General features: G+C 42.6%; 1 protein-coding gene across 3 annotated transcripts; it reads right to left on the reverse strand.

The window, feature by feature from the left end:
* Positions 1–19,956: 19,956 nt before the first annotated feature.
* On the reverse strand, positions 19,957–115,998 carry CYTH1 (cytohesin 1). Of its 3 annotated transcripts, none has more exons than XM_070740154.1 (13): positions 115,822–115,998; positions 54,614–54,696; positions 51,666–51,730; positions 49,703–49,769; positions 47,588–47,706; positions 46,644–46,724; positions 44,918–45,030; positions 40,738–40,886; positions 40,036–40,147; positions 28,202–28,278; positions 27,129–27,200; positions 23,790–23,944; positions 19,957–21,601 (listed from the first exon to the last, which is right to left on the reverse strand). In XM_070740154.1, exons 1-13 carry the CDS (start codon positions 115,850–115,852, stop codon positions 21,523–21,525), a joined length of 1,203 nt encoding a protein of 400 aa, XP_070596255.1. In that variant the 5' UTR covers positions 115,853–115,998; the 3' UTR covers positions 19,957–21,522. The 3 variants fall into 3 exon arrangements, with proteins under 3 accessions (XP_070596255.1, XP_070596256.1, XP_070596257.1); XM_070740155.1 differs by lacking the exon at positions 115,822–115,998 and adding an exon at positions 78,980–79,117; XM_070740156.1 differs by lacking the exon at positions 115,822–115,998 and adding an exon at positions 76,445–76,526.
* Between the last annotated feature and the right edge of the window lie 349 nt (positions 115,999–116,347).

Raw genomic sequence — 116,347 nt, forward strand, 5'->3', positions numbered from 1 at the left:
TCTGTGGGCACATGTGCCATGGCCAGCTGGTCTTTTTTGGCACTGGAGTGCTAGACAACAGCCAGAAAATGGCCATTTCCCTGACTGTTTTCCCAGCCATTTCTAGGCTGTTTTTCAGCCCCAAAATGGCCTGGAAATGGCCCAAAAAATTCCCAAACAACAGGCATATGCATGTCAGCCAGCTGCTCTTTGGGTTTCCAGCGCTCTGGCGCATGAACACACGTTCTGGTTTGGGCACTCAGTGCTAAAAAGGTTCGCCATCACTGCAATAAGACATAGCCATGTGGATTTTTAAAATTTTTGGCAACAGAAAAAAATGATTTGCTGGTCTTCTTTTGGTTGTTTGATTGGTTTTGTCTTGCCAGCCACCCAGGGGTGCCCGGATGAGGGGGGGACACAGTGGGGGTAGCGAAAATGGAGCCCCACCCCAGAGCACCCAATTTGCACTGAAAGATGTTGAAAGAAAAGGCAGGGCATCCTGCATAAGCCACGTCCACAGTGTGGTAGTAAAAATTTTGGTAGCCCTTCATTGCAGCTATCCCATAAGAGTGAAATTCCTTTTGGGTCTTCTATCCTAGCATTTCCCAATCTTGGCAACTTGAAGATATCTGGACTTCAACTCCCAGAATTCCCCAGCCAGCATTTGCTGGCTGAGGAATTCTGGGAGTTGAAGTCCAAATATCTTCAACTTGCCAAGGTTGGGAAACACTGTAAATCTATCCAACAACTAGCTAGACCTCACAATGCTTAGCTTCTAAGTCTAAATGAGGACAGGCATATACTGCCACCTGCTGAAATTTCCCCTGAAAAGAAGTAATAGAAAGAAAGAATAGACAGCTCAAAGTAAGAACATAAACTAAGGTGAAAAATATTTAAATATTGAAAGAAGTGATTTCTGATCTTCATCACAAATCTAAAAAACGTATGTCTTCATTGCCTCCGGGTTGGGGGTGAAATATCTCTTTTTCCCCCCGGAATCTTATGCAGATTCCTAAATCATCAACTTTTCAGTCCTGGGCTCAGCATGAAGTCCATAAGCACCCGAGCGATATAGAAACATGTCCGACTTTAACCTTTAAGAAAACTATCATTTTTGGAATATTCATCATTCTCTTTGACTGCAGAGGAAACAAATTTGAATGAGAAATGTCGAAGATAAACGTTCAGATTTCCAATTAAATGGCAATAGATCGAGCAGCCTCGAGGCAATTGTTTTGCCCTTTGAAGTCTCTATTTTCTGCATCCACAGAAAAGCCATAAATATGGCAATCCTGGATTTCATTAGTTTATCTATAATGCTCACTCAGACCTTGAGAGGCTGGGAAAAGTGAGTGAGTATAGCATCTGCCCACAGGCGAACTATTTTCTTCTGGTTTGTGACTTAGAATAATATACGGATCCAACCAATTCTGTCTTATTGAACCAAAAAACTATTACGAGTTGATCACAGAAACGTTTGAGCCAAGTCTGAAAATAAAAATACAGTTCATACAGGAAGGTGATGACAATATTTCTAAGTAGCTTTGAGTGGAAATGGACTTGAACTGGCTCACCAGGTGAATCCTACTTGATAAGAGGACACAATCTGAAGTAAGTTGGGGGGAAAGATCAAAAGCGATGTGAGAAAATATTATTTTACTGAAAGAGTAGTAGATCCTTGGAACAAACTTCCAGCAGACGTGTTTGGTAAATCCACAGTAACTGAATTTAAACATGCCTGGGATAAACATATGTCCATCCTAAGATGAAATACAGGAAATAGTATAAGGGCAGACGAGATGGACCATGAGGTCTTTTTCTGCCATCAGTCTTCTATGTTTCTATGTTTCTAAGAGAATACCAAGGCAAAAGTTTTTTTATAACCCTCCCTCCCCCAAATACAAGAGATTTGCAGTATCCTCAGTGGATGTATACAATGAAGATTTTCAGTCATCCAATTAGAGTTGTCTGGAAGTTAACTCAACTTCCAGACTGGGGTGGAGCTCCATTTTCGCTACCCCACTGCGTGTCCCCCCCCCCCCATCAATGTCTGGGCAGCAGCCCACCCCTGAGCAGAAGTTGAATGTTTGGTCTGACACTCTTTTTGAAAATTACTCCATGATAGTTTGGAGGAGAGGAATAAGGCAAGTAGATCTCTCCCACCCTTTTGCCTGAAAAGGAAATCCTGGATCCTTTTAAAAAAGGAGGAGGGGGAATCTCACACAGCTCCAACTGTCTACTGAGGAATGAACCTTCTGTTCTACCTCTTCTTTTTCATCCATGCGCCCAGGGGTGGGCTGCTGCCCGGTTGGAGGGGGACGCAGTGGGGTAGCGAAAATGGAGCCCCTCCCCCAGAGCGCCCAATTTGCACTGAAAGATGTTGAAAGAAAATGCAGGGCGTCCTGCAGCATAAGCCACGCCCACAGTGTGGTAGTGAAAAGTTTGGTAGTCCTTCATTGCATGTGCCCCCTGTGGATCAGAAGGCTTTGGGGGGATCATGTGAACCTTCCTGACCTTCATTACAGTTACACCCTTGTGTCCAAAGAGGAGCACCATGACTCCAATGTCTATACCATCAATATGACCTGACTGAAGTGGTTGGATGGTAAGTAAAGTAGCCCTCTGGAAGCGGTGACTTGGGACTTGTTTGGTTGTTGCTCTTGGTGGAGAGGAAACTTAACCCTTCTTGGGAAAGGCACTTATTAAAAAGGCAGGAGGTGCTTTCTGACAAGTTGGTAAAAATTTCCTGCTTCTACATAAAATGTGATGGGAAATAGTTGCCTCCTCCCCCAAATCTTCTTTTCTATTATATCCCACCTGTCGTTTGAATATAGATTCTTGCTTTACTTACCTAAAAAATAATAATCATAATCATAATAATTATAATAATAATAATTATCATCATCATCATCATCATCATTATTATTATTATTAATTAGATTTGTATGCCGCCCCTCTCCGAAGACTCCGGGTGGCTCACAGCATAACAATAATACAATACATTACAAATCTAATAATAAAATTTAAAAGTCAATTTAAAAACATTAATAAACATAACCAATGTTATATAATCACCAACTACACAATCGTACACATTCAACCTAGTCCATCATACAACAGAGGTCAGAAAACACAATGGGGGGGGAGGTAATTATCCCCACACCTGGCAACAAAGGTGAGTCTTCAGCATTTTACGGAAGGCGAGGAGGGTGGGGGCTGTCCAAATCTCTGGAGGGAGTTGATTCCAGAGGGCTGGGGCTGCCACAGGGAAGGCTCTTCCCCTGGGTCCCGCCAGCCGACATTGTTTAGTCAACGGGACCTAATCGGCCGCTGGGATTCGTGCAGCAGAAGGCGGTCCTTGATGGTGCAGTGCTTAGAGTGCAGTACTGCAAGCTACTTCTGCTGATCACCAGCTGCCAGTAGTTTGGCAGATTGAATCTTAGGAGGCTCAAAGTTGACTCAGCCTTCCATCCTTCAAGGTCGGTAAAATGAGGATGCAGATTGTTGGGGGCAATAGGCTGACTCTGTAAACCGCTTAGAGCGGACTGTAAAGTGGTATACAAGTCTTAATGCTATTGCTATTGCTAATCTGTCTAGAAGTGAATGATAGAATAGCTGCACACTACTATTATCACTGGAAGCACCAGGAGAAATTCAGCTGGAACCACCTACCAGCTTTCCAAAAGTTATAATGATACCCATGTGCTGATCATCAAAAGACTCATATTCCTTTGATTTGTTTCCAGCGATGGAACAAAGCATAACTGAGTTATACTGCGTTTTGAAGAAATACAGTGAATTTTATTTATAGATGAAATTGTATAAATAGTACTAAACTTCACCTAGGGGAAACACTTTCCAGAAGAAATAATGTGTGGGTGGCCAACAAATTCAGCAAAGAGGCTATTTAATTGCACATGTCTTCCCACCATGTCTCCTGCCAGTCATCCCATATCCTGGGGATGTTACTGTATGTTGAGTTAATATAGATTGTCAACTCAGAAGCAAACACATCAAGCTTTTTTCTTTTCTTTTTTTTTTGCAAAAGGAGATTTTAGAGGCCATTTTGCTCCTTCAATAAGTGAAAAGATTTTACTTCCCATTTTTAGCTTTTTATTTCATTACTCGGATGAAGAATAACTGTATGGGTCAAAAAATCAGATTTACACAACTGCATAAGTGCACTAGTGTGCCTCCCGTCCCCTTGTGCTATTGTCTCTCCTATATCTCATATATCATATCTACTATTCTTCTATTCTATTTTTCTTATACCACTCTCATAATATCCTTCTATTCTCTAATTGATATATTCTAGTCTTAAATTTTCACTTCTATTCTTTCTCTAATACCCTGTTTCTCCGATAGTAAGACACCCCCGATTGTAAGACGTATCGGGGGTTTCAGGGGGGTCGGCTAATATAAGCCGTACCCCGAAAGTAAGACATATGTCTTACTTTCGGGGAAACACGGGGGTATTGCCGGGGGGGAGCCCGATGACATCGCTTCCAAGCTCCCCGCGCGCCCCTTGCCTTCGCCTCGCCGCGGTGCCACCGCCTCTTCCCCGGCTTGGCAAAGCGAAGGACGGCGCTGGTCCGAAGCGAGCTGAGTGGGCGGCGGCTTGCAGCGAAGGCGCTCGTCCCAGCAACCGAGTCCTGCCGAGGCTCGGCTGCAAGCGGCCTGCGAGGCCGACCGGCTCCGAGGAGAGGGCCGGAGCTGCGCCCTCCTTTGCCCGCCTCCTTTCCGGCAGGCAGGTGGGGCTGCCCAACTGCGCAGAGCGGCTCCTCCCCTCCAGACACATGCTTCCCCGACACGCGTCTGTGGCTCCACGCGTGCACGCCGCTTGGAGCCCTGAGGTTGAACTTGGAAAAGGGCTCACGAGGCTCCTGTCCCGCGGCTGCCCTTCTGGACTCTGGGGAGATGCCTTCGGGAACGCGACCCTTTCAATTTTTTTCCAATGTAAGACATACCCTGAAAGTAAGATGTAGTGGGGCTTTTGGGGGTAAAAAGAAAGTAAGACACTGTCTTACTTTCGGGGAAACATGGTATATTTTACTCGAGTATAACCTCTATAACCGTCATTGTGTATTGTTGTGCATTGGACTAACTGAATGAATGAATGAATGAATGAATAAATAAATAAACGAATAAATAAGGATAATTTTATGTAGCTATAAAGCTTTATGAACAAGAATCTTGTTATGTGGCATTTGTTCAGTGAACTGCTTCCTTAAAGGGCAGAGTATTTTCAGTGAGAGAATATATGTTCTTCCCAGCACTTCCTGCCTTTCCCTTAATAAGGTTGTTCAGCCACAGTGGCCTTGCAAATCAATTGTCAGAAGGTCACAAAAGGTGATCATGTGACCAGGGGGATGGTGCAACTGTGAAAAATGGTCGTAAATCTGCTGATCAGATTAGAAATCTAGCTGTCAGAACTGGATCGTTTATTTATTTTTATTTATTTATTTATTTGTCAAACAATTATAGGGTGATAATTTGTACAAATAAAACATTAGATAAGTAATGATAAAAAGTAGCAAAAGTAGACAATAGGACAGGGACGGTAGGCACAATGGTGCGCTTATGCACACCCCTTACAGACCTCTTAGAAAGGAGGAGAGGTCAATTGTAGATAGTCTAAGGTTAAAGGTTTTGGGATTAGGAGTAGAAACCACAGAATCAGGTAGTGCATTCCAGGCTTTGATTACTCTGTTGCTGAAGTCGTATTTTTTTGCAGTCAAGTTTGGAGCGGTTGACATTTAGTTTAAATCGATTTTGTGCTTGTGTGTTGTTGCGGTTGAAGGTGAAGTAGTCGTTAACAGGTAGGACATTTTGGTATATGATTTTATGCGGAACAGAGACGATGGAGTTGTAAGTTGTCTAAACCAAGAATTTCAAGTCTGGTGGAGTAAGGTAGGTATTTTGTTGTGAGAAGAGGAATGAAGGACTCTTCTTGTGAAATATTTCTGGACTCTCTCAATTGTGTCGATGTCAGATATGCAATGTGGGTTCCATACAGGCGAGCTGTATTCTAGGATTGGCCTGACCAATGTTTTGTAAGTTCTTGTTATCAGTTCAAAATTACCAGAGAAGAAGCTGCGAAGGATTAGGTCAACAACTCTTAAAGCCTTTTTGGCAATGTTGTTCCAGTGGGCTCTAGGACTTAGGTCATTGGATATGAGTACTCCAAGAACTTTTCCTTAAGGAGGGGTAATGACAGTTCAACAACTTCTTAGGAAAAATTCTCAATGGTTTCCATAGGAATCACACCCCGTGGTGGCATAATAGTTAGAATGGAGTATTGCAGGCTAATTCTGCTGACTGCCAGTGGCTTGACCCTTACCAGCTCAAGGTGGACTAGCCTTCTATCCTTTTGAGGCCGATAAAATGAGGACCCAAATTGTTGATGACTCTGTAAACATTTAGAGAGGTGGTAAAACATTGTGAAGCAGTATATAAGTCTGAGTACTATTGCTAGCACCAATCCTACAGGAACTAGGAACCTAAAGGCAAGATGTATTGTAGAAAGCAACAACTGAATGTCAATCAACTGTACATCAACTGTACATCTACTGTATCTCTGGTTATGTTTACATTTTCTTTGTTTCATATAAGATTAGGATTTTAAACCTAATAGTAAACAATAGAGGGAGTAAAATGAAATAGGAGTAGGATTAAACAGGGCTGTAACTCTGCCTTCCTAGATGAAGAACTAATAAAGTAGGAGATTGATTGTTATTGTCACTTAACTTGAACTTCTTGAAGAAGCTCTTCCAGAGGTTTTGATCACAGCATTTTCTCCAAGTGCCTGTGTTCTGTCTGGGTTCCCCCAGACGTCAACACCAACTAAAAAGAGTAGCCAGACACGCTGGTAAAAAGCAAAGTCATTTTATATCTTTGAAAACAAACACAGATAACAAAAACTGTTCTTACAAACTGGAATGCTATGAAGCTTCACAGAAAAGTCACGACGGCCAGACAATACAACAGGCTTCTTGCTGGCACACACACCACTGTAGATAATAAAACCCACGCCTCTCCCAAGTTTTCAGCCTTCGAGGCCACAAGCCAGAATCAGAGATGCCAAGGATCGAAGCAAGGTCATAGGACTCCCAAAAGATAACTCTCCACAATACAGGAAGGGCGGGCCTGCCTTTTCAACCTTTCTGAGGAGAACCACACCCAAACCCAGGTGTTGCCTATTAGGGATGGAAATACCTGGCTAATTGTCCCCTTCGTTGTGCTGCCCTTCTCTGCCTCATATCTATGATGGCTTGTGCGTTCTCATCTAATGACTCCAGGCTACTCGCTGGGGAGAGCTCCCCCCCGGGGGTCTCAGGCTGTTCTCCCTCCTCCTCGTCCTGACATTCCTCTTCCCCGTCTGCCTGGTCCTCCTCCTCCTCCTCCTGTTCCTCATCCTCCCTCTCTGAGCATGGAGCCGGCAGAGTTCCAGCCGTTCCCTGAGGAGCCTCAGACTGAATCACAACAGCCTGTTTCTTTATTAGATCCGATCAACCTATTAGTCCATCATGTGTCTTTTTGTAGATTCTCCTGTGACTCTCCTAAAGGCCATATAAAGGAGTTAAGATAAATGGTTAAACACAAAGGCTCCAGAAGGTAGTTTGAAATATTAATGGTAGCAAAGGGCAGAGAGAACATTCATCTTTTGAGGGAGGAAAAGGTCTTTGAAAGCTACCAGAGGAAGAAGTAGAACAGCAATAACTGTAAAATTTATCAGACCAAAAAGAAAGCAATCAGGGGGAGGGAAGACTGAAGGAGGAGTTCAGCTATTAGCATAATTATGATTTATGGCGTCATCATATATTGCCCTGGAAATATAAAACATGTTTTCATTGCTGTTGTATCAGTGTTTTTGTGTCCTGGAGATTCTTGAAGGTGCTGTAAATCACTACTGTGGAAGTAATTTGGGGGTGGAGAAGCAAAGCCAAGGAAAGAGAACAGAGCAGGTACCCCAAAGTGCACTTACTTTTGGTAACTTTTGGTCATGCAAGAAGACTGATCCTATTACCCTTGTTAACTATTCTGTGGGGTAAAGTACATATACATACATACATACATACATACATACATACATACATACATACATACATACATACATACACCTTTCTCTGAAGTCACATCATATTGCTCTTCTTTCTATAATCTATCCTGTCTAATCATGAAAACTGTGAACTGAAACTTCCTTCTTTTTTCTACAAAAAAATCCAAAAGAGGCTTCTCATCACCAATAAAAATATAGCAGACAGGATAGTTTACGCGCAAAATTGGAAAGGGGAAAATATTCCCAAAGAGGAAGAGGTTATTAAGAAAATATTAGATTGCGCTGAAATGGATATGATGACAAGACGCTTAAAAGACCAAGAGGAATCAGAATTTTATGAGATTTGGAATAAAGTGTATATATGGATAAACAAGAAGAAGAAGAAGCAAAAGTAAAAATAATGTGAGAATTGTAGAAGTAGGGATATGATTTAAATTTTATGTTTGGTTTAGTTTATATATGAAAGTTTATTATATAAGGTTAAATAAGTTTCTTATTTTCATTTAAAGTAATAAGTTGACTTAAAGTATTAATAATGTATTCTTTTTTCTGTATGGAAATTTGACTTCTAGAATAAGTGGAGAAGTTGCAAACCCAATTTTGTGTTAAATGTATGTTTGTCAGTTTTGTCTTTTTATGAAAAATTAATAAAGTTTATGAAAAAATATAGATAATGTCTTTTCTCTAAATGAGCAAGTTATATTTAATCCTAATATTTTTCTCTTTCCAAATAAATTCAGGTATATATATATATATTTGCCATTGTTTAAATGGTACATCTGACGTCAAAACACATACATTGCCCGCAGAAAAAAAATAATTTTGGGCAAAAAATAAGAAATCATCACATTACACAAATTCTCTCCAACAGTGACAGTTTTAAGTCCTCCAATCTTAATATGTCATTCTTAATTTCAGTCCTAATTATTTTGAAATGATTTACAATTCATATTTGCAATGCTGAAACGTTTTACTTTTTTCTCAATCTTAAAACACATTTTCTCCACCAGTTCTAATTAATCTTGCGGTTTTATGTCTTTGTTAATATTTTTCTCTTCTGTTTATTAATCTTAAATCTGCTAAAATATGAAAACCCTTTGATTTTTCCCATTAATGCTTCTACTCCCTCTAGTGGCTCTTCTAAAATTAACATCAGGACATTCACAAATGACTTTTTGGGTTGGATTGACACCGAAAGTAATTAATTTGGAATTACAGTAATAACTTTTGGGGGGAGATTACAGCAATTATTAAATTAGTAACACGGCTGTAAAGTGAATCAGACTTCCCCATTGATCTTTCTTGTCAGAAGGTTGCAATAACTGGTTACATGACCCCGGGACACTGCAATTGTCATAAATATGAACCAGTTGCCAAGCATCCAAATTTTGATCATGTGACTATGGAAGTGTTGCGACAGTTATAAGCAGAGAAGGCCTGCCATCTTCGGCCAGCACCAGTGCGCCCTCTGAGGCCGTTGCGGGGGCACACATGCCTGGAACTGCAAGATTTGGCTGCTGTGCATGCGCAGCAAGTGAAATTTTGGTGATTTTTGTTGATATTTTTGCTTCAATGCATGCACAGAAGCAAAAAATTGGCAAAAATTGTGAAATCTCGCTCGCGCAAGCATCTTCCCATCAGATTTCGCTTGCTGGCATGCGCAGCAGCCAAATCTCATGTGGGAGCACAGTGCACACAATTTTATTTTTATTTATTTTATTTATTTATTGGATTTGTATGTCGCCCTTCTCCGCAGACTCGGGGAGGCTAACAACAATGATAAAAAGCAACATGTAACAATCCAATTTAATAAAACAACTAAAAACCCTTATTATAAAAACCAAACATACACACAAACATACCATACATAACTTGTAATGGCCTAGGGGAAGGAATATGCTAACTCCCCCATGCCTGGCGACAAAGGTGGGTCTTAAGTAATTTGCAAAAGACAATGGGGGCACGCAGCTGCACACATATCTCCAAAAACGCTACCGGAACATAGCACCTTACCGTTCCGGTAGCAGGCCTTCACTGGTCGTAAGTGTGAAAAACAGTCAAACGTCACTTTTTTCAGTGCAGCTGTAAATTTGAACAGTCACTAAACAAATGATTGTAGGTTGAGGACTATCCGTATAAGATAAGATCAGAAAATTACAGGGGTTAGGATTAAAAAAGAAACCTATAAGTTATGAGTGTATTTTATAAATATAGTTTAATTATTTGAATATCCTCTCCAAGGCTACTGTTATCTGCCATTAAATTTTTTTAAATGAAGACTTTGACCCCCAACAATATTTAAATCCACACTAATCCATTATTTTCTTATAATGTAATATTATATTAGAGTTGGATCTAGTGGAATAGGCCTATTGTTATTCATATGAAAAGAAGAATTATTCTCAATGTCACATTGCTAGAGACATTGGATACATGAGCAAGGACTATGAATTTTAGATCAAGCTGTTTGCATTATATTGGCACAGTGGTTAGAATGCAGCACTGCAAGCTACTTCGGCTGACTGCCCACTGTCTGCAATTTGGCAGTTCAAATCTCACCAGGCTCAAGGTTGACTCAGCCTTCCATCCTTCTGAGGTTAGTAAAATGTAAACCACTTAGAGAAGACTGTAAGGCAGTGTGAAGCGGTATATAAATCTATGTGCTATTATTATTATTATTATTATTATTATTATTATTATTAATTAGATTTGTATGCCGCCCCTCTCCATAGACTCGGGGCGGCTCACAACAATAACAAAGACAATGTAAGAACAAATCTAATAATTTAAAAAACACTAAAAACCCCATTATTAAAAGCAAACATACACACAAACATACCATGTATAAACTGTATAGGCCCGGGGGAGATGTCTCAGTTACCCCATGCCTGACGGCAGAGATGGGTCTTAAGAACTTTACGAAAGGCAAGGAGGGTGGGGGCAGTTCTAATCTCCGGGGGGAGCTGGTTCCAGAGGGTCGGGGCCGCCAAAGAGAAGGTTCTTCTCCTGAGTCCCGCCAAACGACATTGTTTAGTCAACAGGACCCGGAGAAGGCCAACTCTGTGGGACCTAACCGGTCGCTGGGATTCGTGCGGCAGAAGGCGGTCCCAGAGATATTCTGGTCCGATGCTATGAAGGGCTTTATAGGTCATAACCAACACTTTGAATTGTGACCGGAAACCCTTAGCTACTAAACAGCAAACATACGCACCATTCTCTGCTTTTCAGCCACATTTAAAAATCAGAGTTTTGCTATAGTTGATAAACATAAATTGGCTACTAAAGGAATTGTTCCCTCAATGCAACATAATCCATTCCCACTCCTTCCAATTGCAGGTCAGATGTTTGTCTGACATATATGGATTTGGGGGTGGTGAGGACGGAGAGACAAAAGTGATGGAAAAATGCTGCTACAATTACAGAGCTCTGATTTATTGTTTTTCTAACGAGTGGGTAGGAATGATGAATGGATGTTTATGTACCTGCAGTTTGATTTCCAATTTGTTGAAATGAAAAGCTTGTGCCCTTTCAATTGTTACTTTCTCTTTAGAATAGTGGAATGGTCTTAAGTTAACAACTAGCCACAGATAATTCCAGGCCTGTGACAGCTGGGGTTTCATGGAGTCATAAAAAGGGGTTGAAAGCTGGGTCCAGCCCACACATTGACTAGCATCTACCTGATGTTACTGGTGTCAAACTATTTTGTCTGAGTTCACCTATTAAAAAACAGGCTCTGCCAGAGTGGGCTGATGTTTTTGTTCTCCGAAACTGGTTTGTCTTGGCAGGGTTGCAATTCTTCTGATGCAAATCCCCTTCCAGCCTCTTACTTTCTACGTAAGTGCTTGTGGGTTTTGCCTGCTTTGAAGTTCCCTTTAGCTTTCCAAGGAGAGGTAGTGATGCAGGACAATAATTTTGGCCACAAAGAAGCTCCTGATGGAGACTTTCTGTGCCATTGCAATAGACTGTATGGCAGTGATGGCTAACCTATGGCATGCATGTCACAGGTGGCACATGGAGCCATATCAGAGGGCACTGAGGTGTCGCCCATTGTCAGCTCTAGCGCGCATGCACGCACCAGCCAGCTGGGTTTTGGCCTTGAGGAAGGCCATTATGTCCTCCAGAGGCTTCCCTGAAGCCCCAGAGTGTGAAAAAGTACTTAATGGGTGTTGTGGTTGGCTCTGGGCCAGCTCCTGCTCCGAGGACTGTGGCTGTCGTTTGGGAGAATCCTCAAGTTCTCAGAGACTGGTTTTACTGCCAACAGCTTCAGACAGTGAAGATTCTGTGACAAGAGCAGACTCTGGGAGTGAAGCAGAATCGGATGGTCAGGTAGATGCAGGCAGCCCATTAGCTAATGACCCCATTAATGACTCAGACTCAGAGGAAGATGGATTAATAGATTTTATTTATTTATTTATTTATTTATTTATTTATTTATTTATTTATTTGGTTGGTTGGTTGGTTGGTTGGTTGGTTGGTTGGTTGGTTGGTTGGTTGGTTGGTTGGTTGGTTTGTATGCCACCCCTCTCCGAAGATGCTCGCAGGTGCAGGTTTATGATGAGAAGGGAACAACTGCACAAGTATTATAGAAGATAAAGGAGAACACCTGTGGCTGGGGCAATTAGGCTAATGGGGCTGCTGATAAATTCCTAGCATCGCTGAGAGCGTGTGTGGGGTATTATCTGTTTGGAGAAGGATGAGTATTGTTTGATTTGGACTGTTCCAGGATTTATAAAGACTTTTTGGATATTTCACAGTTAAGTACATTTAGTGGACTCTTGAAGGGGAGTGGATGTGACATCTTCACAGCTGTTTTTATCTGCTCTGTGTTTTTGTTTTTCACAGCATTCAAGGCTTGTGGTTTGTGGGAGAGCATTTTGGCTGTTTAAAGTGCGTGCGTACAATACTTTTGTTTTGATAAACCGACTCTGTTTACTTTACAACAGCGTGTGTGTTTGAATTTACATTTCTGACTTAATTGGGGCTCGTAACATGAAGCCCGGCATAACAAAAGGGCAAACTGGAAGTTCAGAAAAACAAACTTCCAGTTTGTCCATTGTGCTGTTTCTCACACTCTGGGGCTTCTGGAAGTGTCCCTGAAGAGTCCAGAGTGCAAAAAACACTACTACAGGCAAACTGGAAGTCCACTTTTCCAAACTTCCAGTTTGCCCATTTGGCCGTCTTTTTCACCATCCCAGGCTTTAGTGAGGCCTGTGCACATGTGTGGGGATGAGAGGGATTGTGCATATGTGCAGAGGGCAGCAGGAGGTGTGCGTGTGTGGGGAGGAATGGATGTGGGCACGCACTCACCCCCTTTTGGCACACGAACCAAAAAAGGTTCACCATCACTGCTGTATGGCCTGCAGCACTGCAGAAGAGCAGGTAGTAACATTGAAAGGAAAGCAGAATCAACAACCAGCGTTTCTAAGAGTTACAAACTGAGTGGATTAAAATATATATAGACAGTGTCCCCTTGATTTTCGCGGGTTCAAACTTCGCGAAAAGTCTATACCATGGTTTTTCAAAAATATTAATTAAAAAATACTTCGTGGTTTTTTTCCCTATACCACGGTTTTTCCTGCCCGATGACGTCATATGTCATCACCAAATTTTTGTCCTCCTTTAATAAATAGTTTTTAAAATAAACTTTAATAAATAACCCTGATGAGTAATAATCTAAATGGTTGCTAAGGGGATGGGAAATTGCAATTTAGGGGTTTAAAGTGTTAAGGGATGGCTTGTGATACTGTTCATAGCCAAAAATAGTGTATTTATTTCCGCATCTCTACTTTGCGGAAATTTGACTTTCGTGGGCAGTCTCGGAACGCATCCCCCGTGAAAATCGCGGGAACACTGTAGCCAGTTAGAGGGGGTTTTTTTACAAAATGAAATCACTCATTTATACATCATATTCATGCATTCAAATACTTCCAATTCCAGTGTAAATTTGGAACATGTATCACACACACACACACACACAAACACAAACCCAATGGTAACTTAGATGTATAAACCTGCACATATGGCTTTTGAGAAAATGCTATACATTGGTCTACAACTTTGGAGGCCTACTAATGTTCTCATGGCACTTTATTGTATATGGGCTAGACAGCCTTCCAAAACTTGATAATAATTGATCTGTCATACTCTTCATCTTGCATGGAGTTTCCATGGCAGCAGGAACAGGTCCAGAAAAAGTTCTTGAAATTCTGATTAGGGCAGTTATCCCTGTGGTGACATGCTTGTTATTTGAGTGTTTTGCAACTGGTGGGCATTTACAATAACTGCAATATCCTGTAGATACACGATCAGTATTTGTACATTTCACAACCAGCTTCCAATAAACAGAATCAATGGAGAAGCATCAAGATTACAAGTTGTAGTTTTGCTTAATGACTGAATGTAAAGTCCAGCTTGCAGTCATGTCATGTTTTACTTAGTAACCATGCTGCTTAGAGATGGAGTTGTCGATCCCAATTACAGTTGTTAAATGAGGACTATTTATACTTGCATCACTTTTAAAAGAGCAAGACATTGAGGTTCCAGACATGAAATCATACATTCATTTTTTCTAAACCGCCGTTGAAAAGAAAAATAGAAGTATGACTGCAAATTATTGGCAAAGAGGTTAGGTTGAGTGCTAAGTAACTTACAATAGAAGCTGGGAAGCGGACGAAAGGCATTTTTCCTTGGCGCAAGGGATAGTTTTCTTTTGTAAAATAAAATTATTTTGTAAAATAAGAAATGAGTATCTTTTTTTTCTTATTATTATTTCCAGAAACATCATTTTAGGTTGAAGAATATAACAGAAAACAGTTTATGAGCATATGTTTTGTGGAGATTTATTAATGACCCAACCACTTCACTGGATTGGGTCATCCAATTCCCAGTGGTCAAGGTAATCCTAAAATTCACATTCTTTAGGGTTGCAGAGCTTGGGATCCTCCAGAGATTATTGGGCTCTGATCCCTATCAATCCCAACCAGCATGAACAAAAAAGATAGACTGGTAATCCACAACATATAGAGCAGGTAGTATTACATGAAACCATCCCACCCATCTACCTGGTCCATGGAAAAATTGCTTTCCATGAAAGATGTTTCTGGTTTCAAAATGTTTTCGGACTGCTGATATAGAAGACTGCAGATTTTCTATATTTACTGTACATTGCAGATGCTGAACCCAATGGGATCTTTCTAGAGCAGTGTTTCCAAACCTTGGCAACTTGAAGATATCTGGACTTCACATGGAGTACGTGGAGCCACATCTGCTGGCACGCAAGTCATTGCCCTAGTTCAGCTCTAATGTGCATGTGTGTGCCAACCAGCTGATTTTTTACTTGCACAGAGATTCTGGGAGGGCGTTTTTGGCTTCTAGAGAGCCTGGGGGGGATGGGAGAGGGCGTTTGGAGCCTGGGTAGAGCGAAACACGAGCCTACTGGGCCCACTAGAAGTTGAGAAACAGGTCATTTCCGGCCTCCAGGGGGACAGAGGAAGCTGTTTCTCCCTCTCTAGGCATTGAATTATGGGTGTGGGAACTCATACATGCGTGATAACACGTGCCTACACTCTTTTGGCACCCGAGGAAAAAAAGGTTCGCTATCACTGGCCTAGGGCCAGTGCCCTAGGAGAGGGGCGGCATACAAATCGAATAAATTATTATTATTATTATTATTATTATTATTATTATTATTATTATTATTATTTCCATCATTATGGGTGTGGGCACTTGCACATGCGTGAGTGCCCACACCCATAATTCAATAGCTGGGGATGGCAAAATGGCCTCCCCTGCTCCCCGAGACCCTCTGGAGGCCTGAATCATTCCATTTCCCTCACCTGGTGGGCCCCGTAGGTCCATTTTTTGCCCTCCCCAGGCTCCAGAAACTTCTCTGGAGCCTGGGAAGGGCCAAAAATGCCCTCCCCATCCTCCGGAAACTCTCTGAAGGCCTAAAATGCCCTCCCAGAGCCTCTGGGTGAGCCAAAAATCATCTGGCTGGTACAGACATGCACATTGGGACTGAGCTAGGGTAACAACTTGTGTGCCAGCAGATATAGCTCCGAGTGCCACCTGTAGCACCCGTGCCATAGGTTCGCCATCACTGGCCTGGGGCATTCTATTGCAGCGTCCTTCTTTACCAGCTCAAAAACGGACAGTTGGCATGTTAATATAGCTGCCCAGCTGTGTTCTTTAATGCCTCCCCACCATCTTCATGAGCTATTTAAATTGAGGAATAAGCGACTGTTTGACACAATATTCTTTTGGACCTGTTTCTGAAGCATATGATTCCATTACAGGCTACATATTCCGGCTTTGGGGATTCCAGTGAAAAATTAATAACATCCCAGAAACCTTTCCATGTGAGGACTGCATAGGAGAAGGGTGCTATAGCAAACTGGTCTGAGAACATTAAACTAAAACGGAAGATGCCTTTGAATGATCAATAAGAAGACTCAGGAAAGGGGTGATCACCCAATTGCTGGAATAATTTAGAAGAGATACTGCTGGGTCAATACTCTTCAGCAATCTCTAGAACACGGCTTCCTCATCTTTAGCCTAGGTGGTCTGACTCACATATTTTGCAATAAATAAAGCAAGCTATTTTCAGGAAATAGCTATGAATCATAGTGGTAGCAAACATTAATGAGTAGATATAGTTGCCTTCAAATGCTTTTTTTGTTTTGTTTTGTTATGGTTTCTCCGCAATTTTCCACTCTTGCTTAATAAAATCGTACTCTGCATCACATCTGGCTAATTGGAATTAATGTACATTGAATATATGTTTGGGGTTTCAAAGGGTTTGACGTTCTGTAAAATGTTTGGCAATCTGGAAGAAAAAAGATTGGTTTGATCTCGATCACTGTGTGAAGAGTCTTTGAGGACAAGGCAGAATTGAGGCACTTTGTTCTATCTCACATAGGAACTGGGTTAAACATATTACACTTGATATACAAACAGAGCGTGTAGCATTAATTCCTAAATCACATTTAAGAGCAGTTGATGAAAAACAGACTCAGGAATACTCTCAGCCATCTTCAGAAAGCATTTGCATTTATCAACAGTTCTCCTAAAACTGTTGTCCAACGTATTGTGCCACCACTAGTTAGTAAATGCCATCCATTTAGTAGTTAGTAGCTGCACCAACATATTGTACCTGCAAAAAATTAAAGGTGGCAGATATTTCTAGCTCCCAGATCTATCTATCATCATTATTACTATTCTCTGTAGACTCCTTAGAGGAAAGCTGGCAGATGCCAGAATCTCAAATAAAAATATAAAAGCAGGTTTTAGCCCTTTTATCTTTATAAGGAGCTATAACATATCCCCCAAACTTGTTAGGGAAGGAAAGAAGAAAGGCAGCCCGAACACTTTGTACAGACATAATACCATGAAGTCTCAGAAATTTCCCCCTCTTGTAAATATAATTGCGATGGTTAGGTAAAATTTAGGATTTAGTTGATAGGAATGGGAATATTTGAAGATATGTAATTTGTTCCTTAGCCCCCTTCTTTTGTTAAAGGGCAATTATTATAAAATCAGGGTCAAGAAATATACATGAAATTGATATTAAGGATGTATGGAGAAGATTGTAGCACTACGGCCTGAATGTATTAGATGTGATTATGGAGAAAGCAGTTTAAAAAGTGTATTAGCTAATAGCATTTTAGATGTAAGAAATTAGAATAATTATTTTTGTCCAGATGTCAAAAGTAAAAGGAGGCAGCATTTGATGGATGACGAATACAGAATGTAAAAAGATGAATTATTGTAATGTAATTTAGGATTGACGGTATGTGATATTGCATATGTGTTGGGAGTGAAAAAAATTAAAAGGTTTACTGGAAAAAAGCTTCCTGGATACTATCCTAACTTTCATTCTTCCTTTGCAGGTTACTTATAATAAGCTGTCTGCTCCATCTTCTAAGTTTTCATTGTGCCAGTTGATAAGAAGCTTTGCAGCTGCAGTCCATAGGTGCACACAATTTGCTCAGTGTTTATTTATTTAGAGGTTTACTATTGCAGATCAAACTTCAAGCTCTGGATCTGTCGCATGGGGGCCCCCTGGTGGTCAAACATAGTCATGACTGAAGGACTTGTCCTTGTGGAAAGTTCCTATGGATCATTCTGAGTTTTGGTGAAGGGTGGAAAAAAAATCCCTTCTGAAATCATGTATTTATTTATTTTTGCTTTTGTAGGTAATCTGTGCTCTCATTGAAAGGGATTCACATCATCTCTCCTCATTTCCTGTATCCTCAGGATGTTAGGCTATTAGATAAACAAAGCTGCTGCCACCCCAAACCCTAACCGGCATAGAAACATAGAAGATTGATGGCAGAAAAAGACCTCATGGTCCATCTAGTCTGCCCTTGTACTATTTCCTGTATTTTATCTTAGGATGGATGGACGCTTATCCCAGGCATGTTTGTTTATCCCACGCATAGAAAGCTATTACTTTTTATGGAGATGAGCAAGAATATGATGAGCAAGAAAAGATTGGACATCCATTTGTATAGGAATTCCTGCCTTGGGCAAGGGGTTATATTGGTAGACCTTCAAGGTCCCCTCCAGTCCTGATTCTATAATCTAAAGGAAACGGAGCTTTTCGCATACAGAAGCAGCTTTGCATGTAGATATCCTTTCCTAAATTTGCCCACGTTACTCCAATACTCTGCAGTCTGCATTGGTTGCTGATCGGTTTCCAGTCACAATTCAAAGTGTTGGTTATGACCTATAAAGCCCTTCATGGCATCGGACCAGAATACCTCTGGGACCGCCTTCTGCCACACGAATCCCAGTTAGGTCCCACAGAGTTGGCCTTCTCCGGGTCCCGTTGACTAAACAATGTCGTCTGGCGGGACCCAGGGGAAGAGCCTTCTCTGTGTCGGCCCCTACCCTCTGGAACCAACTCCCCCCAGATATCAGAGTTGCCCCCACCCTCCTTGCCTTTCACAAGCTCCTCAAAACCCACCTCTGTCGTCAGGCATGGGGGAATTGAAATTTTCCCTTCCCCCTAGGCTTATAGAATTTATACATGATATGTTTGTAGGTATGATTGGTTCTTTAAATTGGGGTTTTTTAGATTATTTTAATATTAGATTTGTTTACATTGTCGCCCCGAGTCTGCAGAGAGGGGTGGCATATAAATCTAATTAATAAATAAATAATAAATAAATATCGAAGGAGGTACTGTACAGTATGAATCAACACAACACTCCTGCTGCCCCAGTTGCCAAATTACATTTTTAAGCATGATTTCTTTGTGATTGCTACAGGCCATTTCACAAAAACACTGAATTCCAAGTAGGCAATTCTCATTTTAAACCAGGCCTGCAATAGTAGAGTGACAATTCAAAAAGCACCCTTTGTTGTCATCTTCAGGTAATCAGCCAGGCAGCAGGAGTTTCAAAAAGTAGATACACCCACACACTCACTTCCTGAGTGTCTTTGATAAACAAAGGCCCCATGCATAACTTGAATCAAGAGAACTACAAAACTGAGCAACTTCAAGTTCTGGCTGGTGGTGATGGTAAAAGGGAGATAATCACCATCAGGCGTCTCTTTTCCATTTAGCCACTGAAAATAATGAAGTGAATGTAATTTGCCTAGTGCATTAGTGATTCACACACCCTTGTATGCATCATAGGCAATGAATGAGAGGTTTGGGTTTTGGTGAAGAGTAAAAAAAAAAAATCACCCCCACAATCACACAATAGACCTGTTTGTTTCGGTGGGTCTGCTTAGCCATACTAAAGACTGTGAGTGCCTGAGATTTCATCCCTGGCCAACTCCTACGATGAAACCATGGACAGCAGCTGTCAGAATATGTCGAGTTTTGAATAAGGTAGACAATTCTCAGAACACAAAATTTGCTTCATTGTCAGCAGAGGAACACAAGCAGACAAAGATGAATGTGAGCCAGATGAGAGTCCAATGTTTATTTGCTGCAGGTGCTCTGTGCTAAATCACAAAGTTGTGAGAAACAAAAATTCCAAACCAACCCAGAAAAACAGATTCAAAACAAAACTAACCAAACCCAACTGTGTCTGACTTGTAATAGCATTCACTCTCCCCGTTTTCCCCTTGTGCTACAGCAGTATGCAGGAATCCCGTCACATTTTATAAAAACAATCTTTCAAACAAATACAAAATAATCTCAAGGGGAAAGAAACCTGTACAGAGAGTATCTACATCTCAGATAAATAGATCGATATAGAGGTGGGTGTGAAGGCTTGGAGAACTGGGTGAGGAATCTGAGAGTCCCCGCCCCCCCCCCCCCCCAAAAAAAAAGCTTTGCAAGGGAGGGCAGCCTTCTTTGTGGCTCTCCTTCCCACCCCACCCCCACACAAACCTGGTTGCAAGCATTAGCCAGCAAAGCCACCCCCTCCAAATCCTTAATCTCCCAACCGCTTGCTTGTGCTTCACTCAGGGTAAAGGACTACTGCTTCCAACTGACCTAGAGCAACCTCAGCTGAACTCATCCCTGCCAAAAAAGATCAGAAGTTCCCCTTCTTCCTTAAGTTCTGCTATTCTGAGCCATGATCCCAATGCTACGTATAACAGAGGGTGGAGATTTCACAGCCAGCAGCCGAGTGGGTCAGTCCCCACAAATTGTTGGCCAAAAAAAAAAATCTTCCTGCAAAGCATCCATACTAACTCGCCTGCTTCTGCAAACCTGGAACTGGCTCGCAGGGATAACGAGAACCACCTAAAGTAGGTGCCCTCTAGAACGAGGACAGTGAAAATCCTGGAGAGGGCAGCCTTGACCCTAGGCCCCTAATCCAGGTGTTGGAGCAGACATCTTGACTGCCCAATACTCCGAGTGGTTAATTATTTAAAAAAATGTGAAAAGAGGATCGCAGCTAATCATGCCTAACAGACCACATGGCTGAATCGCTTTGGGAACGGAAGCCACCCATTTTGCTTGGCCAACAAATAAAAAAATAAAGGCAATAGGAGGTGTCTCTGGAATCTCCAGGCTTCGAAGCTAGCACATTTGCTCTATAGATCAATGTATGCCTTTAAAGGTCCGAGGTCCGCTCCTGGTGCTTGGGCTTTAGAGAGTAGCAATGGCAATTTAAATAGAGTTACATACCCCTTAGGGGTGGCAATACTGCAGTTGATGCGCTCTACCTCTCCATCAGCTCACACTAATGAACAGATCAACTATGATAGCCCCAAAGACTCCAACCGCTTTCTCTTCTGGTCACCTGGACTGCAGAAGATGCAGTGGGATTCAGGTTGGCAAGGTAAGAAGCTGGCATTCTTCCTAAGAAAGAAGTTAGTGAGTCGGTGGCTGCCATCCGCTTAATTGCCCTCTCCCCTTCTTCCTGCTCCCAAACAGGGAAAGAATAGCGAAAGCTGAAGCCGGTCTCCTGAAGGCAGCAATAGAGAGCAGACGGTCTAGTGCAGCCTCTCAGTCCCCCCACTCTCAGAGGATGGAGAGGCATCCCCTGCCAAGGTCACCACCAAAGAGTTAGATGTGGGGACTAATGCCTCTTGGTAGAGGAAACCTTCTTCTTGCGTGCAGCAAGCATCTCGTAGAAAGGGTCCCGGCTGATTGCGGCTCTGGAGAGAGAAAACGGGGCAGGGGGAAAAAAGAGATTATTAAAACTCTTAGGCAGCTACCCAGCAGGATTTCTGTAACAGGGCTTAGAATGGTTTCAAACAACATCTCTCAGCTGTGGCTAGGGGACCTTTGCACAGGTTCGTTTTGTGCACCAGTTGCGCCCCTATCCGGATCAGAAGACCCTCCACACCATCACTCATGCCCTGTCGTCTCGACTACTGCAATGCACTCTACATGGGGCTACCCTTGAAAAGCGTTTAGCCACATGAGCAATTATGGGAGTACCAAAGTACACGCATATAATACTGATGTTGCGAGCTGCACTGGTTGCTAGTTGGTCTCCGAATGCAATACAAGCTGTTGGTTATCACCCATTAAGCCCTACATGGCTTAAGACCAGATTATCTTCGAGACCACCTTCTGTTGCATACCTCTCAGCGATCAGTAAGAACCCACAGGGTTGGTCTTCTCCAGGTCCCGTCAGCCAAACAATGTCGGCTGGCAGGGCCCTGGGGGCATAGCCTTCTCAGTGGCAGCCCCGACCTTATGGAACCAACTGCCTCCGGAGATTCATATTCTTCCCACCTTGCCAGCCTTCTGTAAAGCTGTAAAGACTTGGCTATTCGGGCAGACCTGGGATCGCTGAATGAGGAATTTTAGTTTGACTATGTGTTTTAATTGGGATTATTAATCAATGTTTCTATTGTTTTAGAATTTGTTTTACTGTTTCAGAAATTATTTTTTATCTGTTGGAAGCCGCCCAGAGTCCTTTGGGAGTTGAGCGGCATATAAATATGTTGAATGAATGAATGAATGAATGAATGAATGAATGAATGAATGAATGAATGAATGAATGAATGAATAAATGAATGAATGAATGAACGGACTGACTGACTAACTAGCTAACTAACTAGCTAGGTAACTAACTAACTAACTAACTAACTAACTAACTAACTAACTAACTAACTTCTTTCCCGACTCTTTAAGGAAAGCCTTCCTTCACCAGCCGTTCTCCCACCTAACAAGGAGATCACTGGATCACTTTTTTTAGATTACAAAAATGGCAAACATTTTATTATGATTTCATTGGGGATTAGCCCTACTTTTTTCCTCTTAATCAGAGCATTACATGTAATCCTTGACTTACAACCACAATCGGGGCTTGAACATACCGTGTTTCCCCAAAATAAGGCCCTGTCTTATATTTTTTTGAGCCCTGAAATAAGCGCTTGGCCTTAGTGCCCTACAGTCAAAAGCCTGATTGGGCTTATTATCAGGGGATGTCTTATTTGGGGGAAAACAGGATAGATCATTGCACTTGTAAATCACTGCGTGACAGGATCTGATTTTACGACCATTTTTAATGCAGTAGTTAAGTCGAGTCACATGGTCTTAAGTGTGAATGCTGCTTAAAATTGCAAATCATAAATCAAGACACTGGGGGATACCAATAAAGGAGAAAACTTGTAGCTCAGGGTCAAAATGAGGAGTTCTCGGTACAATCTGGACTTAGAAACATAGAAACATAGAAGATTGATGGCAGAAAAAGACCTCGTGGTCCATCTAGTCTGCCCTTATACTATTTCCTGTATTTTATCTTAGGATGGATATATGTTTATCCCAGGCATGTTTAAATTCAGTTACTGTGGATTTACCAACCACGTCTGCTGGAAGTTTGTTCCAAGGATCTACTACTCTTTCAGTAAAATAATATTTTCTCATGTTGCTTTAAACATGATTTGATTGTTTTCTTGCAGACGTTTCATCACCCAAGCCAGTAGCATCATCAGTGATGTTATTTTGGGTAATGGAACATTTGCAAGAAAACAACCTCAGAGAACACCCAAGGAGCCCTGACTGCAGGATGCTGCCACCAGTCATAAATGTGATCCGGTTGCCCAAGCTAAGATCATATAACCGCAGGGGTCGGGTAATAATGTTTGAATTTAAGCCATAACCAACTTTTGGGGGAAGCTGTCATTAATTCAAAATTCCATTAAGCAAATGGTTGTAAGTCAAGGACCATCTGTATCCCTACAAGCCTATTTACAAAGATTAGCAAAAATCTAATGCTGCTCCTCTTTTCCTAATTTCAGGCTCTTCTTCGGTCAAAGAGATTTATGCTTCCTCTTCCTAGCAAATCCCCATATTGCTTCAAGCTCTGGCCACTCCCTTCTTCCGTCTCACTTGATGCATTTGATCCACTCGTCCTTCTCCTCTGTAGTGGGTGCCGAGATGCGGTACACCGTGTGGTTCCCTTCGACCACACGTCCGTCTGCCTCAGTCTTACAGGCCTTGATGACCTGGTCCTTGTTGTCAGGGATGTACAGTTCAAAGCAGTTCTGCAAGAAGAACAGGTCAAAAGTCATTGCTGCACTTCATTAAAAAACTAAGTCAGAAGTGTCAACACACAGAATGCAGTTGACGGAAAAGTCATGAGTTTTCTGCAGCAAATATCAGTTCCCTAAACCAACTTCTGTTAATTGAAGTGGAAAAAACATAAAAGATTGATGGCAGAAAAAGATCTCATGGTCCATCTAGTCTGCCCTTATACCATTTCCTGTATTTTATCTTAGCATGGATATATATTTATCCCAGGCATATTTAAATTCAGTTACTGTGGATTTACCAACCACGTCTGCTGGAAGTTTGTTCCAAGCATCTACTACTATTTCAGTAAAATAATATTTTCTCACGTTGCTTCTGATCTTTCCCCCAACTCAGATTGCGTCCCCTTGTCCTTGTGTTCACTTTCCTATTAAAAATACTTCCCTCCTGAACCTTATTTAACCCTTTAACGTATTTAAATGTTTTGATCATCAAGCAGGAAGATACTAATAATTAAACCATCAATATTAATCTTGAATCAATCACTAAATGGCTAATTTCAAAACTGGTCATATTAATTTCCAAATTCAGTTGAAACTAGCAACTATAGTTAAAAGGCTTCCCAATTTGATTGTTCTTCTGTTGGAGGCCTGAACTATAGAAAAACGGTAGGTATCGTCAAGAAGTGTCTTCATCTCTTCTTTTATGAAGCCAAACTCAGGTTACAGCAATTTACAGAAATGCTAACATGGCAACACTCTGTGGCCTGCATTGGCTGCCGATCAGTTTCCGGTCACAATTCAAAGTGTTGGTCATGATCTTTAAATCCCTACATGGCATTGGACCAGAGTACCTCTGGAACCACCTGCTACCGCACGAATCCCAGCAGCCGATAAGGTCCCAAAGAGTTGGCCTTCTCAAGGTCCCGTCGACTAAACAATGTTGTCTGGCGGGCCCCAGGGGAAGAGCCTTCTCTGTGGCAGCCCCGGCCCTCTGGAATCAACTCCCCCCGGAGATTAGAACTGCCCCCACCCTCCTTGTCTTTCGTAAACTACTTAAGACCCATCTATACCACCAGGCATAGAGGATTTGAGACATCTTTCCCCCAGGCTTATTATAATTTATGTTTGGTATGTATGTGCTGTTTGGTTTTTAATTATGATAGAGTTTTTAGTTTTTTAATATTAGATTTGTGCCATTATAATATTGTTTTTATTGTTGTTGTGAGTCTTCGGAGAGGGGCAGCATACAAATCTAATAAATAATAATAATAATAATTATTATTATTATTATTTATTTATTATTATTATTATTATTATTATTATTATTATTATTATTATTATCATCTACATCCTAGTTCAGATACTACAAAGTTCAACTTTACTGGGCAACCATTTCAGGACAGCGCATATCAGAATTATCCGTGCTTCAGAAATCATTTGGACTGCTTGAGAACATGAGCAGATCACCTCCTTAGGGTAACTAAATCTTGTTTCAGGCTACAGTGCACACCTGGAAAAAGATGCAACCACATTAAAGAAGTGCTGCTCCCTTTATTTATTCACATTTATTATTATTATTATTATTATTATTATTATTATTATTATTATTATTATTATTATTATTATTATTAATTAGATTTGTATGCCGCCCCTCTCCACAGACTCGGGGCAGCTAGAAACAGTGTTACGCTATTAAAATAGTTTTTACCTGCTGGGGTAAAGAAGGAAGTTATTTATTTTTCTTCCTCTTTCTGCTTTTTTCACACACACTGTTTTCTTTGTATTTCTTTTTTGCATGGATGCTTATCTTTTATATGTATAATTCTTAATGATGCTATTTGTATTAAAGAAGTATTGCTCCCTTGTATTAAAGAAGCACTGTTCCTTCGTGATTCAAAACACCTCTTCCAAATCACTTCTGAAGTATGGACAGCCTCAGGAAATGGTTTGTGCACTAAAATAAAATATTCTTTAAAAAAAATTATTATCTCAAGAAACCATCTGATCCAGGCCTATTGTAAAATAGATCAAAGGCAGCAAAGGTAGGGCTTGAAAATGTGGCTAAGTCTTGACCAATTCTCAGAAAACTATATTTTTGTCTCTGTAGGGTTTCCCTGAGCTCAGTGCTTTGGGGGGTTTCATGCATAATTTCCCTTCTCTCGCTGAGTAATAGAAACAGAAACAATTCTACAATGTGGGCAAGTCTGTTTAATAACTCATATTTGCTATCACTTTCCTTGAATTTTCTCTCATGTTCTTTCAAAACATGCAGAATGGCAACAAAGGGGGGCTTGAGAGTTTTCTGAAGGATTCGTTTTGGTTTTGAATCATGATCTCCCACTTTGCTTCCACTAAATCTGCACTTCTATTCTACTAGTTTTTCTCATCATTCCTTTCACCCATTTCCTCCCATGTTGACTGTATGACTGTAACTTGTTGCTTATATCCTAAGATTTTTATTAATATTGCTTCCTCATTGCTTATTTGACCCCTATGACAATCATTAAGTGTTGTACCACATGATTCTGGACAAATGTATATTTTATTTTATGTACGCTGAGAGCATATGCACCAAGACAAATTCCTTGTGTGTCCAATCACACTTGGCCAATAAAAATTCTATTCTATTCTATTCTATTCTATATACTAGAACAGTGATAGCGAAACTTTTTCTCCTCGGGTGCCAAAAGTGCGCACCCTTGCGCTATAGCACAAGCAGACATGCCCACACCCATAACTCGATGCCCCTGCAACCCCCTCCCCAGGCATGCGTGCTTGAACACCCCCCCTGCCCTGCCACTGCGTATGATGCCCCCTGCTCCCATTTCCCAAATTCCAGTGGGCCTGGTAAGCCTGTTTTTCACCCTCTCCAGGCACCAGACACTTTCTTGGAGCCTGGGAAGGGTGAAAACAGCCTCCCCTGCCCCCCTGGAGGTCCTCTGGAGGCCAAAAATGCCCTGCCAGAGCCTCAGTGCAAACCCAAAATCAGCTGAACTAGGGCAACGGCTCACGTGCCAGCAGATATGTGTGTGCCATACATTCGCCATCATGGTACTAGAACTTTAGTTTTGCTTCCCGCAAAAAACTATGTTTTCAACTTTTAGTAAACGTAGTAAAAACAAAAAAACAAAAAGGAACGAAAGGCCGCAAGACCTCCCTCTATTTCACCACAGTCTCCAGGCTTAGTATTACTCACCGGCTTCTTAGAATCTTCCACTTCACGGATGCTTAGATTCTCCAATGGAATAATGCCTCTCGGTTCCTTGTCCTACAAGATGGCCAGATTTGAATCCATCAATTATCTTCTTGGTTGTAAGACGTGTAACAAATGTCCAATCGTCACAAAACTAAGTGGGGGAAACCTCCTCTCTCAGACAAATATATCCAGACTGATGCTTCAAAGGTGAAACTTTCAGAGAGGAGGCCAAAGACCATATATCATAATAAAGTAAGGAGAAAATGGCACGAAACAAGGCCAACAAATATATTGGGGCACAATCTTTTCTGGTTTTCGTTGTGGCATTTGTTCCAATCGTGAATATTTCAGGAGAACAGTTTATGCTAAATACTCCAATTTTATGTTAAAATAAGACCCACCATTTGGAGTAGCACTTGGGTTGTACTTGGGTGAATCTGTACAAATGGCAACTGTTGTGGTCCTCCAGTGGCCTGCAGAGTGGGCAACAGAGTTGGACAGAAAGGAGGCTGGGGAGGAACATGGGCGAGACCTAGAATCTGGAGAAGGACGGTGCCATGCCAGGGATCCAGGACAGGCCATCTGAGAGGTCTGTCCTGCCTTCAGAGGCTGTCGTGAGCGGGGCAGAGGAACAGGGGGGAGCCGGTTGAGCTGCCAAAGGCAAGAACAGCTACAGAGGAAGAGGACTACTCGGGAGTAACACTTGCAGATAATTGGACCCATCCACAGGCTATATAAGTGGAGCACACAGAAGGGCTCGTTGCAGGAAGCAACTTTGCTCAACTCGTGTCACTGTAGCTTGGACTCCATGTTTCTGTTTGGCCTTGCCATGTTTATTGCTAGTTGGTCCTTGGCAGCTTGTCCAGAAAGATCAAGATTCGTGGGCTTATCTTATCTGCCTTTCCCTGAAAGACTGCTGTTGGACTTGTTATCATTGTTTGGGACTTATTATGGCTGGGAATGAAAAGAATTACTAGCCGTTAAAATAAAAGAGGTTTTTGGGGATGCTGCTTGTGCTGAATTATTTGATCAGGAAGCCTAGGTCAGGACAATAAACAACCTGAGGCACTCACCGTGGTGTACTCAAAGTAGTAAAGGCAGTTGTCTGTCAAGATAAACCAGCGTCGCTTCCACGTCTTCACTCGGCCACCTGCACAAGGGAGAAGCAAGCTTGACAATGCGTGCCCGGGCCAAAAAGCTGGCTCTGGACACGAGAGCAGCTAAGGCAAAGGCAGAGCTGCAGCCTATGGGCACAACAGACAGTAGCCGAGCACGCGGTTGCCAAGAGCGCAAGCAGAGCCAGCCCCACACCAGAGCAGCAGGTGGCTTCCAGCTGAGCACAAGAGCTTGGGGGAGTGGGAAAGGTGGCATTGGTCAACCCTAGAATATGCTACGGAAACAAGCCTGCATCTGCTCTGCACGAGGACGGAGAAGAGGCAACAGATTTCCCACTAAGGTAGACTTGCTATGAGTAAAGTCTATACTTCAGCCAGGTCCCTCTGATGAAGGTGGCTCTCTAGGATTCCACCTGAGTTCTAGGGAGCCAAATCTACCCCACCCTCTCGCCACTCTTCTTATTACAGGTGAAAGAAGAGGGAATTTGACAGCCTTTTTTGATCTCAATGCTCTCAACTCTAGCTGACTATGAGACACTATTGTATTTTAAGATACAATAAACTAGGCCAGTGATGGAGAACCTATGGCACGGGTGCCACAGGTGGCACGTGGAGTAATATCTGCTGGCGCGCGAGCCATTGGCCTAGCTCAGCTCCAACATGTATGTGTGTGCCGGCCAGCTGATTTTTGTCTTGCACAGAGGCTCTGGAAGGGCATTTTTGGTTTTCAGAGAGCCTCCGGGAGGATGGGGGATGACCTTTTTACCCTCCCCCGGCTTCAGGGAAGCCTTTGCAGCCTGGGCAGGGCGAAACCTGAGCCTACTGGGCCCACCAGAAGTTGGAAAATAGGCCATTTCTGGCCTCCAGAGGGTGGAGGAAGCTGTTTTCTCCCTCCCCAGGCATTGAATCATGGGTGTGGGCATTTGCACATACACAATAGTGTGCGCCCACACTCTTTCGGCACCCAAGGAAAAAAAGGTTCACCATCACTGAACTAAGCTAAAGGGAAAGTCCTTGATCAAAATGGGTGACAGGCATAGCTATCCCCATCCCCATCCCACTTGCCTTCAAGATGTAATTGGATTTGTGAAACATTACTTGTGCCCCATGCAGAAAAAAAAGGAAGCATGCTAAAGGGCCTGATATTGGAATTTGGTCTTAGCTTCTTTCAACTCCATGCCTTCTAAATTACTATCTCAGACCTATGATTCCCGTTTTCCCAGTCTAAGACAGGAGTCCAAATCACCCAAAGGGTACCCGATGAACAAAGATTATCCCCATGTAAACAGGTTATTTTCAAATGAGATTTTCCCCAATAGATGGGGGGGGGGGATATTTCTACAAGGGAGTTGGCTCAAATGAACACCTATTAAGGGATATGCATGCAGAGATCTCCTTTCTTTTTCCTAAATTCTAAGTACCTCACTGGTAAAACAATCTGGCTTTGGCCAGTTGCTAAACAACCTGTTTATTTTCCCAGTGTGTTTCAGACATTTATCCTTTACCAAGGAACCCTCCAAAACAGAAGCTCGGTGGGAAAGACATAAATCCGGTCAGTTTGTTTCATAGCAATGTAGTGGGTCTTTCTTGGGGGGTCCCCCTCCTCTTTCCCCCAGTTAAACTGTGCCCACAATCAGCCAATAGCTTTTTTTCCTGAAAGTCAAGTCAATGTCAATAGGAAGATTCAGGGAAGCAAATTACTTTTGGCAAATTGTGGCAAACATTTAAAAAAACCGACTTCAGGTTTTGTCAGAGATTCAGAAACTGTAGAAGGAATCAGTACAAATGAGTACTATTCTGAACAGTAACTTCCCAGAGAGACCAGCAAGGTAACGTCCATCCACAAGTGCCTGCCTTCACCCATTAAAGGACAGAGGTTTGCACATCCCCCTTGGGCTAATCTAGCCGGTTTATGCAAGGGGTGGGGGGAATCATGTGGTTCTAAGAGGCAGAGCAAAATTGAGAAGCAAAGAGGCAAAATCAGCTCAACCAGTAGTGGCTACTTTGGCAAATCCAGAATAGCAGAGTTGAGCTAACCAGAGATTACCAGGAGCAAAAATATAAAGACCCACTCAGGGAGATTCTTACCGCCACATATAGGCACAGACATACAACAAGACTTCATTCAAGCAACATAAAAACAAAAAAACAGAAAGAAAGGGACAATGGTGGGTGGAAGAAGCCAATTGCTCCAGATAATGCCTGCTACAGTCCCCAAGGAACCTGGAAAGCTTCAACTGTTGTCAGCCCCTCTTATCATGGAATGACCGACTGCATCGCAAGTCAATATATTAGATAAAGACAAAAGACAGCAAAACCTCCCCAGGAGAGCCAATTGGTAAACTCAGCAATTCTCCAGTTGTATCCTAACAAGTATTTGACAGTAGTGTTTTGCCCATTTCCTTTCACTGTAGACAAAACTCAGTTGGGTGGACAAACAACCTGTGGCAGCAGAAGACAACTTGCAGAAGAACCCACCAGAAAAGAATGCGGTAAGATTGCTTCTAAGGAACAATAGGCCAGCCATCTTTAAACTGAGGCTTTCAATAAGCAGGAAGAGAAGTGAATTGTCCACGATATTAAAACTAAAACCAAACAATTGAGAATAAAGAAGATGATGATCAAAGTTTTTTTTTAAACTGTGAACTGAAAAGCAAAATGTGAAAAGATCTGCCATTTCACCTCTCCTCTTTTTTTTCTTAAAGTTCTCAAAGTAATGCTCTTGTTTGTAGACTTACAAGTGTCAATTTCAAAACACCCTTCAACTTGGGTGAATATGTTAATAAACTCCAGAGTTCCCGTGTATAATTAGAAGGACATTGCCACCAGCAGGTTTCAGTCATCTTTTTCCAACCTTTATCTTTTGACAATTGAGCAACTATGTGTATAAAACAGCTCCAAATTCAAGAAAAACCCTCGTTTCAGAGAATTCCAATTTGCTGCCATATCTGTCACTAAGAAATGCTATGGGCTAAGGACTTATAGTATAATAAATGACAGGATTATTAAAATCACAAAGAGCTCCTTGCTGTCAACTATTGTTCATCCTGATTTTCAATTCGGACATGGCAACTTTTAATAGTTGGGATATATTTTTAATGGCCTAGGGCAGGAGTGTCAACCTCATAATGTCTCGTTGTCATGTGACATATTGCAACTTTTCCTCCTTTGCTAAACTTGGGGGGGGCAGCATGTGATGCATCCGGTCCGAGTTTGACAGCCTTGGCCTAGGGGAGGTTCCTACATTAAAAGATATACCTGCATTTCTTTTAGTTTCACACTATTTTAACCCCTTCAGGCTACACGCCATTTTAATAATAGGATTACAGTTAAAGCCAATATTATATTATTATCAAATGATGGATTCCATCTATTCAGCTGCAAATTCATTGGGTGGCATTAATCAAGCCTCTGCTTTCATCAACCAGGCATCTCCAGGGAGGCTCATACTTTAATAACCATGCAGGCTAAAAATTACAAGAGTTACAGGACTGTGGACTCATTGGGCAGATTCCTGGTTGGGGAAAGTTGTGATCAGGTTCTTATTCCAAGTCCATAAAATAGAAAGGATAAGCTGTTTAAAATACAGTATTTTTGGACTATAAGACGCACCGGTGTATAAAACGCCCCAAGATTACGAAGAGGTAAGAAAAAAAACCTTTTTGTCCTCCTTGGCTTTCTAGAGCACTCTGCAGGGCTCCCAAATCTACCGTGCACCTTGTTTTTTGCAAAAATGAGCCCATTTTTCATCAGTTTTTTTAAAAATTGGGTGTGCATAGGGTTTGGGAGGCCTGCAGAGTGCTCCTGGGGGCTAGGGGAAGGCTGGGGAATGGGAAAAATGCATTTTCACCCATTTTTTGCAAAAATAGGGGATTTTTTTGTATTCAGACACAGCATTTTTTTTTTACCCTCTTTTACGGAGGGGAAAGTCTTATATTACGAAATATATAGTATATAATTAAGGGAAGGATCTTCTTCTCTATTCCAAACAGGACCAGAGCCAGGCTAACTCATTGCCACAATCAATGAAACAACTCATATTTCATTATTCCCTTTTACACTGGCTTGTTTAGTGCCCCTGGTTGAAAATTACATATGACCAATAAGGATTCTGCATTTAAATCTGCTCTCATTGATTGTTTCCATTTTCTTTGCTTCTGTTTTTAATAACAAGCAGGGAATATGAATGGGCTCCTGTTAGGGAGACCTTTCCTACCGGAAAGTAATGGGAGGGAGTTAGTCAACGGAAGATACTTTAGATTTGAATGAAAACACCCACTATGCTGGGGCCTTGGGGGAGAGGTGAAGAACATAATTTCTGAAAACCATGGGAATTGCTAGGACATTGTGTAGTACATAGAAAAGACTCAAAGGTGCTTTTTCAGGAGGCAACTGGAGTTTCTTGTTTTTTCTTTTGAAGACGTTTCGATTCTCATCCAGGAAGCTTCTTCAGCTCTGACAGGATACTGGGGAATGGAAGGATTTATATATCTTGCAGACAGCTGGTCACCTGCATCCTTTAACAGGTTGTTGTCTATCTCTGTTCTCAGGGTGACCTGAGTCGGGCTCCTGGTTACTGTAGCCAGCAATTTTTCCTCTGGAAATCCATTCCGACTCCCACACCATTCAAAGGGTGATCATTCCAAACAGTATAGCTAAAAATCCTTCCATGTCCCACAATCCTGTCAGAGCTGAAGAACCTTCTTGGATGAGTGTTGTGGTTAGCTCTGGCCCAGCTCCTGCCCCAAGGACTGTGGATGTGGGGAAGACATCCACATGCTGCAAGCCTGTTTTGCCCCCGGTGGAATCTGATGATGAAGGCTCCTCTGGTCAAGAAGACATGAGTGACAGGGAGGAGGAGAGTGTGGCAGACAGCTCAGAAGGAGATCAATTATCTAGCTCCTCCTTGGATTCAGAACAAGAGTTAATGATACAGCCACGCATGCGGAGAGCGATGCATAGGCAACAACAACTGAGAGATTATTATCAAAGAAAATGAGGCCACCTGTGGTTGGGTGAGGCTGTGGGAATTAGTGAGGCTGCTATAAATAGCAGCCTGTGGGTTTGGCCATTGTGGAGGATTATCTGATCGTTGTGTTTCGTGACTGCTTTGCTGACTTTGATCTTTGTGTGCTGATTTTTCCCCGCTTTGAAACTAAACCAGAGCAAAGTGTGTTTCACTTTGTGAAAGAAGGACTGTGAATTGCCTCACAGCTGCAAGCTAAGTATCACAGAACTGATAAGAGACTTGTACAAATTACCAGTTTGTTTGGAGACAAGTGCTCTTTGCTATACCAAAAGAGGGCTTGGTTTAAGTGAATTTTCATTATAAAGAACATTGTTTTGAATTTTCAAACGTGTGTGTGTCTGAAATTTGTACCTGTGAATTTGTGGGAGGAGTCTACCAGAGAGCCCGACAGAACAGATGAGAAGTGAAACGTCTTCAAAAGAAAAAAACCCCAAGAAACTCCAGTTGCCTCCAGAAAAAGCACCATTGGGACAATCCTGACCTGCATGGCTGAGAAACTCTACAGACTTTTAAATGGAAAAAAGATTCATGATTCATCTTACAATGATTTAAGTTCATTGGCTGCATGATTTAGGGCGGATGAAGATTCATGACGGCACTGCAATCATCAAGACCGAACTATGACATCTGGAAAAAGCCTCCTGAAGCAACCACATTGCTGTGAACTGCCCATCCCTGCCTAAGACAGGAATGGTAAAACAATTCTGTGAAATACATAATGTATTAATCTGTGGTATTCTAAGTGTAGCCGAAATACAACTCCTAGCATCCTTCAAACTTAATGAGAAACGGGTTTCCCCCCCCTGTAATATCTAACCCAGAACAGGTCAAACAACATTTTGGAGTTGGAAGTCATACTTTATTTTTAATCATTATTTTTTTCAACCTGTCATCAACACCAATTTTCAGTGATACTAAGGGCGAGGTGGGGTAAAAGAGGAAAGCTGACAATTCTGAGCTCTTTTTAAAAAAATGGGGTTGAAGATATTTAAACCTGCTTTTCTTGATCGTTTAAATTATTTGCATCTTTTTTTTAAAGTATTACTTAAATATTACTTAGTATGACTGAATCTATAGTCATATAGATTCATATAGAATCTATATGAATCTATAGTCATATATATATATATCTCAGCAAAAAACATGTGATACATACATATATGTGTGTGTGTGTTCTCGTAGATTTTCACGGGTACAGGTATGACAGTCTTGGTATATTCGGGTTTCTTCCCGTGTAGGATTCAGGAATTTCTGGCGATGTTTCGACGAGGTCCCACTCATCACCTTCAGGCTGGTGCTTCTGTCCTTGTTCTAGGGCGAACAAGGACAGAAGCACCAGCCTGAAGATGATGAGTGGGACCTTGTCGAAACGCCGCCAAAAATTCCTGAATCCTACACAGGAAGAAACCCAAATATACCAAGACCGTCATTCATAAATATGTATGCATGCATGCATGTATGTATACACACATACACAGACACCTACATACATACATTCAGGATTACAGTCTGATGGTAGAGAATATGTATGTATGTATGTATGTATGTATGTATGTATGTATGTACGGATGGAGATAGATATATAGATAGATGATAGATAGATAGATAGATAGATAGATAGATAGATAGATAGATAGATAGATAGATAGATAGATAGATGATAGATAAGATAGATAGATAGATAGATAGATAGATAGATAGATAGATAGATAGATAGATAGATAGATAGATAGATAGATAGATGTGTCACATGTTTTTGCTGAATTTGAAATTTAAGGGAGACTAGGTTAGATCTATTTCGGCCTTATTTTGGCCTCATCAGCTAGCCATACCCTCACTGGGACTTAAACTTGCAACCTTGGCCTTGTAAGGCAGAGAATTAATCTCTAGGCTACAGTATTCAATCCCTTCAGTCCCAGTGAGGGTATGGCTAGCTGATGAGGCCAGAACAAGGCCGAAATAGACCTAATGTCATGTGACACATACAGAATATAGTTTGTCGGTTATGAATAAATTAACTGCCTTGGAAATGGCCCTGGGTTGGGCCGAGAGGCAAAAAGGAAGCTGTGATGCTCCTTCAATATACCAGGGTAATTTGACACAAAAAACATGTAACCCTTCTCTGGTACAGAGCTGAAGGGATTGGATACTGTAGCCTTGAGGTTAATTCTCTGCCTTACAAGGCAAAGGCTGCAAGTTCAAGTCCCAGTGAGGGTATGGCCAGCTGATGAGGCCAGAACAAGGCCGAAATAGATCTATCGTAGTCTCCCTTAATTTTCAAATTCAGCAAAAACATGTGACATATATTCTCTACCATTAAACTGTAATCCTGAATACTTTCAAAGGGATGTGAGGATTCCTCAAGCAAGGGCAGCATCCCATTCCAAAGGAGGAAGAGTCCTCAGAGTGTGTGTGTGGGGGGGTGTTATATAAATCCAATAAAAGAACAAACACTTCCCTCCCCCCGCCTTATCATGCCTTTCCTAGCTCCTGCCCCTCTGAAGCCCAAACCCACAGCCAGGCCTAGTTCTGACAATCGGAAGTACTTCAGGCCTTTAGAACTCGCCATACGGCCAATAAGGCTCCACAGAGCAGGACTTCTCCGGCTCCCGTCCACCAAACAATGTCGGTTGGCAGGGCCACAGGGAAGGGCCTTCTCTGTGGCGGCTTCGACCCTGTGGAATCAACTGTCTCCAGAGAACCGTATTATCCCCACCCTACCAGCCTTCCAGAAAGCAGTTAGAACCTGGCTTTTCCGCCAGACCTGGGACTAGGAAAGATTGAGTGAATGCATGACTTTTGGGGTTATTTATGTATTTTAATGCTATTTGCTATTTTTTTATTGTTGTTGTATTTTATACTGTTTTTATTTGTTGTGCTTATTGTGAGCCGCCCAGAGGCCTCTGGAATTGGGCGGCATATAAATATCATGAAATAAATGAATGAATAAATAAACACTCTGACAAAAGACATCCAGCAAATTCAATGTGAATTTTAGAAAAGGAGGATGAAGAGGACGGACAGCTGCCCGATTCCTGGTTTGGGAAAAGTCACCGCTCTCTTTTCTCTTTCCACTTTGGTGCCCAGCAGAACGCAAGCACTTCAACTCCCCACCTCTGCCCCCCCCGCCACCATCCACGTCTCCCCCACCCCCCCAGTTCCCCAGGGACTGTGCAGCCAATTAGCAGTGATGGCAACAACAGCAATACGAGTAACATCAGCAGCAGCAAGTAAAAATAAAAAGAGAACAGAAAAAAATAAAAACCAAGCAAGCACTGCAGCACGGCCTCGGGCCCCAGCAAAGCTAGCAAGGAGATATGGGGGTACGTACCTCCTGAAGTTTGGGGGGCAGGGAAAGGCAGAGCCAAAATCATGGAAACATACAAATGAGGGAAAAAGAAAATTAAAAAACAAAGGACTAAAATTTGCCCTTCGTGCACATTTCAATCAGCAGTGGGCACTGCCCAAGCTAAACGTTGTTGAGCCAAAGGGAAAAGGAGGGAGGAAGAGCTCTCTTTAAAGGGAGTCAACATATCTCCTACTTTAATACCAAAAGGGGGGGGGGCTGATACTTTTCTGGGGCTACCATGCCAAGGATGCCATGAATGCAGCAGCCGCTGGGATACTTGATAGGAAGGTTCACCTCTCCTGATTTAATTCTTGCCATTGGCCATATCATGAAGGTGTTTGCCACGCAAACAGTTGACCGAGGAGTTAGTGATTTTAGTACCAAGGCAGTGGTGGGGGTGTTAAAATGACCTGGAACCAGGAGACCTCTAGGAGTGGGATGGGAAGGGCAGCATGCATCATCAAGGGCCAAAGGGGTCAGCCAAAGAACAGCCATATGTGGAGAAAACCAGGGTTATGTCCCACACAGTCAAGGACAGTGGTCCTACCTGATCCACCTTTGTTCTCCTGTTAACCCCACTTCCTCCAACCCTCCTCCCTCTGGAACACAGCAAAGAGACCTTGTTTCTCCCTCGGAGTGAATAATGGAAACCTCCACCCACTTCTCTGTCTTTACAGGGAAAACATCAGTCTCTCCTTTGCTGTGCTCCTGAATTGCACAATGCTGCTGTTCTCCTTTTCTTAAAAAAAAAAGAAGATGTCACTTGAATAGACATCATCATGACAATTCTAAAAAAGTTTCGCATACGATGACGGGGATCTTCCCCATTGTGGTTGACTCTTGAACTTAGGACCTTGCTATTTGGACAAGTCTTTAGGCTACGATGTTCACTCCACTCAAGAGGGGGAGGGGGAATCATTATCTTGTAGATAAATAAATCGGGACCATTTATTCCATTTTTCTCTTTTGTTGCCCCCGAGAAAAGTGAAAAGAGGAAATATCCAAACCAGGAGATAAAGCAAAATTGGATTTCAAATACAATGTTGGGGATCTCGGCATTAATACCGTCACAATGTGAGACACGTTTTTTAAAACAGTTGCCACGGAAGTTGAAATGCAAACAACAAAACATTTTGTCTTTGGAATGGAAGTAAATTTGGAGGTTGTTTCCGGAAATGGAATATTAAATGTTGGACTCTCCATTTCACTTCTAAATCCTTATTTCTTTTGTTTCTATCAGCCTCTCTTGCTAGATGGCAAAAATCTACCCTAAACCATGATCACTTTTATATCTAAGGGGAGGCCGACAAACAACAATAGTAAAAACAGACACTGTCTTATTCTGATTGTCAATTTGGCTATAATTTTATGGATTCATCTAATTTAGATAGCCACCCATTTCACAGAAGGTGACAAATTTATGCTGTCTTCTCAGTTACCTTGACTTGCTTGTGAAAAATCTCTTCCAAGCAGCCTTCAATTTTTACCCTGAGCCACAATTCTTTTTAGTTCTTCTGCATATGCAGTTTAAAAATTCTGCCCAAATACTGCAGCTATTGTTTAAAATGCTAAGCCAGCTAAACATGTTGGCTCGGAAGGCACTTAAATTTCTTATGTGCAGCTACTCAAAGTTCAGTGAAATATTTTTCAATATTTTTTTATTGAATTATAAAACTGAAAATGGAAGGGATTTCAATTTTCCAGTGTTTGCTGTGTAATTGAAAGCCATCATATTTTCAACTATACAACTATTTAAATGGAATACCTTTTATGATACAGATAGACCACAGTGCCATCATCACATGGGTATCAAGGCTACTTAGAGGAAAATAAATTTTGAATCTACCTTCTAAAGCACCATAGCTTTCCTATTCCCATCACAGAAAATGGAAAATTTGGACAGTTTGCTACCGAGCTAAGAGAAACATTATTGTAATTACTGTAATTACCAAATGTATTAATCTTATATTACAATTATATAGGAAAATGTAGGTTATTATGCGCACTTGCAGTAGTACACAGCTGTATTACTATTGTACAACTATCGGTATGTATTCAGAGGTGGGCTGCTAAGGTGGAACGGTGACATGTGCTCGGCCCCTTGGCTCTGAATGCTAGTGGAGTCCAGCACAATTCTGCTACTGTACCTGTGCATGTAGAAGAATCACGCACGGAGACGCAGGTGTGCCTATGTTTCGGTGTGGTTTTTTGCTTCCGCGCGCGGGGAATGTATTACTCTGTATGTATTACTAACACACTTATCAGTTTACTCCCAAGACTACGTGAGGACAGATCCAGGTTCCATAACTGCATTAGCAGACCTATATAAGTTCTGTCATAAAACAAGATATTGTGATCCTTGGTTGCTTTTTTTGCATGCCTTGATTGAAAGAAACAGAAGAAGAGGGATAGAAAAAGTGGGGACTTAGAATCAGATCTCATTTTGGACATGAGCCTATGTCTTCTCCCTGGTTCAAAGTATGAAAAGTTACGTACGTAGAATAATTTCGTTAATTTAATTCAGTTCAGATTCAGCAATTACAAGTTCGACCATTTAGGAGATTTCCATTTTTCAGGTTTGGTTTTTCAGATTTCAGGTGATTTAATATTCCTACAAGAGAGGGGACAGATAAAACTCTAGACCAGTGTTTCCCAACCTTGGCAACTTGAAGATATTTGGACTTCAATTCCCAGAATTCCCCAGCCAGTGAATGCTGGCTGGGGAATTCTGGGAGTTGAAGTCCAAATATCTTCAAGTTGCCAAGGTTGGGAAACACTGCCCTAGACAATCACCCATTCCTTAAAGAAGCCCGGAAGACTTTTCAAGCCAAATCCTGGCAATTGTGGGGTGGGAAAACAGCTTTGAGTGAACACGGAAAAGGAGCCAAGAGCTGCACAAGGAGAGCTGGTGAAGGCATCCTAGTTAACACTGTCGGTGAGTGCAGAGCTGCTATGCGTGAAGTGATGCCAGAGACTAGTCTGAAAAAAGGAGAGTGGGAAACCAGGGCCCATCGCTGAGCTTCTCTCTAGGCGGCTGTAGGTGCGCGTTTTGGAACTAGATTCACCTGCCATTCCTGGAACCCAAGTAACCTGCCTTTTTTTTCTTCCTAAGTACATTCCTTTGCCCAATTTCGGTCAGACTTGGTTGGCCAAGCCAACTGAAAGAGAGCCATAGGAAGTTACTGAGCACTGCAACCCAGGCCTTCCTGACTGGGCACGCTGTTCAAGGAAAGATAATGAGAAGCTCTTCCAAGGTTGTATAGCTGGCCCTTTGTGCTGGGCTGTGGCCACCGAGCCCCATGCAAAGAGGGTCCTCCTGCTGAGCTCCCTGCATCCCATGCCACACCATCCGCAGCCCTGCTCCTTGTGGGTCAAGGCCTTCAGCCTCGTGCACGGAAACACACACTCACTCACCTAGCTTCAGAAGCCAGCCTTCGCGGTCCGGGTTAAAGAAGGTGTGCGTCAAGTCATTGCCATCATCCTCGGGGATTTTGAAGGGCTCGTTTTTTATGCTGTCATAGAGATTCTGGTGGGAGGGAGGAGAAACACGGGGTGGATCACTTCCAGGCAGAAGTTCTGCACCACCTTTTCAACATTGCACAACTTCCCAAGAACCCTCACTTGAGTTTTGGAAGCTCAGTATTTGAGCAGGGGATACTGGCAAGGACAAGATAATAATTATTATTATTATTATTATTATTATTATTATTATTATTATTATTATTATTTATTAGATTTGTATGCCGCCCCTCTCCAAAGACTCGGGGCGGCTCACAACAATGATAAAAGCAATATTATAATGGCACAAATCTAATATAAAAAAAACTAAAAACCCTATCATAATTAAAAACCAAACAGCACATACATACCAAACATAAATTATAATAATAAGCCTGGGGGAAAGATGTCTCAAATCCCCCATGCCTCAACCCTACCTTGGGCCTACACCAGATAGGTTGGGTAGGCCCAACCTATTCCTGGGTCCTTGGAGAGCCTGTCAGGCAGATAGACAGACAGTCAGAAGGCCCTCTGTTCTGGTGATTCACCACCGTCACGGAGTTCTCCATTGCGGCCTAGTCCCAGAATTCCAGTCTGTTCTCTTCCCACAAAACTCACCCGGAGCAATTCCTCAGGTAGGTCCCCGCCGTCATTGATGCCACGGTTCATAGCGATGAAGCGCTCCACGGTGGGCTTGTCCTTAACGTTGGGATTATGCAAACTGGTGTTCAGCATGATTATGGCGAAGGAAAGCACATAACAGGTATCTGGGACAGAAAGAAAAGGGAACAGGGGATTCAAGACAATTTGGGAACATAGTACACGCATCGGACCAGATTACTTGCAGGACCGCCTCCTGCCGCATGAGTCCCAGCGACCGGTGAGGTCCCACACAGTCGGCCTTTTCCAGGTCCCGTCAACTAGACCAGTGTTTCCCAACCTTGGCAACTTGAAGATATTTGGACTTCAACTCCCAGAATTCCCCAGCCAGCGAATGCTGGCTGGGGAATTCTGGGAGTTGAAGTCCAGATATCTTCAAGTTGCCAAGGTTGGGAAACACTGAACTAGACAATGTCATTTGGTGGGACCTAGGGGAAGAGCCTTCTCTGTGGGGGCCTTGGCCCTCTGGAAACAGGTCCCCCCGGAGATCCGTACCGCCCCCACCCTCTTCGCCTTTCATAAGAGTCTTAAGATTCATTTATGCCGCCAAGCTTGGGCTGATTAGATCTTAGCCCCTGGCCAATGAATGATTGTATAGCTGCTGTGCAAATGGGATTTTAGATAGTTGTGTAATTTTAATTTAATTGGATTTCATCTTATTGTAAACAGTATTTTTATATGTTGTAAGCTGCCCCAATTCTTCGGAGAAGGACAGCATAGAAAGCAAATCAATCAATCAATAGTCCAGGCTATACAGTAACAAAACATAAGATCAAATCCAAATTAGAGCCTACAGGTAATCATTCGACTTGTGGCCACAATCGGGGGCTAGAATTTCCGTTGCTAAGCAAGACCGTTGCTGAACGAGTCACACCCAATTTTACAATCTTCCTTGTCATGGTTAAGTGACTCACTGCATTACACAATTGTTAAGCATCGATCCAATGATCGTAAGGATCGCTGACTCCCCCATTGGTTTTGCTTGTCAGAAACCAGCCGGGAAGATTGCAAATGACAATGATGTGACCCCAGGATACTGCATCCCATTGCCAAGTGTTTTGATCTCATGGTCAGGGGATGCTGCAATGGTTGCAAATGGAATTGCTTGTAGCTTACTTTTTTTCAGTGCTGTTGCAACTTCCAAATGACATTAAAGAAATGGTTGCAAGTTGAGGACTACTTGCAAGGACAATCTGATTTTGAAAATCTTTTGAAGCTCTAAGCCAATTGGGGTCACTTTACCTGAAATACTGTCTGTTACCATATTTATTTCTATCAAGTGTATCAGTGTATCTATGGATATTGAAGCGGATGTCCAAATGCCGCCTCTATGTTGGCTGAGGCAGGCAGGGTTCCCTTGAGTACCATTTGTTGAGCGTCAAGGGAAGGGGAGGGTTTTGCCTTCTCTTTCTACTCAAGATCCCCATGTACAATTGGGGGGCCACTGTGTGACACAGAATGTTGGACTCGATGGGCTTTGGCCCGATTCAGCAGGGCTCTTCTTATGTTCTTATTCTGCATTTAATATTTTTATAAGTAACTCAAGGTACAGAATACTCCATGCAACTAGACTTACAATCCTAGCTTTAGAAAGCTTAGAATTACATCATCTAAGCATAGCCCATAAAATCATGTGCTCCACAACATTCTTCCTGTCAACGACTACTTCAGCTTCAACCACAATAACACATGAGCACACAACAGATACAAACTTAAAGTAAACCGTTCTAAACTCGACTGCAGGAGATAGGAATTTAGTAACCGAGTAGTTGATGCATGGAACTCACTACCAGACTCTGTAGTGTCATCTCCTAACCCCCAAACTTTATTCTTAGACTTTCCATGGTTGACCTCTACCGATTCCTAAGAAGTCAGTAAGGGGCGTGCATAAGTGCAGCAGAGTGCCTTCCATCCGCCCCGAGTCTATGAAGAGGGGCAGCATACAAATTTAATCGAAACATTTAAATATGTTAAAGGGTTAAGTAAGGTTCAGGAGGGAAGTGTTTTTAATAGGAAAGTGAACACAAGAACAAGGGGGCACAATCTGAAGTTAGTTGGGGGAAAGATCAAAGGCAACATGAGAAAATATTATTTTACTGAAAGAGTAGTAGATCCTTGGAACAAACTTCCAGCAGACGTGGTTGGTAAATCTACAGTAACTGAATTTAAACATGCCTGGGATAAACATAGATCCATCCTAAGATAAAATACAGGAAATAGTATAAGGGCAGACTAGATGGACCATGAGGTCTTTTTCTGCCGTCAGACTTCTCTGTTTCTAATAAATAATAATAATAATAATAATAATAATAATAATAATAATCCCCCATCCTAATGTTTCTCTCTTACTAGTATATAGTATTTCTTCCTCCGCCTATTTTCTCCACAACAACCCTGTCAAGTGGGTCGAACTGAGAGAATGCGTGTGACTGGCCCAAGTACTCATCTGGCTTTCACAGCTAAGGTGGGGCTGGAAAAAGCATCCTGGGATCCAGTCTGGTGATTTCATCATTAGACCAAACTGGCTCTCACATAAGACTTATTCATTTCTTCAAAGGCTGCGTGTGCCCACAGAATAAATATGTAGCTAGTAAGGGAGAGGGCTGTTGAGTAATGGCATGCTTAGGAAATAATAGCTTTCCCTGAAATATGCATGAGTACCGTCTTTCTAGTGGCATACAACACTGGGGAGGTAGTGGTGGTTCTCACCTCCTTTTAAATAATTCAGCTAAGATACATTTTAACTTGACATCGAGGTTTATTTTGTTCATTTTGTCCATCTATGCCATTAATGTTTTTGATTATAACTGCTTCATTTTTCTATTTATGAAATTTGCTGTCCATCTGATCAAAACGTAACTCCATTGCTGAGTTGTTATAAATTACTCTAAGATCCTTTGTTATGCGATGGCATGCCAGCAAAAACATCAACAGCAAACTAAGAAGTATAACTGAGCTCTTATGTTTCAAATTCTGTAAATCCTGGATCATTCACAAGTATTACCACTACTTTTTTTTTTTAAGGAGGGGGACATTATTCCCCCATTTCAGTTAGAACAGAAACAAAGACCCCTCGGAGAGGGGCAGCATTCAAATATAATAAATGAATGAATGAATGAATGAATGAATAACATTTTTAGTTCTTTGTTTCCATCTTCATTCATTTCAGTGCTGAGTCTTCTTCACTTTCATCAATGAAAGTGAAGGTTCATTCAGCATTGTAAACTTGAAGGTTGTTTTTTTCTAGAAACCTTAGGGGTTAATTTAACTCTGCATATCATCCACAAGTTAAAGTGACAACAAATTAATAGAATAACAGAGCTGGAAGGGACCCTTGGAGGTCTTCCACTCCAACTCCCTAGTCAAACAGGAAACTCTATACCAGTGTTGGTGAACCTTTTTTTTCCTCGGGTGCTGAAATTGTGTGCCCACACCCATAATTCAATGCCCCCTGCTGCCCGACCCAACATGCATATGTGCACGACCCCCCCCCATCCCCCCATTTGCCAACTTCCGGTGGGCCTAGTAGGTCCATTTTTCACCCTCTCCAGGTTCCAGAGGCTTCCCTGAAGCCTGGGGAGGGCGAAAACATCCTCCCTCACCCCAGGAAGTCCTCTGGAGGCTGGAAACAGTCCATTTTCCCACTTTCAGTAGGCCCGATAGACCCATTTTTCAGCCTCCCCAGGCTCCAGAGGCTGTCTTGGAACCTGGGGAGCGTGAAAATGCCCTTCCTCTCTCCCCAAAGGCCGAAAACGCCCTCCTACAGCCTCCACGTGAGCTGAAAATCAGCTGGCCAACACATACATGCACGCTGGAGCTGAGATAGGGCAATGGCTCATGTGCCGGCAGATAGGGCTCTGCGTGCCACCTGTGACACATGTGCCCTAGGTTCGCCATCATGGTCCTATACAGGGCTAGACTACGTTGGCTCTTCTATGACATGTGGACTTCAACTCCCAGAATTCCTGAGTAACACGATTGCCTCAGGAATTCTGGGAGTTGAAGTCCACAAGCCATAGAAGAGCCAACTTACCCAATCCCTGCCCTATTCCATTGCAGACAAATGGTTGTCCAATCTCATCTTAAAAACCTCTAATGTTGGAGCGCCCACAACTTCTGGAGGTAGTTGTTCACTTACCTGTTGACTGGAACACGCCAGGGTTGCACTGACAGTACCGTTGCGCAAACGCTTCCATCATCCGGTCAATTTTTTGCGCTTCACCTGGCAACCGAAAGCTCCAAAGGAATTGCCTGTAAGAGCAATAAAAATTAAGCCCACGTCCACTTGTGTGCTGTACAGTTATGAGGAAAGACATACCACAAATGACATTCTGTGAATCTTTCCCCTGGTAAAGGGTTGGAAATATAACTCTTAGAATTTCTGGCCTACATAAGCAACCAGCTGAGAATTCCTACAAGCCCAGCATATCTGATTGGGGCTAGCTTGACAAAGAAAGTGTTGTGAAAAATAAGGCTGGTTCAAGGCAGGAATGCTTCAGAATTGTCAACAAAGCATTGGCATACTTCTGGTAAGATCAGAAAAACCTGTTTTGAGGCTGAAATAGGATTCAAAACTTTTTTCCACACCTCTACCCACAGGCCACATCAGGAACAGAGCAGATCTGGACTTTCAAGTGCTACCAGACCCTCAGTAACTCCCATAGCCCCAGCCAACATGCTGTATAATCAGGGATTCTGGTTTGTGTGTGTGTGGGCCTTTGAGTCAGTTTTTCAGTCACTGTGATGTGGTTTGCCATTCCCTGAGTTTTAGGATTGAGAGTGTAAGCAACAGATCCATTAGTGAAGAGTCCAAGTCAGCAAATTGACAAAATTGAACGGGTCCAAAGACGGGCTACAAGAATGGTGGAAGGTCTTAAGCATCAAACGTATCAGGAAAGACTTCATGAACTCAATCTGTATAGTCTGGAGGACAGAAGGAAAAGGGGGGGCATGATCGAAACATTTAAATAGGTTAAAGGGTTAAATAAGGTCCAGGAGGGAAGTGTTTTTAATAGGAAAGTTAACACAAGAACAAGGGGACACAATCTGAAGTTAGCTGGGGGAAAGATCAAAAGCCACGTGACAAAATATTATTTCACTGAAAGAGTAGTAGATCCTTGGAACAAACTTCCAGCAGACGTGGTTGGTAAATCCACAGTAACCGAATTTAAACATGTCTGGGATAAACATATATCCATTGTAAGATAAAATACAGGAAATAGTATAAGGGCAGACTAGATGGACCATGAGGTCTTTTTCTGCCATCAGTCTTCTATGTTTCTATGTTTCTAACTTTATTGTGTTCTGCCTATAATACAAGAATCTCTCCAGATTTCTTGCCTTCTTCTTGGGAATAACCAGATAAGGTTCCATGAAATTTAGGGTGGGGAGTCAGCCTTATGCCTCTTGTGGCTATTCAAGGGCCCAAGGCTAGCTCCCCTTCCTGCCTGGCTGGGAGTTTCCAAACATTGAGAGGTTGACAGGCTCCAAATCACATAGTTGGCCTCATGCCTAAGGTAGGTCTAGACCTCATCGTCTCCCACCCTCTAGCCTGGTGCCTTTAACCACTACTCCAATCTGGCATCTCTACAGCAGTGTTTCCCAACCTTGGCAACTTGAAGATATCTGGACTTCAACTCCCAGAATTCCCCAGCCAGCGAATGCTGGCTGGGGAATTCTGGGAGTTGAAGTCCAGATACCTTCAAGTTGCCAAGGTCGGGAAACACTGCTCTAACAGTCATAGAAAATGCTTGTTAATCTAGTTAATCCAAAACCATGGGAAATAAAACACGATCTACAGCTACACCTACAGAACGACAGATATGGATCTGTCTAATATTATAATCTCTTCCTCGGCCACTCACCGCAGCGCCTGTACAAGGTTGAGATCTGTAAACTCGTGCAGTTCCACAAACGAATGTAACACTTGGATATTGAAATCATCTCTGAGGGAAGGAAACAGAAGAGATTGAAATTCTGGACTATAGCAATTTATTGTTATAGATTACATCACACACAAGTGGCAGAGCTCGACTATAGGTAAGGTCTGTGTTTGCCTAATATTTTATTATTTATTTAATTAATTAGACTTCTATGCCGCCTGATACCTTGGTACTCAGGATGGCTTACAAGTAAAATCCAATAAAAAAGCAATAATAAGAAGTCAATATAAACAGCAAATCCCATTGTAAAACCATTAAATAAGACCCCGTTATAAACCCACTATTATATTATATGCTGAATCCACATAGCTTAGAGTTACTACCCTGGTGGTCCCTGAATCAGAAGGACCTTCCTATATTTCCTTCTTTCTGAGTATATATACAGGGAGTCCTCAACTTACAATTACAACTGAGCACAAAATTTCTGTTGTTAAATGAATTTTGCCCCATTTTATTAACCCTTGTCACCGTTGTTAAGTGAATCACTTCAGCTGTTCAGTTAGTAACATGGTTGTAAAGCGAATCCGGTTTTCCCACTGACTTTCCTTGTGAGAAGGTCGCAAAAGAGGAACATATGACAACCCCCTCCCAAGATCCTGCAACTGCATAATTTTGAGGCAGTTGGTAGGCATCTGAATTTTGATCAGATGACCATGGAGATACGGCAATGGTTGTAAGTGTGAAAAACACTCCTAAATCCCTTTTTTCAGGGTTGATGTAACTTCAAACTGTCACTAAAAAAATGGTTGTAACTCAAGGATTACCCGCACTCTACTGCCGAGTTTAGTCCTTTTTCTAACATTAAGAAGAACAGTGTATGAAGATTAACATACATTCCATTTACTAAGGGGATCCGGTGACATTACCTTTCACCCAGATAGTCTCCAATGGCAGTCTTGTTGAGTCCTTCCCCCTTGTAGAGGAACTGGGCAATGTCCTCACAGGTATTCTTCAAAAGGTCGTTCTCTATGAGGAACTGAATCCCCTGCAAGCCGGGGAAGGGGGGAAAAAAGAAACTCTTCAAACATTTGCTGTGTGAGGGCATAGAAATAAGAACTTGTAACGTCTGCCATGCTATTCCACATGAATTTCTAATTATCCTAATTGATTACATCTATTTCCAGCACAAGGGGCTGTAGGGCATTGGAGGAATCTGAAATCAATATAGCAATGACTTGCTTAAACTCACTTAATGAATTCTGCAGCTGAAGTTAGTTTGAAATTATTTCCTGACTCACTACACATGATTTAGCCCAGAGTCCCTAGGGAGTTGGGCAGCATAAAAAAATCAGGATAGATAGGTAGGTAGGTAGGAAGATAGATAGATAGATAGATAGATAGATAGATAGATAGATAGATAGATAGATAGATTAGATTAGATTAGATTAGATTAGATTAGATTAGATTAGATTAGATTAGATTAGATTAGATTAGATTAGATTAGATTAGATTAGATTAGATTAGATTAGATTAGATTTATTGGATTTATATGCCGCCCCTCTCCGTAGACTGGGGCGGCTCACAACAATGGTAAAAAACAATACATAGTAACAAATCTAATATTTAACCATCTAAATTACAGTTTTAGGTTAAAAAATCCAAAAGAAACCCCAATACAGTGTATATAAAAAACAAGCACACAGAAACTACATGGGGCAAGGGGGAGATGTTTCAATTCCCCCATGCCTGACGGCAGAGGTGGGTTTTAAGGAGTTTCCGAAAGGCAAGGAGGATGGGGGCAATCCTAATCTCTGGGGGGAGCTGGTTCCAGGGGGTTGGAGCCACCACAGAGAAGGCTCTTCCCCTGGGTCCTGCCAGATAGGTAGGTAGGTAGGTAGAAGATAGATAGATAGATAGATAGATAGATAGATAGATAGATAGATAGATAGATAGAGATATAGATAGATAGATAGATAGATAGATAGATAGATAGATAGATAGATAGATAGATAGATAGATAGATAGATAGATAGATAGATAGATAGATAGAGATATAGATAGATAGAGATATAGAGATATAGAGATATAGATAGATAGACAGACAGACAGACAGACAGACAGACAGACAGACAGACAGACAGACAGACAGACAGACAGACAGACAGATAGATAGATATAGATGTCACACTTTCTCCACGATGAAAAGACCTACCTAACAGAAACCCCAGCTGTGTTGGGATTGTGTTAAGCCAGGGCTGTCAAACTCACAGCCCACCATGAGGGCATTGTTAGCATACAGCATGGAAAAGCGGGACTAGAATGCTACGTCAGAGCTAATTTGCATACTGGTATGTGGTCGGTTTTGGTAGTTGGAAGAGAGAGTTCTATTCATTCGTATGCTCTTGGCGAATCTGCATCATAGAGAGCAGATGTAGAGAAAAATATAGTTCTGCTGTCAAGTTTGTCATTTGTGAAAACATAAAACCAGTTCAATGAGAAATAAGAAGTAAGAACACATAAGTTCATATTGGAGTCAGTGTATTTATGTACCCAATCTACATTGTAACACAATTCTGCTATGAAGATACTCTGCTGGGTGAAGTGGAGAAAATCACTTGAAAACATAAATCTCATAGAAAGCCAATAGGCATGCCTTCACCCGGTTTAAGGGGGGGGGAATGGGAAAAAAGTCCCCATATGTCACGTGAGGCTGCTGGGATGAAGCAAGCTTGACATCCCTTTGTTAAAACCAGTTCTGCTTTTAAGAAACAGTCTCACCCTTATTTTTTCCTGGATGGAGAAGGGAAATTGCAGACCTTATTGCTTATTTCCAAAGAATCCTCCAGGGAGGAATTGTTCTGAGAGGTTTAGCAGACAATTTGGGGAAGGAGGGAAAAATAGAGACAAACACCAATGTAAGTCAGGCCCAAACTGATCGCAGCCAATTTGGGATCACATCCTTTAAAGCTGCTGATAACACAGGATTTTTGCCTGATGCACGGTTGCTATTAATACCACACCAAGGAAGCAGCATCATTTACCTTCTTGGGATCCATGTTGAATTTCTTCCTCCCCATTGCCACCTGCTTGTTTCTCTGCATGTTTTTCCTAGGTAACACAAAAAGATTGCTCAGTCTCCTTTGCTACAAACCAGCCTGTGGATACTACTTCTGTAATAACCTCTGCTTGCAATACAGTGAACCTTTTCCTCCATCTTGCATTCTGCACTGCTCAAAACAATAAAGGGAACACTTAAACAATATAATACAGTATAACTCCAAGTAAATCCAACTTCTGTGAAATCAAACTGTCCACTTAGGAAGCAACACTGATTGACAATCAATTTCACCTGCTGTTGTGCCCATTCAACTTTGTACAGAACAAAGTATTCAATGAGAATATTTAATTCATTCAGATCTAAGATTTGTTATTTGAGTGTTTCCTTTATTTCTTTGAGCAATATAACTGAAACCTTAACAGACACATTCTCACCACATGCTGTTCAACACTTGATACTGTGACTCTAATGCTGCTGAAAGGCCTTAGGGCCCAACCTAAAAGCTCTAAACACAAGCAAACTCCTAATTTCTATAATAAGAGGAACATTCACTCTCAAACCTATATTAGGGAATAGAGATAACAAGATCCATTTCTCAGAAAACTGAAGTCAGCAAAACTCTCGGTAATGTCACTGAATATTTTCATGAGAAAATCTCCAAAAAATATTGATTTTTTTTTTAAAAAAACATAAAACATAAATGTCCTGCATATATAAAATGGCATGTTTGTTATTTGGATTAAAAATCTGACGCTGAATTCCTAGGAAATGGAATGTAGGCAATTCAACAGGCAAGGCACTTTTGGTTTTATTTACCAAGGATTTATTGCATTGTTCTATTAGTCACTTAGGTTCTTTATGTAAGACAGGGCTGCCATTTAAAATTTCTAAACAATAATCCTGAATAATTACTAACTAACGTCAAGATTTATTTTTAACAGATTAGAGATTTTGGTAGTGGTTACTTCTGTTGTGGTCCGCCAACGGCCTGCGGAATTGGCAACAGAGTCAGACAACAAGGAGGCTGGGGAGGGACCTGGGCCAGGCCTGGAGTTTGGAGGAGGCCGGTACCAGAGGTAGGGATCCAGCCATGGATGGTTTCATAGATGCCAAGTGTATCGGTGGTTATTGAAACGGATGTCCAAGTGCCGCCTCTATGTTGGTTGAGGCAGGCAGGATTCCCTTAGGTACCATTTGTTGGGGGTCAAAGGAAAGGGAGGGTTTTGCCTTCTCTTTCTGCTCATGATCCCCATGTGGTGGGCCACTGTGTGACACAGAATGCTGGATTCAATGGCCTGATTCAGCATGGCTCTTCTTATGTTCTTAGCCATTGGGGAGGTCTCCCCTGCCTCCAGAACCTCCAGAGTCTGACATGAACGAGGGAGAGGAACAGGAGGATCCTGTTCTCAATTTGAGCATGCACAGAGCTTCCAGAAGGCAAGAACAGTTCAAGAGGAGAAGGACTACTTGAGAGTAAGGCTTGGAGATCATTGGCCCCTCCCTTAAGCTGTGTAGATGGAGAACATGAAAGGGTTCCTTGCAGGAAGCAACTAAGCTCATCTCTAGAACCCGTCATTGCAACTCAAAATTCAATTTTGTCCCTGTTTAAATTTGCCAAGTTTTTCCTGCAAATTGGTCTTTGGCAGTTTGCCAAAGAAGAGCAAGGTTCCTGTGTGTTATCTGCTTTTCCCTGAAAGACTTGTTTTAATTTGTTTGGGCTCTTGTCTGCTTTTCCCTGAAAGACTTTAGTCAGACTTGTTTTACTTTGTTTGGACTTATGAAGACTGCTAATGACAATAATTAGTACAAATAAAAGAGGTTTGTGAGACGCTGTTTGTGCTGTTTTATTTAATCAGGAAGTCTAGATCAGGACAACTCCTTTCTTTCAAACATTCATTCCAAAAATAATGAAAATTTCATCTTCCCACTTCTCCACCAGGACTCACCTCTCTTCCGTGGAGCCCAGATTTTCAATTTCATTTGTGACCTCGGCTATCTCATCTTTCAGACGCTGTAGAGAAGATACAAGGGGGAAAGTCGTGGAATGAGTAATGAAGTGACGCTTTTGATCAACTTAAAGCAGGGAGGAAGTGGTGTTTATTTTTAACCTCAGAATGGAGAACACCTTTTTTAAAAAATTATGCCAGCCTCTTTTTTATTAATGCCAGCTTCACTTTTTCAAATTCATAATTCAGAGCTGGGAATGTCCAGTGGAGGGGTAGGGGGAAGAGAAGAATAGGTTACATTTGCAGAATGTAGAAAAGAATAACCAAATTCACGCTACCACTACAGAACTAACAATCTGACCCTTGTGGCTCCTTTAAAACCAAAGGATATTGTTCCTTCCCTGCCCATCTTCTGCAGCCAAAGTTTAGGCCAGGGTAGCCAAAATGAAGCAAGCGGTTGCTTCTTTCTTGACTATGAAACCAAATAAACCAAATGCAGCTGCGAGAGCAGTCATGGGCTTCCCGAGGTATGCCCATGTTACACCAACACTCCGCAGTCTGCATTGGTTGCTGATCAATTTCCGGTCACAATTCAAAGTGTTGGTTATGATCTATAAAGCCCTTCATGGCATCGGACCAGAATATCTCCAAGACCGCCTTCTGCTGCACGAATCCCAGTAACCAGTTAGGTCCCACAAAGTGGGCCTTCTCTGGGTCCCGTCAACTAAACAATGTCGTTTGGCGGGCCCCAGGGGAAGAGCCTTCTCTGTGGCGGCCCCGACTCTCTGGAACCAGCTCCCCCCAGAGATTAGAACTGCCCCTACCCTCCTTGCCTTTCGTAAACTCCTCAAAACCCACCTTTGTCATCAGGCATGGGGGAACTGAGATATCTCCCCCGGGCCTATACAATTTATGTATGGTATGTTTGTAAGTATGTGTGCTTAATAATGGGTTTTAAAAAATATTTTAAATGGTAAATTATTAGATTTGTTATGAACTGTTTTATTGTGTTGTGAGCCGCCCCGAGTCTACGGAGAGGGGCGGCATACAAATCTAATTAATAATAATAATAATAATAATAATAATAATAATAATAATAATAATTTAAAAAAATCAGGGGTCTCCAACCTTGGCATCTTTAAGACCTGTGGACTTCAACTCCCAGAGTTCTAGCAAGTGAGGAACTCTGGGAGTTGAAGTCCACAAGTCTTGAAGTTGCAAAGAGTGGAGGCCTGCGATTACTAAACCACCAGCGTGCTGGCCTCTCAGCGGAAGGAAGAAGAGGAATCCCTGGGGCTAACACAATTACTGGGCTAATCCCATTAGCAAGTGTCCGGCACATGGCAGTGATTAGGCCCTGCTGCTGTTTTATTTATTGCTGATGGGCTTGAATGAGCATCCGTGCCAAGCAAAGCCCCAAGGAGTAAGTTGCTGCAGGGAACAGGCGGCCCCTGCCAGAGTCAAAAGCAGATCTGTCTGGCTAGTAGACAATGCAATGAGTGGCAGGGGATGCAATAAAGCCACCTTTGAAAATGTACAATTTCTTAAAGGAAAAATGTATTTTTTTTAAAAATGGCCCTATCTTGGTGTGGTAGGGAAGACAAGGGAAAGATGAAGGACAGGGAAGACAGGAGAGAAGGAGATAATAAAATCAGACAACATGCTCCTCACTTCTTTGATGGATTTCACCGACCAGAATGGAGATTGATGTTGGTGTGTGTTGGGAAAGGGAAATAACTTGGGAGCTGTGCTGTGCAATTCAATATCCTGGCCATTTCGCGCCTCCCTCTCCTTAATGTTCAGAGTCATGGCTGCCCACTCATCTGCTATATTACAGCTCAGACTCTCATTGTAAAAACCCTCAGGATTATCTACAGCAGTGGTTCACAACCTTTCTAATGCTGCGACCCTTAATACAGTTCCTCATGTTGTGGTGACCCACAACCATAAGTCTAGCCCCAATTCTCCCAACAGAGCTTTAAGCTGATTGGTAGGAAGGTCAGAGGGACACCCCCAATGTAAACGCCTGATTGGTCGGATTGTAAAAATATGTTCCAAGGTGCCAAAATAGAAGCTTTAGTTCCTAACACCATAGGAAATTTGTCTTTTCCCATGGTCTTAGGTGAACCCTGTGAAATGGTTGTTCAATCCCTAAAGAACTACTTTAGGGAACTACTGACTTAAGGGAAAAAATCCTTTGGGAAATTGAAATCACCAATTTTTAATTAAAAATAAAGAAAACTAGAATAGAATCTCTGGCTCTAAACTACAATGTCTGAGAGTCGGGCTATAATTACTCAGGGTCAAGGTAAAGAAAGAGGCATGGGAAGGCAAGCACGCACATCTTTAAATTTAGCTTATCTTAGCACCGAGTAACAACACAGGAAACAATTAAGTCCCAAAGGGAATAGGGATGAGAAGGCGGAACAACAGTGCCAAGGATTCAGAGTGAGAGAACTGTATCTCGGAACAGGGATTAATTCATCTTGGAAGAGGAATGTGAACATGGTTTTTTTTTAAAAAAAAGTGTTATCTTATGCTACAAATGGGGCACACCAAAACCTATTGATTTGACTACTTCTTCACCTCATAGAAACATAGAAACATAGAAGACTGACGGCAGAAAAAGACCTCTTCTGCAAAAAGCTGTTTATGTGCACTCCAAACTATTGCCACCCTCCATATTATTTTAATTATCAACAACTCTTAAAGATTTCAGGCAGGTGCTCTAGAGCAGTGTTTCCCAACCTTGGCAACTTGAAGATATTTGGACTTCAACTCCCAGAATTCCCCAGCCAGCATTTGCTGGCTGGGGAACTCTGGGAGTTGAAGTCCAAATATCTTCAAGTTGCCAAGGTTGGGAAACACTGCTCTAGAGACACGGCCTTTAACCCGAACTATAGCCTGCCTGAATTGTACTTCTATTCCCCTGCCCTTTCCACACACACCTGTATGTCTGCCAGCAGTTCCTGTTTCCGCCGACGGATGTTCTCCAATTCTTGACACTCCTCAGGGGTCAGGTCGCTTGGCACTGCAAGGTGAAACAGAAAGAGTTATGCTCTAGGTTTGGGGTTGGTCTGGATAGTCTTATGGGTTCCCTCTGTGATTGAAAAATGTGTGTAGCAAAGATTTCTATGAATTCAGCAGTTGCTTGTGTATCAAAGGGATGTAGAAAAGAAAGGACTGGAAAGTACAAAGACTATCAAGAATGCATAAGTGAAGGGTGGAGATTGCTCGATATTTTTTTCTCACTAGAGGAGTGGTTCTCTACCTTTCTAATGCCGTGACCCCTTAATACAGTTCCTCATGTTGTGGTGACCCCCAACCATAAGTCTAGTGCCAATTCTCCCAACAGAGCTTTAAGCGGATTGGCAGGAAGGTCAGAGGGACACCCCCACTGTAAACGACTAATTGGTCAGATTGTAAAAATATGTTCCAAGGTGCCAAGCTTTAGTTCCTAACACCATGGGAAATTTGTTTTTTTCCCATGGTCTTAGGTGACCCCTGTGAAACGGCTATTCAAGCCCTAAAGGGGTCCCGACCCCCAGGTTGAGAACCACTACACTAGAGCAATGGCAGGTATGTTGCATGTCTGTGGTGAATACAGAAATGTTTTCCCATGGCCAAGGATACTAAATTCTGGGTTGAACCCTGGCACCCCCAAAACTTCCCATTTGAAAGACATATATTTAACATTTACTCAGGTTCAGTGGGGAAACACAAATATTACAGTTAGTCTGTTCTCTAATATAGATTTTCTAACATCCCAGGATTGTTGACAGCTTCCCAAAGCAATGGATCCCAGAGAGTCCATACCACCAAAGGGAAAAAGATTCCTAAATACTGTGTATGGAGTTTCCTTATATGGATATTTAATTAATGCGATTTAAAGTAAAAAGAACATACATTTAATTTTTATTCTGCCCCCATTCCTTGGTTGAGTAGGACCTCCTGAAAGTCCCTTGAAAGCCTAAAGCAGAGTTCTTCAATCTTGGCAACTTTAAGACTTGCGGACTTCAACTCCCAGATTCTCCAGCCAGCATAGCTGGATGGAGAATTCTGGGAGTTGAAGTCCACAAGTCTTAAAGTTGCCAAGTTTGAGGACCCCTGACCTAAGGGTAGATCTCTGCCCATAAAGACTGTCCATTCTTGATCAATGTAATGATCCAATCTGTTGTAAGAGAAATGACATACCCCTGACATTATAGGCAGCATAGCTTTCTATCACCAGAATATGCTGTAAAATTTTGGGGTATTCAGTATACAGTATGCCTTTTTGCGCACATTCTAGCCATTTTACTCATCTTTCAACCTTGAGCTTACAAGTTTCCCATACACATCTGGCTGGCCCCACTAAATGCAAGAACACTGAAGTAGAGAGATTGTTTATCTGATCAAGCAAAAATAATATCTTTGGAAAATGAGAAGCAGATCCTGGACGTACAACACAAAATGCCAAAAAGATTTATTGCAAATTTGATTTATTTCTGCTCAACACGCTTCCTTACCGCATTGCCTTCTGGGCATAATCTGGTTTTAACAATAAAATAAAGATTCTTAAGACTTAGCACTACATGACATATTTGCCCTTTGGGAGACATGTTTTGTGATGGGGAACAATCTTAATGGTGATTTGATATGCAAGGAAAATGTTATTTGGTTTTACCGGCAAGCAGAATTCAAGTTCTCTTAGGCTATGACTTTTTCTTCTTCTTGCAAACATAAAATGGCAATATCAGATTGTGCATATTAGGTTAGAGAAGCCTGGATGAGATGACAAGTTTTAAGTGCACACCTTAAACACAGCACAAATGCTACAAATCTGGGCTTTGTAATTCCTGGGGCAAGAATTAGAAGGCATTACTGTATTTTCTAAGGGGGGGGGGAACCATAGACTAGACTAGACTAACAGAGTTGGAAGAGACCTTGGAGGTCTTCTAGTCCAACCCCCTGCTTAGGCAGGAAACCTTATACCACCTCAGATAAATAGTTATCCAATATCTTCTTAAAAACTTCCAGTGTTGGAGCATTCACAACTTTTGGAGGTTTCTAGTTCTAAGTTATTTTTCTTCTGGTTTAGTTTCTACCCATTGCTTCTTTTTCCACACTCAAGTGCTTTGGAGAATAGTTTGCCTCCATCTTCTTGGTGGCAACCCCTGATAATCCATATAAAACCACTGAAAATGGGGAAGTCTCAAGATACATCCAACATTCCTAGAAGAATGACCTGCTCAAGATTCCAAGTGAGAATGCATCTTCTGCCTTAACTCAGGCAGAAAAGTTAGTGTTCCCTGAGATATATGCTTTTTTTTTTACAAAGTGCATGAGTTTTTCTCCGTTCTAACTCTTTTACAAAGCATGTCAGCCTAACATTAGCTCTTGCATCACTCTCTCCTTCCACAAATCTAGATTTATACCAACAGGTTTAGAAAGCTAATCCTAGGAAGGATGGCGGATGGGTCTGTTTTAATATAAATCAGGATGTTGGCAATGGCTTATAGTATTGCAAATAGCCCAAGTCAGCTCCAATTACAAATCATAGATAACATCTGATCCCATTATTCAGAAAAATCCTAGAACAGCTTCAACTTTTCATAGTGAATTAGAATGTGCAGCTGTGCATCAGGTGGTGAATGGCAATCACATGCACACAGCTGTGTCCTATCTTCAGAAGCAGCTTGAGGAATCCCACTGCAATCTTTTGATAGTTAATCTGGTTCACTCTAGAAGCAACACTAAGAGAGTTGTGCACAAGGGCTCCCTGTAGAAAACCTTTGCATCTACTGGCTTTTTGCCCACAGCAAGGACATGTGAAAGAGATCATTTATCTTCCCTATATGCATGAGTCCAGGAAATGAAGTAGGCATGGTGCCTCGAGATTCCTAGGGAAAAATATCAGAACTTTGTTGAGCATCCTATCTATCAAACATGCCCCATATGGAAGAGGCAGAAGGCGATCGCTGGAAAAGCCGGTTCATTCCAGAACTCTGGCCTACATCTGCACAGCGGCATACACAGGCTTTCGCATATGCAGCCAACATCATAAGACAGCCTACAGGTGCCACTAGGGGAGTCCAGGCACATTCTCTTCATTACAGATGCAAGATGCCTTGATTGGGTTTTTCTGCTGATTAAGTTGGCTTGAAATAAGAGACAGGACGGGACTCCTATTAGGATATCAGATGGGAAAGACCAATCGTGGGTAGAGCCAATCAGGAAATATATTGTAGGTTTATCAGTCTATCCGGCTAAATGCTTGTAGTATTGGGTGGCGGGGGAATATAGAAAGCAATGGGGCCATATCCTAATGTAGTGGTGGCAAACCTATGGCACGGGTGTCACAGGTGGCAGGCGGAGCATATTATAACGACACGCAAGCCGTTGCCCTAGCTCAGCTCCAATGTGCATGCGTGGGCCGGCCAGCTGATTTTTGGCTCACACAGAGGCTCTGGGAGGCCGTTTTTGGCTAGCGGAGAGCCTCCAGGAGGGATGGGGGAAGATGTTTTTACCCTCCTCCGGCTCCAGGGAAACCTTTGGATCCTGGGGAGGGCGAAACACAAGCCTACCAGGCCCGCCAGAGGTTGGGAAAGAAATTTCTGGCCTCCAGGGGGCTGGGAAAGCGGTTTTGAATTATAGATGTGGGCACTCACGTGTGCGCAACAACATGTGTGCACGCTCTTCTGGCACCAGAGGAAAAAAAGGTTTGCCATCACTGTCCTAATGGGACGACGGATTTGTAATTAGGAGTGGGAAGTCAAATATCTCCAGTTAAAGCCAATTCAGAGAGCAGAGTTCCTGATACAACAAGGCTTCATTGTGTGACTGTTGGAACAGAGAAGCCAAACAAGGAAAGCGTCTCTTTCTTTGCTTTGTAGTTGGACACGAGGATAGCGGCCTAAAGCCAAGCTTCCTGCAGCCACAGAATATAGAGGAGGATGGTCTTAAAGAGGCAGCACCTTCTCTTCCCATCATAAGGATCAGAGCTGGGACCTTGTTGTTTAGCTTAAATAATTCATGCAGTTCAGATGCTATTATAAGACTGACAGCATTCTTTTTCAAAACGGATTGAGAGCTTTAAAGAATGAGAAATTATGTAAAGTTGCCTCTTCCCTATAACTTTGATCTCATTCCTGGGTGTTACATCAGTCTTTTTATAATAAAAGCTTCTCAACCTGTTTGTAAACCCTCAGAAGAAAGGCAAAGTGTCTTTCCAAGAACCTGGGAAACATTTTTCTTTTTGTGAAAAGAATATTTCTTTTATCTGAGGAGGGTGACAACAGATTCTACACCTTGCTTCATTTAGTCCTTCTGGGATATCAACATTTCCCACTGCCAAGCTGTACTGCTAAAGAGAGGCGATCATCAAGTCAGCAGAGAGGGAAAAGTTCAGGGTCTGCTCTGAAGTTAATAACTGGTTTGCATAACATACAGATGAACACAGAAACATGATGATGTGCCCTATGAAGGTATAAAGCCAGATGTTTCCGTGGTCCTCTTATTAAAGAGAGTAACTGTATAGGACAGGGAAATTGTGCACACATCTGGTTTGTGGTAGTATAAATACAGCTGTCTCCTACAGGTCAAATGAGCAATCATACACCAATAACATTACAACCCTCAATGTCTCAAAACAGTTTCCTTAAAAAGACGAGATAGAACTTTATGGAGATGGTATAGTTTTGGAGGAGACTTTAGGGCAGCGGTGTCAAACTCAAAGCCCACAGGCCAGGGTTCTCAGATCTGGCCCACGGTGCCTCTATCAGCAAAAGTGGGCTTCCAATCTCCGTTTTCAGCTTTGATGGCCTCTTGCAACCTTCTGCCAGTAAAAATGGAGCTCACGACCCTCCCAAGCTGGCCACACCCAACCTGACCACACCCCGGGTCAAACATAACCCTGATGCAGCTCTCAATGAAATCGAGCTTGATACCCCTGCCTTAGAATTTATCTTATCCAGTCTGCTACCTAACACAACAATCCTCTACTAGATGATCCCATTTAGCCTGTTTAATCGCCACCAGCAAAGAAGGTATCCACAGTATCAGACGGTAGTTAATGCAGCACCATTGTTGAACTGTTCTTAATTTTTCCCTATTCTAACCAAACTCTATAGTATTTCTTACAATTCCCACCTCCAAATATTTTTGGAGCAAGAGATCAAATCCAAGCAAATTTGGAATCTGATTTCCCTGTACTTTTCTATACTGACATCTAGACTTACATGTATGCATACTAGTCTACTAGGTCTACTAGTCTAGAAACAGCAAATGACTCAAATTCTATATAGATCAGCAAAGTATATACATAAGAATTTCCAATCAGTTGAGGTTCAGAGAGTGGATTATAGTATTTCTCAAGAAGTAATATTGGTTTTTCTAATATTCTTCAGCAACCCAAAATTCTTAGCATCTCATTTTCTCCTCTCTTTCCATACAGCTCCTAATTAAAGTAAATTCATGCATTTTTAAAACAATTCCCTTCCAAACCCCTTCCAAACAAGTTGCTTAAGTGAAGCCTTATCACCCAATATTGCCTTGGACTGTAATAAAGGCATTTTTCTACAGATTAAATGCATTTATGCCTAGTTCAAATGAAAGCATCCTATGGGTACTCTTTCCTGTTTTTCTTTGTGCCAATATTAAACCAATATATTTTTACAGAAGTGCAGTCTGGGTCTGCAAGAATGGAGCAATCAAGTTCCCATGGATGATAACAGCTTTACTGAGTGTCCAATCTCAAAGGTTGTCCTCTACACTGACTCACAGGGGCGATTGCATGAAATGCTCCATTTTAAGTTTGAAACAGTTCCAATATAATATATATAAAAGCAAGGGGGTAGTGGGGGGAGAGTTATTATTTTGGTCTTTGGTACTCAAAGCAGAGGATAAATTCAAAATGGTTCAAATTTCCAATATCTTGCCTGCCTTCAGTTGGTTCCAAACTTTGATTCTCCCCCGCCCCCCAAAAAAGAATTTCCTTTGCTCTTGGTGATATAATGTCCATCATCCCAGAATTTTAAACTCTTGACAAGCAGCAAGTAACACTGCCATAGACTATAAACTATTGCTTCTTTAGAAAATCTTACACCCAAGTTTTTATCTGTCTACCGGTCAAACTAGCAAACACATCCCTTAACTCAGGTATCTACCTATGTAATTGCAAACCAGTACAATTTGTCCAGAGCATATGATAGACCAGTGATGGCGAACCTATGGCATGGGTGCCACAGGTGGCATGTGGAGCCATATCTGCTGGCACGTGAGCCATCGCCCTAGCTCGGCTCCAATGTGCATGTGTGGGCTAGCCAGCTGATTTTTGGCTCACACAGAGGCTCTGGGAGGGCGTTTTTTGCTTCCAGAGAGCCTGGGGGGGGCATTTTTATCCTCCCACGGCTCCAGGGAAGCCTTTGGAGCCTGGGGAGGGTGAAACACGAGCCTACTGGGCCCACCAGAAGTTGGGGAAAAGGCTGTTTCCAGCCTCCAGAGGGCCTCCGGGGAGTGGCGGAAGCTGCTTTCCCCCTCTCCAGGCATTGAATTATGGGTGTGGGTACTCACACATGCGCAATAGCGCACACACATGCTCTTTTGGCACACAAGGAAAAAATATAATAATAATAATGATAATGATAATAATTTATTAGATTTGTATGCTGCCCCTCCCCTAAGACTCGGAGTGGCTCTGGTTCACCATCACTATCCTAGACACAAACTGTATCGTTCTTCACTTGGGAAGTAGGATGCTTGGCTGCATAGCTAGAGGTAGAACAAGCAGGAAGAGGGAGATTGTGATCCCCTTATACAGAGCGCTGGTGAGACCACATTTGGAATACTGTGTTCAGTTCTGGAGACCTCACCTACAAAAAGATATTGACAAAATTGAACGGGTCCAAAGACGGGCTACAAGAATGGTGGAAGGTCTTAAGCATAAAACATATCAGGAAAGACTTAATGAACTCAATCTGAATAATCTGGAGGACAGAAGGATAAGGGGGGACATGATCGAAACATTTAAATATGTGAAAGGGTTAAATAAGTTTCAGGAGGGAAGTGTTTTTAATAGGAAAGTGAGCACAAGAACAAGGGGGCACAATCTGAAGTTAGTTGGGGGAAAGATCAAAGGCAACATGAGAAAATATTATTTTACTGAAAGAGTAGTAGATCCTTGGAACAAACTTCCAGCAGACGTGGTTGGTAAATCCACAATAACTGAATTTAAACATGCCTGGGATAAACATATATCCATTGTAAGATAAAATACAGGAAATAGTATAAGGGCAGACTAAATGGACCATGAGGTCTTTTTCTGCCGTCAGTCTTCTATGTTTCTAACATTAAGGACCACAAAGGCTCATCTAGGTATGGACACTCTACTTGCATCAGGGAAAAGCCAGTTCCTGAATGCACATTTGAAAGAATGAGATTAGAACACAAGAGAGATCCCCATAAATAAGCCTGCAAAATCCTTAGAACTATAGCCACACTTACCCTGCTGGCCTCTACACTAAGTCCATCAAGAGAGCTATTTCTTCCTTCCCAACACTAAGGAAAATATTAGCATAATACCACCTATGCCAAAATAAAATAAGCTATTGGAAAACTAGAATTACAAACAGTAGGTAGATGTGGAAAGCAAAGCCCACCAACGGCAGGACAGAAGGATATGTGTCCCACCAAGCATTCCTATGACAGAAAGAACAAGCACATGGGACTCCCGTGAATAAGATGACAGACCCAGTGCACTAAATGTAATTTTGACAGCTGGGCCAGCACACAGAAAGGGTGCCGAGCAATAGCAGCTTTTTCCTAAAGCAGAGACAATTTCCCATTTGCACACACACACATGCACACCCTTACCCCAATCAGCTGCCTTGATTTTTCTGCCTGTGACACAGCATCAGTGCACTGGCGGTCCACGTGCTGGGGGAGCCCAGCCTTGTCCAGGCAAAGGGGTTGTTCCTCGTTGGGCCCTCATTCTCTTCCACTGTGCTTCCTGGGTCGGTCGCCCTTCCAGAGACAGAGACTGATGGCTTTGGGACCACCCACTTGCCACTGCACAGAGCCCAAGCGTTAACTCCTGCCTGCCTGAACCGCAGCTAGGACTGTACAAAAATGTAGTGGGGCTCTTGTTAAGACAGCCTCGCTCTTTCTGAAGCAGCCCCAGCCCCTATCCCAGTCTTAAAATCAGGAATACAAGCCACTTCTACCAAATCGGCTTCTCTTCTCTGCTGCTTGCTAGAGTTCAATGCCAGTAAAATCTTTCCAGAATGCAGAGAAAGCTGAGCTACCTTATTTCGCTTAATATCTATTTAGTAAACACTACCGCATCTTGCTAGATCTGTTTGAGGCACAAACACACACACTGCACAATTCTGTTTTTTACCCAAATGGATTGGCAACATTTCCACATTGCTATAAAGCCATACATGAACTTTTGTTCTTCTTGTTAATCAAACCTACAATTGTGGTTGTTCTTTTTATTCAAAACTCACATCACTTTGGCAAACGTTGATTTCTCCTCTATTTTCTGAATGCTCGTGGATATGCCCCAGCTGACTGAAGTATCCTTTACCTTTGATTTTAGGCTGTATGCCCTCTTCCAATATAAATATTTTGTTCCTCTGCCTGCTGTCTCTTTTGCAACAGACTTTTAAAAAGATTTTCGAAAGCTTCCTCTTTTCCTATCTTGGCTTTTAATTGGCTTAAAAGGAGTCACACTGAAGTGATTATTATTTGCTATTGGTATTTGCTATAAATGCTGGTGGTTAAAAAAAGAAAAGTATTTGTGTGCCATGGTCCCTTGCAGCAAAAAAAAAGGCATTTGGCCACCACAGGATTGTCCTGATTAAGTCCTACATCAGGGGTCCGCAAACTTTTTACACAGGGGGCCAGTTCACTGCCCCTCAGACTGTTGGAGGGCTGGGCTATAAAAAAAAACCTATGAACAAATCCCTATGCACACTGCACATACCTTGTTTTAAAGTAAAAAACAAAATGGGAATGTACTATTTAAAGGGGGGGAAGAAGTCTGAAATTCATATATGTTTATGCTTTGTTTTTAATTTTCTTTTGTTAACATCTGATTGTAGGTTTTCTTGGCTTATAGAGAATGTATAAAGAAAGAAGGAAGCACTTTGGCATAATGGTTAATAAGTTAGAAATATAATTGGTGTACTTTTTGAAGGGACATCAAGGAGGGAATTATTTAAAGGAAAATGAATGTAACTGGATGACAAAATTAGAAAAAAAAACTTTTGCAACTTTTTTGATGATTGATATTAGTTAACAAAAAACAGCATTTTATTCATAGAAAATTAGATGGAACACTGTGTTGTGTCACTCACCCGTGGGCCGGATAAATGGCCTCAGCGGGCCGCATGCAGCCCGCGGGCCGTAGTTTGGGGACCGCTGTCCTACATGCTCAGTGATACTATATGTTCTATGAATTTATCTACTTTTTAGGAAAACATTATGGACAAGAGCCAAAAGGAATATCTGTGGCATGTTGGGCTGGGGAGAAATATAGGAAATAAATAGGGAAGATCTTTACCTTTGGATAAAACAAAGCAGCACTCCAATTTAATAGTTTCTAAATGCTTTTTGAATGGAACAATTTTAATTTTATTAAGTTAAATTTCATTTGATTTTAATCAGACTTTACATTTAAATCCTATCTATTTATATCACTGGCCTGTTAACAAGCTATTAAGATGCAATATTGTATTACATTTCTGCGTCTGGCTCTTCTAGGCATTCTGTCAATATACTTATTGACTTCTGCGATCAATATACTTATTGACTTCTCTTTTGCATAAGGAAAGTCTGAAATCCTGTTCAGTGCTGAAAAAGATGTTATGAAACTGCTTTGTTTGGAAGTACATTCCACCAGAGATGAATTTTGTAATTCAGGAAATGTAGTTTAGACCTCATCAAAATTAATTTAAAAGCAGGGATTTGATAACATTGTAGTGATGACAAATCAGGGGTAAAGAACTTCACACTCCAAAAAGGTTCTTATTCTAGGCTGAATGTTTATTATGTGATTATTTGTTCTTGTTTTTAGCTTCAGTATTCTTAAGCTTTATGAATTAAAGAGAAACTTGTAGCTTCCTCACATGGTTTTCATTATAGGAAAATATCATTAGAAATAAGTATCCAAGTCATTTTTTTTTACTTTGGGTTTCTATTTCCTTAACAATTTTGAGATATGCTCTCTACACCAGCTTTTTTAAAATAAACTTTGTAAATTTCAAACCCTCTTTATGTCCAAGTTTTATATATCTTATTCTTTATATATTTTGGTCTTGTTTCATATCCGGATCTAAAGGCCCATAATATTCACTCCAATAAGACAAATCTATACATGATTTTCTTAGAAGTAACACCTATTGATTTTATACCGTGAGATACAGAACCCTAAAAACATCTCAATAAAATTGTTGAAAATGATTCCCTCCTATGTGCTTTAAGTCAGTGTTTCCCAACCTTGGCAACTCGAAGAGATCTGGACTTCAACTCCCAGAATTCCCCAGCCAGCGAATGCTGGCTGGGGAATTCTGGGAGTTGAAGTCCAGATCTCTTCGAGTTGCCAAGGTTGGGAAACACTGCCTTAAGTAATCTTCACACGCTATTTAGGAGCTGCTGTCTTCCATTTTGTATGTCATTAGATGTGTTTACATACAGTTAGCCTGTTTCTGCTTGAGATCTGATTTTTTTTTCCTAATCCTAATTGCAGATTCAGGTTCAATACTTCCATACATTTATAATTTTTTACTTCTACCCAAGCCAGAGAGCAAATACAGCTTAACCTGGGGATTTAAAATAAAAGAACTACCACCATCATCTCTTCATAATTTGTGTTACCGTGTGTATAATAAATCAGGAAACCCCTTGCTTCAGTTGCTCAGAGTGAAAGATAAGAACAAACGCATAGATGGCATTCACTCTTAATTCAGTGCTTCCTTAATAAATCTTGGCTAATACACCCCAGCTGTATCTTCCAAAGCCAGATTCCTTGTCAAGATTAATTTTGTCATGGTAGCTACCCACAAGGCAGAAGTAGTTGCCGCAAGCCAACAATAGAAACCAACTATCAATTTGAATGATCAGTGAACTTTGGGGACATCCTGCATTTTGGCTGCCCTGCAGAGCCTTCCAACAACACGATAAATCTGTTGAAAAACAATTCATTGGAAAAGCCCCAGTGTGGAAAAGCTGATTTAAACACACTGCATATGACGACCTAAACACACCTGTTCCTGCATGCAAGTTGTAAGGCTCAAGATGTAAGGGGGTGGGGAAGGCCCAGGTTTTTTGGTTCTCCCTAAGGTCCACAGCCTCTCTAGGAGCATGAGGAGGGCAAAAAAGGCCTTCTCCACTTCCCTGGTGGTCCTCTAGAGCAGTGTTTCCCAACCTTGGCAACTTGAAGATATCTGGACTTCAACTCCCAGAATTCCCCAGCCAGCGAATTCTGGGAGTTGAAGTCCAAATATCTTCAAGTTGCCAAGGTTGGGAAACACTGCTCTAGAGGGCAAAAATGCCTGTTTGCTTACTTACCACTGAACCGGAAGTCCTTTTCTTTTCTCTCTTTCCCGGGCTCCGGAGCCTTTCTAGAAGCCTGGGAAGGGTGAAAACAGCCTTCCCCACCCTCGGAGGCCCTCCGGAGGCCAGAAATGGCTGGTTTGGAAGTTGGCAAATGGGCCATTTCTGACCTCCGAAGGAACTTGGGGGGGGGGGAGCTGTTTTTGCCTTCTCAAAACTCCTAGAAAGGCTCTGAAGCCTAGGAAGAGCAAAAAATGGGTGTGCCATGACGTGCCGAGAGCAGAGAGGGACATGTTTGCATGCGCGAGGGGTTGCAAGGAATTATGGATGTGGGCACGCGCACAAGACACACACACCGCACTCTCCCCTTTTGGTACACAAACCAAAAAAGGTTCGCCATCACTGCTCTAGCAGTTAATTAATAATAATAATAATAATAATAATAATAATAATAATAATAATAATAATCATTATGGAGAAAAAGAAAGTATGGATCATCGACATCGCAATCCCAGGGCAAATTGAGGAGAAGCAGCTAGAGAAATTAGTGAAATACGAAGATCTAAAAATCGAGCTGCAACGACTCTGGCATAAGCCAGTGAAAGTGGTCCCAGTGGTACTTGGCACGCTGGGCACAGTACCAAAGGATCTTGGGGGACATTTTAAAACCATCGGAATTGACAAAATCTCCATCTGTCAATTGCAAAAGGCTGCTTTACTGGGATCGGCAAACATAATTCGCCGCTACATCACGCAATCCTAGGTGCTTGGGAAGCACCTGGCTGGTGATGAAATACGAAATCCAGCATAGTGATCTCGTTTGCTGTGTTGTGATGATGATGATGATGATGATGATGATGATGATGATGATGATGATAATAATAATAATAATAATACTGTAATAATAATAATAATAATAATAATTATTATTATTATTATTATTATTATTATTATTATTATTATTATTATTTATTAGATTTGTATGCCGCCCCTGTCCGGGGACTCGGAGCGGCTGGACTGGACTCATCTCAGGTTCAGTTATGACTTGTTACTTTCCCATCAAGTGGTATCTATCATGTCTTCCTGGCATGTATTTTTCTTTTGTGAATCCTTATATGATTCACCAGGGTATCATAATTCTGAATTGCACTGCCTTTCAGGATATATGAACAATTTTAGACAGTGCCATATACGGAAGCACTTAGTAGAAACATTCACCCTGTAGGAAAGGCTGATAAAGTGCCACATGGGGAGGTTAAGAGAAAAAAAATATGAAGAGGGGACTGCCTTTAGTATGCATTAGTGCAAAGGAAAGACTACTCATAGGACTACTGATAGTTTTGCTGCTACAAGCACATCCAATGGGTCTTAAATGCTTAGAGCAAATGAGGAGAATTTCACAAGAAAAAGGGAAAGGCAAAATAAGAGATGAGTACGCCTACAATCAAGGCTATGTAGCCATATGATGTGGCATATGCGAGGTAGCTACTGCTTTCCTTCAAAATATTTCCTCTATTTGAGACTTTGAGAGGCAGTTTGATTAATAGTTAAGGCACCAAGCTAGAAACTGGGAGTCTGAGTTCTAGTCTTGCCTTCAGCACAAAGTCTTATGATCTTATGTAGAGGTGGATTCCTCTCAGTTTGGACCGGTTTGCTTGAACCGTTAGCAAGCCCTTCATGGCACCGGACCAGGATATCTGCGAGACTACCTTCTGCCGCACGAATCCCAGCGGCCGGTTAGGTCCCACAGAGTTGGTCTTCTCCGGGTCCCGTCAACTAAGCAATGTTGTCTGGCGGGACCCAGGGGAAGAGCCTTCTCTGTGGCGGCTCCGACCCTCTGGAATCAACTCCCCCCAGAGATTAGGACTGCCCCCACCCTCCTTGCATTTCGTGAACTCTTTAAAACCCACCTCTGTCGGCAGGCTTGGGGGAACTGAGACATCCCCCCCTTGCCTATGTAATTTTGTGCATGATATGACTGTGTGTATGTATTTTATCTATTGGTGTTTTTTTTTCTTTTTAGACTTTTTAATGTAAAACTGTTATTCTAGATTTTAATTATTAGATTTGTTACCATGTATTGTTTTTATCACTGTTGTGAGCCACCCCGAGTCTACGGAGAGGGGCGGCATACAAATCTAATTAATAATAATAATAATAATAATAATAATAATAACAACAACAACAACCCATTGTGACATCACAATGACATCACAGAATTGGTTCGGTCAATGCCAGTCTGTTGGCACTGCCATCTTTCCTCTTATTGTTTGTTTGTTTAAATTTCTTTTTCTGAGCATGCGTTGCCATCTTGTTTTCAGGATTTATTATTTTTTTGCTTTTTAACAAATTTGTCCAAGTGGTCACTGACTCAACCCTGACTCAAAGACATAAATAAAATATATTTTGAAAGTTTTTCAAGCAGTTGAGATTCGCACGTCTGATCAGTCCAAAAAATATAACGACTTCTTAACCATAATTAGCTTTTCCTTATTTATGTCTGCCTCTCCTTGCCACTGTTTTCTTTAAATCAAATTATAGATTGTGCATTTCATCCTGGTTCCTTTCTTGCATTCTGTAAAGCAAGCAGGCATGTTCATAACATTCTTATCATATTCTATATACATGCAACTCTCCTAAGCAAAAACAGTTATGTATAAACAAGATGAGGTGTTGCGCCATTCGGATGAGAGGGAAGAACGGTTCTACAACAAGACATCTTACACATTAAGTTTTAAAAACCCAGGCAGTAGCAGTGATTGAAGTTTAGAAAGCAATGGGGAAGATAAATTCCAGATTTACTCAGCTTCCTGTGTACGTGCGTGAGGCATATTAGCGCAGTAGACAGCCTAATTATGAAATCATTTGGTGCTTGAAGCAACAGCAGAGCTCCTGACAATATTTCTTTCTCCCCTTCCCTTTACTTGGGTTCCCTTCAAAAGAATTGCTTTTGACAAGAGTTCACAATATTTATCCTAAAGGTTTTCATATCACAACTTCAGACAAAGGCAGAGTGGCAAGACCAAAAAAACCCAAAACGTTTTTGTATATTACATCACTCCCACCCAGTATTCATTGCAAGAACCAAAGCTTGTTAACTTCCTTAAATCTGAGTTATCTTCCTTGCAAAATTTTGAGAGGATGTAAGAAATGCAGGCCACAAGCCATAGAAACAAGCTCCTTCGATGGTCTGGCTTCAAAGCACGTCCTCGGTGGAGGTTCTACTCCCAGATTTGTTATCAACTCATTAACCACAGTGGGGTTCACACACTTACAATGTTTGCGGAGCAGAGCACATAACATTTTTTTCCCTAGAGAGTGGGATAATCTTTAGCTTCTGCCAGTACATTTGTTCACAAGCCAATTGTTCATTAACAATTGTCACACAATGCTCCTGATGCAACTGGCATCAGAAAGAGGAAAGAAGAGGAAGGATAATTTATTCAAGAGTGGAGGAGGGTGTTATGTACACTAAACACCATGATACGTATCAAATTCTAGCACATCGTAAGAAAAAATGCTTCGTTTTCCTCTTGGCTTTCAGTGTTGATAAATGGCTGACAGATTCCACCCACCCCAAAAAAGGGAAATTTAGGTTCCTCTCCTTGTTGCTTGTTGCATCATTCAGCCATCAATCCTCAATTTTATAATATGTTACTCCCATATCATCAGAGACCCCAGCTATTCATTCATCTGTTATGGATAAAGGGGGAGCGTTGAAGAGAGAGAAAGAGGAGGTCCTGCTCATCACTTTGATGCAACAGAATATTCCACCTATGGAGGAGTAAATGCTATACATGAAGGTAAGGTTACTCTCCCCTATGTCATATGGCAGTGATGGCAAACCTTTTTTTTCCTCCTGTGCCAAAAGGGTGTGTATGTGCTTGATAGCGTGCGTATGCACACTACACCCATCATGCAATGCCCCCCCTTGCGTGCACGTACACACACCCTGTGCTGCCCCCTCAAACGCATGTGTACAGGCCTCACTATAGCCCCCGGACTTCCAGTAGGCCCATTGGGCCGTTTTTCACCCTCCCCAGGCTTTAGGAAACTCCTGAAGCCTGGTGGGGAGGGTGAAAAACGGACCCAACGGGCTACCAGAAGTTCATTTCCAAACTTTCAGTAGGCCCGTTGGGTCTGTTTTTCATCATCCACAGGCCCTGGGGGCTTTCCAGAAGCTTGGGGTAGCCAAAAACAGCCTCTCCCATCCTCTAGAACAGTGTTTCCCAACCTTGGCAACTTGAAGACATTTGGACTTCAACTCCCAGAATTCCCCAGCCAGCATTTGCTGGCTGCGGAATTCTGGGAGTTGAAGTCCAAATATCTTCAAGTTGCCAAGGTTGGGAAACACTGCTCTAGAAGGCCAAAAATCAGCTGGCCAGTAGGCACATGTTTGCTGGAGCTAACATAGGGCAATGCCTCATGTGTACTCATGTATGGCTCCACGTGCCACCTGCGTGCCATAGGTTCACCATCACAGTCATATGGAGTGCGCAGATGGATTCATTGCAATGCATGTGGGCATCCCCGCCCCAAATTCCCCCAAAAAAAGTCACACTGCCACAAGCCTATGATTCAATTGCCCGTTGGGCCAGGGATCATATAGGTTTGTAGAAGCAACTATTCCTGGGGGTGGAAGTAGGGGTACGGATGGAACTACAGCTAATCCTCAATTTATGACTACAATTGGGACTGGGATTTCAGCTATAAATCAGTGTGGTCGTAAGTCAAATCCTCACATGACCAGACCTGATTTTACAACCATTATTTTTCAGCAGTCATTAAGCAAAACCCGCTTTCTCGATGGACGCTTTTTGCCCTTTATTGCAAGAAACTGGCAAGCAGGTTACAAATCACAACCACATGAACTCTAGGGCATTGCAACCAATCATAAATGTGAGCCGGTTGTCAAGCACCCGGATTGTGATCCCCTGGCCACAAGGGTGGTACGATAGTTGTAAGTGCAAGAATAGATCAGAAAGCACTTTTTTCCAACTTTGAAATATCATTAAATGGTCACATGTTGAGGACTATCTGTAGAAGGGAAAAATCTTTTCTTTTATGGGCATTTGCCCCCAGCATTCATCAACCAGGATGGCGAATCTAAGGCATGCGTGCCAGAGCCGTCTCCACCACGCATGCCAGCTCTACCACGTGGGCTCATCTCCCACCACTGCCACACATTCACAGGGGGAGGGCTCCATGCAGGAGACATGTGCACATGTGTAAGGGGGCAGCGGATCATGTGCACACGTATGCACGGGGTGGGAGAACATGGAGGAATCATGCGTGCATGCACAGGGGATGTGCAAGTGGGTGTTGCACATGTATTGCATTATGGGTGCAAACGCTGTTGTGTGCTTTTGGCACATAGCACCAAAAAGGTTAGCCATCCCTGATCTATAATAGGGGGTTTCCAACTTGGCAACTTTAAGACATGTGGACTTCAACTCCCAGAATTCCTCAGCCAGGTTTGCTGAGGAATTCTGGGAACTGAAGTCCATAAGTCTTAAAGTTGCTAAGGTTGGAGACCCCCGATCACAGGAGTCATAAGGAGCAAAAACATTTTCTCTTCGACCTATGAGCCTAAAAAATTTCCATTGCTAAGCAAGACTGTTATTATGCAAATTCAGCCCCATTTTATGACTTTTCTTCCAACATTTCCGGGACCGCCTTCTGCTGCACGAATCCCAGCGACCAGTTAGGTCCCACAGATTTGGCCTTCTCCGGGTCCCATCAACTAAACAATGTCGTCTGGCAGGACCCAGGGGAAGAGCCTTCTCTGTGGCGGCCCCGACCCTCTGGAACCAACTCCCCCCGGAGATTAGGATTGCCCCCACCCTCCTTGCCTTTCGTAAACTCCTCAAAACCCACCTCTGCCGTCAGGCATGGGGGAATTGAGACATCTCCCCCAGGCCTATATAGTTTATGCATGGTATGTTTGTGTGTATGTTTTGCTTTTTAAATAAGGGGTTTTTAGATATTTTAAGTATTAGACTTGTTATACATTGTTTTCATTATTGCTGTAAGCCACCCCGAGTCTATGGAGTGGGGCGGCATACAAATCTAATAAATAAATAAAATAAATAAATAAATTTGCTAAGTGAATCCCAGGAGTTGTTAAGTTAGTAACACAGCTATTTAATGAATTTGGCTTCCCCATTGACTTTGCTTGTCAGAAAGCTGCAAAGAGTGGTCCCATGACCCCAGGACACTACAACCATCCTAAATATGAGTCAGCTGAATTCTGAATTTGGATTATGTAGCCATGGGGATGCTACAGTATGGAAAAATTGTGATAAACCCATTTATTTCGGTGTCGTTGTAATCTCGAATGATCACTAACCCAAACCGTTGTAATTTGAGGGCTACCTGTACTCAACTCCTTGTGACTAATAGTTGGCAAAATCAGATATGTCTGCTATGAAATGATTCATAGTATTGTCAACGATGACTGCAAGTAAGAGCTATTGTTGCACAGCTGTGGATCCCTATTGACATGCCAGTCCACTCAGCCAAGGAGAGGCGATTCCCAAGATACAGATGTCAGAGTGAGTGCTAATGAGAAGTCCCTTTGTCTCTACCCTTGCCTTAGAATCTTCCGTCATATTTGCACTATATTTGCATAATAAAGCAACAGAACATGTACTTGCATTTCTTCACTTGCACCAAAGACAAATTCCTTGTGTGTCCAATCACACTTGGCCAATAAAGAATTCTATTCTTTTTTTTTTTCAAAAGACAGACAAGAACAAACAACATTAAACATTTAAGGAGCTACCATTGTTCAGCTTGTCATAGAAGCCTAATACAGAAAAAAGAAACCTAACTATAGTCAGATCAATACAGAAATGTCACACGTGCACATTATATTCTTGTTAAGTTTAACTCTATATTCTTTATGTTAGTTAAGTTTCTTATCTATAAGATATCAAATACTTATTCAAAAAATAAAATATAGAAAATAACACTTCTAACTTTATCATACTATAAAAAAAGAACCTCTATGTTTACGGTATATTGTTTTTAAACTATTACACTCTATAAACCTTCAAAATAATAAGTTCAAATAATTATAAATTCTTACTTATTTAATTTTTAATACTATTTTTAAAATTCCACCATTCATATACTTTATCCCATATTTTATAAAAAAGAATTCTCTTCTATTCTAGATTCAGACTTCCCTCTTCTGGTGACCCTCAGAAATGTTGTTAGTAGAGTTCCTGGAATAATACAGTCCTCTACATCTGGATGGCATTAAATGGAATAAAAAGCTGCACTATACATTCCAATGGTTGAATGTGAGGTTTCTCCTTCACTAAAAAAAAACCCTAAGCAAACCAATTCACATTATGCTATGCTTGTTAAAGACAAGGGATGCAAATTGTTCTTTTAAATAATAGCACCACTAGCTCACATTGTCTCTTATGGCAAAAAGTTGGCATTAAGTGTATCAGTTGTTGTTGTTGTTTGTTCATTGTGGCTTGAGCAGAAGCAATAGCAATAGCTTTAAGACTTATATACCGCTTTACAGTGCTTTATAGCCCTCTCTAAGAAGTTTACAGAGAGTAAGCATACTGCCCCCAACAATCTGGGTCCTCATTTTACCAACCTTAGAAACATAGAAGACTGACAGCAGAAAAAGACCTCATAGTCCATCTAGTCTGCCCTTATACTATTTCCTGTATTTCCTGTATTTCCTGTATTTTATCTTACAATAGATATATGTTTGTCCCAGGCATGTTTAAATTCAGTTGCTGTGGATTTACCAACCACGTCTGCTGGAAGTTTGTTCCAAGGATCTACTTACTACTCTTTCAGTAAAATAATATTTTCTCACGTTGCTTTTTATCTTTCCCCCAACTAACTTCAGATTGTAAAGCTTGAAAAGATGGAAGGCAGAGTCAACCTTAAACTTACTGAGATTCAATCTGCCAAACTGCTGGCAGCTGGTAAGCAGCAGAAGTAGCTTGCAGTACTGCAGTAAAGCCCCTTTCTTTGATTTCTGTGCCTGTTGTTTCAGGGCAAATGCACTGAACAAAAAAACAGGCCCTTGATTCCATAGAACATGTCCCAATATCTCTCTGGGAAATCCTTAAGCCTCTAGCTATTAAATGCCCCCAACTTCAATACAGAGGAAACAAAATGAATGCTAATGGCAACTCAAGAGTAGCAGCCTGTGCAATCTTAGACCATAGATTGTTCCTAATTATGTCAAGTTCTAGTGCTTGGGCAGAGCACATATATGGTAGAACTTAAATTCAAAGAGTAATAGCAACCAAGACGTGCCACGCTCGGTGAACACAATCAGTAAAGAGAAAATCTAAGCTTTAGTGAGAAAAACCCAGCACTGTGCATACAGGCAGGAGGGGGGGAAAACCCCAGCAAGGTGAAAAATGTATGTGGCCACTGAGATTTGACTTGGTACAATAAATCAATGTCCTGGCCATTTCATTTGCAAGCTTAGGTTGTATGTACTACAGCTGGCACAATGCAGTGGGGAAGTAGCTCTTTATTTAGACCAGAGGTGTCAAACTCATGTCGTCATGTCATCACATGATATATTGCGACTTTTTCTCACCCCTTCGCTAAACTGGGTGTAGCTAGGCCAGCAGGTCGCAAATTTGACAGCCCTAATTCAGATCAAGAAACTGAACTAAACTGCCTTTTGGATCCTACACCTCTGCCAATTAAAGAGTTCAATTTATGCCAAAGTGCTTATTTTTTATATAAGAAAAAAAAATTCACTGTTTAAAACTACACAATTTTCCAAAAAAGCCTGGTTGCTTATCTATCTATAGGCTGAATTCTGTGATTCACAATAGTCCACAAAATATAAACGCTTTTAAAAGCCCAGTACTGTTAAAATCAGATAATTAAACCAATTAATTAGATAACAAAAACAGAAAATACCATATAAACACCCCAGGCCCCCATCGTATGTACATTAAAATTCACAAAGAGCTGCAGAAAAGTTGTCTTAATAGCTTTGCAAAAAGATGCGGAGGTCAGGGCTAATGGGTGTGGGGAGAAGAGAGCTGTTCAGAGCGAATTGCTCAGAGGCCTTATTCAGGATGGGAAGGAAACCACAAAGTCAAGGCTGTGGAACACTGACAGCTTTGCAACCCATGGCTACAAAGCTGTGCCTTCTTTGAAGGTTGCCTTATGTTGGAGCTCACCATTATGTAGGGCAGTGTTTCCCAACCTTGGCAACTTGAACACATTTGGACTTCAACTCTCAGAATTCCCCAGCCAGCGAATGCTGGCTGGGGAATTCTGGGAGTTGAAGTCCAGATATCTTCAAGTTGCCAAGGTTGGGAAACACTGATGTAGGGAAAGCCAAACTGAGATGGCAAGTATAGCACCTCTTTCCAGGTTCACTCCCTTAAGTTAAACATACTATAGTGATGACCTTCCTGTTAAAGCCAGAAGCAATAAGAACAGTAAGCCAAGGCTTTGGTCCATCCATCTCAATAATGTTTTCATGGAGAGAAAACAGAAGAGAAATTGGCATTAAATGCTAGACTTGTAATAGCTCCTGGAGAAATTATAACTCCACACAACAGAAAGAAATGAAACAGTTTTTGCCTGTACCTTGCTGAAAAAATTAAAGAATCCAGCAATAACACAAATACACGAAAAATCAAGAAAAATTGAAAAGGTTAGGGAATATCAAAGGGGCAAATTTATGGGTTTCTTTCTGGAATGAGGAAATATTTTTAAAACAAGTTTTTTACACTCTCAAAATTAGTGGGTAAATTTCTAGTCACCTGAACAGAGTTTCTGCCTTGTGAAAGGAAGTTTAGGAATAAAGTACAGGTCCCATATACATTTTCACTGTTCCAGATAATTTAATGTTAGAACTTGTCTCTAATATTACAACTACATGAGGTTTTCCTTAAATACCTACATTAGAAGGTTTTCCTTAAATATCTGCATTAGACTATTCCAATAAAGACTGGGGGGAAACTAAGAATCAATTGTAATAAATGAACTAATTCAGCTATTGAAAACACATTTACAGGCTTAGCATGTACACTAAAACACCTTTGCTTCTTAATTTTATAATGCACAGAACAGTGTATATACTAATGCATTGCCTTAATGCAATGGTGTCTTGCATTAATTTTACACTGCAAGACACCATTTAGAGGTCCTTAACACAAAAAAAGAGTTCCATCAAACCTAAAACCAGCCCATTCCCAATTATAAGAACCAGACACATATTTTCTCCCAACCTTACAGAGACGTTCCTCAGACCTTGCTGGAACTGAACTTCTACAGGCCAAGTCAGTTTTCTGCTAAGTCCCAGCCCACTCTAACGAACATGATTACTGTCAGGTGTTGCAGAAATACTGTCAGGTGTATTCAGCAAAATGGTCTGCTAATAACTTGATCAGCACCTTTGGAAAAGGAACTTAAGCTTTCAGTGAACTGCAATCTGAATCCTTAGATGTATCTGTCCCTCTAAACTGCTGGCATATACAGTGGTACCTCTACTTAAGAACTTAATTATTTCAGTGACCAGGTTCTTAAGTAGAAAGGTTTGTAAGTAGAAGCAATTTTTCCCATAGGAATCAATGTAAAAGCAAATAATGTGTGCAACCCCATTAGGAAAGAAATAAAAGCTGGGAATTTGGGTGGGAGGAGGGGGAAGAAGAGGAGGAAGACAGTCGCTGCTGAAGGAAGAAAGTGAGGATAGGGGAATCAATAAGGCTTAAAAGAAAAAAAAGAGGGACTCTGAGGTGGCGAGGAGGAGCATGCGCCTCCCATACATCTGGAATGAGGCTGCCTCCCATACACTGTGCCGAGAGAGAAACCCAGGGGGAATGGCAGGAAACTGGCTGTGCCTTCGTGCCGCCCTGGGAATTTTTTCCGGGCTCGGGTTGTTAAGTAGAAAATCTTGAACACCTGGTTCTTATCTAGAAAAGTTCTTAAGTAGAGGAGTTCTTAGGTAGAGGTACCACATATATGAAGCAGGGTTGATTGCAGAGGACTAATTCAGCAACTCTCAGGAAATTGTTTAGTAACTTAAAATTTAGCCAATAAATTAGATGGGCTTACACATTTCAAATGCTGCATTGGTAAACAGCCATTGTGCTCAAAAGGAGCTCAATAGTCTGCGGAGAGGGGCGGCATACAAATCTAAATAATAAATAAATAAATAAATAAATAAATAAGTGAGGGCCATTTTTCCTATCAGGAACATAAAATAATCCTATTTTACAGCCTTACCAAGGAGTGAAAGACATTTATTAGATCAAGTGTGCAGAGAAGAGAATTTTTTAAAAAGCAAGAATACATTGAAGAATACACTGACTGTGATAGCTTTGAAAGTGCTGTTTAACACATAGACACCAGACATGTTTGACCTTTGTAAGTTTGTAAGTATAGCAAGCCCTAACTCCTCCTACAGAAAAAAAAGAGAAAAATGGGGTGCTTCCATTTTTCATTACAGCCCCTCGAATCTTTATAGAGCCCAGCAATGTTCACAAGAACAAGGGTTGCTACAATTTTTAAATACCTAATTTTCATACTTGATTTGCACTTAGAATTAGCCTTATTAATAGCGAGTACTGTGACAATGTTTTAAATGATCTACTGAAAATGTATATTTTATTTATTTTATTTATTTTATTTTATTTGTTTTATTTTATTTTATTTTATTTTTTTATTTTTTTATTTTTTTATTATTAGATTTGTATGCCGCCCCTCTCCGTAGACTCGGAAATCAAGTGGCCTCCCGTGTTTTCCCTCTGTGCCAACAACCACAGGCTCATTTACAATGGGTCCCTCGATTACCAGTTCATCTGGATACATGGGTGCTCAGTGAAAATTACACCCTTTAATGTGCATCTAAAGAAAAAGGGAAAGCTGCCCCAAATTTGGTGTCACCAAATCCACAATACTCTTCCCTCCCACAGCCTCCTTCGTGCCCAAAGGCCAAGGTGGAACAGGCAGGAGAGATCTTGCATCCAAGGCATGCAGTGGCATGCCTTGTTTGCCGCCTGCCTCCACAGCTGCCAACAGAAAGTCTCCTTTTTGAAGTGTAGCAAGTCCTAACTCCTCCTACTGAAAAAAAGAGAAAAATGGGGTGCTTCCATTTTTTACTATAGCCCCTCAAATCTTTATAGAGCCCAGCAATGTTTACAAGAACAAGGGTATGCGTTACTGTTTTTTATAGCAGTGTTTCCCAACCTTGGCAACTTAAAGATATTTGGACTTCAACTCCCAGAATTCCCCAGCCAGCAAATGCTGGCTGGGGAATTCTGGGAGTTGAAGTCCAGATATCAAGGTTGGGAAACACTATTTTATAGAGACCTTACACCCAATGCTGCCCTACATGCCCTTGTAGAACTGCCAGGGTTACCTCCAACTTCAGATATATAACTCATGAGTGACAACCCCAAGGTATACTCTACTGGAACTGAGAAGTGGCAGAAAATTTTCAACTACAGGAACATACCAAGTCGTTTTTGGGAAAAAAACATTAGTCTCCTAAATGGAACAGATAGACCAAGATTTCCTTTTTATATTCTGTCAAACGGACCCTAGGACAGGGATAGGCAAAGTGGGCTCTTCTATGACTTGAGGACTTCAACTCCCAGAATTCCTGAGCCAATTATGCTAGCTCAGGAATTCTGGGAGTTGAAGTCCACATGTCATGGAAGAGCCCACTTTCCCTACCCCTGCCCTAGGACAAGGTCCCTCAGACAAAGTGATTTGGTTCCGCCACCCAAATGAGTCGGGAACACTTCATCCTATATGCTCACCACTCTCCATCCTGAGCACCATGCTGCCGGCAGCAGAGACGCAGACCGCGGCTGGGTGTTCGATCCAAGATAGGCCCCGGCACGGCAACTCGACTGGGTTGATACCTGCAACTGACTTGCTGCCTGTCTGTTGCTTCCTGGAATGAGTCAAATCTTGCTCCAGCTAGTGGGTGGTTCCTGCTTAGGGCGGAATAGGCGTCACGGCCTTTCTGCCTGCAACGGAGATAACCAGTAACGCCCTGTTCCTGTGCTGATCCCTCAAGCTTAACAGAACCATTAACCCCTCATGCTCTGGATATCAGACAGAAACGTTAGCCCGGTAGATGGAAGTGTTAAGAGATCATAGAAACATAGAAGATTGACAGCAGAAAAAGACCTCATGGTCCATCAAGTCTGCCCTTATACCATTTCCTGTATTTTATCTTAGGATGTTTATCCCAGGCATGTTTCAATTCAGTTACTGTGGATTTACCAACCACGTCTGCTGGAAGTTTGTTCCAAGCATCTACTACTCTTTCAGTAAAATAATATTTTCTTACGTTGCTTATGATCTTACTAAAGATCCCAGTAAAGAAAGTTCTCAGGAAGAACTTATATGGAGATAGACCTTGTAGCAAAAGTTTGAGATCTCTCAGGTTCAATGCTGAGCCTTTTATGCATGTAAACAATAAACTAAGAGCCAATGGTGTATAAGAGGCTGGAGTGTTGAAATTAGGAGTGAAAAAAGCCAAGTTCAATCCATGGTCAGCTTTGAAGCTCAGTGAGTGATCCTGGGATAGTCAGTATGTCTGAAAGTTATTTTCAAAGCAGCCCTGTGAATTTATTAAAACGATCTACCGCTTGTTACAGTGAGAGAGAAAGAGGGAGAGAGATGTTACATTGCATCACGCCACTGAGGAGTTACATGACTTTTACCATCTTTCTTAAAGCAGTTGCTTAGTCAGCTGTAAAATGGTGAGTGTCTCAAAACTGATTTCTTGCCTACCCTAGAACATTTGTTAAAACAAATGGCAGTTGGGTGTTCTCAGGGAATTACTGGACAATGCAATTGCTAAAATAACCAAATCTGAGATGCAAAAATGTAGATAGCCACTAGAGGGCAGCAGCAGGGGGGGGGGTCTTCTGCATTTGCATGCTTTTATCTTTCTGGCTATCTAGAATACTGTATCAGCAAGTGTACTTATTTTCTTATTGTGATAGGAAGCCCTGCATTTGCTTTTATTATTAATAATAAATAGTTCTGTCTACCTTTGCCCCTCTACCTTCTGGCAAACATATTCAGAATACATGAAACATCAAGAAAGGAGTAGCAACAGTCGATCGGCATCATTGCTACCAGGGAAAGGAAAAGAGTTAAAGGCTCATTTCCCTAATCACCAGGAAGGACATGACTGCAGAAGGAGCTGGCACTAGTTGCAGCTAAGGAACAGCTATTTCGTTTTATCAGTAGTCATACATAGCGGGGATGTATGTCTTATGGTTTTGTTTTAAGGACAATCCCTTCATTCAAAAGCTGAACCAAAAGTTGAAAAACTGGGTCTGCGCTGCCCTCTGCTGATTGGGAAAAGACATTGGCTTTAACCCAGAAATTCAGGAGAGGAGGCCGCAGAGAGAGAAAGAAAATCACACTTTTGGAACACTCTTTTACACTGGTACATTCATCTCCCTGTCATCACTCCCATCTCAGCTTATTACATGCTGACCATAAAAGGAACCACACACATTAATGTGTGTCAGGAGCTATTTGTACAAGAATGTCACTCTTCCTTCCAGCCCCCAACAACAGGATTTCTAGAAAGAGATGTTTGACTACTATCAATCTAAGATTGTTCCACAACTCTTGCCAATCTAACAATTTTTTTGTATGTACGGCAGCCTAGTAGCTGCGTAACAACAAAAAAATGTCCTCAAACAGAAAAATATACTGCTCAAAAAAACATAAAGGGAACACTCAAATAATACATCGAAGATCTGAATGAATGAAATGTTCTCATTAAACATTTCATGTGCGCAACTATTCCATTTGCACAAGGGCATGTGAAATTGATTGTCAATCAGTGCTGCTTATTTATTTTATTATTTATTTCTTTATTGGATTTGTATGCCGCCCCTCTCTGTAGACTCGGGGCGGCTAACAACAGTGATAAAAAACAGCATGTAACAATCAAATACTAAAACAACTTAAAAAAACCCTTATTATAAAACCAAACATACATGCAAACATACCATGCATAAATTGTAAAGGCCTAGGGGGAAAGAGTATCTCAGTTCCCCCATACCTGGCGGCAGAGGTGGGTTTTAAGGAGCTTACGAAAGGCGAGGAGGGTGGGGGCAATTCTAATCTCTGGGGGGAGTTGGTTCCAGAGGGCCGGGGCCGCCACAGAGAAGGCTCTTCCCCTGGGTCCCGCCAAACGACATTGTTTAGTTGACGGGACACGGAGAAGACCCACTCTGTGGGACCTAACTGGTGGCTGGGATTCGTGCAGCAGAAGGCGGTCCCGGAGATAATCTGGTCTCCTAAGTGCTTCCTAAGTGCACAGTTTTATTTCACAGAAGTTTGATTTACTTGGAATTATATTCTGTTGTTTAAACATTCCCTTTATTTTTTTTGAGTAGTGTATATGCATCTCAGTGCTGCCCCATGCCTTCCTGAGCTGGGGCGGCGCAGTGGTTAGAGTGCAGCACTGCAGGCTACTTCCATTAACTACTAGCTGTAGTTCAGTAGTTCAAATCTCACCACCAGTTCAAGGTTGACTCAGCCTTCCATCCTTCTCAAGTGGGTAAAATGAGGACCCAGATTGTTGGGGGCAATAGGCTTGACTCTCTGTAAACCACTTAGAGAGGGCTGTACAAGCACCATGAAGCGGTACATAAGTCTAAATGCTATTGCTATTCCTCATTATATGAGGATTGGTTCTATTAAATTTATCTCTCTTTTCTCTTCTCAGAATGCATTCAAGCCCTTATTATATGAGGCCGGAGTCTTTGTAGGAAGTCCACCTCTCAAAACTATGCAACAATTTCACCACTGATCAAATTGTGTTAAGAAAATTGGCTGCTCTTCAGCCATTCAAACGCAATAGAAGTTAATAAATAAAGCTTTAATGCAGCCAAGCGTTAAAGGACACAACACAAATTTGCCTCTGGCCTTGCCATTTCCAAGGCTCAGCTGATGTCTCTGGGGGGTAGATGGAAAATACCCTAAATCGGTGTTACCTAAAACATCCTTCAGCAAGAAAGGCATTTAGATCAGTGTTTCTCAACTTTGGCAACTTGGAGATATCTGGACTTCAACTCCCAGAATTCCCCAGCCAGCATTCGCTGGCTGGGGAATTCTGGGAGTTGAAGTCCAGATATCTCCAAGTTGCCAAGGTTGGGAAACACTGATTTAGATGACAAGTCAACTTTGAAAAATTGGGTCAATCTGTTTTCATTTAATAAAGGGGCTCCTTCTGGCTTAAATAATGCCAAACATATGCTAAGGACCCTACCTGCAGATTTTGCCAGGCAATGCAGAACTTCCTGCCCTCCGCTGTTGATCTTACCACATCCTGTTTTCCTGATGGCAAATACCTATCGCTTTAGCATCAGAGCAAGAAACATTAGCAGTGGCAGAGAAAGGTCCTAACTTCAACCCTGTGGGCCTTGCGTCTCAGCCTTGAAGGCAAAATGAAGCCTACACTCTCTTCATTCATAGCTGAAATGGAACCCCAGCCACGCACACCGACTGGGATTTCTTTGGAGTGGGAGACCAGGTTTCCAGGGACACCTCCTGGCTCCCATTCACACGCACCCTCTTCTGCTGACTTTTACAAACGGCTCTAACAGCCACCTGGGAAACAGCTGTCCCCAACATCTGTGAGAGCAGAAAGAATCACACAGCTAGTCTCCCTCTCTTCTCTAAGAAGCACAGTTGTGGGTTTGTTTGTGTTGTTTTGGTCAAACCACTGGATAGCATAGGGCAGTGATGACGAACCGTTTTTTCCCTTGGGTGCCAAAAGTGTGTGCATGCACACTATCGCGCATGGGTGTCTGCCCACACCCATAATTATCTCAAGGACCGCCTTCTGCTGCATGAATCCCAGCGACCAGCTAGGTCCCACAGAGTGGGCCTTCTCCGGGTCCCGACAACTAAACAATGTCATTTGGCAGGACCTAGAGGAAGAGCCTTCTCTGTGGCGGCCCTGGCCCTCTGGAACCAACTCCCCCCAGAAATTAGAATTGCCCCCACCCACCTTGCCTTTCGTAAGCTTCTTAAAACCCACCTCTGCTGTCAGGCATGGGGGAATTGAGATTCTTTCCCCCTTAGGCCTTTACAATTTATGCATGGTATGTTTTGTATGTATGTTTGGTTTTATAATAAGGGTTTTTAATTGTTTTACTATTGGATTGTCACATGTTGTTTTATCACTGTTGTTAGCCACCCTGAGTCCACGCAGAGGGGTGGCATACAAATCAAATCAAATCAAATCAAATCAATCAATAATTCAATGCCTGGGGAGGGTGAAAATTGTCTCCCATGCCCTCTCAGAGGCCCTCTGGAGGCCAGAAGCAGTCCATTTCCCAACTTCTGGTGGGCCCAATAGGCCTGTTTTTCACCCTCCTAGGCTCTAGAGAAGTGATGGCAAACCTTTTTTTCCTTGAGTGCCAAAACAGCATGAGTATGCACTATTGCGTATGTGCAAGTGCCCACACTCATAATTTCATCCCCAGGGAGGGCAAAAACAGCTTCCCCTGCCCCCAGGAGTTTCTCTGGAGGCCAAAAATGGCCTGTTTTCCAACTTCTGGTGGGCCCAGTAGGCTCATGTTTCACCCTCCCCAGGCTCCAAAGGGTTCTCTGGAGCCAGGTGAGGGTAAAAACACCCTCCCGCATCCCTCACAGGCTCTCTGGAAGCCGAAAATGCTCTTCCAGAGCCTCTGTGCAAGCCAAAAATCAGTTGGCTAGCACACACATGCATGTTGGAGCTGAGCTAGGGCAACTGCTTGTGTGCCTGCAGGTATGGCTCTGCGTACCACCTGTGGCACCCGTGCCATAGGTTCGCCATCACTGTTCTAGAGGCTTCCCTGGAGCCCGGGAAGGGCAAAAACATCCTCCCCTACCCCACCGGAGGCCCTCTGGAAGCTGAAAATGCTCTCCTAGAGCCTCCATATGAGCCAAAAATCAGCTGGCCGATGCACACACGAGTGCTGGAGCTGAGCTAGGGCAACGGCTCGTGTGCCAGCAGATATGGCTCCGTATGCCACCTGTGGCACCCATAGGTTCACCATCACTTGCTTAGGATATCTTCTCCCAATCTGACATAAGACTGCAGCAGAGCTACACATTTTCAGTGGGTTACTACTACCAGACAACGCCGATTACCAAAATATGTTGCTTTATTGCAGATAAATATAAGGTAGGTGGATAGACAGACAGACAGACACTGCAGAAACAATTGGAAGATACTTTGCGGTTCACAGAATAGTTTCAAAGGAGACAAACTGGGTGCCTTCTGGGTACTTTAAATTATAATTGATATACCGTATATACTCGAGTATAAGCCGAGTTTTTCAGCCCAAAAAATGGGCTGAAAAACACAGCCTCGGCTTATACTCGGGTCATTGACAAAGTCACCACACGAGGGCGCCATTGCTTGAGCCAGAGCGAGGAGGCACCAGCTTTTGTCCCCTCTGGCACGCCGTAGTTCCTCTCCCTGCCTCAAGCAAATGAGGCAGCCATTTGCTCCAACCGAGAGGGGTGAAAAGCAATGGTGAGTAACTATTCTTTGCTCTCTGTGCATTGTCCTTAGTCGGATTAAAAAGGCCCCCTGCTGTCAGATTCTCCTCCCCCTCCTTTGAAAGGATTTAAACTGTTTAAAAAATGGTATTTTGTGGTAGTTGCTGTCCTTGCTTGGATAGGATCTAATAATGTGTTATGAGGCAGAGCTAGACAGGAATTCTTTTTCTATCTGTCTATCTTTCTATCTATCTATTTTTCTATCTATCTATCTATCTATCTATCTATCTGTATATATTTCTATCTATCTATCTATCTATCTATCTATTTTTCTATCTGTCTATCTATCTTTCTATCTATATCTATCTGTCTATCTATCTATCTATCTATCATCTATCTATCTATCTGTATCTATTTCTATCTATCTATTTTTCTATCTCTATCTATCTATTTTTCTATCTATCTATTTTTCTTTCTATCTATCTATCTATCTATCTATCTGTATCTATTTCTATCTATCTATCTATCTATCTATCTATTTTTCTATCTGTCTGTGTGTCTGTCTATCTGTCTATCTATATTTCTATCTCTATCTATCTATCTATCTATCTATCTGTATCTATTTCTATCTATCTATCTATCTATTTTTCTGTCTGTCTGTCTGTCTGTCTATCTATATCTATCTATCTATCTATCTATCTATCTATTTGGTTTTCTATGCTGATAACCTCACAGCAGCTAATGCTGAAGCTCTTCTTTGGATACACTTATTTATTTGTTTGTTTGTTTGTTTGTTTATTTAATTGGATTTGTATGCAATCCCTCTCCAAGGACTCAGGGTGGCTCACAGCATATATAAAAACAGAACAATAATGTAAATCCAATTAATGATGAGAAGGAATCCAGTTTTGAAGGATTTTAACTGTTAGGTTTTAGCTTTGTTCCTGATCGAGCTACTTTTTTTACTTTTTAATTTATTGTTAATATTGTTAATTTGTTTACCCTCTTTTAAATTTACAGAGCTAGTTTACTGGTTTTCTTTAAAATAAATATTCTAAAACATGTCTCAATTAATGTAATTTTATTGTTTTCCATTTTTATAAGTTACCAGTAGCCACTGCATTTTCTAACCTCGGCTTATACTCGGGTCAATACGTTTTCCCAGTTTTTGTGGCAAAAATTGGTGCCTCGGCTTATACTCGGGTCGGCTTATACTCGAGTATATACGGTAATTTATCTTTCATTATAATCATGAGATTGCAGTCCCAAGCATCAGAAAAGCACCAGGTTATTTCCAGAAGAAAATTATGTGAAAACGAAACAGCTAAGTGTCAGCTTCTGTGGGTTTTGCCTCACTTGCCAATAACTTGCAAGTGAAAACTTAGAGATAACCAAAGCGCAAACCTGATTTAAAATTTCTCTGTCGGCTGAGGATGTGCATTTAACTTGGTTGCCTCCCTAAACCACCTTCTGAACAATCAAGTGCTAACTTTAGCAACATAAAGAATCAGTCAGGTCTGAAGCTTGCTGTGCTAATTATATAAAAACAAATTAGTTTACTAATAGAATAAACCATGTAATTAACTTTTAAGAATAACAATGAGGTAGTCATGTAGAAAAGTTTCTTTAAACATTTTACTTAATTACTCTGCCCCCCCCCCCGCAAAAAAAAAAAGATCACTCTATATATTTTAAATGGAAATTAAAATAATGATCTTTACTTTTTTGATGGTTGTTCATCTTCTTGTTTGGAGATGCTATCAACAGCACCAGGCATGAATTGTTGAAAATAATTTCCTCTGATCAAATAATAGCTTTCTACTATGCTATCGGTCCAGAAGAACGAACAAATACTGCTAGTTCTTAACAACCACAATTCAACCCAAAATTTCCTTTGGCAAGTAAGACAGTTGAGTTGTTAAGTGAGTTTTGCCCCATTTTACAACATTTCTTGTCACGGTTGTTAAGTGAATTGCTGCAATTGTTAGGTTAGTAACATGGTTGTTAAGCAAATTTGACTTCCCGATTGACTTTGCTTGCTTATTTATTTATATTTATATTTATATTTATATTATTTATATTTATATTATTTATATTATTTATATTTATATTTATATTTATATTTATATTTATATTTATATTTATATTTATATTTATATTTATATTTATATTTATATTTATATTTATATTTATATTTATATTTATTTATTTGTTGTTAGAGTTGAAAGGGACCATGAAGGCCATCAAGTTCAACCCCCTGCCCAAACAGGAACCCTATAGCACACCAGTCAAGTGGCAGTTCAATCTTCTCTTAAAAATGTCCAGAGTGTTGGAGTTCACAACGTCCGCTGGTAGGTTGTTCCATTGGTTGATCGCTCTGACCGTCAGGAAGTTCCTCCTTATCTCCATGTTGAATCTCTCCTTGGTCAGCTTCCAGCCGTTGTTCCTCGTCCGGCCCTCCAGTGCCCTGGAGAACAAAGTGATCCCCTCCTCTCTGTGACATCCCCTTGTATACTTGTGGACTGCTATCATATCCGCTCTGGCCCTTCTTTTCTCTAGGCTATCCATGCCCAGTTCCCTCAGTCTCTCTTCGTAAGTCTTGGTTTCCAGTCCCTTAATCATCTTGGTTGATCTTTTTTGCACCTTCTCCCGAGTTTCAATGTCTCTTTTGAAGTGTGGTGACCAGAACTGAATACAGTACTCCAGGTGTGGTCAGACCAGGGCGTAGTAGAGTGGTATTAAGACTTCCCTGGTCTTATCAGAAGGTTGTAAAAGGGGATCACATGACCTGGGACACTACAACCATCAAATACACACCAGTTCCCAAGGGGGTCAATTTTGATCATGTGACCATGGGGAAATTAAAGAGTCATAAGTGTGAAAAACCTATAAGTCATTTTTTCCGCTGCTGTGTTAAATCGAGGAGCACTTGCATCATCTCTCATGAATCACGAGGTTCTTTTCTAAAACTACTTTCTTGCAGTCTAACAACTAAATCAGTGGATTGTTCCAATTCGACTAGTTGGTGATTTTGGGGATGGCTGTGGATGAGGTAGAGTGATCTACTGTTCATCTGAAGGTAAGCCAATCAAAGCCAATCCCTAGAGGCAGAAAGCTTGGGGACTGCTGTTATAGATGATGTCATAATCCAAAAAAAAGGAAGTGAAAATATTTCCAGACCCAATCCTATGTTTGTAACATAGCCAAGGTCACCAGACCTTGACATTTATTCATTTGCTGTTTTAAATATTTTTATTTTATTTTAGTTTTAACTGTCTGCATTGGTCACCATTGGTGAGGATCCAAATTGCCCTAAAAAAGGGCAACATTTAAATATAATTGTTTTCATACTTCATACCCCTCCAGGCAAATTCCAAATTTAGTTGGTAAAACCTGCGATGACTCAGTCGTACATTTTTTTGTTCGGGAAGGTCCAAAAAAATATCCTAGCCATAAACCTCCATCTACTCAGTGCCAAGATGATCCAATATGGGAAAGATGTAATTAGCAATCAAACCTATTACTAGATTTAATAATCATCTCATTCTTTCCAAAATCACTTGGTTTCTGACTCCTTGCACAAAGATCCTTCCAGCGATCCAAAAAAACATACATTATTTCTACCCTGCTGTGACCAAGCCATAAGTCAGCTCTCTTTCCACCCGATCACTGAAAGTTAAGACTGGTTTCCAAACCAAGAAATCAATGAAACAGTTGGGAACTGAATTAACTTTGAGTGCACAAGCTCCAAGGAAAAAAAAAGGTTACCTTTAAATCGAACATTAGTGCAATGATTCTTGTAAAAGAAAAGCTACAATGAACACACTGAAGTACAATCTACAGTACAGCCTTCAGAATTGATGGTAAACAGAGGGATCTTAACACACAATTCTATCCGTGGCAGAGGAATAACTTAAACTCTCTGCATCAGTGGTGGGTTGTTGCTGATTTGGACCGTACCGGTGGCAGAAATTTCTACCCGCTCGCTGAACCTGTAGCAATGTCCGGCTATCCACGCTCTCGAACTGGTTCTCTGGTCGCCGCAGGGAGCAAAGAACCCTCTGCATATGCACAGAGGCTTCTGCGTAAGGGCAGAGGGTCATTTGCGCAATGTGCCTTCCATCGCGATGCGAACTGGTAGGGAATGTGAGAAGGACCCACCCCTGCTCTGCCTCCACCCTGCCTTTTGCTTCCCTCTTATTATAACCTCAATTCTATCCACAGCAGAAAAAAGTTAAAACACCTACCTGGCTTGCTGTCCACCAAGACGGAAGGGCAGAGGAAGGCTTGGAAACTGGAAGCGCAGAGCTCGCCGACGGTGCCCATAGCGGCAGCACAAGGTTTTGCCCTCCCAAGATTGAGAGGGGCAAAGCTGCCCTTAAGACAGCCCAAAAGAGCCCAGAGAGTCACAGTTAGCAAGGAGTTGAAGGTGGAGAGCGGAGGTTAGAACTTAGGGAAGTCCAGCTCCATAGCATCAAATGCCCAGCTGCACCTGCCACACCAAGGAGAGAAGCAGAAAGCGAGGGATCCCCAGTCCGGCTGAAGCAGAAGGAACAGCAGAGGCTCCCACGCACTGAGCCTGGCCAATCCCAGCTCCCTGCCAGAAACTATTCCTTGTACTGCAGTGTGCAGCTGACAAGACACACAAAACTATCCGGATGGCGATTTGATTTTGGGATTATTATTATTTTTTTCCAGATGCCCCTTGTGCTGGCTCCACCTCAGCCACTCCCTCGAACGGGTCTGGGAAGGTTTGGTCAGAGAGTATTTTTAGGGTGGTTTTTATCCATCCAGCTTCAGCGTTTGAGTTTTGAGCATCTAGCGAGCTGGGCTGTTGCATAGCAACTGTCACTGCATAAAGGAAAGGTACATGAAAATATAGGGTGTATGGGCACCTAAGATTGGCAAACACATATGTGTAGATGTAAAGCACAACGTAACAATTGGGTAGGAGTTGTAGAGCAAGGGGACTGGCAGAATGTGTGCCTTGGCCCCTGCAATACTATAAAGACGGCTCAGGAATAAATTCCACGTGGTTATTTTTGGTAGTTCAAATCTTTGTCAGGAAGTAAAAATAAACCTTTTCCAAACAAGTTGGCATGGAATGGAATGGAATGGAATGGAATAGAATTCTTTATTGGCCAAGTGTGATTGCACACACAAGGAATTTGTCTTTGGTGCAGAGGCTCTCGGTGTACATAAAAGAAAAAGATACATTTGTCAAGAATCATGTGGTATAACAATGATTGGCATAGGGGGCAAATAAGCAATGAGGAAACAATCAATATTAATTTTTAATTTAATTTTAATTTAATTTATTAGATTTGTATGCCGCCCCTCTCCGGAGACTCGGAGCGGCTCACAACAATAACGTAATAAAATCTTAATAAAAATCTTAAGGATACAAGCAACAAGTTACAGTCATACAGTCATAAGTGGGATGAAATGGGTGATAGGAATGATGAGGAAAAAATAGTAGTAATAATAGTGCAGACTTAGTAAATATTTTGATAGTGTTGAGGGGATTATTTGTTTAGCAGAGTGATGGTATTCAGGAAAAAACTGTTCTTGTGTCTAGTTGACTTGGTGTGCAGTGTTCTGTAGCAACGTTTTGAGGGTAGGAATTGAAACAGTTTATGTCCAGGATGTGAGGGGTCAGTAAATATTTTCACAGCTCTCTTTTTGACTCGTGCAGTTTACAGGTCCTCAATGGAAGACAGATTGGCAGCAATGGCACAAGTTTTAGAATGTATAAACTGCAGTTGTACTTAAAACCAAACAACCATGGATGTCTTTTCACTTGCTTTCTGAAAAGGTCATTAATCTTTATGAAGAGAGCAATGCCAGCTAAGGACAAACTGGACAGGCTAGTACTTCCTTCGACACAGCTTTTATTTGGCTAAGAAGCATAGCAGGCCTGATTACATTTGTCTCTAGGCAGTGCATCAGCTTCTTCTATAGCTAAGGGCTGCTCTTAAAAAGATAAGTTCTTATAAATAGTAAACCGACTTCCGGAACAATGAGTCATGCAAAATATATAAAATAGATAAAAACCCATGTATTGAGCAGCAGCAGGAGCATGATAGTAACCTGCATCCTATGGATGCTGTGGGGTTGGCCATATGGGATGATGGCCATTTTAGCCATCATCTTTGGTTACAGGATGACTTGAGACTAAGAGGGACTAGAATCTGCCTGAAAATATAGGACAGTTTTGCCGTTCTTTTATAAGTTTATCTTCAACAACTAAGTGGTAAACGGGATTGGACTGAACTAACAATCTCTGTTCTGGAGGTATTGGGGAAAAGGCATGGAGTGCATAGTTCCCTCTAAGCTGAGCAGTGAGCAATCGCTCACTTAAAAATCATCATCAACTCAGAGTTTTCCAAACCTGCCCAGAAACCGAGAGGGAAAGAGTGAGAGGGAAGGAGAGAGAGAGGAAGAGAGGAAGAGAGAGAAACAGATAGAAAAAAGAGAGGAAGGAAAAGAGAAAGAAAAAGAATGGGAGTAAGGAAGAGAGAAAGAAAATCAAAATCTAGTTTGAAACTAGCTCAACTATTTAAGTGGCATTTTGATATTGATAGAGTTGCCCTATTATGAGCTCACTGTTATAGACACACAGTACAGTATTTTATTTTGAAATTCTCTGAGGCAAAACAGGGTGGGTTTTTTATTTGTTTGTTTGTTTGTTTACTTACTTACTTACCGTGTTTCCCCGAAAGTAAGACAGTGTCTTACTTTCTTTTTACCCCCAAAAGCCCCACTACGTCTTACTTTTGGGGTATGTCTTACATTGGAAAAAAATTGAAAGGGTCACATTCCCGAAGGCATCTCCCCAGAGTCCAGAAGGGCAGCCGCGGGACAGGAGCCTCGTGAGCCCTTTTCCAAGTTCAACCTCAGGGCTCCAAGCGGTGTGCACGCGTGGAGCCACAGACGTGTGTCGGGGAAGCGTGTGTCTGGAGGGGAGGAGCCGCTCTGCACAGTTGGGCAGCCCCACCTGCCTGCCGGAAAGGAGGCGGGCGAAGGAGGGCGCAGCTCCGGCCGCTCGCCTCGGAGCTGGTCGGCCTCGCTGGCCGCTTGCAGCCGAGCCTCGGCAGGACTCGGTTGCTGGAACGAGCGCCTTCACTGCAAGCCGCCGCCCGCTCGGCTCGCTTCGGACCAGCGCCGTCCTTCGCTTTGCCAAGCCGGGGAAGAGGCGGTGGCACCGCGGCGAGGCGAAGGCGAGGGGCGCGCGGGGAGCTTGGAAGCGATGTCATTGGGCTCCCCCCCTGGCAATACCCCCGTGTTTCCCCGAAAGTAAGACATATGTCTTACTTTCGGGGTACGGCTTATATTAGCCGACCCCCCTGAAAACCCCGATACGTCTTACAATCGGGGGTGTCTTACTATCGGGGAAACAGGGTACTTACTTACTTACTTACTTACTTACTTACTTACTTACTTACTTACTTACTTATTATTTCTGTGCCGCCCAGTCCCAAAGGGACTGCCGCTCAGACACTATACTTTTCCGCCCACCCCCCAAAAAAATTAGAGGGAACACTGATGGAGTGAACTGGAATTACCATATTTTTCGGATTACAAGGTGCACCTGTGTATAAGAGTCACCAAGATTTCAAAGAGATAAGTAAGAAAAAAACATTTTTGTCCACCCCAGCTCCCAGAAACACTGTGCAGGGATCCCAAACCCTCTGTGAACCCTATTTTTTACAAAACAGACCCATTTTCACCCATTTTTGCAAAAAACAAGGGACGCAGAAGGCTTGGGAAGCTTGCAGAGTGCTCTTGGGGACTGGGGGAAGACAGGAACACCCCCATTTTTGCAAAAAAAAATGGCCTATTTTTCACCCATTTTTGTGATAAAAGGGGCACACAGCGGATTTGGGAAGTCTGGGAGCCAGGGGGATGCAAAAATGCAGTTTTTGCAAAAAAAAATGCCATTTTTTGCCCAATTTTTTTGCAAAAACAGGGGTGTTTTTGCCTTTCCTCAGACCTCAGGAGCACTCTTCAGGTCTCCCAAACCCTTTGTGCGGCTCATTTTTGTGAAAAATGGGAGGCGGGGTGGGGCTTCGGGAGGCCAAAACTGGCTATATTCGGTGTATAAGATGCACTGACATTTCCACCCTCCTTTAGGGGAGAAAAATGCATCTTATACTCGGAAAAATACGGTACTTACTCCTTTTCAGGTAAGAAACAGGGAGGAGTTCTGTCTCTTTCTGGTAAGACTCAGGCAGGGGTGGCTTATCTGTCTTAACTCTCTAGAGCTTTTGGTGATCATCAATCATAGTATTCTTCTGGACTAGCTTAAAGAATTGGGATGGAAGGCACTGTTTTACAATTGTTTTCCTTTTTTTCCTCCAGGGGCACTACCAGCTGGTCAGGGGAGTAATCTAGCCTGAAACTTTGCAGGATGCCTCAAGGCTCAATCCACTCCTCCTTTCTATTTAACATTCACATGCTGTTACTGAGGTTAGGTCAGGGGTAGGCAAAGTTGGCTCTTCTATGATATGTGGACTTCAACTCCCAGAATTCCTGAGCTAGCATGATTGGCTCAGGAATTCTGGGAGCTGAAGTCCACAAATCATAGAAGAGCCAACTTTGCCTACCTCTGGGTTAGGTCATTTATTAGCATGAGATGAACTATTATTAGTATGTTGGTGATATTTAGCTATACCTACAGTATATGCCTCAAGCGATTTCACAGAAGTGTTTTCCCATTGCCTGGAGGCAATGAGGGTCTGGATGTAGAAGAACATGCTTCGATTCAGCCTTAGTAAACCCGCATGGCTGAGGGCTATATGGAGACTTTGCATTGGTAACTCTGGAGGAAGCAGCACTCCAGAATTCGTTCACAATTTGGGATTTTTTTTCTGGACTCATACCTTTTCCTCCAGTTGATTTCTGCCTATCTCACCAGTTTCAATACTGTCAACATGTTTTGGGTCCTTTTTTTAAAAACAGTGCAATCTAACAAAACCTAGGAAGTGAGCCTTCTCTGTAATGGCACGCACCCTATGGGACAGGTGTCCCTTGATTTTACCTTCACAAAATCCTTGTGAGGGAAGTGGGTTGAGAGTCAATGACTAGCCAAAACCCTCCTAGGGAATTTCATATTTAAGCAGGAATTTCAATCCAGGCGTATCTGGTTCCAGCTTAACAAGATTTTTTTTTAAAAAATAGTTGTGACAGATACTCCTCCTGTGACATGTAAACTAGACTAGTCCTTCTGTGCAGAAGGCAGAGAAACAATTCTTAACAAGCTTGAATCTTCCAGATGTGATTATAGTAACTTTCATGATTCCTATACAACAGAGGTCTTCAAATTTTGCAATTTTAAGACTTGTGGACTTCAATTCCCAGAATTCTCCAGCCAGTATTGCTGGCTGGAGAATTCTGGGAGTTGAAGTCCACAAGTCTTAAAATTGCCAAGTTTGGGGACCCCTACTATACAACATATAGGTACAGAGAACCAAGGCTGAGACATACGTTAGGGATATGGCTGATGGATGTGCATAATGGCCAAGTGAACAAATCATAGATTTTGCTCATAACAAATGTGGAGAATAATTTGCTTGCAAAATAGCTCAACAAAAATAATTCATCACAATATCCCCAAGTCTCCAAATCACATCTGGGTCTTCCTAAAAGGCTGTTAAAAAGATTTAGAGGAAAAGGGTGGAGGATTACAGGTCCTAATATACTGTGTTTCCCTGAAAATAAGACCCTGTCTTATATTTTTTTGAAACTTACATTAAGCCCTTGGCCTTATTGCCCTGCACTCAAAAGCCCGATTGCATTTATTATCAGGGGATGTCTTATTTTGGGGGAAACAGACTAGGCACTTTCCACATATGACCTTACTTTACTATTCTCGGCCAGTTCTTCCTGCTTCTGACTGGAAGCAATATTTAGCCATTGTACTCCAGTTTCTTCACATCTGTAGAATATTTACTGTAATATTCCTACAAGCAGTTAAAAGCTAAAATGTTATGAAAAGGAACTCTGAAGAAATAATTTCAATTTTATAATTTGATAAACTATGGGATAGCTTGGGCAGGAGAGAGATAAATAAATTAAGCAAAACACTAAGCCAAGACTGCTTTCATTTGGCTGTAATCTTGTTGTTTCTCAATTAAAACAAAAATGAAAAAAGTCAATGTATTTTATTCAGTACACAAACCAAAAGCACAGGGGGTTTTTTAATGGTCTCTTTTTTCCCTGTTTGCTCAAGCAATAGTTTATGCAATCTTTCATATTTATGACATCGACTGAATAGAAATAAAATAGTTTATGAAGCTAACAGAAAATCATGCCACTCAATTCAATAGCAAATATAAAAACATAATTTACCAGAAAAGATTTTGCTGTAGGAGGGAGAACAGGAGGAACAGAAAGAAGAGGGAGATGAATACACAGGCAATATAAGGAATGAAAAACTCTATAGAGGAAGACTGTGCAATAAATAGCAGCACTCCTTCTTACAAATACACATGCACACACATGTAGAGGCTGGCATGTCATTGAACAACAGAAATTCATTATTTGAGGTTCATGTTCTCCTGTGCATAAATTTAAATCTTTACAATACTAGCCCATCAAATCCAATTAAATAAATAAATTGTTTTGGAACCTACAGGTGATTTAAAACCTTTTCTTAGGGATGCTCATAGATTTATTTCCACTTTCCCAGCAGATGAAAATATCCTAGCAATCTCATGCATAGGTTCCTCTTTTGAGAATGGAGTTGCAAGGGCTCTGAAAAACCTTGTTTTTTTGCTAAAATCACAAGGTGTCATTTTTTTTCTCCCCCTTACATCAGATCTCATGACTTCAGTGGCTGAATTCCATCAACTGGCCAGAAGCAGGAGTATTTACAATATTCATTCATATTTTTTCATTCATTCATTTATTTTATATTATTTCAATGCGTGAAATTGTGACACCTGAGTATCATATATACAAATAGACATATTACTCATAGTTACTATATTTAATTTTAATTGTTTTTTCATATTGTTTAAACATATCTAATACCACCGTCCTTCAATTTCTAAACCTCCCTCATTATTACATATACTGTATCTTGTTATATTAATATATGTATACTATTATTCCCCTCTTATTTCTATCTCTATTTCAACTTTTTTTTCACGTAACCCTAAAATTCAAAGACGTTTCTTTTCTATCTTCCATTTTTCACCTGCTTTGTTATTCATATTTCCATTATTTAGCTCTTCACATCTATTTATATTAAAGTTTCATCCTTCATTCTTTCATTGTTCAGTGTTTCGATGTACACTTCTAAGTACCAATCACAATCATTTAAACATATAGAATAAGTCTATTCATTATTCATGTTTTTTCCAATCAGCCAATCTGTGTGATTCTACTATTAACACACATGCTTACATTAAAATATATTCTTTTCATTATCTAATCACCCATTGCTTAATTTTATCATTTCACTGCTAATCATAATATTTTTTATACATGTTTGATAATACCACCATTCAATCTCTAATTTTCAGTTAATGCTTAATTCTTATTCATAATTCCCGTATTTCATTCTTCATTACATGCAAAATATTCACGACATACAAAATAATTATCCAGGCTATATAGTTCTAATATTAATAGAAATGTTTTTGTTAAAATCATTTTCTCTTTTTTTCTAGCCATCATCTCTTGTCCGCATGAGTACTTTAAGCTATATTTTCTGACTTGTCTCCCATATTCTTCTCTTAAGTCTTTTACTCCATCTACTCCTAGATCCGCAGTCTGATTAAACAATCTTAACATTTTCTCCCCTCTCTACACTAGTTTTTGGAGCTTTCGCATTCGGAGCTTCTCTGGATGACCAGCTGGTGAGGGTGGTGTGGTGATGATGGGCTACCTGAACAGAAGATCCCATAACCTGGGCTTCTCTCCACTGGGAGCTGCCATACCCTAGCTGGAAGAAGCAGCACTCTTTGCTATCCCGCCACCTCGACAGATGTGTCAGCTGGAGAAGCTCGAAACATGCGGCCCTGCGGAGCTCCTCCCCACTGGGAGCCGCCCTTCCCTGGCTGGCAGTAGGCTCTCTGCTCCCCCACAGCCCCAGAAGAGCAGCAGCAGCTTAAGGGAGAAGGCCAAGAGCTACCAGATGACTCAGGTGCACAGGGCAGCATTTGTGGCTGGGCGGCTGTGCAGGAGAAACACTGGAGGCGACCCCAGAGGACCTGTGTGGCTGGTGGAGCGAGCTAAGAGGGGCATCTCAGCCCTGCTTTGAGGGTGGTCACAGGGTCATCTGCGAAGGCAGCCCCCACCCCCATCCCACCCTCACCGGCTGCTCGTCTACTGGTGCTCTGGGCCGTAAGAAACCTGCACGGGCAAGGAAGTAAGCCCGGTTTTCCCTTAGGAAGCGACTGCCAGGATCCCTTATCCCAGTGTTTCCCAACCTTGGCAATTTGAAGATATCTGGACTTCAACTCCCAGAATTCCCCAGCCAGCGAATGCTGGCTGGGGAATTCTGGGAGTTGAAGTCCAAATGTCTTCAAGTTGCCAAGGTTGGGAAACACTGCCTTATCCACATCTTTTGGCACGCGCACCTGTTGTGGTCTTTGCATGCGCATGAGTGCCAGAAACCAGACCAGCTGGCCAGTGTGCATGCACACAATGGAAACACGAAGATCATCTTCCTGGAGCGCGCAAGGGCAATGGGCGGCTGCTCTTCTGGTTTCTGGCACACCCATGCGCATGAAAACCAACTGGCTAGCGCACTGGAACCTGGAAGAGCAAGGGCCAATGGCTCTGCATGGCAGGAGAAATGGCTCTGCGTGCCACATGTGCCATAGGTTCGCCATCGCGGTCATATATAGTCCTTTATTGGACTATACTTATTTTATTACCAGGATCTTGAATTTCACTTGGAAGCTGATTGGTAATCAATGCAACTCAGAAGGAAAAGGGGGGACATGATTGAAACATTTAAATATGTTAAAGGGTTAAATAAGGTCCAGGAGGGAAGTGTTTTTAATAGGAAAGTGAACACAAGAACAAGGGGACACAATCTGAAGTGAGTTGGGGGGGAGATCAAAAGCAACATGAGAAAATATTATTTTACTGAAAGAGTAGTAGATCCTTGGAACAAACTTCCAGCAGACGTGGTAGATAAATCCACAGTAACTGAATTTAAACATGCCTGGGATAAACATATATCCATCCTAAGATAAAATACAGAAAATGGTATAAGGGCAGACTAGATGGACCATGAGGTCTTTTTCTGCCGTCAGACTTCTATGTTTCTATGTTTCTATCTAATTGCAATGACACACGGGCATACTGAAAGGCAGCCATTACTGCTCACACTGCTGCATTTTGTGCCAGGTGTAGCTACCAGGTGTTCTTCAAAAACAGCCCCATACAGAGCACATTGCAATAATTCAATTGTGAAATGAGATGACCAGGGCATGAGTGACTGTCTGAAAGACTTCCCAGTTAAAGGAAAGGCACAGGTGATGGATGGCGCGACATGAACTTATGCAAAGACTCTCCTGGCCAAAGCTGCCAGAAGGACCCCAAGCTACACATCAGTCTTAAAATTAGGGAATGCCATCCCATCCAATAATGGTAATAACCCTAATCTTTGTAGATCAACAGCACAACCACTCAGTCTTGTCAAAATTGCACCAGGATTTCATTGTGCCCCATCCACACCGATGCCCCTTGATGTATTGAATAGATACTGGATCAATACATTGCCATAAAACCCAAACAATACCACTCAAGTAGCACCAAGTCTCAGAATTTCATGTAAGTAACATGCAATTTACAAATAATATGCTTTCAGATACAGATTACATACAGCAAGGTTCGACAAACCCAGGCGCCTGGTCGCCAGTGGCGCCTAGAAAATGTTGTCTGGCGCCTAGAAGGGCGCTGCGGTGCCTCTGACCTCTCCGCTCCTGCCCGATGCCGCGGTTTCTGGCGCTCTCCTGCTGGGTCCCAAAGAAGGCAGGCAGGAAGGAGACCTCCATTCTTCGCGCCTTTTTCCCGCCTTCCTTCTTTGGGGCCCAGCAGGAGAGCGCCAGAAACCGCGGCATCGAGCAGGAACCGGGAGGTCGGAGGCACCGGCACGGCAGCGCCCGCCCAGCTGAAGGTTCCCTGTCGTCATCGGCAAGTGTCCTTTGGTTGCCCGGCGGGAGGGCACTGGCGGTGGGAGCGGGGGGGGGGGCCGCGGCTGCAGCGGCACAGGCAGTCGCGGGGAGATGGCGGGGGGAGGGGGGGGCGGCTAAAGCGGCCCCGGGCACCGTTCCCTGTACGCTTTTCCAGGGGCGCGCAGGGAGCCGCGGCCACCCGCCCGCCTACCGGATTTCCCTCCGCGCGGCTGGGGAGGTGGATTCGCCGCCCCCGCCAGCCCGATCTCCCTCCAGTGGCTGGTGACGTAGTTCTACCGCCCTCGCCAGCCTGATCTCCCTCCGTGGGGGGGTGGGGGGCGACGAACCGACGACCGGGGGCTGTCCGTCCGTGTTGGGTGGTGCAGGGCAGGCACAGGCAGCCCCAGGGGAGAACAAGGGAGGGAGAGAAAGGAAAGAGAGAGTAAGGGAGGGAGAGAAAATTGAATGAAGGAGGGAGAGAAAGAAAGAGTAAGAAGCAGAAAGGATAGAGAAAAAGGAAGAGAAAGGGAGGGGGAGAAAGGAAAGAGGGAGGAAGGGGGGGAGAGAAAATTGAATGAAGGAGGGAGAGAAAGAAAGAGTAAGAAGTAGAAAGGATAGAGAAAAAGGAAGAGGAAGGGAGGGAGAGAAAGGAAAGAGAGAGAAAGGGAGAGAAAGGGAGGGAGAGAAAATTGAATGAAGGAGGGAGAGAAAGAAAGAGTAAGAAGTAGAAAGGATAGAGAAAAAGGAAGAGAAAGGGAGGGGGAGAAAGGAAAGAGGGAGGAAGGGGGAGAGAAAGAAGATATGAAGGAGGGAGAAAAAGAAAGAGAGATAGGAAGGAAAGAGGGAGAGAAAGGAATGAGAGAGAAAGGGAGGGAGAGAAAGGGAATGAAAGAGGGAGAAGGGGTGAGAGATAGAAAGGATAGACAGAAAGGGAGAGAAAGGAAAGAGAGAAAGGGAGGGAGAGGAAGGAAAGAGATGAGAGAGGAAGGAGGAGACAGAGGGGGTGAAAGCGATGTCAGGTGGAGACTCGGCAAAAAACCAAGTTTGCTTAAAAAAAATTCTGGCTCCTAAATTTTTTGGCTGGCTCCTAGATTCTGAACAACTTTGTCGACCCCTGACATACAGTACTTTTAATGAAATATGGCCATTGTGAAAAAACATGGGAAAAATATAATCTGTAGAAGATGTGAATGTGTATATAGGCTCTTTTCTTTCTTGTTTGTTTTTTCCCCCTTTGTTTTGTTTAATTAATTACGGTACCTTCACCGTATTAAAAACAAAATCAATACTACTCTTCCAAATCGTTTGGCTTTTTCTCTGTCAAGTAAGGACTCGGCAACAAACAATTTTACAATTAGCAAGATGAAGCTTGTTGATGGCTAAGCAACACTTCTCTTATATTTACTACCCTATTTAGATTTGGGTGCATTTCCCAATACCTTTAGCAGTGGCTAGGAAGAAGAAACTGAATTTCTTCACCTTCCTCTGAAATGAGGCATAAGCAACACTCTCCTGGAATTGCAACCATCAACCAAATGTGAATGTAAAGGAACGACTTCTAAAGCATTGTTTTTCAAAGAAATTGAAGAGATATAGTTAATCTCCAACAAATCTGCATTTTTCTAATTATTCTCTGATGAAGCAGAAAACACACAGCACAAAGTCAAATCAGTTATCCACTTCCTATTCCTCACCACTGCAACCAGCAAATGTACAGTAAGTTTAGAATTTGTGTTCTCAGCAACAGTGGTATACATGAAAACAGATTAAAACTTACATGCCTCTAGAGCAGTGCTGACTAAACAAACTGTCATGTTCCGAAATGACTTCTCACCACAAAACCACTGTTTCATTACAAGCCACTCTTTTTCCCAGATACCCTGGATTGCCAAAGAGTACAAGATGATTGTTCCACTGCAAGTTTTTTGCAGAAATAAATGAAACTGAAGCCTGAAATAAGAGGTTGGGTTTTGTACAAAAATAAAAGTCCACTTCCTAACTCTAAATACAGCCTATCAATAAAGGATTCAGAATAGGCGTTGATTGCTTACCTGAACGCCTCTTCTCGTACGGTGAGCGGGTACAGCAGTCACATGGGTTGCTCATGTCCAATCCGGTGGAACTGAGCCTAGTGTTAAAAAAGCTTGCCGGATCCGCCCCTTCCCCAGAATTCGCGAATCCATAGACTAGGCTCAGCTGTGAAGCTCTGTAGTGTTCAACTCTTATTGTTAGAGGAAAAAAGGATTATAGGAAGGTAAGGAAGACACATACAAGGGCGGGAAGTGACTGCTGTACCCGCTCACCGTACGAGAAGAGGCGTTCAGGTAAGCAATCAACGCCTATTCTCCGTACTGAAGGAGCGGGTCCAGCAGTCACATGGGACATACCCAATAGATGGTCCCTAGGGTGGGATTAGATTGCTATCGTGTGAGATAACGGATTGGAGTACCCTTCTGCCAAAGGCAGCGTCCGCTGAAGCGTAAGCATCAATCTTGTAGTGCCTGATGAAGGAATTTGGCGAGGCCCAAGTGGCTGCTTTGCAGACCTCCTCCAACGGGGCTTGAGTCGCCCAAGCGGCCGAGGTGGCTGCGCTTCTGGTGGAATGCGCTGTGATGTTCCTTGGAACTGAGAGGGAGGCCGATTCATAGGCCTTAGATATAGTCCCTCTGATCCAACGGCCTATTACTGTTGAAGACACTTTGGTCCCCATGACTCTGGGGTGATAGGCTATAAACAGTGCTTCTGACCTCCGAAAGGGTCCTGTGCGTTGGATATAGATTCTCAGCGCTCTAATAAGATCCAGAGTGTGCCATCTAATTGCCAAGGGATGGTCTCGTTGGAGGCAGAAGGAAGGTAGGACAATATCCTGAGTTCGGTGGAACATGGAACTGACCTTGGGTAAGAAGGTAGGGTCCAGTCGCAAGACTACCTTGTCCTGATGGAACTGACAAAGGTCCTGCCTGATTGAGAGGGCAGCCAGCTCCGAAATGCGTCGAGCAGAGGTAATAGCCACCAGGAATGCTACCTTAAAGGATAAGTACCTTAGGGACGCTGATTTTAGGGGTTCGTATGATGCCTGCGTGAGGGAATGGAGAACCCGAGGCAAATCCCAAGATGGATACCTGTGGACCTTGGAAGGTCTGAGGTTGGCTATGCCCTTGAGAAATTCCTGAACCTCTGGAAAGGATCGGAGAGGCTGTCTGCGGGGGCCCCCTAGGACAGATGAAATGGCTGCCAGATGACGCCGGAGGGTGCTGGTAGAAAGTCCTTTATGGAAGCCTTGCATAAGGAAGGAGATGATTCTGTGTATGGGAATGCACAGAGGGGAGAGTCCTTCCTGTAGGCACCACTGGTGAAACTTGGACCACGTGTGGTCGTAGATTCGATTGGTCGAACTCCTTCTGGCCCTTAAAATGACCTCCGCTGTATCGGGGTCATGACCACGCAGTTCTAAGTCTCTCCTGATAACAGCCAGGCGGTGAGGTGGAACCACTCCGGGTCTGGATGGAATGAGGCCCCCTGCCGCAGCATATCCCCCGAAACGGGGAGTCGCCAGGGGTCCTGAACGGACAGCTGTTGGAGATCCGCGAACCAGGGTCGACGGGGCCAATGCGGGGCGATTAAGATCAATCGGGCCCTCTCGGTGAGGACCTTGTGAATCACGTCCGGAAGAATTGGAATTGGAGGGAAGGCGTAAAGTAGGCCTGGTGGCCATGGGCTCCGGAGGGCATTGATTGCTTCCGCTCCCGGGGATGGAAATCTGGAAAAGAAGCGAGGGAGTTGGGCGTTCGCATTGGTCGCGAAGAGATCCAGAATAGGTAGGCCGAATCTGAGGCAGATCTGATGGAACAGGTCCTGATGGAGGTTCCACTCTCCTGGGTCTATCGTTGCTCGAGATAGCCAATCCGCCTGGACGTTGAGGCTCCCCGAGATGTGGTCGGCTAGGAGCGACCGAAGATGTTTTTCCGCCCAAAGGCCTAACTTGAGGGCCTCCCTCATGAGAGCCTTGGATCTCGTGCCCCCCTGTCTGCAGATATGGCTTTTTGTGGCAATGTTGTCGGTGAGAATGAGAACGTGCCGGTTGGGAATGCGAGGAGAGAAATGTTTCAGAGCCAGAGAAACGGCTCTTAATTCTAGCCAATTGATTGGCCTGGAAGCTTCCTCCGGGGACCACGTGCCCTGGGCTATCATCCCCTGGGCGTGGGCGCCCCATCCCGATAGACTGGCATCTGTGGTGATGACAAATTGATCCGGGCACCTGAACGGGGATCCTTTGTCCATGGCCGGAGACTTCCACCACTTGAAGGATCTGCGAACACTTGGTGGAATGACAATGCGACGATTTGAGTTGCTGTGCCCCGATCTCTGAAAGGGTAATAGGAGCCACTGAAGTTCCCTAGCATGAAGGCGAGCCCAGGGAATGATGCCTATGCATGACACCATCTTCCCCAAAAGGGAAGACAGAGTTACTATGGATACTGAAGGTTTGGATAAAATGTTGGAAATTAACTCCCCTATACTGAATTTTCTCTCGGGAGAGAGAAAAACCTGGGAGGATTCTGAATTAATAATGGAACCCAGGTGTAAAATGGATGTGGAAGGTTGGAGATGACTTTTATCAAAGTTGATGGAAAATCCATGGTCCTGAAGGACTGACATGGTGACAGACAGGTCTGAAATCACTTTCTCTAGGGAGTTCCCATGAATCAAAATATCATCAAGATAACATAAAATGTGGATGGGAGACGCCCGGATATAGGCCGCCAGGGACCCCAAGAGCTTTGTAAAGACCCGAGGGGCCGAGGAAAGGCCAAATGGCATTGCCCTATACTGGAAATGCCTACCTTGAAAGGAAAAACGTAAAAACTTTCTGTGGCACTTGGCTATAGGAATGTGAAGGTAGGCCTCAGTGAGGTCTAAAGAGACCATGAAATCTCCCGTGTGGATGGCGGCCAAAATAGAAGACAAGGAGTGCATCTTAAACTTCCTATATTTGATGAATAGGTTCAGCTTCTTTAAATCCAAAATAGCTCTCCAACCTCCGGAGGACTTTGGCACCATAAATAGGATGGAGTAAAATCCTAGGCCCTTCTGACCGGAAGGGACCGGTTGAATGGCTCTGATTGACAATAAATGAGAAATGGCCTCCTCCATACGGTTACAATCTGAGGATGACCTGGGAGAAGGGCAGGAAATAAAACGTTTCGGGGGAGGAGAAACAAATTCTAATAGAAGGCCTGTTTGAACGGTGTCAATGACCCAGGGGTCCTTGGAGGTGAGACGCCAATTAGAGGCGAAATGGGCTAGGCGACCCCCTATGGGAATTGAGGAAAAATTACCATCTAGGTTTTTTTGAAGCCCTGTTAGAGGACGCTCCCCTTTGGAAGCGAAAACCTCTGCCCCTGGAGTTCCTACCTTGGGAACGAAAGCGGGGGGAATACTGACCTGGAGATCTCTGATAGGAAGCCGCTTGATCTGGCTGGCGCCCTGGGCGACGAAAGGACTGTATTTTGGTAGCCTTTTTGGTGGTTGGGCCCAAGACTTTCTTCTTGTCCGTGGTTTCCGTGAGGAGTGGATCCAGAAGATCACCGAAAAGAAGATCGCGCTTTAAGGGACCCTGGGATAACTGCCACTTCTGGCGTACTCCCGCTTGCCAAGGGCGAATCCATAGGAGTCTTCTTGCCGTTGTAGAAGCTGCAATAGACTTAGCAGAAAATCTAGTAGATTGCAAGGTGGCATCAGCCACGTACTGGGCAGCTGCAAAGACCTTGTTGAAGTCTTGTTGACCTCTCAAGTCATCGGGAGGAATATGCTGTTGTAGTTGGCGAAGCCACAGAAGCATGGCTCTGGAGAAAAAGGAAGCCGCTGCAGAACTTTTAATGGCCCAGGAATCTGCGGTGAATCCTCTTTTGAGCATTTGTTCAATCCGCTTGTCCTCTGGGCGGAGGACTTCCTCTGCTTCGCCTGGCACAGCCGCTGCCGAGTGAAGGATCTTGACAGGTTCATCCGGTTTAGGAAAGGAGAGGAGCTCTTCATAGGAAGAGGAAAGTTTGTACCATTTTCTGTCCTTGGTGGAGGGATTAAGGCCAGAGGCTGGGAAATCCCACTGTTTAAGTAGGGCATCTTTAAACAATTTAGGCATAGGAATTACCTCGTTATCCTCCTGTTCCTCTGTGAAGTAAGGTAAGTTCTCCTCCAGGGGATCAGTGGAAGTAGAGGCTTGTTTCTCCTGGGCCGCTAATCCCGTAGAAATTCTAGCTTTGAGGAGGAGAGATTTGAACAATTGAGAAGGAAAAATAGTAATTGGAGAAGGAACCTTTATTTGGGATTCCTCATCATCTGAGAGACCTTGAAAGGGATCCTCATCATCCTCCAAATCCTCATATTCGTCCTGAGAGGAATCTGAATCCTCCTGAATAGGAGCTCTAACCGCTGGGGAGGAACCCAAGGGGCGGGAGGGACGAGGAGGAGGAGGAAGTACGGAAAGCTCATTGATGGAGGAGAGTTTGGCATCAATGGCCTTGGACAACACAGAAAAAATAGATTGGAACTCAGGAGGTAAACTAGAAATATCAGCAGGAATGGCAGAAGAATCCCTAAAGGCCTGGGAGGATCCTGGCTGGGGGGAATCTTCAATAATATCTGGTTCCTCTGGACCTATGCCCCATAGATTAGGTTGGGGTCTGTCTAGGTTAGGCTCATCCAGAGATAACACAGGGACCCCAGAAGGAGGTAGACTAGAAGCCTCTGGAGGGTCTTGACTACTGAGTACTTGGGCCTGTACTTTCAAACGTTTTGCTGATTTATCATGGATTCTTTGTAGGGCTAGGTCCCTTCTCTTCTCGGCCCTGGTGACCTTGGTCGAGGGGCGGGCCCCTGGAGAAGAGGAGGAAGAGGCCTGGGGGATACTAGTAATTTCATCGCCTGTAGGCCTGGCCTCTCTGGGACCTTTAGTTGTGCCTCTCTTGGGAAAAGTAGCCATAGTCTGACAATTAACAGAAGACAAGGCTGAGCCAATAACTGAATAATTAAGGAGAAGAATTTCAAGTACTTCCCAAGAGGAATGGATCCTGCTTCGAGGCCTCGAAGCTGCTGAGACTTGAGGGCAATCTGGGCAAACCCAGAGTTCGTGTCCCCAGATCCAGCGGGGCCCAGCCTCCCTAAACTTTTTAATTAAGTAAACCAAGGCACTCTGGTTGGAGGCTTAGCCGGTGGAGAATTAAGCCTGGGCGTCCCAAGGCCCGCTCCGGGATCCACGCGGTGGACTGAGGCCTACGCGGCTGGCAGAAGGCCAACACGAGAGGCCTAAATTTTAAAAATGGGCGCGAAGGCCTTCGCGCCGAAAATCGCTCCGAGATAGGATTTTTAAAGGGGAAGCGATCGACTAAGTCCAGGAGACTGGAAAGGCGTCTCACTCCGCAGGAGGTATATTAAAGCCCTTTAATCATATTACAATAATGAATAAATAAATCAATACTTGCACCGAGACCTCCAGGCCAAGGGATTAAAGGAATCCACAAGCGGCCGCGGGAATCGTATACGGCAAAACCGCCGGGGGGAAACGAAACCGCAACTTCTCCAAAGGAAAAAAGCCGAGCCTCAAACGGCTGGCGCTATCCGTGCAAGTAAATAATAATGGTAAAACAATTCTTACTACTTTTGAAGGAAAAGATCGAAGGGAAGGTGTTAGAATGTTGAACGAGCTATCACAATACAACCGCAGGATATGCGAACTGAGCGAATTCTGGGGAAGGGGCGGATCCGGCAAGCTTTTTTAACACTAGGCTCAGTTCCACCGGATTGGACATGAGCAACCCATGTGACTGCTGGACCCGCTCCTTCAGTACGGAGAATCAGAAATTCTGCAATCTAACACAAAACAATAGTTCTTTGTTTTACCCGCACAAGGATGTACCATTAGAATAAGGTTGTATCTTATCTACTATAGCAGTGACTCATCAATCCCTCCTGTGCTATTTCCGTTTTGATTAAAAAAAAAATTAAAGCCCATCAACCATGTTTCTCATTCCCACCTTTCAAAATGCCAACTCTCTCCTGGAACAGACAGGGAAAGAGAAAGAGAAAGAGAGAGAGATACCTGCGATCTAAATCATAATACCCTATGGAATAAAGCCTGAGCTTGGTATTCCTTACCACTGGGATTCAGTGAGGCATAAATGTTAACTTAATAGTAGGAGATTTCTGGAAAAGGGCCCCACCTTCTGGCAATAAAGATTAATTTCATAATTGTTTGGACATTCATTAAAATAAGCTAGCCTTTTTTTAAAAGGGGGGGAGGGGTCAATTATTTTATCTGTCTGTCTGTCTGTCTGTCTGTCTGTCTGTCTGTCTGTCTGTCTATCTATCTATCTATCTATCTATCTATCTACTTACTTATTTACTTACAGTGGTACCTCTACCTACGAACGCCTCTACTTATGAACTTTTCTAGGTACGAACCGGGTGTTCAACATTTTTTGGCCTCTTCTCATGAACCATTTTTCACTTATAAACAAGGCGGGGAGAAGCCTCTGTAGGGCCTCTCTAGGAATCTCCTGGGAGGAAACAGGGCCTCCACCCTCCCTGTGGTTTCCCCAATCGCACACATTATTTGCTTTTACATTGATTCCTATGGGAAAAATTGCTTCTTCTTACAAACCTTTCTACTTAAGAACCTGGGAACAAATTAAGTTCATAAGTAGAGGTACCACTGTATTTATTGATTGGTTGATTGATTGATTGATTGATTGATTGAGTGAGTGAGTGAGTGAGTGAGTGAGTGAGTGAGTGAGTGACTTAGATTTTTGAGCCGCCCAACTCCAAAATGGACTCTTGTGTAAGAGTTCATTATGTAACTAAGTCTTCTCCAACTTGATGCCATCCAAATGGACTGTACCTTTTATTCCATAATCCCTCACTTCAGTGAAGGGCTGCAATTTTGTTTATTACCACATTGTGGTTGTGGCTTATTTTGTGAGTGTAGCTTTTCGGTTATGTCACCAGGTGGGAGTGGCTTGACGATCATGTGACCAGGGGATGAGTTAAAGGTCATGTGACTGGCTTAAAGATGGCCAACTTGACATCACTCACGTCAAGGGTTTGGGTTAGGGTTACTATTACTGAACATCCAAAATATACTATTTAATTCTATGTATATATGTCATATGTGAACATACATATTACACACAGGCACACAAAAATATACATTATCTACTATATAAAGTGTATGTATACACACATACGCACAGCTCTTCTAAAATTATACACATTCAACCTCATTTACTGCCATAGGAAAAACATACCCAGAGCCCAGAAGGGAAAAAAAGAAAAAATTCTACCGGTTCTGCATACCTGACGGTACCTGTAAGAGCCCATCACTGCCTCACTTAATTATATGGAAGCAAGTCAGTAAACTGGAAGACAGTCCCTGATGCAATCTAATGGCATTCAGGATATCAGCAGATAAAACCTACTGAATTTCCATGGTACCCCTGGAACTACTTTAACTACCGTCCCATTTAAGAGACATTTCAAGCCCAGAACAGAAGCAACCACGTCTCTGGTTGCAGGCAGCTGTCACTTGTTCCCCGGCCCACAACAGCTGCCAGTGAACATAGGCACATTTCTATAGCAATTTCATGTAACACGAGACCATATCTTTATTCTGTTTGCATCCAGGGTCTACAGCTTTTATTAGCTAGCCATTAGAACGGATGCGTAAAATGCTATTAAATATAATCCACAAAGTGTTATGACTAGATTCTAACAAAGCAGACAGCCGAGAAGGCACGACTGCATTGTTACAGCAGATAACCAAATTCAGGAAACGGCAATACAAATGTAAGAACGTGTAAAGAGATACTGCACACTGAATAAAACCTGCAGTTGCCTAGCCTTATGCGACCACAAACACCAAGAATAGGGCACACAACGAGATAACAAAGGGCCCTCTGAATTGATGACAAGTCACATTCAGAAGAGAACAGAATCAGAAAGAGAGAAGGATCACATCTCTGCGTGATAACTCAAGAAGCGGAACTGAGATGTGGGGCAAGCACCCAGCTAGGAGGAACAATGTGCTCCAGAGGATGTGGCATTCATTTCATGATTGCACACAAAGCAGTTTTTCTCCCTGTTCTCAAACTTAAATAAGACAAGACGAAAACCTGAGTAAGGTCCCTTTGCCCTAGGACAGGGGCAGGCAAAGATGGCTCTTCTGTGAGATGTGGACTTCAATTCCCAGAATTCCTGAGCCAGTCATGCTAGCTCAGGAATTCTGGGAGTTGAAGTCCACATGTCACAGAAGAGCCAACTTTGCCTGCCCCTGCACTAGGACATCAAACTAAGAGGCACTTCCACGGATACCAATTCCCTGAGTAGCCAAATTCCTTTTTCCTAGAATTAATTTAGTGCAACGAATGAAATTGTTTACTGACAATCCCATAATCGCTGACTTACAACCATTCGTTTAGCGACAATCAAAGTTACTTTGGGCACTGAAAAAAGGTGTCTTACATCAGGTCCTTGCACTTACGACCATTGCAACATCTCATGGTCATGTGATCAAAATTTAAGCACTTGGCAAAGGGGTCGGGTGATACCATTTGGGATCTTCCCAACCAGCAAAGCCAATGGGAAAAACTGGATTCGCTTAACAATTTTTTATTATTATTATTATTATTATTATTATTATTATTATTATTATTTATTGGATTTGTATGCCGCCCCTCTCCGCAGACTCGGGGCGGCTAACAACAGTAGTAAAACAACATGAACAATCCAATTAATAAAAACAACTAAAAAGCCCTTATTATAAAAAACCAAACACACACACAAACATATCATGCATAACTTTATATGCCGCCCCGAGTTTGCGGAGAGGGGCGGCATATAAATCCAATAAACCTAAACTTGTAATAGCCTAGGGGGAAAGGATAACTTAACTCCCCCATGCCTGGCAACAAAGGTGGGTCTTAAGTAATTTAGGAAAGACAAGGAGGGTGGGGGCTGTTCTAATATCTGGGGGGAGTTGGTTCCAGAGGGCCGGGGCCGCCGCAGAGAAGGCTCTTCCCCTGGGGCCCGCCAAACGACATTGGGACCTTATCGGTCGCTGGGATTTGTGCGATAGAAGACGGTTCTGGATGTATTCTGACCCAATGTCTGATTTACTTAACTGCAGCGATTTGCTTAGCAATCATAGTTAAAAAAAAACCAAACAGGTTGTATAATTGGACATGACTCGCTTAATAAATCACCTTGCTTAGAAATGGAAATTCTGGCCCCAATTGCAGTTGTAAATCAAGGACTCTTTATTTTTTCTGGAGATCCTTTACTATCATAATTGCAAGAGAACTGCATTCATTTGAAGAGTGCCCCCACTTCCTCTCTGGTTGAAATAGGAACCTGACAACACCCATGCAAATCGGGTTAAATTTAGCTTCCCCATAAACAAAATAGGGCAGTAGTAGACCTGAACAAATGATAGATTTCAGAATGTACTGTAAGTGGTCAGAGACACAATCAAGCCTGTTCTGAATTCCTCCCCCAAAAATAATACTCACACTATTCCCTGGAAACACACACTAATCCATGTGCTCAGATTAAAAGCGATGCCCAGATGGCAAGCAGGGAACGAAACTCATTTTCGCCCCTCTGCAATTTAATCCTAGACAAGCAACAACAAGACTCCTTTCCACATCTCCCTTAATCTCTCTAGGTCAATGTTCCTCAACCTCAGCAACTTTAAAATACGTGGACTTTCAATTCTCAAAACCCCCTAAGAAACACGGCTCTAGGTGAACAATGCAAATTGTAAACCTCGTTCAGTCCATTAGGCAGGAAATTTCGGAGGTGCATCATTTCAATATCTCCCTCCTCTCTATCTGCTGCACTATTTTGCATTTAAAGGGAAAATAAGTTAAATAAAATCATACCCAAGCTGGGAAAACCCCTATTATCTGATGTAACTGAAATAGTTTAAAAATGCCTTCCATTGAGGACCTGTATACTGCACGAGTCAAAAAGAGGGCAGGGAAAATATTTACTGACCCCTCACATCCCGGACACAAACTGTTTCAACTCCTACCCTCAAAACGTCACTACAGAGCACTGCACACCAAGACAACTAGACACAAGAACAGTTTTTTTCCGAACGCCATCACTCTACTAAACAAATAATTCCCTCAACACTGTCAGACTTTCTACTAAATCTGCACTTCTATTCTACTAGTTTTTCTCATCATTCCTATCACCCATTTCCTCCCAGGTTGACTGTATGACTGTAACTTGTTGCTTATATCCTAAGATTTTTATTAATATTGCTTCCTCATTGCTTATTTGACCCCTATGACAATCATTAACTGTTGTACCACATGATTCTTGAAAAATTTTATATTTTATTTTATGTACACTGAGAGCATATGCACCAAGACAAATTCCTTGTGTGTCCAATCACACTTGGCCAATAAAAATTCTATTCTATTCTATTCTATTCTACGGTGGAATATTGCTGGTTTTATCTATTTGATTTTCAGAATTTCACAAAATTTGTAACAGAAAATAATTAATCTAAATATGAGCAGCTACACTAGCAATGAAACCTCAGCTCAAACTGAGCCCCACTTGGCAGTGCCTTGTTAGCCTAACTCTAAGCCAAAAGGCTATTGATCATCTACCCCTGGATCTGCCATTGCCCCAAGCTCTGTTGACGGACGTACAGGATCTCTCCATGTGACTCCACATCCCGGTGGAAAATATAGCAAGTTGAGTGATATGTGAGTAGAGCTGGGCAGCCTGCCATTTGCCTACATGGGAGATTATCTATTGCTGAACGTCTAATCCAGCCCTTGCAATGCATGAGTTAGATGAGGAAACAGTTGCATTGGTTGTTTTACCATTACAGTACTTCTCTCTTACCAGACAAGTTCTCTAGAATAACAGCAGGATGTCTGCAACACAGCTGGAATGTACATGCACAGATCAATCAAGAACAAGTGTGCGGATGGCAGGGGCATATGTACACACAGCTTGCCTCTCTACTACCAGCTGCAGCTCCCATGTCTTTCATCTCCGGTCCAGATCTCTGGAATTAAACGATGTGTCCAAACTGCTCTAAATCAAAGCCATTCAAAACTCAAAGCTGATTTCTAACAAAGCCACAAATTCAACCCCCTTCCAACATCGAAAGCAATTCTGGTGTGAGCACCCACATTATTAACTGAAAGGTTAAAGAAATTCCAGGTGTTGTTTCTGTGACAGAATAGGCCACATAAACGGAGCAGGGCTCTATCACATCAGCAATGCAGAAATCTGATGCCCAACTCCACTGGGGAAATCTGTAAGTCAGCTACTCACCCATAACTGGGTCACACACACTGACTGGTGCAACAACACTGCAGAGATGCTCTCAACATTTAGAATGTCAGTGAATTTAGAGCCAACATGAATGAAATTAATTATAAAGACAGCGCCGAGGCAGCCCCTCCATTGTACTGTCATACACACCAGGTTGAGTAAGCAAAAGGATCACAGTCTCTTTGAAGCAGGCTGTACAAGTAGGCTCATGCTTCATTTATAAGCCCAAAAGAAATGCGTGCATTTTTACTGCAAAAATCTAAATCTTTTTTTTCCTCTTAGGCAGCCTGTCTATCTATTCCGGTCTGAAGTTCTCTGGATGAACTGGATCGCTGCTTCCACCTTCCTACATAAGATGCTGGGAATTTTCTGGACACCACCAAAACCAGAAAGCAAATAAAGCAGGAAAATTACAGTTATTACCACTATCTTTCCAATATATATTCTGGATCACTATGTGAACTGCATATCTCTTTCCCAGGGCTATGCACACATTCATTCATTCATTCATTCATTTATTGGATTTGTATGCCGCCCCTCTCCAGAGACTCAGGGCGGCTAACAGCAAAAATAAGACAGCATACAATAATAATCCAATACTAAAAACAATTAAAAACCCATTAATATAAAAACCAAACATACATACAGACATACCATGCATAAAATTGTAAAGGCCTAGGGGGAAAGAGTATCTCAATTCCCCCATGCCTGGCGGCAGAGATGGGTTTTAAGTAGCTTACGAAAGGCAAGGAGGGTGGGGGCAATTCTAATTTCTGGGGGGAGTTGGTTCCAGAGGGCCTGGGCTGCCACAGAGAAGGCTCTTCCCCTGGGTCCCACCAAGCGGCATTGTTTAGTTGACGGGACCCAGAGAAGACCCACTCTGTGGGACCTAACTAGTCGCTGGGATTCGTGCAGCAGAAGGCGGTCCCTGAGATAATCTGCTCCGGTGCCATGTTATGGACGAGAAAGACTAACATGCTAACTTGGATGCCTGTTGTTGGACAGTGACAGGAGTTAAGCTATAAATACAGAAGATTGAAGGCTTGGTTCTCAACGTGAGACAGCTTTGCAGAAAACACATACATTGAAGTTTTAGCAACATTTGGAAATTTATCACCGCGTTTCTGAATTGGTTCCAGTTCCTGATTTATTGTGACAGCACAGTTAAGAAATGAGTCTATCCATTTCTCTTTTTTTAATGCAAAACAAGCCAGAGTTTTTGCCTTGACAAAAGCTTCAGACCCTTCAGGCCCTAGATGTGTTGCTCCTTTGCCAGGATGAAACCACAGAAGCCAATTAGTGAAGAAAGGTATCTTGCAGTACAGTTCCTGAGCACAGCCAAGCTGTGAGCCGCACACCCTTCTTATTGCCGGTTCAGAGAATCTATATACCTACTTAAAGTTTGAGTTTGGTAAGAAAAGGGCTTGGCTAAGGTCCAGGGCTTCTCCAGACATCACACAATAGGCTTAACAGCCAAAAGTAAGACATAGCATTCTTTATTGCAGTGTTTCCCAACCTTGGCAACTTGAAGATATTTGGACTTCAACTCCCAGAATTCCCCAGCCAGCAAATGCTGGCTGGGGAATTCTGGGAGTTGAAGTCCAAATATCTTCAAGTTGCCAAGGTTGGGAAACACTGCTTTATTGGCCAAGTGTGATTGGACACACAAGGAATTTGTCTTTGGTGCATATATTTTCAGTGTACATAAAAGAAAATATACATTTGTTCAAGAATCATGAGATACATGGAACTCATACCACTTCCTTTCAGTACTCAGTACTGACACAGACTTCAGAGGATAATCAGAACTGCAGAAAAAACAACTGCTGCCAACCTGCCTTCCATTGAGGACCTGTATACTGCACAAGTCAAAAAGAGGGCGGTGAAAATATTTACTGACCCTTTGCATCCTGGACATAAACTGTTTCAACTCCTACCCTCAAAACATCACTACAGAGCACTGCACACCAAGACAACTACACACAAGAACAGTTTTTCCCCAAACGCCATCACTCTGCTGAACAAATAATTCCCTCAACACCCTAAAACTATTTACTAAGTCTGCACTACTATTACTGTACTACTAGTTTTTCCTCATCATTCCTATCACCCATCTCCTCCCACCTATGACTGCATGAGTGTAACTTGTTGCTTGTATCCTTAACATTTTTATTAATATTGTTTCCTTATTGCTTATTTGATCCCTACGACAATCATTAACTGTTGTACCACATGATTCTTGACAAATCTATATTTTCTTTTATGTACACTGAGAGCATCTGCACCAAAGGCAAATTCCTTGTGTGTCCAGTCACACTTGGCCAATAAAGAATTCTATTCTCCACAGTCCACGGAGAGCTCACAAGAGTGGCACCACAGCAAAGGCTGGCAGCCGGGGACACCAGCCAGTTAAGCAGGCACTATTACCAAGGCCCAAAGAGGACAGCACGTTTTCCTCTCCTCCTGCAGTCCGAAGCCTGGTTGGTGTAAGACAGCAAAAGGCGAAGCAGCTGCTACCCACTGCAGCTGTTCTCTCCCCCCCCCCCCTGTCATTGCCCAACACCCCCCCCGCCTTCCCCATCCGGCTAATGCTTTCTCCCGTCCTCACAAGCAACCCGAGGGGATAAAAACGCCCGTTTGGCGGTCAGTTGCTCCCCCTTCATTCCCAAGAGGAGTCCTCGCCCAAGGGCCCAAAGAGCCCACGTGCCATTTCCGCAAACCCCGATCCCACGACTCCACGCCGAACTTCTCGTCTCAGAGAAAGAACAGCTGTCTTTGCCGCCCCCCCCCCTTCCCTCAATACCAGACAGCTGCCGGGATCGGTAAGCCACCCAGCGCAACCCAAGGCAGCTGCCCCGCAATTCAGGGTACCCACCGCCCCGCCCCCATGATTAATTTTAATTAATCATATCTTGATGTATACTGGTTTTATATGTTTTAAGCCGCCCCGAGTCTTTGGAGAGGGGCGGCATCTAAATTTACTAAATAATAATAATAATAATAATAATAATAATAATAATAATAATAATAATAACGATAATAATGATAACAATAATGATGATGATGATGATAATGATGATGATGATGATGATGATGATGATAATAATAATAATAATAATAATAATAATAATAATAATAATAATAATAATAATAATAATAATAACGGACAGACTTGAGGGCCCCCACATAGACCTCGTCCCCGGTTACTGGCTCGCAACATGTTCCCGGTACGCCTGAGACGGTGGGGCTGATCTTATCAGCGAACCCTATCTCCTCCTCCTCCTCCCTGCCGATTCCTTCGCCCTTTGGAGCTACCGGCCCCCATGGTTCTCGGCTCTTCTCCGCCCGGCTGCTTCGCCTCCTTTAAAAAGCGACCCTTGCAAGCCAAGAGAAGCGGGGACGGGGGGCGGGGGGCTCGCGAAGGAAAGGCGGCCGGGGGGGGAGGGTGTTGGGGGAGATCACCGGATCGAAGCGGCGGCGGATCCCAAGGACAGTTTGGCTGCGCGTAAAACGAGGGCCACTCCCCCCTTTGCCGACACCCGGAGATAAAACGCTCCGTTTTCTCCGCCGCGTTGCAGGCAAAGGCGAGAAGCGCAGCTCACCCACCGGCCCACCCGGCGATTCATTCCCTCGCTCACCGAAACCGCCGCTCTCGTCTTCTTCCTCCATGTTTCCTCGGCGGAGTTGAAGCGGGCGCCCGTGGAGGCGAGCGTAAAAAAAAAATCAGCCGCCGCCGCCGATTATTCCCCTCCGCAAGTTCCTTCTCGCAAGCTCGCGGAAAGAGGCGCGGCTTTTTTTCGCGCCACGTGATCCATGAGGCGCTCCGGGGCTCGTAATGCCATCAAGCCCCACCCAAGAGCGTGCGGGGAGGGGAGGGGGGGGGAAACGGCGGTTCCTGCTGTCGGTCGGAGGAAGAGAAGCTGCCGCAGCTCGGCGAGCCGTTCAGACCGCGAGGGGACGGGGGGTGGGGAGGTTTACACGCCCTGGCTGCAAAGGAAGGCAGAGGGGACTGTGGGGCTCATGTCCCAAGGCGACCAGAGATGGGCGGGGAGCCGCTTAGGTCCACGTTATTTGCTTTGGGGAATTGATTGATTGATTCATTAGGGGCGGCTTACAACATCTGAAAAAATACAGCTTCAAATTATTTATTCAGAAACATAGAAG

This window comes from Erythrolamprus reginae, chromosome 2 (genome assembly GCF_031021105.1).
Source record: "Erythrolamprus reginae isolate rEryReg1 chromosome 2, rEryReg1.hap1, whole genome shotgun sequence".
NCBI classification, from domain to species: domain Eukaryota; kingdom Metazoa; phylum Chordata; class Lepidosauria; order Squamata; family Dipsadidae; genus Erythrolamprus; species Erythrolamprus reginae.

What these genes read in the sequence shown, in the direction of transcription:
- CYTH1 (XM_070740154.1), bottom strand. Translation starts at nt 115,852, where the DNA reads ATGGAGGAAGAAGACGAGAGCGGCGGTTTCG. An exon ending in CTGGGCTCCACGGAAGAGAG is followed by an intron (nt 49,770 to 51,665) that starts GTGAGTCCTGGT and finishes TGTGTTACCTAG; the next exon opens with GAAAAACATGCAGAGAAACA. An exon ending in TCAACATGGATCCCAAGAAG is followed by an intron (nt 47,707 to 49,702) that starts GTAAATGATGCT and finishes CCCGGCTTGCAG; the next exon opens with GGGATTCAGTTCCTCATAGA.